A 143,770-nucleotide genomic window follows, 5' to 3' on the forward strand; every position below is an offset into this window, starting at 1 on the left:
TGGTGCTGCCGCCTGCATTGGCTGCTCTGCCTGCTCGCTGCTGGCCACCCAGCATGTCCTGGCCTCTGCTGGCTCAGCATGAAGGGGCTGGAAGTGGAGCTGTCTCTGGGATACTCTCTTGTCTGGCATCTCCTTCCAGAGCTTGTGGTCAAACTATTGTTATCTTGCTTTCAGCACCAGCAACTCTTGTGCTTCAACAGAGATGCTCAGGCAGGATTGAGAAACCCAGAACTCTGCTATACCTGCTTTACCTGCTCAGCCTCCCTTACAACCCTCCCCTGGCCAAGCTAAAGAAATTTCAGCAACTTGGATGGTAAAACATTTTAGCCTTTAGGTCACATCTGGGAGGAAATTGTAACAGCAACATGGACACAGCTATCCTTATGCAGTCCTACAAATTCACAGAACTGTAGAATCACAGAATGGTTTGGGTTAGAAGGGACTTTAAAGATTATCTAGTTCCAATTCCCTGCCATGGGCAGGGACACCTTCCACTAGACCAGGTTACTCAAAGTCCCAGCCAATCTGATCCTGAACACTTCTATAGATGTGAAATCCACACCTTCTCTGGGCATCCTGTTCCAGTGCCTCACCACCTTCATAGTAAAGAATTTATTCCTCATATCCAATTTAAATCTACCCTCTTTTTGTTTAAAGCCATTCTCCCTTGTCCCATCACTACATGACCTTGTCAGAAGTCCTTCTCCTTTGTTGTAGCCCCCGTAGGTAATGAGGGGCAAATCCATAAGGAGTGATTCACCCTGCTGCCTACTGACCTGGCCCAAGAGGTTTGGATGTGTATATTCAGAGACTAGCAGTGGGACATTCACAACAAATACACCACACCAAACATGGAAATATTTCTGCCACATCCTCACTGTAGTTGGCTCAGTCTTGATTCTGTAAATGAACAAAGCCTAATGCTGGCAAAGGTAGAAAAATCTCTGACAGGGTCTCAAACTGTAGAACAAACAAGTGTTATAGGGAAGGAGGATGGGGAAAGAGGAAAGGGAAAGTAGGAAGGAATAAAATTCAACAGAGGTTTTATTGTGCATGAGGATCAGGCAGCTTAAAGTGCCATAAAATCCATTATGCAAATATTCTTGCAGTAAAATGAAATAGCAGTTCTTTTTGGGGAAACTGCAGCTACCCTCAGTGATTATAGCAGCAGCCTGAATGATGCCATTTTTTTTCCTTTTTAAAGCAATTGCTTTCACTAGTGGTATGTACCTGTATCCCTACAAAGTACTTCAGAGCAGCGTCTCAAGTTCAAGTGGAACTGTTTAATACATTTATACACTCAGGCTGGCTAGGGCCTTTGTTCCATAACTATTTCTCATGGTGAGATAACAGACAGAGCTGCATGAGTCACTAACTGCCCATCAAAGCACACATAGGTTTATTCATGACTGTCCTTACCCCTGGGAACAGATAAACAGTTTAGATATCCCTCAGTTAAATCTCTCCTGGACCACCTAGTCAGAGATTGGTTTTTGATTTCCTACTTTTAAAAGCTTTTGTCCTTGTCTACTGAGTTCACTACACACAAAGTTGGTGCAGTATTACTCTTTTTTATTTCAATCCCTGCTTTTGCCAGAAGGTTAGTCAACATCTTGAGTCCTACCCCACTTGCTCAGACAAAATCTCACTGATTGCAAATATGAATGGGGCTCATTTCCTCATTTTGTCCTATGGGACAAGAAACAGACTTTATAATGCTCCAGGTTACATATGGCTCAGATATACTGCCAGGACCTTCCAGCCTGTTCCAGGGCAGATTTCCTGTATCCCAGACAGCTTCCCATTTAAACAGGCACAGACTTCCTTCCCACCATGCAGGTGGGACCATAAGTACCCATGACCCTGCATTATCAAGCCCATATCTTCTGAGCAGGTCACAAGGGCATAGTGGGAGCAAAGAGGTAGTGTTTAAGCCACCAGACAGTTATTCTTTCATGAAAGCAGCAATGAAACCAGCACTGCACAGATCCAAAGAGGAAGCTCTCCCATAATAAGCTTAGATCAGAGTGCAGAGGAGGTGGAAACAGGCCAGTTAATGACTTCCAGCTCCTGCATGGAGAGCACAGTGGAGGAGGACAAATGGAGCAGTGTCTATCCTGAGCTTGAGAAATCACAGAGCTCCTTTCTTCTAGATGCTCCATTTGTATATTTGGAGTGGGGGTGGCTTGAGGGATGAATACACACAATGACACATAGAAACATGCCACATATTTGGATCTCAAATCAGACAGGCTTTCACAACATTCTGCAGTATTAAAGTTGGATTTTAATGTAACTCATTACAGACAGAGCTATTTCATGAATTCAGATATCACACTGAGTCCTAAGAGCAGTATTTCTCCCTTGGGCCTGGGAAGGCAGGCAAAAGAGGAAGGTGTGGAATCCTATCACTTGCACTTGGGTTCCTTCTTACTCAAAAATTTCAAACCAGGCACTTCCAAAATATACTGAACTTGTGACAGAGTAAAGGGCAGAGCCACAACCTCATCTTTCACATGACAGGGAGAAATCCTCCAGCATGCAGCCAAGACATCCAACTAGGGCTACAGGGCAAGGGAAGGGAAAGAAAACTACATCTGTGACCTGCCAGTGGATTAGCACTGAAAGAAAGATTGAGCTCCATGATATACAGCCTTCTCAAAATCTGGGCTTGATAAAAGTCCAGGCTCTACCCACGCAGCAGAACCAGTAACTGCCTGGGAACCAGCAACAGGCCCAGGCCAAAGAGAAGCAGGTCAAGAGTCTCTAAGGCTCAACCACTTTATTCAATACACACAACCAAAGGGGCCAAAACCTCTGCAGGACTGTACAGACAAGCAACAGGACTGCCTCAGGCCCTGCTACCCCTCTGCGTCATCACCCCGCTAGAGATGGGTGCTATTCTGTGTTTCTCAGATGTCTGCCTTACTAATCACAGCTCTCTCAGTCAGAGGGAAGTTTGGGACTGAAATTCCAGACTCTCAACCATGCCATTCAGCAGGCCCTCAGATTTGATTTCCTACAGACAGATCTGTCCTGCCTCTCTCCCCACCTCCAGAAGCTGACAAGCAGGTCCCATCTTTTTTATCCCCTCATCCTGAGAAAGTTGATGGCCAGGCCATTCCCAGACAGCCAAGCAGTCTGTGCTGCAGTCTTGCTGCCATGTTCAGCAGACAGAGTTGATGCCCTTGCTGGGAGAACGACCCAGTCAGTCACCAGCTAGGGTCCCTCAGATAAAACCTCCTCACAGGGAGAAGGGTGACAAGCAGAAAGACTCACACTGACTCCACTGTTGCTGAGAGACACGTTTGCATTTCAGCACCCTGAGAACTGAAAAAAAGGGTATTCTGGGGCTGAACAAATCTGAAACATTAACTTTCAGAAGTATGGGATAACACTTCTGCCTGGTTCTTTTGCAGAATGTGAACCTCACTTTGAGTGCAGGTTTCCACCCAAAACTCAAAGCAAAACTGCTGGAACCACAGACTTTTACAGAAACTCTGCTCAAAATAAAACTGTGCTCAGCTCAGGTTTACTAAAAATTCAAATCTCTCCTGTAGCCAGGGTACAGGGTTTCGGGCTGGTGAGGAGAACAGCTGGGAGTTCCAGGGGAAAGAGTAAGGCAGAGAGAGAACAGCAAAGCTAGGAGCCCAGCCCTGCTGGCCAGAGCAGCAGCCCAGCAGCTCTGCACACCTGCCCCTTGAACCACCAGACCTGTTCCTGAGCTGTCAGCATTTCTGAACTCAGTCCCTGTACATGGCAATGAGGTTCTTTGCCTTAATTACCACATCTGTTTGCTGCCCATTGGGAATATGGACTGTAAACTTGTCTAACACTTGCACGGGTGCTTTTTGAGCTTTCTGCTCCCCCTGCTTTGTGGCCACTCTGCCCATGCTCCAGCCATGACCTTGTGCCTTCCCTCTCTGTTGTGTTCCAAGCTGGAAGCCTACTCCACTTACTCATTTTAGCAGCCTAGTCTCCTTATTGTTGCAATGCGAAGAACGTAGGACACAACAGCACTTGGATGGGACACCTGATGTCAGGAATAGCTTCCCTGGCTCCTTGAGCAGGACTGCAGCTTGAAAAACCTTGTTTGACAAACACCACTGCAAGCTTTGGAGAATGTGGGAGCAACTCTTCCCTCCTGTGAGTTGGATCTGTTGCTCTTCACCCTGGATAAAAGGCTGTTCAGCACTCTGGGCTGCCAGGATTGCCAGAAGCTGCTCTTTCCTTTTTATTTTCCCCTAATAAGCCACAGACAGAAGAAACCACAGAAGGAAGAAAAGCCTTTAATCAGCATTGAAGATTTGGCTACTACACTTCAATTCTCTCTTTAATTTTTCAAACAGGCAGATCTATAGCAGAGATAAGCATATGCCTAAGCAGTTTGCTGAATAAGAATCAAAAGAGTAGTCAGATTCTCCACTCAAAAGTTGCTTTGATACCTCAGTCATGCATTTCACTTAAACAGTACATGTAAATGAAATACATTTTTTTTTCCTCACATGCTTCTGATGTTGATATTTCTGTAGGAAAAACTGCATATCCCATCTCTAACAGAATCCACTATTCTTTGGCAAGCCTGGCACTGCTGGGTAGTACAAACAGGCAGTCACCTTGTCAGAAGTGACACTGACAGGCAGTGGGCTTTGGGCCCCAGGAGTCAGACAGCTAAAGGCACTCTGGCAAATAACTGCTATTCAAAATGCTCTTAAATCTCTGCTCTGAAGACACAAAAGAATCATAATATAACAGCCCTGTCTCTAACACAAGATTTTCTCAATGCAGTAAAAATGACAAACTTTCCTACTAAAGGTATTTTTGCTGGCAGAGCAATTCCCAGTTCAGTAAGTTAAATAACCTAAACAGGAAAAAGATCACATTGATTTAATTATCCACCTACAATGGTATTTTAATGGTACAAAAAGGGCATAATTTTTTTTTTTCTTTAACAAGCATTTCATTATCATAAGCTTCTAATGTGGCCCTGGCCTTAAAGACCTGGGGGACAAATTTAAGCCATAAGACACTTTATTCTGGAAAAATCTGTAACCATTATCCTTGGAAATATAGAAGCCAGTGCACTCTGCTACACAAAACAAAGGCACTTGCTTTTGTGTTTTTAGAGAGGAGACTTTTCATTTAATTTTAGTTTTTCCCCTTACAATAGAGAACAACCCTAAAGAGTTTTGCAGACGGCTTTTCAAAATAAACACACAAGCTCACGCTGCTGTGGGGAGGAGGGAGAGGACAGGCTCTGCTCTTGGGAGCAGGAAATGAGTGCTGGGGTAGCAGGAAGCCTCACAGCAGGGATGGCAGGTCCTTGGAGCACCCAAGCCAGGTCTGGCTGCTCCCAGCCCCACGCCAGCTCCATCAGTGTGACATCGTGTCCCATCACACCAACTGCCTCAGAGCCAGCCCTTGTGGGCATTTCTGAAAAGGTTTATTAAGGAATAAATCCCAGACCAAACCAACCCCAAACAGAGCAAAGCAAAGCAAGGCTGGGATTTGAAGTTGCTTCCACATGGCTTTGTTTTAAAAATCACAATAGGATTGATAGTACTGTAGCATCTGACCCCCTCAGTTACACACATGCTGCAGTGGTCTGTAATCCAACAGGGTGCTGTATATCTGTTTTTTATATATGTAGGAGTGGGAAGTCCACATTAATTTCTATAGTTAATGACCAAGAGGTTAGTGAAGGGCAGCAAAAGCAGCTTCCATTCAGATAAATGCCAGTCTGAGTTTCAGCAGGGATCAAATGAGACGTTTGCAAACCAGGCCTGGAAGAGCAATCAGAAGAAGTCGACCTCAGTGTTAAAACATCTTTCCTTACATTTTCTCCTTGAAGGGCAGATGGTTGCATACAATCAAGTTAGGGTAGTTAAAAATATTATAATTCCACTGGCTGAAAAGTCCCAGCTGATGAGTTTGAGCCCCTGCAGCAGGTGACTGGAGTGTCCTGTGTGGTTGTGCCCTGGGAACACCAACAGCTCCAGCTCAGGCTCTTCAGGGATCCTGGTAGCCTAAGACTGGGGACTTCCAAGAGCAGACAGGGCACAGGTTGGCTTACTGCTCTGGCAGCAGGGAATCTGGCAGCAGTGCCAAAGCTGTGCTCACAGGGGTGGATTTGGGGTGCTGGGCCAGCTAAAGAGCAGTCACCATTCCCAGTCACGAGCCGGGGCAGCAGTCTGGGCCTGTTTGTGGGGAAGGCATCTCCTGCACAGGGCAGAGCCCTTCCCAGTGCAGTGGCAGCAGCCTGAGGGTCCTGCTGGGACGTGGGACATCTCTGTCACACAGCCTGCCACAGAGCAGTGAGCACCACACTGCTGCTCACTCAGCCCCAAAGGAAACAAATTCCATCCTGCCCTGCTCTTGTTTGTTTTGCTTCAGCCTCCTGCTCTTCTCCCTTGTTCTGACAAGGAGCAGCCAGGGCAAAGAGAGGCAAAACATGTTTTCTGCCTTCTTCTGAACAGAAGATTCTGCAATACACTGATCTGTGAGGCAGCAAATACCAGGAAAGGCCACAACAGCGTGAAACCCCTTTGGCCTCCTGAAGCTGACAAGAACTTTACCATTGACTCTATTAGTGCTGTATGGGGAAAGCCCAGGCACTGTTTATGCAATTTGGATATTTTATGTCCAAATAAGAGGTTTAATAAATGTTGATCAACCCAGCCATAGCAAAGATACCATATGTTTTCTGTTTAATTAGAATAAACCTCCACTCATTCTCAAACTATTAATTCTATCAGAATAAACACTGTTTGGGGTCTACAATTAGTTTTAGAAACAGAGAGGAAGCCATTTCCCTTGACATTTCCTCTACATAACCTTAACACAACATAATAAACAATTCAATTATGCTGCCATTGTTACTAAATCTGGCATCAAGGTGCTGCTTTTCTAAGAGAGAGAAATCGAGGCATACATTTTCAAGACATGTTATTGCTCCACAGCTTTCCTACAACACCAAGCCTTTTCCTAGACAGAAAGGCTGAGTTCCTTCAGAAAAAGGCACCTGTTTCAGCTCAGAAGTAGAAATAGTAACAGAAATGTTAGTGGCAAGGCCAAGTGGGTAAGAATGGCTTCAGGCTGCAAAATGCTGAATAATCCTGTGTGACGCTGAGCTGCTCTGGGTAGGGGCTGAGGACACACAGTCCTGGACAGAAAGGCTTTAGCATCCTGCAGAATCAAGCTGTTACTACCGAATTCCTCTCTTTTGCAATCTGTCAGAGAACAGCTGTGCCAAAGTGGAAAAAATCCCGGAAAGTTATTGAAACATCCTTACTATTAAAGACATCATGTTTCCACTGCAAATGGATGAAACTCCCAGTGGGATTTCTGGTGTCTGTTAAGGTCAGTGTTTATGGCATTACGAAATATCAGACATTCTGTGATGCTGTACTCACAGATTTTGGGAACATTTTTAAGTAAGACTGGAAAAAAAATTGTCACTTGCTTGTTGTACTTTACAGCAGTTGCTTGTCTGTGAGCACCCATAACACTGATGTACTGCCAGTGCTCAGTGTGACTCAACCTCCTTCCCTTGTGCACATCCCTTCTGACTTTTCCCCACTTGGCTCCAGTGATTGGGACTACTTAAAAAAAATCTTCAGTTGGCTGCATCTGAAATCTCCACTGAAAGGACTGCAGTGACTTTCAGACAGCACCCTGCTACCCTTTGGCTGTGAGGGCAAATAACCTGTTCCTGTTGTTCAGACTGGCAATCAGAACTAAAGGTTTAAAGAGGGTCATCACAACAACCACTGTCATTTTCCTTCATCTCCACCGGTATCTCCATCAGTGTGGGGCAAAGATTGCAGACAGCAGAACCAGCTGTGCTGTTTCTCTCTCAACTGCATTGTTAATTTTTTCCCATAATCTCTAGTATATAATATTCTTCCTGGGAAACCAAACCTTTTCCATACAGAACTAAGGGTCACTTCAAACTGAAAGGATTTTGCCCCTTTTTCATCCCTCCAGAAATGCACTCTAGATAGACAGATTTTAATATCTCACTGTGGTGAGGAGAGATCAGACACTAAATGGAATTCCATGCAAGTGAGGACTCATTGCTGTGAAGCTGTTGTTTCTTGCCCAGCCAGTTATAACTGAAGCCTATAAAATTTCCATTGTTCAAACCTGGAATGTCTCACAGACTATGCCTGGACAAGGTAAATCCCAAACCTTCACTCACTGGACTGACACATGGGTTGACATGCACAGGATGGAAAAGTAACCCAAGACTGTGCCATTTGAGCAGGTTCTGTCCAGGGATCTCCAGTGGAGGTTTTAATTCCATCTGTGGAAGTACAGACACTGAGGGGTGAAGTTACTTGCCTTGAGGCATGCAACAATTTAATTGCAGAGCTGGAAATAAAAACTGAGGAATAAGAACATGCTGGACCATGCTATAATCAGCAGATGCTATTGCTTCCAAGTTCTAATTAAAGAGCTGTCATTACAGAAAAAGCATTTGTAGTTTGCAGTAAAACTGATAAAGATCAATAGTCTGAAATATTGAAGAGAAGGCATATGTTTTTTAGATCTCCCAAAGATGACAATTTACTCTTTTTTTTTTTTTCAGTCTTCCACAGCTTCTGTAGCTAACTGATCCCAGCTATGAGGTCTCTGTGCTCTAACAAACTCATGATCTTTCCAGTCCAAATTAAGTAGTGCTTAAAATATACAGGCTACACTGCAATTTCCTACCTGAGACTGTGTGAAAGAAACAACACTTTAACACTCTCATAGAACAGATAGAACAACCAGTGGGAAAATAACAAGTCTGGGAGAGAACAGAAGTGGCTGATGTGCTACATCCATCATTAGCACAGCTGGCAATGTTTAAATGTGTGAAAATATAAATGAACCAATTTGGTGTCTTGGGCATGCAAATGCACACACAGACACACATGAATACACACATTCCTCTGCAAAGGGAGCTCCTGCTTCCTGGTGACCCTCTGCCCAGCACCACTTCAGCAGGCACTTGGCACTGGATGCAGCCCAGTGCTCAGGGCTGGGCTGCCTTAGCACTGGAGCAGCTGCTGGATGCCCATGGCCGGCTCTGTGAGGCAGGCAGGGGCTCAGCAGTGTGGCTTCTCCTGAGAGCAGGGCCACAGGGCACCACAGGCCTGGTGACACCGTGGGCTGGTGACACCGTGGGCTGGTGGCACACGGGCAGTGGCTGGGCTCTGCCATGGCCAGGTGCTGACATGTACCCTGGCAGTGTGTTGGGATTGGGGTGAAGGTGTGCCCAGGGTTACTCAATGCCAGTGCCTCCAGCTACGTGAGGAGCAGCAGGAAGAGTCTCTGGAGCCTTGTCCTGCCCTGCTCCTTCAGGCAGGCAGCAGCTGAACTCAGGCCATTGTGAAAGGTGAGAGGACAGGGAAGTGCACATCTCCACGTTTCCCACGACAGCACCCAGGCCCATTCCCAGGAGGAGGCACAATAAGCCCCAGGTTTCTGTGGTGAGCTCCTGGGGATCCTTGCCCAGCCTCTGGCAGTAGCTGGATAACAGTGAACAGATCAGGCTTTCACAGTGTGGTGAGGAGAACTAGGAATCCTCTTGCCACCCTTGCAAACTGACTCGTCTCCACGGGGCATTGCTTATCTTAACAGTATGAAAGTGAGCACAGAAAATGTGGAGCAGCAGTGGCCCATCCTGTGGCACTGGTGAGCAGGGCTGCCAAATTCCCCCTGTGCAGTCACAGCCTGAATTGGCAGTCTGTGCTGCAGAGAAGCCAGTCTTTGTCCTCTGGACCTACAAGGGTCACCAAGTACAACTCCTGGTCCTGCACAGAACCATCCCCAAGAGTCACACCAGGAGACTCTGGAGCTCTGTGAGGCTTGGTGCTGTGACCACTGTCCTGGGGAGCTGTTCCAGTGCCCAGCCACCCTCTGGAGGAAGAACCTTTTTTTAATACTCAGCTTAACACAACTTCAGGCCATTCATTCCCTTGTGTCCTGTCACTGTCACCAGGGATCAGAGATCAGTGCCTGCCCCTCCTCTTCCCGTCAGGAGGAAGCTGTACCTGCAGTGAGGTCTGCTCTCAGTCTCCTCCAGGCTGAGCAGACCCAGTGCCATCAGCCACTCCTCCTATGGCTTCACCTTGAGGCCCTTCACCATTCTTGTTGCCCTCATTTGATCAAGTTTGACACAAACTGTGTCAAAGCTTGTGAAGCAGCCTTTAGTGGTGACTCAGGTGCACATCAGCCCTACAGAGGTGCAGCACAGGCATGTAAGCACTGGGGCAGCAGTCAGGTCAGAACCAGCCAGCTCTGCATCAGTGAAAGTGCAGTTACTCACAGCACATTCCTTCTGCCTCCATTTTAATTGAGATTTTTTTTTTTTTATGGGCACTCTGGAGCCAAAAAAGACATATTTTTCTAAAAGCAAAGTCTAATACTGGGCTAGAGGTTCAGGCCGTGTTTCAGCAAAGCTCTACCAATGTTTACCACAAAAAGAGAGACAGAGGAAATGCCTTAAAACAACACAACCGGAATTATCTGTAAGGTGCTCTGTGATCAAGGTGGTGTTCTAAGTAAAAGGGGCCAGGCACATCAAAGTCTTTAGGAGATAAAAGGGAGAAAAATTACCAACAACCCCCACTCCCAAGGTGCAGTTGAGGTCTTTGGCAAAATACAGGCAAGGAGAGAAAGACTTGTGTAACTGCTCTTTTGACAGCAAACCAGGGCAGGTTTCAGGAGCTCCAAAAGAAAAGGCAGTTGTGCTGCAGTGCGTGAGAGACGAGGCACAGGTCATTGGCCTCTGGGGCAGTTGGCTGCCGTGACTTTGAAGGGTTCACTGGAGCTGGAGACAGGCCAGCAGCACCTGAGCATTCTCTGGAGAGCAGCAGGATTCCTGCCACGGCCCCTCGCAATGCCCATCCCCTTAGTGCGTCAGTGTGAGCAAGAGAATTTAGAGTTACACAAGTTCCTACTCCTGCTAGATCTAGCACAGGGCCTGTTTGAGCTGTGCTTGGTCAGAAATCATCTTTGAACTGCCACTTCTAGGGATTTTTTCTATTCAAAGCTGGCCATAATTGTGTGTATGGTTGGGTTGCAATCACTGGATTTCTCACAGGCTCTTGTAGAGCTCTCTGCTGTGTCAGTGCTGCAGCCACCAGGAAGGTGGCACAAGGTGGAACTTTCATTACACACAAGAGCAGCATTTTGCTTACCTACCTATGGGCAAGTGGAGCCTGCCCATAGGGAAGTTAATGCTTGGCAAAGAGAAATATGAATTTGATTCTAGCAATACTACAGAGCCTGTTTGCCTAATCAGATGAAGGGGTCACCCAAGTTACCAGAGGATCCAGAAAGAGAAATTCCTGGCGTGTACCAGGAAATCTTCTTGTGTTGTTGGGATGTGTTTCAGTCCTGACAGGATGAACACCAGGTACAGAGTTCAGGTTGGAATGCCATGTGCCCTGACTGGGAGCACAGATGGATCCTGTCCTCCTGCTCCTGCCTTCCCAGCACGGGACATTTGGTGCAGGACAGGACTGCAGGACATCCAAGACCTTGCACACCTTCTGCACAGACAAAAGCAGAACACAGGCTGCCCTCCAAGAAGGGACTCCAAAAATAAAGGATTTTTTTCCTCTGCCCACTCAGAAATGAAGAGATTAAGTGAGAAATCCTGACTCAAGAAAAACGAGCAGGACTTGCCACTGATTTCACCCCGAGAGCCTGCTCTGCTGTGGAGTAAGGAGATAAGCTGCCAGGAGCAATAGTCTGGCCTCGGAAATCTGGAGGGGTTTGTTGGCTGATTGCAGAAGCAGTGAATGCACAGCTCACCCACAGTGCAGATGTAATTTGCCTGCCTTCCACTTTCAGGAAAGCTGAGGGTTCTGTGTTGTTTATTGTGCAATAGGAAGACATTAATAATCATGCCTGATGATGTTTAAGAATGGAGATAAAATTCTCTATTATCATGGATTATCAGTTTGTCAAAGGGTATTCTGGCAGACAGAAGCTTTACTGGGATGAGGTTTGCATTTCAATGAGCAATCTGCATGGAGAGCTTTCAGCTCCTCTGCCATCAGATCCAGGCAGTAGCAGATCTGAGCTGAAGCATACTTCTAAGATGCCCTGCAGTGCTTAGAGAGGTCTGATTCCAACCAGGTCATGGTCAAGGATGCCAAGGCTAAAAATTAGAGACAACCTTAACTGTAGAAGATGCTGTACTGCAGGGTGAGTAATCAGGGGTTTACAATAGCATGCTGCAAAGACCATATTTTCTGCTATTTATAAAATTCTGCAGAAATACAAACTGGAAGCACTAGTGTAATGATTAAATCTCAGTGCTCCCTCAGACCCAAGGTGCTAAAATCTTTTCATAAAGGGAACAGTAGATGCACTCAACTCAGCTGCCTTGAAAAGATTTCAGGGGTTTTGCTGGAAGTCAGAGGCAATTGTGTCAGTATGAAACTGCACAGATCTGAACTTAAAACTAAGGCTCAGCACAACAAGAGGTCATCATTTTGAGGTCTCCTGCAGGCACAGGAACTGGAGACATCCTTCATTTCCTCATCTCCCTTTACAAAAAAATATTTCGTTTTCCCTGAAATATTGTGCATCAAAGAGCTGTGTCTTTGCCAAGCTACCAAGTATCTTGGCAGTCACAGTAGAGTCTCAAGAGCTGATAAAGCTGTGCATGTGGCTGAGGAAGCTCTGGGAGATGAAAGGCAAGCCACATCCCTGCTTTGGGTCTTATTTCTACAATCCACAGGACTTGCACAAGGCACAGTGTTGGCTGCATAAATTCTCGTGCCCCGAGGAGCTCCATGCAGGAGCTGGCTGACAGCAAAATCAAACTCTTCTTGTGAACAGCACCAACCCTCTGCCACGCTTTAAAACAGACCTGAGATGGCAGCAGCCATGCTGACAGAGTCACAAGACAAAACACCGGCTGCTCTCTGTTTGCTGAAGGAAGCAGCACCAGCTTGTGTGGCTGTACGTGCAGGGAGCATCTGCTGTGTGCTGGGAGTGCCATCGGCTCAGGCATACACACACACATGCACCAGCTACAGCCTCACACCATAAACACAAGCTGCTGCTCAAGTGTGACGCTTGCCTGGGCTCCCTGCCACCTCTAAGGCACTGGAATGGTTCAGAAAAAAGTAGATTGTTGGGGTAAAAGTAACCGGCCATTATTTCTTATCCCCATTTCTTAGGTAAAGGAAGTCAGTGCGTTGCACATACTATGAAGACCAGATTCCCTGAAGCAGAAAGGCAGCAGTACAGCCCTGGCTCATGCCAGCCCTTCTTGCTGCAGTTTTGGCCTCTTTCTTGATGTGATCCCCCATGGGCCTGGGAGACAGACCCCGACTTCAAACTTGAAGTTGGTTCTCTGCTTCTTTAGCCCGTTGTAGTTTAGGTTGCACAAGTCTTATTTCAGTTGTTCCATGCAGAATATGGTATGGGTGGAGTGCTGCTACTACTTTTGCAAGGGTTTGCCATTATTATTTCTGCTGCTCTTCTGTAGTGTGATCCACCATTTCCTCAGCTACTGTATACAAAGCTCAGATTCAGAATTTCACCTGTAGCTGCACCTCTGCTGAACGCAGCCAGAGAGCTGTTTGTCTGGGACTTACTGGCTACACTGCTGTCTGAGCCTGTGTGACAGTGGCCTTGCTGTGTGAGGTGAATGTACAATTTCACTGCATCCAGCCAAAGCAAAGGCAGTCAGGAGCTCAGGAAGGCAAGTGCAAGGAGCACTCCCTGACTGCATCCCCGCTGATCTCTGTTTCTACATGGCAGGGGAAGAGGAGGTTTGAAAAGCATTTTCCTTTGTAAGTCACAGTGACCTGAAAGGGCCCCAGCAAGTCAAGCCCCAGCAGAGCTGCCTGCACCAGACAAAGAGCAGCAATGACTGTGGCAGCACACAATGATTGGAGGCAGCAGAGCCTGCATGCATTTGACAGACAAAACCCTAATGGACCAAGCACGCCGCGTGGGTTGACACAGCTGCCACCCTCTCGCTGTCTCTCTGCTCTCCACAGAAGTGCACAGTTTGTGCTTTGCTGTGAGGGTGATGTGCTGGTGGCTGGGTTGTACCTTCCCCTCCTTCCCTCGCAGGGGCTGAGCAAAGGGGTGAGGTTTAACCTGCCTTCTCCACCTCCCCTCGCCGCCCTGGGGCAGGGGTTGTTCTTCCCAGCCACCGCTCCTGGTTCAACGCCTCTGGTGCCCTGCCAGCCTCCACAGATGGCCATGGAGCAGGGTTTTCAATACAAGAAACAGTTGAAACAACAAAAACCCTGCCGAGGCTGATTCAGCTCGTGAGCCTGCATCCCATTAAACAAGTAATTTTTTCCAGTTGTGCAGCACAGGAACCACATGGTTGGGTAAAGCTTCCCAGGCAGTGGCTGGCCACGCTGAATCAGCTCTCCCAGCCAGGCTGCTGGCAGCCAACTGACTCCAAACTGGACCAAAGTTGCTCCTTCTACTCTAGGATTCAAGTCCTTGTGAAAACAAGCCCTTATGACAAGGACTTCCAGCCAACTGAATACTGAAGTCACCCTGGCAATCTCCCCAGCAGCCCTCTCCAGAGCAAGCTGCTGCCTTTCGATGCTGATGGACACCTGCCCAGTGCCAAAAGGAGGGAGTTTCTTAATGTCCCCAGCTGACAGGCTCCAAACATGGTCTGGAAAATGTTAGAGGAGGCTCTGTTGTGAGGCTCTGTGGGGTCCAAGGGGCAGCACAGCTCCTGAAGAGTATGGAGGAGGCAGCCAGCTCCTGCACACCATCATACTCCAGAGCCAGGGCAGACACATTAACTCGACTTTCCCCCTCTGTATCGTGTCTTGGACTTTCATTGCCTCACATACAACTTCACACAAACCCTTTCCTTTTGATACACACTAAGTCATAGTACTAAAAAATTTTCAAGTCCCTGTAAAACCTACAGCTGGTAGAACAGCTCTGAAACTTTTTCTCCTTGATGACTGCTGAGCTTTTTGCTGCCCATGAAGTGATGCAGTCTCTAGCCAGGATGTGGTTTGTGCCATTCTGCATCTGTGTCACCCATAGGAGATGCTAGACAGAAACAGCAAGCACCTGGGAGATTTCAAGCAGGACTTTTTAAGAAAATAACTTTTTTTTTTTTTTTAAGGGGGATACATATCCCTAGGAATTCAAGGACCAAAAAGTAAATTAGGAATTAAATTCCCATCCAAAAGGATAGATTATAGGGACTATATGTAACTGCACCTTTCATAGACTGGCTGCCTTTGAAAATGTGTCCTTTAGTCATGTAGCTCAAGGCACAGTTGCTTTTAATTTAGCTTGGGAGGCTTTGACTGGCAATTACTACTGACGTATATACTGCTCTCTGAACTGAGACACGCTGAATTGTGAGTTTTAGTAACAATAGGATAAACATTAACTGGGTAACCATTTTGCAATTGTTAAGCAAAGTCTAGAGATATGGGAGTTTGCTTAATGAAACTGCTCAGAGGAGTTTGCCATAGCCCTGGACATACTTCTACTTAAAAGTCATCACCAGATTGCACTGGAATCACATGAGGATGATGACGGTAGAATTACCAAACTGTTTGAGGATTTGACCTCTGAAGCAGATTGATTAATGGTTTTGGATTGAAAAGGAAGGCTTTTCTGCCCTGTGCAAAAACCTACTTGCTGGAGACATGAGGGATGGTGTAGCTGATAGTGCCAAATCTGATAGAGAGTGCAGAGCTGATCCAGACACAGACACATGCAGGGTCCTTTCTGTGCTCTGACACAGCTTCAAATTTAACCATGAAGCTCTGGATGACCCTTGGGTGTTGGGCCAGCTACAAACCTTTAGAGCAGCCCAAAATGTCCCTCTCATTTTCATGGGGCTCAGCCTCCATACATACAGGTTTCTGCTACCTTTTTTTTTTTCTATTTTCTTTCACATTTGAGAGTTACCAAAAGCACCCATGTGACAAATGCTACAGGCATTTCTGTACTGCTAACACAGTTCCCTGAAAGCACCAACCCTGGCCTGATGCACATTCTGCTCATGTGCTCAGGTGTTGCCTTCCCTGGCAACTGTGCAGTACCCATGCCAGAGCAAAAAATTAAACATTGTGTTTGGGTGCATTTTGTTTTTGCCAGATTATGATGTTTTGAATGTGGATAGTATCACATTACAGAAAAGTGTCTGATCTAGATAATCTGAAGCCAGACCAGTGCTAATCTTGCACTGATCCATGTCAACATGCTTATTCATGTCTGCTGGGTTAAGGAATGAGGCACTTTCCCTTCAGCCCGAGGCTGCATCAAAAATACCAAAGGGGTGCAGGCAGAAACTGCAATTATAAATGAAGACATCACAAAAGCAGCCCTGCATAAAACTAAGATCATGCTCCAGGCTCAAGCTGGCTGCTGCATTTAGAATTACTGAGTAAAACAAATACAAAATTTACCAATTTATCACTGGGAGATATTAGCCCTACCACAAGCCATTATAACAAAGCTATAAAGTGTTACAGTATGTGTAGGATCACGACACAATTAAAAAAAAAACAACAAACCAAACCAAAACAAAGAAAACCTCAACAAGTCATACACACCCAGGATTTTTTACTGAAAGAAATTTAAAGCTTGGTTTTACCGATTTTTCTGGAACAAGATAGGAAGTTTTTAGCCCACATGAAAATGCCCAATTTAATTTTAACTATGAGCTACATAGCATTTAAAAACTGACATAAAAAGTGAATAATTTCAGATATTTTTCTTCTTTCAGACTAAGTATATATTTTGGAATGGGCTACTGGCTATCCAGTAAACAGCGTACTTCACTAAATGACCCATTTCCTCCGCCAGACCATTTAGAGGAGATATTCATTTGCTTCCTGTAAGTAACACTTGTGGAAGAATTTTCCACTGTGAAGCAGGTCAGGAGTCAGCAAAGAGCCCTGAAGCTCTGTGCAAAACCCACAGGGCAGAGCAAGTTAGAGAATGCTTACACTGAAGCAGCAGAAGTGGGGAAGCTGGAGTGGCACAGCCTGCCCTGGCTGCCTTTCTTGACAGGAGAAGTGTGAGAGAATCCTGTTTTTCCCCCAAGCTCAGAGGCTGCATGACTGAAGAGAGCCTGGTGAGCAGCAGGCTCTGCCTCAGAGCCAGGCAGGGGCTGCTGCACGCTGCAGTGACTGCAGGACAGCCAGGCAGGGGCTGCTGCACGCTGCAGTCACTGCAGGACAGCTCCCAGAGCCTCCCTCTGCTCGCTCCACGGGGCCATTGGCAGCCTTCAGCTCCTGTGGGGTCAGGTTCACCTTAAAGACAAGAACAACAAAAAGCCAACCTCAAATCCCCCCAGCTCTCAAGTGTTACAGTACAACGAGCAAGGAGTCCCAGCACAAGAGCAAAAGCTGCAGTCTTCACAACGCTGCAAGGAGCACCACCACTGCGGGTCAGGCTAGATCACACCAGCACCAACCTACCCAGCCCTGCTCCTGACACAGGCCAATACAGGACAGCAAGGAAAGAGCAGGAGAAGAGGGTGAAATCGGGAGGAATTCAGTTCCCTGTTTCTTCATTCCCTTGGAGATGCTAGAGAAGAGCAGGACCGGGCCACAGTCAAAGGGACACGACAGGACTCTCTCTGCTGACATGTCACATCCTCCATTTCCACTTTGCCTATATCCAATGTTCTTTCTGCCACAGACAGCAAGGCACCTGCAGCTCCCTGTCCTTGTCCCCTGAAACACTGAAACCCTGGGGAGCACATCCTGGATTTCCAGACATTCCAGATTCCCAACAAATGTGCAGAATGTCCACCTTCCCCTTGGCTTGCTTCCCCTTGCTGTCAGACCCAAGTGAAAAATGCACAGCAGACATTGAGCAATATCACCTCAGAGCCCATTTATGGAAAAGTTTTGACAAAATTATATAGCACAAGACTTTAAGCCAATCTGAGATATAGGGAAAAGTGACAAGTGGGTGCTATTGTGAGAAAGCTTAGGAACACTGTGAAATTCAATAGTACTCCTAAATTGCAGATGAAATTGGACAATTACAGCTTTCTACTTTCAGCCAAGGACTCTGTAGACTTTTCAGAGTGCCTTCTTCTGTCCCCAAAAAGCTGGTTTTCTTCCATAAGCTGATCTCATGCAAGTTGCAACCTCACAGGGGTGGTGATGTGGTTAAACATAATGAAAAACAGCCACAGAAGCCTCTCACTGTGATCCCATTGGCATTTGGGTGAAGATGTCCATGCCAGTTCAGGTAGTGACTGATGGGCATGCTAAAAAGGAATAGCTCCTAGAGTCATTGGTGTGAGAAGGAGTTGGTAGGTACCTTTACAACATTTTTAAGCAATAGATGCTGACTAAAGATCAAATTTTTTAAAGAAACGTAACATAAAAAAAAAGATAAGCAGTCATTAATTGCAACCCCCACAGGAAGGAGCTGGAACTAGATGATCGCTAAGGTGCCTTACAACCCAAACCATTCCATGATTCTATGAAAAGAAAAGAGAATAAAGCATTTTAAAAACTACTTGTATTCCACTGTAGTTACTGTTGAACACCAGAGCTCTTTCACAGCTTTGTTGTCTCAAACCCAGAGAGGTAAAGGTTTTGTTATGTTTGTTCTTTGGGACATTATACTTTATTTTAAAGATATAATCTTGAATGCTTGCTTATGAGGTGTTACTTAAGAGGAGAAAGCACATATAGTAGAGGCAGTCATGTGCTACAAATAATAAATAAAGGAGATAGAGCTGAAGTGTTAGCAAAGACTTTCAGTACTACAAGAAAAAGGGCTTAAATATTGAAGTAATTTCTGAGAGGCTCCTAGAAGTATGCATATGGACAAATCATTCAGGAATCTTATTCTCTGACTGCTTTGTTAGATTTTACTCCTAAGCTCTTATTTACTGCTTTTCCCAAGTATGTTTTCTATGCAAAGTGTCTTTCTGAGCAGCCTCCTTCTGTTATTTCTTTAAAATTAAACTTCAGGTAACCATTCAAAGCCACTGAAAGATCTATGATTTGGAGATAAACCATCTTTTTTGATCATCACAGGAGCAGCTATAGTCAAAAGGAAAAGAAAAAAACAAACAAAACAGAGCCTAGCAATGTTTGATTGAAGTAAGATCCAGACTCACATTCATTGCACAGATGAGTTTTATCACTTTTTTATGTAGACCATTGTCACCTAGTTTATTCACTCATATTGCCTTCTGGAAGAAGACTAATCTGGAATATTTTTACAAAAATGCTGTGTTTACATAGGGTTTCTGACACAGTCTTTGAAGCCAGAGGCTGCAGCTGGAAGTGTGCTGTGTGTGACATCTGCCATCCGTTTGAGCCCCACTCCAGGGCAGGAACCTGCAGCTCCCAGCACCTCGTGTGGCCCTGGCTGAGCTGAAGGGCTCTGGCAGCTGGCAGGGCTTCAAAGCACTGCTCGAGCAACTTTATAGCAAAACTAGCTAATTACCACAGCCTGCAGCCAGGATGGGCTCTCATGTATTATTGTATTGTCAAGTAAGAAACTGTGGCATCTCTAAAGATCTGAAGATATTCCCAAACTAATCGCTGTTGTATATACCCAGTTACATAGCAGAACATTAAAATACTACGATATTTCAAAGCTGGAAAGAAAAGAATTTTAAAAAAAGAAAACCACTAAATACCTGACATCACAAAAATTCATTATAAAGGATCAAAAGCAGCTTTCAATTTGACTCCACTGTCCTCCCACACCCACCAAGCAGGAGCAGCCCCTCCACTGCCAGCCATGGTTCCAGATCCCATCCACCACATTTCCAACTCCCTTTGTCCTGTGGCCAAGGCTTGGCTGAGGGGACAATGCCAGCTGTGGGGTACAGCATTTGCCCCAAGGTAATTCCCTTTAGGGGAGTTATTCACTGCAGTTGTGAGGACAGCACTGGGGGAAGACATCCTCACTTCAGCCCTGACCATGCACAATCCAGAATCCAGCTTGAGCTGGCAGTCTGGGTGATGACACAGCTCCATGAAAGCACAGAGTCTCTCTGCCATTCTGTCACCACTGAGCACACACAATACACACGTCAACAGGACCCAAAAAATCTTCCCCACCAACATGCCCCAGTTTTTGTGTGGTGATATCTGTTAGGGTACTACTTCATAAGTTCTGTTTCTGACAACCTTCTCACTGGGCAGTGCCATCCAGCCTGCCAGGGATTCTTGGGACCACAGCAATAACAGTGCCCCAGCATTAGCAGAAGGAAGCAGAGACAGCAGAACTCAATTTAGATAAAGTAATGCAACAAATTGACATCAAACAGGGCCAGCACCTTTGTGACTTGGTTGCTTGGTAAATACTTCTAAGCCAACATGTTCCTTGTCCTAATTTCCATCCCTCTGAAAATATTAATTTATTGTTGCTTTCAAATCGACTTTCTTGTGATATTTTGAAGCACTTGGCAATAATTCATGATGAAATTAATTTAATATGGTGAAAATCCTGAAGTATGCACCAGGTCACAGAGTTATCTGCCAGTGTCTGAAAGCACCTAGCTCAGCACAACTTAAAATGGGACACATGCAGCTGGGCAGACAGCATACAGCTGAGTGAGAACTTCTCTACACTCAGCCTTAGAAGGGTGCAGAGCTGAAGCCATGGAGCCAGCTCATCTTGTACAGGATGGTGAGGAAAATGCTGCCCAGGCCTGATGACCCAGAACTGCCTGGGAGAAGGCTGGTGGTGCTACAGACACACAGGTTTCTTCTTGCTTTTTCAATTCCATTCACAAGGTTAAGGATCATTGGTACTCATGTTTACTGAGGATTTTGCCCAATCACTCCTTACCCAGGAGGTAAAATGTTATTCTGTATATCCAAATCAATTCTTCTTAGGAAGAAGCTGCAACAAGTTTCTATGTAAGGGACTTGCATTGCTACTTGTATTTCATGTAAAATGGGGCAATTTCTGCTTTTAAAAAGAAAAAGAAAATGCCCCATAGCCTCAGTCTAAAACCAAAGCTATACCAAATTGAAATATTTGCTGTGCAGATCAGGAAATCCCCATAACTTATTCTACTAGAGTCAGGGATTTGCATAGAGACTCAGGAAAGTCACAGAGCTAGGAAGAAAGATTCCCTCTTTCAGTGGAACAAAAACCAGCTGCAGGTGCATATCTGTGAGCTGTGAGATGCAGATGAGTCCTGAGGGACTGTGAGCCCTGTGGGTCAATTCAAGGTACCCTGTGGAGGAAGTGACTTGCAGCAGCATTTGCTCTTCTGGGGTGAAGAACAACTCACAGTACAACCATGTAATAACAGTTATTTCTTCAATATTCCTTCAAAACACACCCAATCCCCCACCAGGCTCAGACCTGCAGTGAAAAGGCTCTAATCTCACCTGTGCATGCCAGAGCAGGCTGGGACACAGACAGGGCACCAGCTGGCTCCAGCACAGTACCGTGGTGGGGCAAAGCTTCTTTTGGAAGGAGCTCTGAACCCTCCAGCTGCTTTCACATGGCAAATACAGCACCAAGCCCAAGGACAATGGGACAATGGGGTATTATTTTTTATCCTGACATGTTGCAGCCAAGCAGGAAGGGCAGTGAAAGCAGGCAGAGTGAAGAGTTGCTCAAGGATGTCTTGGAGATGTTAAGACTTGAAAATCCAGAGAGAGCCTCACCACTGAGTGGCCATTCCCATCTGCACAGGGAACCAGGGGAGAAACAAACCCTGGGAGTTAACCCAGGGTACCCTGGGTACAGGAGTAAGGCAGAGAACTGAAACAAGCTGCCTACAGCAGAAACCAGTCTGCCCAATTAAAGCCCAGATGAGGCTAAATCTTGGCTTTAAACTCAGCTTTACACTGCTTTTCCTCCTGTGTTTCTGAGCCTATAGAAATCCTACCTCATTGCACTGTGTTATTTCTTTATAAAGTGATTAATGCAGCTTAGCTTGCCTGAAAGCAGGGAGGAAGACCAGTCTAGTTAGTTCAGAGAACCATGAAGGCTCATGCAAGACCACATCACATCAGCATTTCTCTCCTCAATTCTCTCCTAAAACACTGGAAAGCTGTGTTGACTTTAACAGCCATGGGCATTTATCTTGGTCACAGCTGTATCAGGTTGCTAAGGCCACAGGACAGTGAGGAGGAAGGCAACGTGATATCTGATGTCACATTGTGCTGCAGTTCAAAGAAAATCAGCTTCTGTACAGGAGAAAGCAATTAGCTGGGAACAATGTGAATGTCTGTATTGTGAGGTGGGGTAGGAACCTTGGGCTGCACCCAGTTGTGGCTGGGAGGGCTGACTGAGCAGACTATTGCTTGGCTAGCTAGGACAGGAAAAACAAACTGCCTCATTTTGTACTTCTACCTCTCACAGTGTCTAAATAACATGTCTGCTCATCTAAGTTTTCTACTTAAACACAGTTAAAATAAGAAGAGAAAAAAAAGTAAAACAGCTACCAGAAAAAAAAACCAAAAAACTAGTGAATGAATCAGAGTTGTTAGAGAATATTTTCAGGCACCAATTTAACTGTATGCAAAGACAAGTGCAAGAGCAGCAATCTCAAAATAGCAATGTTTTACAGGTCATGATTGCAGTAGAGCTCACTTACATGGCTGTCACCTCTCAGTGAAGCACAGCTGCTGGGGTTACAGCAGAAATTCACCTGCAGCAATGAAAGGTCTTGCCATGGGCTCAGTGTGGTGCCCATTTATCCAGCTCCCATGGGCTGTGCTGCCCTGATGGACTGGGGTGCTGTCTCACCTGCACTAACCAGCACAGAGCTGGCTGAGGTATGCCAGGCTTTACATCTGCTGACTTCCCAGAATACCAGTCCTTTTTTTTTGTTTTGCCTACTCGGACACGTTTTAAGCAACTTGCTGCATTTCATACCACTTCAGATGGGTCTATAAGAGCAGAAGGAAGAACTTTAGTAATACCTGGGAGCAAAGACTACTCTGTAATCTCAGTGCAAAACTCCTTGCCTCATGTATTATCTAAAAAGGTTGTTCACAATGAAGGAGTCAGAGATGAAGTGATTTTCCTTTTCTTTCAGCTTTTCTGAAGAGCTTCATGTGACTCCATCCCACAATGACAGCCTGTGCTCGCTGTGCGTCATTCTCTCCCAGCCGGATTTGGTGTGACAGAGAGGAAGGCATCACCAAACATTTTTTAGAGAAAGGCAAACCAGAACATGGAGTCATAAGGTCTCTTCCCCAAGGCCATCTACTGAAAGCAGTGCCTGCTCTCCTGGGCTCCCAGCACACGCTGAATCCCAAAGACAGCCCAGGGAAAGCCGTGCTGACAGCCTCCTTCAGACGGGACAACTCCCTCAGCAAATGTCGCGTCAGAAAGCCTCGGCCCTGCTCCGTCCCTGCCCGTGGCTGCAGCAGGAGCTGGGTGCCAGGGCTGGCTTTGAACAGCAGGTCAGACACAAGCTCTGGTTGTTCCTGCAGCACTGAGCAGGAAACCTCACTCCAGCAGCCAGAAAACAGACGTTAAAGCACAGATTACAAAACCTGTTGCCACAGGAGAGGCCTCCAACATGTGGCCCTCCTGTGAAACACTTGTCAAGGGCTGGTCTTTGTTGGAAAAGCTTGCTAGCAACATTTATAGCAAAACAGCTGCTGTAAGCTCTGCAAGTCCAGCTGCACACGAAAGTTATAGGTATAAAGATATAAACAGTAGCTCCAAAACCATTTCATTTTGACTGGAGGAGGTTGTGCAGCTGCAGTGGCAGATCTGAGGGAGCTCTGGAAAAGCAGATGGTTTTGCTATGGAGGCAGGCACTGGAAGAAGGCATTTGTCCAAGCCCCTCCCAGGACAAGCCAAACACAAGTATTCCAGCTCTCAAGAGATGAGCAGTCAGAGAGGATTGGTGCTCTATTGGTTGAAAATCACTTCTTTGGCTACACTGGTGCAAAGCTGTTTGCAGGTCAAGCCTTGGACAGAATATTCCTGAAGTGCAGCTTCACTGGGAGACCCAGAAAACAGGCATAAACTCACTGCTCTCACTTGGAAGGTGCTGCTCCTAATCCCTGAATCTCTGCTGCCTTATTTCTGCTCTCAGGGGCTGCCAAAGAGCCCTTGGGGTACAGCCTGCTGCTCCTCCACAGCAGCTGCCCCCAAGGCAAGGGCTGTGTGGCAGCGGGCAGAGGCTGGCACAGGACCCTGCCCTGGCACAGGACCCTGCCCTGGCACAGGACCCTGCCCTGGCACAGGACCTGGCTCCTGCCCTGCAGCTCAGAGGGTGAGGAGGGCTCTGCAGGTGTGCTCTGCTCCCCCAGGCAGCTCCCTGGGGAGAGTGAACTCATCCCGACTCTGTCTGCCTCCTCTGCCAGGATTTCTTCTAATCTCAGACATCTGAATACCTGTCTCAAGCACATCTGTGCAAGACAATCAACAAGACAAGCAGTTGTTGCTGATGTCAAGGTCATCCAAGCCACATGATTTACATCTGTTAGCTAGAAAGCCTGCAGGTCATGTTTGCCTGGGGAGAAAAAAGAATGAGGATGCATTGTGGGAAGGATTGCTGACCTGGCAGAGAAGAAAGTGCAATTCAGTGCTAAAAATAATGGTAACACAAGGAAAGGCTCTCCTGTTATGCCAGTGGGCATCAGAGGGGTGTCAAAAGACAGATTCCTACAGGGGCAAAGAATGTCAGCACATTATAGAAATTGATCCTATGGGCGCAATCACAGCTACTAAATGCAAAATGTTTGCAGAAACACAAGCTATGGCCACAGGCTGACCAGAAGCTGTGCCAGACCTACTCAGCACTGCCAGGCTGGGCTCACAGACTGGCTTTGTGCTGACAGCCCCAGCAGTGAGGTGACAGGTGAAGGACACTGCCCCAGCTGATGTGCTTGGGGAGAGCATTCCCTGAAGCACCTCCTCAAACACTGGGAAAACTACAGCTGCAGCACACACCTCTGTGGCCTTCTGCTGAGGGTGGAGGAGGCTGAGGAGACGAACTTGAGTGAAAAGCTGTAACTTTCTGTGATTAGTAGCATTCTTAGTCCAAAGCAAGAATAAACCTGGACTGGAATAGCCTCTTGGACCACCATCTATCACCAGCAGCTCTCTGCACTGTTCTGTTCTCCAGGTCCTAATTCATCAGCTGAATTTGCACCTTTACTGAGTCATTTTTTGCCCTTTACATAATGCAGCACCAGCTCCAATGGCTCCTTGCTCAGAGGGAGAAGGCCGTTCCTTCTGTAAGGCTCTGCACAACCCTTTCAAGGACTCAAACAGGTCAGTGTTTTTCCTAAGCTCTAAACAGAAATGAAAATATAGACAAACTGCTATTTGACCAGCTATGCAAAATAAGACCTCCTTCAGCAGGGTATGCTTTGTGGATTAAAGTTTTTTCCCTGGAGCTCAATGCAACCCAAAAATCTCTTCCGGCAGCTTATCACAATTCAGCTAACTCCAGTCCTTAAAAGACTTCTCTAGCTCAGCACAGCAAGGAAGGTCTTTGTCACAGACTTTTCAAGAGCCCTTGGCAAACCTGCTGCACACAGGACACAGTACAGGCTACTGAGCTTCACAAAGTGTCTGAGATGCCAGAGAGAGAACTCAGGGGGTTGATGTCAGGAACAGAACAAGCCTGGGCATGATTTCACTTTGAAATCCTTTGCCTGTCATCTGGAAACTCAGTGTGTTGTTCCAGAGGCATGGAAAACAGGGGGCTTCAGTCCTGCTCCTCACATCCAGGCTTTGCGAGGTCCTGGGGAGGTGGCAGCAGCTCCTGTGAGTAGACTGGAACTGGTCAGTAAAACAAAAATAACATAAAACAACTCATAACATCTCTCCTGATTTCCAGGTGCTGCTGCACAGGTGAGACTTCTTTTATTCTCCAAGACATGCATGAACATGAGACAGAAATGTGTGCTGTGAATTTATGGGGAGGAAGCAGACTACAACCCTGCAGTAACAAAAGACACAGACATTGCTATTAAACACTGTCACAGGCTTTATTTGGTAATTTTTTTCCATTCATAATAGCTCCATGTCATAGCCCTCTTAAAACCCAGAAAATATTATCATGATGTAATCTTACAGTTTCACAAACAGGAATGAAAATACCTGCAAATCTGAATAGACAAACAGAATATTTTCATTATAATGAATCTAAAGAACAAGATAAATTCCACAACCAGCAGAAAAAGGCATTCATATTAACTTACTTGCAGTGGAGCCATGTATTGTTAAACAACCCAAAATTAGGAGCTCAAATTCTATGAAAACATACCTAAAGCTCCTTGAAAATGCATAATATCGCATAAAAGTTCTCATAGCACACACAGAGTTAATCTTTGTGTGCTGCCCTCTCAAACAGAACTGGTTTTGAGATGTATTTGTTTAAACAAGTTAAGAGAAATGTCAGAGAAATGTCAGAGGCCGTTTCACCAACGGCACATGACGACAGCCTCCTTCCTCCTCTATCAGCAGAGAACAATCACACACTGGGCACCGAGGGCTCGCTGATGTTGAGTGAGAGCAGGAAAATCCATCCAGAAAATACATGCAAATGAAGCAAAGAAAAGATAGACACTGTATTCTGTTTCCCCCTCTTCCTCCTCTCTTCCAACATGAGCTGAGCAGCGACTGCCTGTCCTGCCCCCGCTGGAAGGGGCCCATGGAAGAATTTGGCACATCAAGAGCCTCCTCCGTTCCCACAGCTCCCATGTGGGTACTGCTGGGAAATCGGATGTGTGGACAAATCCTAGTGAAAGTTAACGGCTCCTGGTTATCTCAGGGCAGAAAATTGTTTTCCAGGAGTGGCAGGAAACTGCTTTCCAGGAGCATCAGGAAACAGCACATCATTCCAAGGACAGGCTTGTGCACAAAGCAGGAACAGAGCAGAAAAGAACAAGGGCTCTTACATCTATTCTAAGAAGAGATTTCCTATGACCACATGGACAAAGCATTCTGGTGTGTCCCTCCAGCCACAGGGGACATGGGAGGCCACCTTCCTTCAGCTCATAAAGGAGCCAGGGACACAAAGCTTGTTTGGTGTACAGCATGCCAAGGGCCTGCAGAGAATTCAATTTTGTTCCCACTGCTGCAACTTACACTGCCAGTGGCTTTGCTCTGCCTTCTTTTCACAGATGGATCCATTGCCTGTCACAGGGGCTCTGCAGCACCTCTCCAGACTGAAGATGGACAAACCACTCTAAGAACACCACCATCCTCCTAACTCTCTAGTTTTGAAGAGCAATGCTTACTGAAAACAAGCTAACAAAGGAAACACTACTTTTGAAATTTCTGATTACATGTTTAACTTTTTATTTGAATGACAGGATAAATACCAGGTGAGATGCAGTGAGTTATTCTGGTGCAGTACCATTTAATTTCTTTCAAAAGACTTAGCCATAAATAACTGAATCCTCCCACCTCTTCCAGGAACATCAGCCTGGCTCGAGCCTCGAGAAAAGATGTCATGGGGAGGTCACTCCTAAAGTCAGGAGAGTTCACCCGCTCTCATTAGGGAGAGTAGAGGGTTTTGTTGAGTCAGTAGTGGTAATCAGAGAAGCCTATTAAAACATATTTTTTCTCCCTGCCACTGCAAGACTATCTGCTCTTAGTGTTTTTTATAGTCAACTCCACTTTCCCATGTATTTTTTTAAAACTTGCTCTCCTAAAATTATTGCAGTTGCTATTCTTTATGTACACCTTATATTCCAGAAGGAAACCAGAGGCTGAGCAAGCTGTGTGTGACCCCGTCTGTGCCGTGAAATGAGCCAGGATGCTTTTCTCAGAACTGTGACCCCACCAACATCCCTGGAACCCTGAGCTGCTTTTCCCTGGCGTAAGCACCAGGCACCTTGCAGCTGAAGCCCACAGGATTAGTGTCAGGGCAAGCAAGGGGAAATTTATTAACAAATGAATTCCTGCTATTACAAACCACTTCCACTGCACTACCAGGGCTTTTAAGACTTCGTGACAGGATAAGCCATCTGCATTCCCAGGAGTGCAGTCGAAGGCTGGATTTTCATGATTGCTGAGCTTTTACTGCAGCTCCCATTAGCTGCAGCAGAAGCTGTGAATGTTTAGCTCCTCCAAAACAGCAGTTTGATGAGGGGAGGCAGGGTACACACCCTGGCTCTGGCAGGAGTCAGTGAGCTTCAAACTCCTGATGTGAGGGGCAAGCGGGAGTAAATGCTCAGGGAAACCTATCCCAAAGTGTGGCCATGAGCCCTGGGCAGGGACAGGAACAGGCTGAGAAAAGCAAGGTTTTATTCCAGTTCTTGCCCTGGTTCCTGCAGTTAAGGCAGCCAGGAGTGGGCAGAACATGCCAGGTCTGGGTTGCTGTGGGACATGTCTGATCACAACCTTAGCTTACACCAGTCCACAGCACAACTGAGCAACAAGCTGATGTGCTTGTGAGGGCTGAACCTCAGGAAACTCCACAGAAGCAGAAATTTCAGATCTAAATTTAATTGGCAAGAGGAAGATTTGATAGACATCTCCTTTGAGTTAGAAAGTGCTTTAGAGAGAGAACAAATATTTCAAAGTAACTCTCCTGCATCACCTACGGTTCCTCCTTCTTATCTAAATGCAATATCAGCAACCCAGCTATTGATGCTCCACAGGGGTTTAATTATTTGCAAGAAATGACTGTTTGCTGCAGCCAGCAGCCAGTGCTGGGTAAGGTCCTCTGGGACCAGACTCCAGGCTGCTTTATGGCTTGACATCAGAGGGAAATCACCTGAAAATAAGTCTTCTTGTACCTGATCAGACTGTCAAGCACAAAGCTGAAAGCTCTCCAGTGAAGAAGAGGCAGTGTAATTTTTTTTTTTTTTCAAATGCTGATACAAATTATGAAGTCAAAATGAACCCATGAAGCACTTTCCAAGCTCTAGTGTCTGCCAGACTCATACAGACTTCTGTGGGAGGTCTGTTTTGAACAAGGTTATTTTCAGCTATCCACCTGGGGAAAAAGCCCTCCACCAACCAAAAAAAAAAAAAAAGGCAAAAAAAAAAAAAAAAGAAAAAAAAAAGAGGATTTTATCTCAGTATAATCTAGGCCTACCATGTGATGCCAATTGATGTGTGATGAAATTTCCAGAGCTCAGCAGGTGTTTGGGGAGTGACTGCAGCCACCCATTCCACATAACAATACACAACCACAAGAGAAAGATCCGAAACAGCAGTCAAGGGAACAAGAATGTAGGAATGTAGGAAGGTAGGTGTGAAGATGAATGATAATAGATGAAACTTGTGGCAAACATGATTTACAGTAGAGAAATTGAATTCTCTTTCTGGGTGAGATTGGTCCCCGTGAGAGGCTCTCCTCCATCACAGACAGAGGTAACACACACTCAGATGCCTTGGGACAGCTGGCCAGAGCTCCCCTCACAGCACACTTTGTCCACTTCTTGCACATAGTTGCTACTACATTTGGCAAAGGAAAGGGATTTTACTCTTCTTTCACAGTTTGTATTGCCACAGAGAAGCTGAAAATCAGCATTGGAGTGATGACATAAATTCAAGCAAAACCAATTTTTGCTGGGTGAGGAGCCCAAACACTGATGACACAGGAGAAAGTTCCAGCTCACTGTTGGTACTCAAACAGCAAAGCACCCAGAGCCCAGACCTTCTGCTGTCAGATGTTTCAAAACCATGTACTAAATATAGTCATGACCCTAAATGTACCCCATGCACTCTCTGCAGAGAGTGGTGTGTGCACCAGCCAGCCAGATTTTGGATAGTACTGGTGTCATGTGCAGGATAACCAATACCTGCCCACCCCAGACTGCTGCACTCCTGCTCGGGCTGCTGTGCTGCACAAGCTCAATTTCAGAGTTAACTACAGAGCAACAGGAGTTAGAGCAACCAGGCTGCTCAGGGCTAACCAGTGCACACAAAATGACATGAAGGAGATAACCTGGGATCGAGTTACCACGCAGAAAAAGGGATGGATGGGGAGTCCTGCACCCACGCTGGCTTCACCTCGGAAAACCAGGCAAGCTCCATTCCCCACAGCTCCCTCCCGACTCTCCTGGAGCTGCTGCCCAGCAGAAGGGCTGGTGCAGCCCCGGGCAGCAGGCACACCCCCACATTCCCAGCGTGGGGAGCCAGCTCAGACCCAATAAACACTCAACATTCCCCTAGACTTACACGGATCAGGAACTTCACAGTCAAAGGAACAGCACACTAACCTGGAAATCTTTCCCACAGAAGCTGGGGATGGTGGGTTTACGAAAGCTTGGTCCTTTCACTTTCTGTGCAAGCTGGTTTTAGTTCTTGCAAACTCTACTCACTGTATTACTGAAATTGGAGCAGCCTGGTCCAGGAACATGCTCAGCAGCACCAAGTATTGCTCCTATAAACAGAAAGAGCAAAACCAAATCAAACTCCTCTACTACACAAATATGCACTTTTTCTGTGTATAGATATTAGCTATTTTGGAGGATGTCTTTGTAAATTGGTGTGGGAAACTGTCAGTTGAAAAATATAATAATAATTTTATTACTTTTTTCTGAATCCTCAAATCTTGTGCACTGCTCTATTTTCTAATACAAGGCAATAAGAAACTAGAAAAACCCTACCACAAGCAACGCAAAAGTTCTGATGGGCGAGGCTTCTCCAAAGAAATCTGCAACAAAATGGTCTGACCAGCCTGTACAAGGGCTGCCCCAGTTGCTGCCATGACTTGCACATACAAGGACTTTAAACCTGATTCTACTGTAACGATGAATCATTGCATAACTGAGGAGCCTCGCAAACGAGGTATCCTTGGCAAAGGGATCACCCTCTACTGGTTTTTCTGTTCCCTGCTAATTTTTTCTCTGCTGCAACTCCAGTCCCCAGAGAAGGGCCAGAAACACCCCAAGGTAATGACCTAGCTAAACATGACTGTATTTATAGCACTATTATTTCCCCTTTTGTACATTTTGGAGTACAGAGAGAGCAATCAGACCCCTCGAGGATTATATTCCAACATTTGTACTATAAATATTTATCTGACTGACTTAACTTTAGCTTTACCTAGGTCTTTCAGGGACATGGAGTGGGCCTTAGCTTGGGAAACCAGAGAAGCAGCACAACATGACCTTCTCGTGTTGCAGTTTCCCCTTTCTCCAGCTGGGTTCCATTACCTGTGTGTAACCAGCCTGCCCCACAGCATCACTGCTTTTCCCAGAACCAATCCCAGGACTCTCAGTCCCTGGGGGATGCTGCATTTACTGCTGAGCTTGATGACAGAGAAGGTAGCATGTTCCATCTTACTGAAAACCCTTTGCCATGACATTGAAAACCTGGCACTGCCCAAACTGGTGTCTCTCCAAGGAGGTAACTCCTTTCTGCCTAGTGCAGTAAATTCTCGTGAGAGAAAAATGTTAGTTCAGCTACTAAAATAAAAATAAAAAAAAAAACAACATAAAATCTTGGTCACTGTGGTATCTTGGTAGTAAATTGCAAGTCGGAATAACAACACACTTTCTGGCTTCTGGATGGGTTTTCCCAGCTGTAGTTTCCCAGCTCTGTTAGTACCCCTGCCCTGAGGAAACTGAGGCACTCCAGCATGGTCTCCTCAGCTGCTAATAGCAAATTTGCCCCAACAATGAACTCAGAGGCTCAGCACACAATGTGACACACATTTCTTCACACAATGTGACACACACGGCTTCACTGCCAGGAGGGAAGATCAAGGAGGAGTGTGATAAACTGAAAAAGTAAGCAATATTTAAGCAGCCTCAGATCTGCGTCCCTGTGTAGCACTGCAAAGCTGCCATGAGGCTAGATGAGGAAAAGAACCCCAAATTAAGTGAATCACTCATATTTGGCCATTAGAGGCAATTCATCACAGCAGAAAATGTAAATACACAAAGTAACCTGTGCCAAAAATACAGTTCCTCCTCTCCTCCCCTGGTTTCAGGGTGGGGGCAGATTCCTCAGACACACACGTGCAAGGCCAGCGCTCTCTCTACAGCTCTACAATGTTATCAAATGCTGAGGCACCATGCGGCTCCCAAATGGAGGAGCTAAGTTCAGAACAAACTTTCCTCTGTTTAAAAAGATACTTTTTAAAACTCTGACTGTTTCAGTACTCCCACCGTGGCCCCACAGGTAGGTCAGTCACAAGAGCAGAAACCCAGGCTGCTGGAGCAGGAACAGTTTTGTCAAGTGGCTTTGGCTTGTTTTGTCAGAAGGTTTTGTTGCTAAAGGAAACACAGCACTGAGCTGCACCTTGAGTCACGTTTTGGTACACGAAATACTCCCCCAGGCTCAGTTCCCACTTGCTCTCCCTGCACAGGCCAATGATGAAGAGCTGGAGACTCCCACTCCACCAGAGCCAGGAGGCACGTGAGGGGTGGTGACTGCAGGCACCGAGGTAATGTCAGGAGACATTTGGCTTTGTGACTTTTAAATCCTTCCTTCTCCAGACAATTTGTTAAATTTTCAGTGCTCAGGGTGGTATGAACTGCACAAATTGCCACAGAAACTCTCAGAGGGAGTTCCACCTCCCCTAGGGATGGTCATTCCCCAAGGTGGTGAAGTCCCACCTGGTTCTGCAGCAAGGTGTGGTTGGCCTCAGCTGGGCAGCAGGAGTGGCTGGCACATCCCCATCTCACAGCTGGCTGCTCCTGGAGCTCTCAGTGACTTTTTGTGGGGCTCCACTAACTCAGGGACAGATCTATGCCCTAAAATTAGTAGTATTAAAAACAAGTAACATAAAACCAGCTTTGTGTTTCCTTTAAACACAAGCCTGCAGAATCCCAGTCTGCATTGTGTCACCTCAGAGGGACGTTCACTCAGTTCCAGAGCCCAGGATGAGAAGCCAAGGGTGGAGTGGAGGATATTGTCACCAAAGCACCCACACCATGGAACTACAGCCACACCAAGCCACTGCCAGAGCAGCCCTGTCCCACTGGCACAGGCTCTGTCAAGCAGCAGCAGAGCAGCAGCAGCAGCAGCAGCAGCAACAGCAGCAGCAGCAGCAGAGCAGCAGAGCAGCAGAGCAGCAGCAGCAGCAGAGCAGCAGAGCAGCAGCAGGAGCTGCCCCACACCTGCACAGGCAGGGCAGGGGAGCAGAGCCTTCAGCCCCCAGCACATCCCAGAGCCCTCCGAAGGAAGGCTCCTCTCTCCTCCCCGTTCTCCCATGTGGAGCCCTGGCAGTGAGCAGCATTTTGGGAGGTGATGCTGCTGGTGGTACCTCCGATCTCCTGAGTGTCCTGCAGCCCAGCCAGGATCACAGCTTCACAGGCTTCTTGCCACGGCTTTCGTGGCTCTAAGGAGACAAACATATCCCTAAGGGCTGTTTCAAGCAGGATGCAAGAGTGGATTTATCTAAAATACCACAGGAAACAACCACAGACACTGTGTGAGACATCTCAACACCAGGGAAGGGCGCTGGGCTGGCAGGGCAGGGGTTAATTGGCTGCTTTGGCCACTCGCCCCAGCAAGCCCTGGGTTAAAACACTGCAGAGGCTGATGAGGGACAAGGTGGTGCCCAGCAGACAAGGATGGGTGTGGGATGCCTGGGGAGAACAACCTGCCTTCAGCCTTCCCTGTGAGGAAAACACATCTGCAATGCAAATTGACCGTGCACAGGCAAGTCACAGTCCCAGACAGGCTTGTAGGCCTGATCTTTCACTTCTGACAGGGAAACTGGGGTTCTCACCGTTGATGTTCATACTGTAAATGCACTGCCAGCAGCCCACTAGTAGAGGAGGGATCAGCCAACTATTTCAAATGCAAAAAAATAAAATAAAATAAAATAAAATAAAATAAATAAAATAAAATAAAATAAAATAAAATAAAATAAAATAAAATAAAATAAAATAAAATAAAATAAAATAAAATAAAATAATAAAGTCTTGGGGGTGCACCTGTCACTCCCAGTCTGTCAGCACCACTAAGAGCACAGGAAACCTTTGTACCTGCAGCAGAGGTGAGTGAAGCAGAAAAGCCCCCTCAGCAAACTTGTGCACCAAAGCACACCAACCTCCAAGTGGTCAAACACATTACGTGATAAGAAACACCAACAGCCGCTGAATGATTTATGTGATAAACTATTTCTGGAGCATTTGATCAGCTCCATTGGCTGCCATTACTTTTGCTGAATCAACAGCCCCCATCAGAGCATATGCTGCAGTGACAACAAGCAGCCTGTGGCAGGTTAGGAGAGAGCTGTCCCTGCACGGCTCCCCCCGTGAGCACAACCACGGGTGGAGCTATACATCAAAATGAGGCAGAACAGAGCAGGCTGGCAGAAGAGCAACAGGAAGAAAATACATTGCAAGCCATTTTGCAAAAGGTGGTGATTAAATATTGTCAGCTCAAAGCAGCCACAGAGGGAACAATGCGGCACCTCGGCAGCCTGGGGGGGTGGGAGGGGGCTGGGGAGAAACGAGGTGTTCAGCTGCTGTTGAAAGCAGAAACAAACGTGACAATATTATTTTTTAAAGATAATAAAATTGTTCTAAATACACACTTCATTTCAGAATTTACCACAAGCAGAATGAAGCTACCAGTACTGAGTCCTGTAGAGGAGTCAGAGGAGCCAAAGCAGTGGGGGAAATGCAGTAGGGAAGCACAGAAAGAGCCTGGGGAGAGGCCACTCTGCACAGCTGCCCTGGTACCTCCCCAAGGCCACTCCAAGAGCTGCTGTGGCACAAGGGCTGCCCACATCCAGGGTGCAATTTCCATGAGCCACCCCTCCAGGAAGCAGTGCCTGGGATTTGCAGAGGGCAAAATGATCAGGTTTTACTACAAACATTCTCCAGGGACACCTCACTCCTATAAAATCTGAAATCCTTTCCTGCCATCACCTTTCTCGAAATGGCAGCTGGGAACCACACTTCTGGTTGTACGGAGTGGGCAGATTTTCAGAAAAAGGAAGAAAACCAGCCATGAAGTTGCTGCTGTTGGACAGGTGACAACCTGATGAGCACTGGGGCTGGAATCTTCTCTTGCAATTGAAGGAGCACACGGGCACACAGGTCCCGTGCTTGGACCCAGCTCCATGGAAGCACCCGTGGGATCACCTCAGTAGATCTGGCACGAAAACAGCCACTGCCTGTTCCCCAAAGGTGCGTGGCTTTGGAGAAGAGGAATCCCAGCATGTGCTGGGATCTACAGCTCAGAGGGTGAATCCCCTTCATATTTGGTATTGACAATGCACAGCCCTGCAGAAGGGAGCCTCGCTGTGTCCCCTCGGTCACGCTGAGGCGCACGGGGCTCACAAGAACACCCTGGCCCAGCGGGATATTTTGGGGTGGTGAATCAGCCCAGGAGCTCCTGCCAGCACACATGACGAGGCAGGAGAGCTGCCAGCTGCCCTTCAGCTGCTGGAGCAGCTCCTCGCTGCACAAACACCCTGGCACAACACCCACTCCCTAGCTGGCAGCAGTGGGTTTGACACTGCTGCTGTTGAGTACAGGAATCGTTCTAGAGCACAACAACAAAGTCACACGTAACAGGTTTAGCCAGAGCTGCGTATTTCCCTGCTATGGAAACCAGTCACAAGAACCAAAAAGCTGCCCAATGACAAGAATTTTGTGTGCTGCTTTCTCCTAATCTGTCCTGTTCCCTTCTGAAACCCTAAAACTGATGAACAACAACATGAAATAGTTACAGCTGGCCCAAAGCAGCAATCTCAGCTTTTCACATCAAAGCTCTGCCAATGCATTATCGAGGTCACACTAAAACACAAGGATATTTCATCTCCCACCTCCAAATGACCTCTGCAATGTGCAGTCTTGCTCTTCATCTTCACAAAACAGACTCCCCACGTACAGACAACAGAACTTCCAGCTGAAGGGCCTAAAGGCACCTTTTATTTTTCCAGAAGCAGGAATAATCCAGGGGTCTGAGCAAATGGGAGCTGACAAGCACTTGGTGGTCCAAAACTGAATGAGAGGGATGCCTCCACATTTAGGAAATGCTCAAAAAGCAGCTATGTAAATTACAGCTCTGCCTTGTCTACAAAACATAGAAAATGTACAGACTGAAGCCATAGGAAAAGGTGAGTTGAGTCTCAGAAAACATCTGGGAAACTGGAGACAACTAAGCAGCACAATCCACCCTGTGAAATCACAGGTTAAAAACTGTCAGAAAAGCTTACATCAAGTTTATCCTGTCTCAGAGGACAGAGGTCCAAGTGCAAACCTATTTTTCTATGAGCCTAAACCCATTGGTGTTTCATGCCAAGCAACCTGAGGATCAAGGCACTCAGTATTCCATGCTGCAGGGTTCTGGCTTTAGATTTGCTACTCTCTATATCTCAGCAAACATTTCCCTGCTTTCTAAACCTTTAAAGGGTTTGTAAGGCAAGCTGCCATGCCACACCAACCCTGCCATGCCACACCATGGCCCCAAACTCACCACCTGAGCCTCAGAGAGCTTTCACACACAGGCTAAAATAAACCCCAGCTGTTCACAACTCACAGGGCCCTTCCCATAAACCATCTTGGAGCAGAATAAAATTACACCTAGCCTGAGAAACGCTGAACACACCATAACTCGGGCAACAGCCAAACAGCAGACTAGAAATGAAGCCCTGCCTTGCAGGGCAGCAGCACAGGGTGAGACACATCCTGAGGTGGGAGGATGAAGCCTGAGTGATGGGAGGGCAGCACGTGTTGGAGCTGCACGGGCCAGGCTCAGCAGGAGCAGCCCGGGGCTGCTCCACTCCCTCCCCGAGCTCAGGGCTGTGGGACAGGCAGAGACCTCACGCCTTCCTTGCTGAATACACTTTTTTTTTTTTTTTTTTAATGCAAATTTTCAGTTTATTTTATAGGCTTTGTTGTCAGTTTAAAAACACATATATTTATATGGCTTGGAAAAAAACATCTGGAATAACGATTTGAAAAACACATCTTTCTGGCAGACAACTTGTGTACTTCTGAGTAATTAGGGTGTTTATAGAAAGTCAGGGCATGCCTGGGTTTTTTTTATTTGTGAGCCCCCTCTTCATTAATTGCCACATTTCCCGAAGAAGCAGAAATAAAGTTCAGCTCTGAGCCTTGGCTACAGCACCCCCGGTGTGAGAGGCCAGGGTCTGACACACTCCAGCAGGGACTGGCACCCTCCTGTCCCTGTCTGCAGGCTCTGCCCCAGGGCAGGTGGGTCCTGCAGCATGAGACAGACCCAGCTTCACCCAACAGAGCCCCTCTGTGAGATTAATCATGCTAGGAGTTCTGCTCCTTCCCTGCTTCCAAAACAAGACTTTCCCCCTCTATTTAATTCCAGTTTTCCTTTAATCTTTTGGAAACAACGTGGTGTAAGAAAAGCGAAAAGCTGGACTTGTTCAAGATCAAAGTCCTTCAAAAAGCCAATCTACCTAAAATCTCTAATAACTTTGGAAAGGCTATATACTCTTCTAAAATTTTGCAGTCACGGTCTGCTGGGTAAAAAAAAAAAGTTTGCTCAGAGTTCAGCCTCACAGCATGTAATTCACCTGTCCTAAACCACTAAGGCAGAGCTCCTCTCACACAGCTCAGATGTGACACCTTAACTGTGTCAAGAAGCTGGAGGTCTCATTTCTAGATCCCTGCAATAGAGCTGATCTGCCAGCATGCCTTGGATGATGTTGTGTAACAACAGAAACCTGTTTGGCCCAGCAAAGTCTGAAGAGATTTAACAAATTGTGAAAGGAAGGCAAAAAGGAAAACAAAAACAGAGGTAAAGAGAGGCTCAAAAGGAGTCGATGACACTCAAAATAATTTCTTTTCCTAAACAAACTTCCTTCCAGCTTATCTGGGAATTGTATTTGTGTGCAGGGAAGTGAGTCAGATGTAAATTGTCATACCCAATTCTATATCCAAACTAAGAACTGTCCCAAACATCCAGGTCAGCACTCAACCTTTTCCAACCCACAGCCTCAATTCTTAACAGTAGCATGAGCTCATCTGCATTTCCAACAGAAGCCTCTTCCCAAACTTCCAGCTCCTCTTAGCTACATGGTTTGGATCTCTGGCCAGTAACTTCAGAGAAATCAGACTAAAAAAGGCTGCTCCACACAGTGTGGGACTCATGCAGAGGTGTAAGTATTTGTAAGGAACACACTGCAATCACAATGCCTTGCACATTTATGTAATTCCCATCATGTAAATCCAGAATGCCCTTAATAAATGTCATTGCACAGGTATTAAGGACATTTAAACGGCTTGAAAAATCTCAGATAATCCAGTTTATTCAAAAACTTTGCTGGCTAGCTGAAGGGAAAGTTGTCCCAAGACAAAAAAGGAGCAGAGGCAGTAAATGACTGAGGAGAACTGCAACCCTGATGTCCACCAAAGTGCCAAATTACAAAGTGACTCAGATCTTCAAACTGACAGTGCAACATTCAGGAATTTATTTTCCCCATTATCTAGCAGTGTTGTCCTGTGGCAGGACTAAATCTTCAACAGACAATCACATACATGGTGCTGTCTGCCACATGCCAGCAGCTGCTCAAGTTTAGAGTTTGAGAAAGTCTGAGAGCCAAAATAATCCTATTTATTTCTGAGAGATCAAACAGGATTTGCAAAAGGGTAACATATCCACAGATTAGTGAAATGTTCTCAGTTTAAATGTGGTCACTTTGCAATCATGTCCAGTAAATATTTTCATCTGTAGATTTAAAGCAAATTTTGACCATGAGAGACATGAGAAGTGGAAAATACATATTCCATATATAGTAATAGATATATATTAATACATATATTCATATATATATATATACATATATACATATATATATATATATATATTAAAAACCTGGGAATTATATTCATACACCACCAATCCCTCCTTATCTACCTCTCATGAATTTTGACTCACTCACACAGAAAGGTTCTTCTGCTATGAGCAAAGGGAACGCCCCAACAGCTCACAGCATCTCCTTAGCACAGAAAGAATCAACATTCTCTAGTGACTGGTTTTTCTAAACAAGGTTTTCTTTGGGAGAAGGAACTTCAGGACACTATCAAAGCAGCAGTTGTTTACAAAGATACAGTCCAAGCTGGTATCATCTACAATTAATTGACAATGCATCCAAAATGATGCCCAGATGCCAGTGCCCCACAGGCAGCAGCCATGGAGAGCAGCACTGCAGCCTCCAGCTGCCTCGAGGGGCAGAGGGGCTGATCCCTGGCCACCAGGAAATGGGGAAGCCGTGTCAGGGAAGCTCAGCTGGGACATTTAGGAAGGGTTCTTCACCCAGAGGGTGGGTGGGCCCTGGAACAGCTCCCCAGAGAAGTGTCCCAGCACCGAGCCTGACAGGGTTCCAGAGGTGTTGAATGCTCTTGGTGCCACGGCTTAGTTCAGCGAGCCGTGTCACCATTCCTTACGGCTCCCTCCCAGCCCGAGAGCCCCGGGATTCATGTGCCAAACCCTGCCTGCAGCTACAGCAAGGACCTGTTCTGAAGGGCTTCCCAGAGCCCACTGTCAGCGAGGGTCTTTACAAGGGCTTGGGTGTGAAACTTCCACGTCTTTGCTCTTGATTCCTTGTGCCCCGACGCTGCTGTGCAAACAGCAGTCCCGATCACTCGGCTCACTGCAGAAAAGCCTTCACCCAAGGCAGCTGTGAACCACTGCTTCCAAAAGAAACTGCAGCCCCCACACAGTGCAGGGGACTGAGCTGTTTGCAGTACCAACCCCTGATGTGAGCCAAAGGGCAGGAAGGAACCCTTCTGAAGGAACTCTCTACAACACTTCCATTCTTAAACAAAACCAGCCATTTGCAAGTGGAGATCCTGGGAAAACATTACCTAACCAGTCACAGCAGACACAAACCTAATTATCAACCAGACAAGCACCATACATAATCTAAATAGATGCACAGATGTTACCTCTGTGATAACAACAGGGGCAGTTAGAGCTGCAGAAAACGCTGGAGCTCATTCAGTCACTACAGGACAACACCTGATATCTTTGAATATTCATTCCCCTGCCCCACATTGTTTTCATCCCACTGGAATTAAGGATATTTAAAATTAGATATGGCTATTTTAATACCCATCAAAACACTTTTATTCACAGCAACATCCTATCCAGCATATCTACAGTAAGGGCAGCCAGATCAAATTACCTGGCTGTCAAGATAAAAGTCAACATATTCCTTATATATTCTCACTGTCTGTGACTGCAAGAGAAGGAAGCGCCCTTGGGTTTATTTGAAGATGCAATTCCATAATGGAATATTTTGGGTCAGTGGGTAGCAATGCCTTCAGGGTGCTGTGCTCAGCTGGGCTGCTCTTCCCTGACCTGAAAGCTGCACAAACTCCCAGGACATCCCACTGCCAGGCCCTATTCAAACCTGCCCTGTGGCAGCTCTGTTGCTGCTTCCTGGCTTGTTTGGCAAATTTCTGGAAAGGTTTCAGTCCAGACCTGAAATGAACACGGACAGAGCAGGCACAGCCTGTAACTGCATGCTGCACTGAGTGCTGAAATAAAGACCAGTTTGTCCTGGTAACTTTAGAGAACATCTAGTAATACATTCCTGTACTTTGCACTGGAGATACTTTTCTTCCCAAGAAAGCTTCATTTGCACAGCCTACTTAGGAAGGAGAAAACTTATTTCCTCGGGGAATCTGCCCCCTCCTACCTGAGTATTTTGCTTTCACAGCAGTGCCCACTCAGGCAGTGAGAGGTCAGGGCTGAGCTCTCTTGACACTGTGCAACACACCTGAATCTCTTACCAACCCACCACAAGTACTCACCAGGCACTAAAGCATGGGCTTTATGAACCCTCATTCCATCAACAGACAGACGGGGAGGCTGGGAAAAGGGAGAGCAAAAACTGCCTTTGAGTTAAATAAAACCATGTATTAGACCCACAGCTGAAAAAATACTGGGGATAAGGCTAAGTTCATTCAAGTGACTTTAATTACAAGATGATTGTTAAACCAATTTAAGCTGAGAAAACACTTTCTAAAAGTCCACATTTAAGTAAGACTTTAAAGGAGCAATTTACAAAAGACGACAGTGTAAAAAATTACTTCTTTTCATCTTTGTAATCCACAAAAAGCCTCATTTTTGGAAGCTAAAGTGGACCACTGACTTAGTAAAGGCTTAGTCAGCATCAAACTCAAGAAAGTGATTAAGACATTTTCACTCTTAGGAGTATAGTAAAAATAAAAATAGCCAATATTTCCATTAAACTGATATAAAAGTAAACACATTACCAGTGAAATGATGCTGTTTCCATATGCCAAATTTGTTATTTTAGAGGTATCTGTGAAAGTACAGCATGTTACATCCATATAGAATGAGTCTCTTCCTAAAGAGCTGGCTTCTTCCTGAGAAGGTAACCAGTGGAGAGCAGGTGACCTTATGTAAGGAACCAGTCTCCCAGCAGAGGTCTAAACTAAGAGGATTACAGGGTCAAAATTCCAGCAGCTGGGGACTTTATCTGCACATTAAAGAGACGCAGAAACTCTCAGATAACTATTTAAGTGTATTTAAAAAAAGTTTCTCAGGCACTCAGATTTCCAGGATGAATTTTTTCACTTTTGCTTACTCGCAGTCTCCACTGCAGTCAGCTGCTCAGCAGAATATATTAATTAACACACGCAGAGCTCTGTGCTCTGCAGCCAGAATGCTCCCGGGCCTTCCAGCCAGAAGTGAAGGCAGAGCATTGTGGCAAACAACTATCCTAGTTAAAGATGACAAAAGCAAGATGTCCAGGTTGAAAGCTCTAACTCAAAGAGCCAGGGAATGCCACAAGCAAAGCGCTCACTGTGAGGCACTTTCTCCCTTCTGTTTTAGAAAACAAGCCAAATTCAGTTTGGCAGGAGACAGATGGGGACCAATCCCTCTTCAATAACTAGCAGCTACTTTATTTCAGCTTGTGTAACACAAATCCACATCATAAACTTTGCACAGCATCACTCAATGCTTTTGTTTATAGGGGAGCTCAGCTACTTCTGCTTTCTCAACTTCAAGTCACATTCAGGGTCTGTGGACTGTGTGAGAAATCAGCCAAAAGAGAAGCACAGGTAACACATGAATGCTCTCTCATCAGTGAGAAAAACTGCACATGGTATTTCATCTCTGAAAGAAAGAGTGGAAAAGTTCAGTTATTTCTTCTACTGATTTACAGCTGGTATTGTATGGTCAAATAAGGTGTTTAAAAAAGTGTAAACACAGCAACGGTTCTGTCCAGAACATTCTCCTCCAGTGACGTCCCAGCTAAACAACACCATTTATAAAACCTACCAGAAACAAGAAGAAAGGCACCATAAGTTACATGAGATTCTGAGACACAATTGTCAAGTTGCATTTTTTGCACTGATTCATTTCACCTTTTAAAGGAAACTTTCAGCTCTGCTGGCAGAAATGTCAGATTTGTTGAAGTAAGTGCTTTTACTCTGACATTTACATCACTAGCACATGAGTATTATTATTGTTTTTATTATTATTATTGTTATTACTGCTCTGGCAAGATGCAGATATTTATTCTGGACTTCAATGCATGAAAAATAAATGTCTTATGTGATCAGTTAACTGTGAAGTTCATGCAGTTAAAATTATTTACTCAAACAGGGCAAGAAATATTTTTAGTCAGCAAACTATACCAGCATAGTAATGTACTGTCCAGTAAGGAATATCCAGGGGAGAAACAGAGTTGTACTGCACCACTGTATGTTCTTAGCAAGCTCTATCATCATACCCTTGTCAGGCAAATTTATTGAAGCATTCCACAGAGATTAGCAAGGCTTCTCCCAATGAACTCACTAAGTTAATGACCAATTCACTTGGTAACTGGCTACTACAGTTCTCAAAACTGAAATGCAGCGTGCAAAATTAAAATCAGCACTGTGATGATCCCTGGTGCAACATTTGCTGCAATAAGACACAACTCTTAAGAGTCAAAGGAAGTCAAAAAAACTTTATTCACAGCAGAAACGCAGACTTAGGAATTTTCCTTTATCAAAATATGCCCCTTATGGTTACTTACATCTGTGCTCTGACAGAACTGTACAATATATATAAACATATATATAGAAAAAACAACAAAAAAAATCAACTGCTGCGCTTCCTTAATATTAATCATCATCTTCTTCCTCTTCATCACTGATCACGTATTTCTTAGGCTTCTTACTTGCTTTGTCATCATCATCTGCTTTTCTTTTTCCAGAAGGTTCACCTTCCTAAAGGCAAAAAAAGGACAAAAGTAAACCACCATATTTCCAGCTAAAGAAAAAAAAAAACACAGAACAACAACAAAAATACCTCAAAGTCATTCTTTTAAGAAAAGCAGAATTACTAGTTCCAGTTTTCCATTCTGTGCTACTGTGAAGCAGGGCTGGTTCTGTGCCAGTCTTTACCCTCAGCACTGAGTGGCTGCTCCCAGTGCCAGACCAGGAGGGTCCAGGAAGCTGCAGCTCCACCCCTTGCTGGCCCTGCTCTGCCTGAGCATGGCATGCAGAGTCTCTCTGCATTATCTGCATTTACAGCATGTGAGGAGCACTCTCAGCAGGTTTCATGAGCTGGAGAACTTGCACTGAGTTCTCCAGCACACTGACACATTCCCTTCAGGCAGCCTCTGCAGTTTTGCTAAGTCTTCAGACTATTTATACCTGAATGGCCTGAATCAGAGCTACTGAAGCAAAGAAGGAATTCAGGAAATGTGCAGGTATTTTGCTCATCAGAAAGACAAAACTAAACTAACTGCTCTCTGGCATAAAGGAAAAAAAATTAGGAGGACTCACTGGAACTCAGACCAGTTAACAGTCCAAGAAATGTAACAGTTTATAGTTTATGAGGCTTCAAAGAGCTGGTCAAATGAACTCAAATCACTGAGTTAATTACCTGCTTACAAGCAATACCATAAAGACTTTTATAGGGTTGATCTACAGTTTTTAGGTCATGGAGTCAAAAGGTTGATTTTTGCTCCATGTATATTTCCTCTAGTTCAGTTTGAATCATCCTTCCAAACAACATTTTAAATCACGAGTTGTTCATGCAAAACTCATCAATAATGACAGGAGGAACAAGTGGTAACTCAACTATTGTTGAAAAAGAAGTGTATCTTTAAAAATACTCTCAGGCCGAAGTAACCTCATCCCTTTTCCCATCTGTTGGTTCTGGAAGTATGGGTTTGGCTTTTTATTTATTTTTTTTAAAAGCAACTTGCTTTGATTTTAAGGAGGAAAAATTGAGTTCTAGAACTTTAGTGTTTCAGAACTCCAAGGAATAATTATTTATCCAGAAGTGTGTGATTCTATATGAACGTGTTAAGTACGTACCGGGAGAATCGCAGTTACGAAGGAATTTTAAGCATGGAAAACAGAAATTAACAGGGGTGGGAATCTCAATGATAGCTTCTTCCTCAGAACAAACATTCTCTTGTAATCTAGCTGGGCTATTGTTCAGTGAGTCATCTTCCTGTTCAGCAGAATATCCCCAATAACTGCAGCAACAGTGAAACTACTTGCTGTGTGGTGATAAAGTATATTATTAATAACAGACTGACATTTGCAGTAACGGTAACAAATTGTTATCAGCACAAAGATTTGTGCTGCACTGCTGACTGACAGCAGGTAAAAGCAAGTGAGTGTACAAGGCAGCCAGAGTTCCACATGTGTGGGTATGCACTGAACACCACACTCCCCCTGCAGGGACTGAACACAGGAACTCGAGCACCACTGGGGCTTTCTGTGACACTGCAGCACCACTCCAAGGCCCCAGAGGAGCATTACCTTCCAGTCACTCTAAAATGGAGGCTGGGCTCCTCAAGCAGCAGAGAAATGCTGCTGATTAGACCTTTTCTTCTGAGAGAATGGAACTGAGGAGTCCTCACATTGCTGTGTCATGAACTAACACCGAGTAAGAGTCTTAAAAATCAACAATTCAATTTCTACTAACAAATGCTCACGGGGCTTACAAAATTACAGTTTTGTCTACATGGCTCACTATGGCTGTTATATTCTCTGATATATTAAATTTTTCTGATATATAATAAAAAGCCAGGAATCTATGTCTTTGGGAGACAAAATTAATTTTTACTTATTCCACTTCACATTACAATGCCTGTTAGTGCAAATAACTCAGCTGACTCTGTAAGAGCACCAAGAACCTGCAACCAGCACACAGAAAACACCTAAGGGGCTGGGGAGTGAGGCCTCCCAGGGACTTTACAGGAAACACACTACAGAAATGAAAATGAGAGCAGCCTGCTCCCTTGTATAACACTGCAGTGCTGTATCAGCAGTGACAGACTTGAACTGAACCTCAAATTCAATGTTCACAAAGACTCATTTAATAAGACCCAGCAGTAATAGATTACAAACCAATAAAACACCATTTTAGATCAGGAAACAGCACTACTGCTGTAGCTAACAGTTAATTTGATCAGGGCCCAGTGTTTCAGATGATCCTGGGGTGATGGAAAATGTATGGTTAGCAATGGAAAACAAGTCTTTTTAACTCAGTATTTTAACTCTTCTACTTAAAAAGAGCAGAAATACTATGTGAAAATGCTTCCACTATTTCCATAATAAACAGGAGAGGACCACATAACTTAGGTAACACTGCACTAGGATTCCAATATTAAGTCTTCTTACTCCTTGCATAATTTTGGTAAATTCATTTTACATAACTTTGCATAATTTTTTCCATCTTTAAATCAGCAATAGCAATAGTGTCCTCCTTTGGGAATTAGAATTACTCAGGTCTGTGAACTAATGCAGTGCATAAGAAATTGGTGATTAATTACCAAGGAAAGCATGCCAAGTCAAGTAACACATTCATCATGGCATAAATGAAACCACAGAAGTCCCAAGTTTAAACACTAGATTTAGTGAAGGAAATGTTCCTCATTAAAAATGAGCAGCTTAAGAAAAAAGTCCTTCTCTTACCTCATCACTATTAAGTTTCTTTGCCTTGAGTAGTCTTTGTGTTTTATCTTCATCTGAGCCTTCGTCACTGTCAGAAGAGTAGATTCTAGCCCGTTCCTCTGCACATTCCGGAAAAAAATAAAAAGCCAAATATGTTTATCTGAAACTGGTGAGGAAGAGAGAATATTAAAAATGTCTTATATTTAGTGCCACAAAATGTTTGCAGAACCTAACTCCAGAGTAAACAAAATAAACCTACATGAACTGAATTAACATCTCTTCACGTATCAAATGAACTGGCAAAGTCCTATCTTACTACGGCTCTCCTGAGCAATTACCCTGTCTGAATCACGCTTAATGACACGCTGTTAAGGTTTATGATTACCTCTGATGCCACCTTTGTATCTGTTTTTGATAGCTGCCAGGCTGATGGCATCATCCCCCTCGTCCTCCTCGTCGTAGCGGTCGGGCTCCAGGTAACTGGCGCTCAGCCCGCGCTGGTGCTGCTTCTCCCGCATCCGCCGCTGCTGCGACTCCCGGCGGATGGACGCCCTCAGCCTCTCCTCTTCTTTCTGGCCAAACAGATAAGAAGTGTACTGAGGGATTAAAAACCCCCAAACCACCTCAAGAGCACTACTACTGTAGCTTTTTACACAGCAGTGTAAAGGCTGTAAATATTCTCCTTGTTTTGTCATCTGCCAGGTTAAGCAAGCCACACCCATGGCTTGGGACTCTTGCTTAAAACGCCAAAACATTAGTTTTTCATAAATCATAGAATATTCAAAAATGTCCAGCACAGTTGTGATAATGAAGATTAAACCAGCAGACTGGAGAGTTCCATGCCACAATACCTTGATCATTTCTGTACGCTGAGACTCTGGATCACGGCCTGCCATTGGCAAAATACGAATTTTCTGGGTCTTTGAACATCTGTCTGCCAGAGACAGAGTCATCTTCCTGTGAGTGGCACTGTCTGTAGAGTGTGGCCTGGTAAAAAATTGCTAGGAGTTAAAAACTTCTTTATGGAACACATCCATTTTCAAAAGCCAATGGTAGGGCCAGCATACTTGAAAATCCAGAGATTTATCTGCACAAAAGTAAAAGCATCAACCCTTTTTAAAAAAGTATTTCAGTGCACTGTGAGACTGGAGACAGCAAGACTTCTCTCAGTAAAATCAGCAGTCAAGCCATTAACAGTTGGACTCAAAGATCTCTAAGGCCTTTTTTTACCCTTAATGAGACTAGAATCCTACAATCTTTGACCCTTATCAACATCCTCCCTATCAACATCAACCTTAAACATACATCCTCCTCACAGTTCACATCAATATCTCAAGAAGCAGTTGCCATCTTGATAGCAACTGTACCTCAGACAGAAGATTAATTTCAGGGAACAGTAATAGTTTTTCTGACTCAAATCAGGATTGCATGTAAAAATGCAAATTAAAACATGTATACAAAAAACCTATATGTAGCCTACACAATGCATGAAATGGAACATTTACATTCCCAGCTTGGACACCTAATGTAGGACAAGTCTTACTGAAAAACTGAGTCTGGAAAATAGCACATTCTTACTAACCAGTGAAGCTCTGAAGCTTTAAAAACTGGTATATCTAATCTTTATATACCAGTTACAACACTTAATTGCAAAAACAGTATCAACATTTGATATAGAACAGCAGTTTACCTGAAGGTTAACTTGGTCTTGAACACAGCCTGTCCTTGCAGGCCTGTCCCTTGTCTGATGAACAAGTGATTGTGATCTCCTTGTAGCGGCGCCTTGTACACGTCAAAGACCTCATTGCCCAAGTGAAGGGACATGCTTAAAAGAGATTCCCACATCAGTTACTCAATAAAACCACTGCAGTCTATTTTTTTGCCTCATTTCTAAATGAAGGAAACCTTTATGTTTCCTTTTTATATCTAGCCAATAATTACATTTCAATCTAAACTAGGCAGAGCATAAACCTTTCAAAGCACTGAGACTAAAATAATTTGTACTGTGCAGAACTATGTCAAAGTTTGCCGACCTTCCAATTTTGCATGTTACTGCGAGAACAACTGCATTACTTCAGTAACAAAGAGTGCAAACTAACCTTCCATCTGACCATTTAACTATCCGTGCGTTGCTTTCTCTGATCTCATTCCCTTCCTCATCTCGTCGCATCCGCCATCGTATTGTGTTTTCTACCTGTAGGGGGAAAAGAACAAAACAGTTTTTCTAGCTCATAAGGAATACTGTGTTAAAAGACTCTATACAGGTCAAGAATTGCAGTTAGAAAGCCTTGATAATTTGTGTCATAATGCAAAGAAATAAAGGTGAAAAGTATTGCTTTTATAGGCGAAATGCAGCTGTCAAGCTTTTTAAAAATCTATGACTAAAATAGATCAACTTTCCTCAGTGCTCACACTTTAATAATATGAAAACTCAAAACACCATTCCAAAAGGTGTGAAATAGACTTGGAAGGAAAGTGCCTAGGTGAGTGTAAAAGACAAAAGAAAAATTAATACTGTACCTTGAGTTTTAACCTAGTTCTACCTTCTTCATCAAGCATCTCCTCATCTTCAAATTCATCTTCATAATACTGGGGATCAAAAGGTCTGCAACAAATTTTACAACACATTCTTTATTCTTCTAAGAAAATTAGTGCAGATTATTGCAGAGTTGTGCAAGTTAAGAAGTGCTTGAGAGTTTTAGATTATTCCCTGCCCACAACAGCAAGCACTGCAGTGTGGGACAGCCCTTTCTGCAGTCAGGAAATTCAATGCACTAATTCCCAGCCTGGGGACCCGGCCCAAGTGTTCTCTCTACCATCAGCTACAGGCTAACATTCACACTCTGAATGTTCCAGCTGAACAAAACAAGCCTGCCTCAGAAAATTCTGTTTCCTTATGTCAGCATGATGAGGAGGGGGGAACCCTTTCCCTAACCTGCTTCCTAATAGCTCCAAGGCTGCTCAAGGGAAAAGTGATGGACTCTGCTACTGTAAATTCTGTTTTCAGTCCTGTCTGACCTCCAGAGATCACCAGGAGTTCTCTCACTGGTAGCAGCCACTACCCAGATTTGGAACAGTTCTCCCCTGAAAGAGCCCCAGCCCAGGAGAGTGACTGAGCTAAGGTGTGACCCCAACAAGGCTGCGCTGCCAGCTAAAACTGCATCTTGGGAACAAAGCAGGAAAGCTGCTCAGCAGGACACTCAGACTCAACAGCCTTGTGCTGCAGGTGCTGAAGGAGGCCTTTAGGGCCAAACCTAACATCACAAACAACTCTTATTTAATAATTTATTTTGCTGCTCCTTAGGCATTCAAGTAAATGTCTTCAGTTTTGGTTAGGAAAACAGGCAACCAGCCTCTTCATAAATAGTAGATTTAACATACACAAATAAAAAAGGCTTTGTTCTGAAATTCAGAATTATGTTTTTAATCACTGGGAAGTGCATAAGTGTCAGCGCATTCACCTTTCACATCTCTGAGAGCCTAAACTTATGCTTAAAATTCAACTGACAGCATGTACTTTCAATTAAATCACATTTCTGCCTGGTTTTTACAGACAGTAAGCTATTCAATCAAGCTGAAACCCACATTCATAATAAAATTACCTGATTAGAAAACAACCATTACTATTGACTAATCACAACCAAAAATATGCATCTTAATGTCAACAACTTTAAATAGGGTAAACACATACTACACTAAATTAATATAGGGAAACACTAAAAAACTTTATCAGTCCTGTATTTAATGTACAATTACCTGGGCTCCACACTGAGGAAGTTGGGCAGCTTCACAAAATACAAATCATTACCCAAGTCTGTGTTTACTTTTGGTATTTCTACCTCTATTCTGGTCTCTGGAATAGGCTCTTCTTCCTGCTGTTCTTGACTCAGTCCGTTCTCATCCTAGTGAAAAAAAAGAACAGGAGCATAAGTGAAAAACCCTATCTGGCTACTGCTGCTCCAATAATTCCATTTTGCTTAAAGAAAAGTCATTCATAGGCACAGAGAGATCAGGAAGATGTGGAGAAAAGAATTCAGGCAATTTAAATGAAAGGAATTCAATTCATTGAATGAGGAATTCAACACATTGTCATGTGGCACTTTAAATGACTTCAAGCACCAGTGCAAACTCAAGAGACCAAAGACAATAAAGAACAGCAAAGGAGCCAACAGAGTTTTCAGCTGAGCACTGGAGACTGGGGGACCCTTTCTACAGGATTAAAGAAGGTATTTTTATCTATTATCAATAAAAGATGAAAAATTATCATAAAACTAAAAATATTTCTCAAATAGTTGCAATAAGGTATCAAAGACAGCTATGGCTTTGTATTTTATTTGGTAGCAGTCAAACTATTCTTTATATTTTTTTAAAGTTCAAAAAGTGAAGCAGGGATGGGAGAAGGCAGATGAATCTGATATGTATAAAATCTTAATAATTCTTTCAGCTAGGACAAAATCATCTGTAATGCTACTTTAACGTCACTAGTCTTTTTTTTTTTTTTACTAGAATATTATCCAACTCAATTGGTCTTCTGCATTTCAGAGTGCAGAGTGCATGTTAATTATCTCAAAAGTCAAGTCCACTCACAATGGGCTGTCCTGGGGTTGGTGGCTTGTCTTCTCCATCACTCCCTGAGGAAATGTCATCGGCACCTCCAAACAGATCCATGACATCTGCATGCTCTTTAGCAGAAAAATTACAATTTTAAACCACACATATATATGCACACACAGCCCTAAAGCAAGATTTATTCATCAAATAAGGAAATCAAGTTAGAAAATGACAACAGAAGAGTATAAGATAATCCTTATTCAAGTAACTGAACAGAAGTAAAGAAATTTCATTATGCATTTTGGAGGTTTTACTTCTCAGAATATAAGCACCTCTTCCTCAGCCAGCTAAACCACCACAAAATATAGTACAGGTTCCCTGGGCTGCTCTGATTAAAGGAACCATTTTTCAGTATCTTTCAGTAAAAATGCATGAAAGAATATTTGCAGAAGAGAAAACTTGACAGAGCTATCTGGAGAGGACCAGCATGTGCATCCCACACAGAATTCCTGATGTCTGTTTGGTTATTTCCATGGCACCGTCCAGCAAACGCTACCAATTCTATCAAGCCCTGTAGCTGATGAATGGCAGGCTCAAGAGGAGGATTAAAGGACCCAAAACCCCACAAACCCCCCCAACATTTACCTTTCTGCCCTTCTGTGTCACTCTCCGCTTCCGAATCTGATGCAATTGGTTTCTTCCGCTTCATTCGCAGAACTTCATCCTCGCTATCGCTGCCCCTTGCAGACTCTATCAAGGAGCATAATTATTCTCAGCAAAATAGAAAATTTGATCCACAGATTAAAAAATTCCTATTAATAAGCTCTGAAAGTACTGCATCAAAAAAAATATGCAAAGATGACTATAGTTAAAAGCTATGAAATCAATGCTTTTACATTGAAGTTTCAATCTTTTCAGGCCAATGTGAATAAAACAACAGAGACCAAACCAGCAGCAAATCATTATTTCTGTATTCATTCCTACCAGATTTGTGCTCTTGCTCCTCCTCATCAGAGTGCTGGGCCCTTTCCTCATCATCAGAGTTCTGAATCTTCTCCTCCTCAGACCGCTGGGCCCTTTCATCATCATCTGAGTTCTGCATCTTCTCCTCATCTGAGGCCTGTGGCCTTTCCTCATCATCAGAGTTCTGCATTTTCTCCTCATCTGAGTTCTGGAGTCTTTCCTCATCATCAGACACCTGTGGCCTTTCATCTTCATCTGAGTTCTGCACCTTCTCCTCATCGTCAGAGTTCTGCTGTCTCTCCTCATCGTCAGAGTTCTGCTGCCTCTCCTCATCATCAGACTGGTCGCTTTTGTCCTCCTTGCCCCACTTCTCATCCTCTGAATGAGCTTTCTCAGAACCCTCTCCCTCGGAACGATGGCTGCCCTCCTCCGAGCCGTGCTCGCGCTCATCCTCGTCGTCGTCGTGCGCAGCCTCGGAGGCGCTGTGCTGCTCCCCGTCCGACTGCTCGTTGTCCTCGTGCTCCGAGTGCCCCGAGCCCTCCGAGTGGTTGTAGGATCTCTCAGAGTGGTTGTCGCTCCCTGAGTGATGGGATGCCCCTTCATCCTCGCTGTCATCTCCAAATAACTCCTTGTTGCTGGGTTTTACGGCCTCCCTGTCGTCATCCTGGTCGCTGTCACTGCCAGAAGCATTGCTCCCAGAGCCAGCGTTCTCCTGGTCGGAATCGGAATCAGAGCCAGAATCGGAATCTGCCAAACAAACATCAGCCTTTCAAGAGTCAGGATGCTGTGAGAGACAGTCAGAAGTTCCCTTCGTTTGCCCCACGACCGCTGCAAGGACCCTGCAGACCCTGACAGGACCTGTGGCGTGGCTGAGGTGATGTGGACACTTGCCAAGTGACTGTGAGCAGGGGTGCTCACTGTGCTCCTACAGAGCCCTGCGTTTGAGCAGGCTGTGACAAGAGGTGGCTTGTACCTGAACCTGTATGCCTGCACCTGCTTCACAGATCAATGGGTTCTACACAATGGCCCCTCAATCTTCCCCACCTTCTGGCCAGATGCCTCTCACTTTGGCTAAAGACTGCATAAACTGTGACTTTTTGGAAAGATTTTGGTGCACCCCATGGACGATGGCGAATCCATGTGGCTGGACCGTCGAGGATCTCGTCTTGACAGTGGGAGCTATATTCCCCTTTCCCTCTTTTTTCTCTATTCTTTATTTCCTTTTCTGTCCCCTCTGTCACATTTTCTGTTGGTACCAAAACAAACGTGCATTTGTTGTGATTAAACTAATGGTCCCCTGCCTTTTTGCACTTTTGGAGTCCCTTATCAAACCATCACGACACCCTGCACAAGCAGATTGTGACAGATGTCCCTCTGAGCATGCACGTGAGATGATGTGCACTGCTTTAACAAAAACCCCGAAAACACAACCGAACCGCCAGAGAGAACCTACCGAGAACTGTCAGCAAGATCAACAGTCAGTGAGAATAGTAAAATAAAATGGCTGCTAATAAAAGCACAGCCAAAGAAAGGCACAATGAAAATGATCGAGGTGCCAAAGTTTCAAAGTAGAAGCTGTGATCTAAGATTCTAAAACTGTAGAACGAATAAAGAATTACACAAACGAAGGTAATAATTGAAACAGTGAGGGCTTAAATAATTAACTATATGGATGCAATTTATCAGATCCTAAAAATCCAAAATGTCAATTTCTATTTAATCCAAATCATCTACCCAGGGAAGTTTATGACAATGGAACTACTCCTCAGTGCCGAGGCTGGAAAATAAAAAAACACCTGCCTTAAAAAGTAATTTAAATGAACGCATGCAAGATTTTTAAAACGTCAGGGACCTAAAGCAGGTGTTCTACTGTTTCCAGGATTCGGCTGCAGCCGCACAACCTGCCCTGTTCCCTGCAGGTGCCGGACCCCGGCCGCGGCCCCGCGCCGCTCGCCCCACGCCCTCCCTCCCTCCCGCGCTCGGGGGCCGCGGCTGAGGCGAGGCGGGACAGGCGGCGCAGCCCGCGGCGGGGGCACCCGGGCGGAGGGAGGGAGAGCGAGAGAGAAAGAGAGAGAGAGAGAGAGAGAGAAAGAGAGACAGCGCGAGAACCGCCACACCTTTGTGCTCGGGCTCCGAGTCCGCGTCGCTGCCGAACAGATCCGCCATGTCGGCCATGGCGGCAGTGACGTCACACGGAGCGCCGCTCGCGCGGGCCGCCCGGCGGGGGCGGCTCCCAAAGGGGCGCCTCCCCTTAAAGGGGCCGCGCCCGCCGCCGCCAGGGGCCGGAGCCGGGGCCGGGGCCGGGGCCGGGGCCGGGGCCGGGGCCGGGGCCGGGGCCGGGGCCGGGGCCGGGGCGCTCCGCTCCCCTCCCCTCCCTGCCGGCGGCGCCGCTCCCGTGCTCTGATCGCCCGGCTGGGGCAGTCCCGGCCCCGCAGCGGCGCCCGGCCGCTCCCTCCCGGCTGCAGAAGGAAAGCTGTGTTCTCATATAGACACCAGGGTTTCCAGCGAGTCCGTGCAGTACTAAAGCAAACAAACAAAGCCCCGCAGCCACAACAAGAATACAGTACTTTAATCATCCACAGATTAGTAACTGTTTTACAATCTGACAGCATATAGTGCTGACATGCTAAAATACTCAATACCTGCTTCCCCAATGGAAATTTAAATCGAACCCTTGCTCGTTTGTAGCTTACAAACGCAAGATTACTCAAGTTGCAGAGAGAGTGAGGCTATTTCTTTAAAATACAAGAGAGTAAATATGTAACTGCTCTGAAATATTGGTTGTGTTTCCATGCTTAGCTTGAACCAACAGAATCAACATATGCAGTCAATTGATTTCTGCATTAAGGCGGAAAAATAATCAATAAGAAAACAGTATCTCTTTCAGAAAAAGACCTTGTGCTTATGGTAACTGATTATCAAAGTAATACCACTCCTGCACTTCCAATTGGTGAAATCATATGCAGGATCTCACCACACTCGATGGCATTACATCAGTGTTCACTTCCTTTGTTGAGACTGTTGAAGATTCCTGGCTACACACTGAATTTCTTCATTTATTTCAAAAAGGACACACACTGCAGGCACAAAAGTGATTGCTGTTAACTGTTCCATGCACCACACCAAAGGTCTTGCAACAATTTGGACGATTAAACCTTACTTCTGGTTGAAAATAATTGTTTTCTATGCCCAGGCTGTCAGGTATCTGTCCTGAAAGTCACAAGCAGTCAAATTTTTAGCTGTTGTCTACAGAGTCAAACCATTTAACTATCATTTGTGACAGGACACCTGAGAGCTGCAACTTAAATGGCTCTGCCTTTGATTGGAATATAAATAATTAAACAGCCAAACTTGATTTAGTAAAAGCAAGAAAGGGGTTTGGGCTATTATTTCCATAATCCAGCCTTTCAGATTTCTCCTTCATTTTTAAGTAGGACATAACTGCCTAATCCTTTTAGGCAGTGATAAAACAACTCATCATAGAATCCTAATACATGAACAGATTCTGTGAACATGCAGCCCTTCAACAAATGAAGGAAGAGACTACAGCTTGTTTTTTGACACAAAATTATTATAGTGCCTGGAAAATAAAAAGTAAAGTACAGCTTTAGGCAACTCAGCACATGACATGCTTTGGCCATGTTTATACAGCAGTGTCTGTCTGTAAAAAGACACAACTTCTGACTGTGTGCATATTGCATTAGAATTGTTTCGAAGTTTATTTTAAAATCTAAAAAGTTCTTGAAAATTTATAAAAGAAGCCCTTTTTGTTACTCATCAGAACACTTCTGGTGGTGTTGTGAGGTCACTGTAAGTGTGGTCTTTGGCTTTAACTGAATTAATTCCAACTTGGATTTCAGAGCATGTATTTATTTGTAATTCTAATAAAATGCTGATCTAGAAGTAGGGGGGATAAAAGGTTCTTCCACAAGTATAAACCAGTTATATACATCCTCACTGAAGGCACTACAGTTCAAAATTCTCTGTACAGTTGAAGTAAAATTTGAAGCCACCTCCAGAATAAAGTCTGTCTTTAAAGATCCAAACCAAGATTTGCAGCAAATTACAACGTGGGCACAGTGTCAGAGACTTGCTCTGTTTTTATAGTATATACAACCTGATGCAAAATTCTCAGTCCAATATGTTTTCTACACATAAATGCTCACCACATTATGGTCTTTGGATGAAAACAGTTGTCAGTTGAATTCTCTGTTGCTATAAATACAGCCAAGCAGTCCTGTAGAACATTTTTGTGATCTCAAAGCAAACTAGTACAAGACAGTCCAAACAGACCTACACTGAAAAGCGTCTAGATTTTCATATTTCAAAGTGTGATTATGTACAGAAGTTGAAGTGATTCTCATTGCCTTATTAGTTTGCTTATAGAACTTTAAACACTTCAATAATGACTACGCCCTAGAGATTTGAAACTACATATTGGTTTGGTTTTGCATGTCTTAGGTAGTGTTTCAACATCAAGACAGATATAGAATGGAAAAACCCTTTCTTAAAGTGTTACTTGATCATAGAAAACTGTTAGATTTGTATGAAGTACAAACAGCTTAATGTAATGCAACTCCAGCCAGTGGTCTTACAGTTAAGGCTGCTCTTCCTGTATAGTTATGCGGAATTTTAAATATTAATTTCCACTACTTCTAGAGAAATTGATACTTATGTAGATAATTTTTAAACAAAGAATATAAACTAAATAATGCTGATGAGCATATGAAATCAGACTAAAAATGTATCCAGTTTAGATACAGAGCAAGACACAGTTATGGGACCTTTTGAAAAAGACTTTAAGGATTTAGGTGTAACAGAAGAACTCTCCTTTTTCAAGGCTCCTGAATTTCTTTCTTGTTTTCCAAGGCTTCCATTTTTGTATTAGTCCCTTTAATTTCTTGGGAGAAGTCCTTAGCCAATTTATTTTTGTTTGGCTTAAAAGGATGTCTTTGAACTTGATTACAGTATCAAGAACAAATAAAAAATAAACCAGTAGAATTACAAATAACATTGCTGTGAAAGATTTCTCTTCAGTGCAGATGAACAAAGCTGAACAGCTTTACATGAGTGCAGCTGCTGGGTGAAGAATCCCTTTTCTCTGGAGCATTGCTGTCAGGAATATACACACCCCTCCTTGTAAATACACACCCCCAGATTTTCTTACAAACATATCAGTTGGGTCAGTATCTGCCCAATCATTTTAAAAGTCCCATTCTTTGACTATAGACAATTATACCATTGATTTGCAATTACATTTTTAGTAGAAAGCACAGCCAAAGTCTTGAAATACAAAAAAAAGTTCTTAAAAAAACCCAATCAAAACCTATGGTACAGAGACTGGCACAGTTACTGTGTCTCCATGCATCCCAAAACCGTGCTGCATACCACCAGATGATTCTATTGCTTTGCTTTGAAAGGAATGGGGTTTCCAGTCTTTTCCCTTCTAACCCAGGTCAATGTAGTCCAAGACTGCTGAAGCCCACGGTGCTGCCCGTGCTGACTCCACGGCTCTGGCATCAGCTTTGCTAATTGTCTCCTTCAACCCTTCTCTTCCGAACTGCAGCAAGGGAGACAAGAAAGAGAAGTTTTGCTATATTAGCATTTTAACTATTTTTTGTGTTTCTGTAACTTGAACTGTTACTTTGTCACAGGAAGTACCACAAATTAAGGTAGTTAACACTTGGCATTAGACAGCATTTTAAGCAAATAAGCTGAGCTTATCGTCTTAATGCAAATATTTCCAAGGAAGGACTTGTGGGAAACATTAATCATCTTATACCTAATAAGGAGATTTAGCCAGGATTCTTTTTTTTTACAGTTTTTCCAGTTTTTTAGAGGTGAATTTAATTTACATGGCTTCAAAAGAAACACTCCAAGAGCTTCACGATATATCTAACACAATTTTAACAAAGATGTTAAAATCAACAGCCTAAAACCTTCCATTTATTAATAAAACAAATTGTCAGAAAATGCAAGAGCAATAAAAATTGTGATTAAAATAACTAAAAGCTCACATGTTATTAAGATTTGAGAATATGCAATATTGATTGAATGACTGGAGTTTTCCTCAACATTTGTATTATTTTTGATGTTTTCACATTATCAAATTACATTTTCCTTTTCTGTGCAGACAAAGCAAATGGCACTAAAGGTCTTATAGGACATATAAAGGACAAAATATAAAGGACATCTCCATTTTGTTTAACCAAGTGAAGCAAACACACCTATATAAGAAGAAAGTGAATCTGTTCTCAAATTCACTCAATGGAAAGTAGGTGGCAGAAGTTATTCATACCTGCTTTCATCAAACTGCAAGAACAGATGAAAATAATTTCCAGCCCTAGACTTCTCCAATCATGCAGTTAAAAGTACACAGACAAAAAACAGGGATGTGGTACAACACAGTGTGAGCAAGGAGAAAGAAAAAGATGTAGATTTTTTTTAGAAGGAACGTACAAAGAGAAATTAAGAGACTTCAAACATCTTGGTTTCAGGGAGATGGGTATTCAGAGTAACCTTCTCTGTAGCTTCAGGGCTGGAGAGATGAAAAGGTATTTGCAGAAACTTTTACTCGCATACTCCAGACTAAGAAAGCAAAGGAAAAAAAGCAAGATATCAACAGAAGCATAGATTTTGAACAGTCAAGCACTAAGAGAACTAGTGAGAGAGGAAACCTTAGAAAGCTCTGAGACACCTGAAGCATTATGAGAAACAAATATGCAGTGTCTGAGTGCCTTTCTTATCTCTCTGTGCTCTATTCTAGTTACTCATCCATATCTTTCGGAGCTGTTCTCCTCCACTTTATTCAGAGGGGAATCAGTTCTTTAACCAAATTCTAATTTCCTGTGTCATTCCCTCTAACATATTCCTTAACTACTGCTACTACTACTAAACTGCCTGGCCCCTTTTCACACTGATGAGAGGTCAGTACAAAGCATCTAAAACAAAAAGATTTAATTAAATAGAGTTTTAAAATGAACTTCTACTTGAATAGATGGACATGATTTTGTGGTTGAGTGCCTCAAGTATTTGACATTATTATATAAATTATTTCCATTCATGTGCTATGTTATTAACCAATTTTCTGCTCATCCATTTAAATAGGATTCTAACTGATGAGCTTAAACAAACCTGACTGTAGCAAATAAAGATGCCACTGCTATCAGCTACTGGTGCATGAACAGAACCACCAAGGGAGAGATTACCCAGTCTCAGCCTCTGTAATGACAGTATGTTCAGTTTCCCTGCTCAAGCAATCCCAGTGACATTTAGGATACTGCCATTGAACAGGCCATCCTACACTGTTAATTTCAAGTACTGCTTTTAAAGAGGAATTGAATCTTACTATTGTTTTCACTCCCTTTGCCACAACTCGCATAAAATTTGAATGTTCTTCTTCTAGACTATGCTAAAAACTCTCCTCTCATGAACACCCTGCAACAAAACAGAAAACATCAAGCAGCAACTAAAAAGTGGAAGTAAAGCACAAAAGAAACCTGAAACAGATCTACTAATCTTGTGCTATTCTGGTTTTGTCAAGAGAGAAGGGGAATAACCAGACACCTTTAAAGCCTGTGCCAACACACTCAGTCAATTAATAATTGACAGGTCTTACCCAAATCATTGTTTTTTGTGATAGCTGCAGCTGCCCTGGCTCGAGGCCCCTGTTGTGTGAAATGGTATCCAAATTTGAGGATCTTGTTGTTTTCTTCAAGCATTTTGGCAATTTCTACTTCTGCAGCTGTGCCCAGCTGCTGCCTCTATTAAAATAAAAGGCACACAAAGACAACAGAGCTCAGGTGTGTCCATCTTGAAAGATATCAAAATACTTTCCCCATATCAGTCAATAAACACTCAGCTTCATTCTAGTTAATCAAATCAGCAGAGAGTCCTAAAATATATTTGTACACTTTAAAGCACAAGGAAGCACAGAAATCAACCTCAGCTGGATGCTCCTGACAATCTTAAGGGCAATTGTTGATGGTGTTAAAATAATGAAGAGTTTATCACAAGCTGTCTTGTAAATTAGGATTGGCTGGGTCTAGCTATGGTCTCGCCACCACCTCACTTACCTGATTATCAATTTTGATCTCTGTCAACGTTTCATTGTCTTTCAGTGCATCAACCAATGCCAGAATTCCAACTCCAGTGATGAAGTTTGATTCTATGTTCAAACTTTTTAATTTTGTGTTTACTCTCAGCATATCTGCAAGAGCCTTTGAATATAAGAAAGCATCATTAAACTTTTAAATTTTGCTGCAGTACTTCATAGGACACAGCAATAACCATTTCCACTAACTAGTTCCATGGAACCAGCAAATTCAGAGATGCAAGGTGTAACCTTGCAAGCTTTCCCTTACTGAGACTGAAATGACTCTTTAGCCAGACATTATCTACATTCCCCTCTTAAGTAGCATTCAGTCAAGAGAAGGCCTGTCTTTCTCTTGTTACAAACTAAAAAGCTATACGGAATATAAATGGCCTGAAATTAGCATATTGGACCAATTCCATTTTGTAAGCCTTCACAGCACACAACGAGCAATGCAGGCTGCTAAGCAAAGGCCAAAGAAAGGGCATTAGTCAACTGAGAGGAGAATTAGATATGGTTAATTTGTAAACAGGAGATCTGACTTTGAAAATGCTTTTGTCTACAGATTTGGTAGGAAGAGGTAAATTCAAAGCTCTAAGCATAGTAGCAGCATGTAGCTAAAGGCACTTTTATACCTTACGTTATTTCTGAGAAAGGAAGAAAACGGGAATGGCTATGTGCTGAGTTTATTGGCAGAAAAATTGTAGCCTTTGAATTTTTTTTCTATCAAGTCACAATACAAAAAATACAACAAAACCGCACTTGAGAAAAGAAGCCTTTACAGATTTTTATTACACATTTTAGTCCTGTTGAAAATAAACTTCGTAACTGACTCAAACCCAAAGCTTTTAAATGCTCATTTGTTCATTTAATGGAGCCTTTCAAACTAGTTGCCTTTTTTCTAATTTGAAGTTAAAATAAGTGTAAAGGATTGTCCTGGCAAAACAATTAGCTTTGTTTTCTCACCTCTTTATTTGCAATTAAATAAGGTACTGCTTTAATTCAACATAGAAAAAAACAACTTGACAATAAATTACATTTAAGTTTCAATTGTATCAAGCTTGATACTTTGACTAATATTATGCTTTGTATACCAATAGTTTAAGCCAATCTTTGGTAGCAGGGAATTAGAGAAACATGGATTTTACAACTAAAACTCTATAGTTAGTTGAACAACATTATGGGTGTTTTTAAGTCCTCAAATGTGCTTCTTGCAAATTAATTTTGAATGAACTATTGGCTATTGGAATGAACAGCAGGAACTAAACAATCAGGAAAGAAAGAAAAAAAAAGGAAGGAGGTTAGCAAAATGAAAAATCGGGGAAAGGGACTGGAAAAAAGAATTCTCCCTCACACATCTGAAGCATTGCTGCATATTAAGTTACTAGTAACCATTTACCAACTTAGATACAACAAAGGTTTGTTAAAGAAAACATAATTTACACTGTAGCAGAATGGAAACATTTTCATCCCTGAGCATTTAAACTGGATTAAATTCAATCCCTTACCACTGCCTTTCCATCCTAATTTCCCTTGCACCCCACCCAAAGCCATTATCAAGAGTACTTACAACAGCAACAGGGTCATTGCTTCGGGTGGCTGCCAGGCTGAAATTCTTCACATGTGTGTTGGTTTCTAAGGCTTTTGCAAATTCTTTTAGCGTTGGAATTGGTATGTTCTTGAATTAAAAATAGCATTTCACTCTCTTGAGATACACAAGTTTATCCTCTCCCCCGAACTTCTCCCACTGTCTTACTCTCTTTACAGCAAAATGCCCTACAGTATTAACTACCACTGGTCTCCAGCAGTCTCACAGTGAAGAGCTACCCTGAGATGCAATGGCTGTAAGACTCACCAATTCTATAAAGCAATCATTTTTACAGAATAGTAGCAACCAAGGCTAAAAGGAATAATTTTAAAGAAGCAAATGTCTCAGTTTATTGTATCAAAAACTTTGATATTTTGCCTTTTTAGGCAGTTATTTTGCCTAGCATGTACCTGTTACACAGTATTCTTAAACCATGGATTTTATTTCCCCCCTTTAGTGAGGGGAACAAGCAGCCCTGGTTGCTGGCAAGGCTGTCTCTGGTGTCTGCACTGTAAGTCAGGAGTGCTGCAGTTCTGGTTTCTTTCAAGCAAATATACAAAAGCTTGTCATGTGTAAAAACACAACTGCTACACTTAGGGAGCAGAACCTTCCCTAACTTCCACCAGCACTTTTGTACAAGAATCAGAAGGATGAAAGGCACAAATATCCCTTTGCTTGCAATAGAAACTGAGAGCATATTGCTTCATCGAGGACAAAGGATTCAACAAAGTAGTTAACTCCATGATAATGAGCTGCTGGAACTGCTGCCAGCTTGCCAGTGACAGAAATCTGGGCTGGCAGTGATAAAGTCTAAGACTTTTTAAATACACATTTGGCAAAAGAAACCAAGACAGCTTATTGGTTTAGCTGCAGGTTCTGAGCTTAGAGACACTACAACATTCAGCAGAAAGACTGCTGAACTTAGAATAAGCCTATCATGCTCTCTTAGAGAGTTTTGCAGCTAAAAGTGTCTTCTACTGAGAAAAAGCAGCATATTTACTGCAGCCTTCAGGTAATTACCTTAATGTTATTTAGATTGACTTCAACAAGACGAGAATCATTATCTTTAATCCTTTGCAGTGTCTCCTCCACGTTTGTGGGATTTGGTGGTTCATCAAAAACAGGCAACATTTTTTCACCTTTTACTATATCTGAAAAGTAAGGCATTTAAATGTAACCAAAAGGTTGCACACATTCATTTTGAATAAATTATACGCATACTAAATATTTACATCTCTCCCCCACCAAAAAAGCCATACCAAAATACCATCCTCTCCTGACCATATTTTCATAAAGTTCAATCCTTCTGAATTTTGAAAGTCCTCACAGACTATCTGCTTTTTGTTTCTTTTCTGAAAATACATAGGAGAATTACAAACACAAATATAAAACTAAGAACCAACACACACAATGCATGCTTATGCCTATTTTGTCACCAATAAGTGACTTAAATGCAGAGGACACTTTAGTGTACATATATTTCAATTCCAGTTTTGCCAGAACTCAATTAGCAATGTTACAGGCATACACACTTCCAGAGTAAGATTGAAGAGTCTAAAAGAATGTTGGTGCAACAGGAAACAGTGAATGCTATAGTAACTATGTGCAGTACAGAGAATTGATTTTTCTAGCACTTGTGTACACACTTACTTGAGAAGCTGTCTTTGTCAATCCCATTACTGCTTCCTACTACATCACAGAACTGATTATTTGTTATCAAGTTGGACATTCCCAGTATTGCTGAAAAAGGAAAAAAAGAAAAAAACAGTTTTTACTGTTCCTGACTAATTAGCTCAGATCCAGAGTTCCTTTAAACAACAAAACCTGATGTTTGTACAATACTTATCAGTATAAAAAGCCATTCAATATCTTAATTATTTGAAATTATTTGAAAAAAGTAGAAAAAATAATTAATTATAGACATTTTAGTTAACTTAGGAAGTTCTGACCTCACCAGGTTGAAGCACCAGCATTAAAAAGTGCCAATTCAATCACAAAAATGAAGCTTTAGGAATACAGGCACATACAAACCCATTGTTGTACACAAGAAAAAGCAGTTACATACACATCAAAAAACAGCCAGTCTGAGGAATGGATTTAAAGGTTTTGAGTTTGAAAATCAGGTATCTTTTGCCGGCCAAAACAATTAACTTCCTCACAAATTATCACAAATCAACAAAGTGAAACACTTCAAGCACACTGGCAAACAACATAATCTGGCTTCTGTCACAACTGCAACATCCTGCAGTCAGACCAATACACCACCACATTTAGTTATATATCTTTCTTCTCTAAATATGTACCAGCCCATTCATCCTTCAAAAAAACTTTACCTGCGAGGTCACCCAGTTCTGTGTCTGTGGCACTGGTCAAGGCTTCCTCCAGTTCTGGATCAAGAGAGAATTTTTCTTCTGTGAAAGACTGTACAGGTTTTTGCTTGGGGATAAATATTTTCCCTGGAGTAAACAAAATGGAAAGTCTGATGTTACTTTGTAATATGCTGCTACTTATGTTTCAAATACTATGTACTTAAAGAATACATATTACATTTAGTGAATACTAGGAGAACCACAGACAACATAAAGGGCTCTTCTGCTGTTGCAAGTCAGAGATGAGGAAAGAGTATAAACAAGAATAAATTTTCAGGAGTCTGAATCATGATTCCAACCTTATTTGCTTCTCCTAAGGATTAGAAAGTAACATAAATACTTGCATTATACTTTTTGAACAGTCTAGAAAGACTGTAAGAAAGATTTAGTATCACTAGAGAATTCTGTTTCCTCTCAAGGGAAAAAGGGACCCAGGCAGAACTGTAATGGCAATGTGTCAGAGAGAAAATCGCAGAGCTCTCTGAAATCACACACCTGACTATTCACTGCAGTTTTTACACCATACACAATATTTCTGATTTCAGAAGTTAATCTCAGTTCTGAACCAAAAAAAAACAAAGCTGAGTGAGAAAACCATGGTTTATGAACAGCACAAAACATGGTAACAGATTTCTCTGCCAGTGACATTGCTTTCTAAAATGATACTTTAGAATGCTGATTGAAGATTCAATGGCAAAAGAACCAGGAGTAATATTACATTCTGCACCAACCTTTAAGTTATTATAGACAGGTAATGGGAAAACTTATCCTAGAAGACATGAATTAGGTAGAGGTCTGTGTAGTTACCATAATTCCTGCATACACCTTTAGCTGGAAAGTTAGGGTAGGAAATCAGAATATGAGAAAGTCTTTCTAACAGTTCAGCTGTGAATGGTTTAGAACCAGTCCTTCAGAATAAAGAAGTCTTCCACTGGGTACGAGCCAGGACAGGCAAAGGGTGCTTAGGTTCAGGACAAATTAACATGGCAAACAAAAGCTCTTGTACTGATGCATTTGAGAGAAATCGTTCCCAACTACACAACTGTGAATCAATCTTAACAGCTATTTAAGGTTCAAGTTTTTCAAACTTTCCAAGTTTCCTGAGCTATCCACAGAAAGAGCAATAGAAAAGGAGTTCCAACTTCCTTTTGTTACTTCCTGGAGTGGAAAGTGGTGTTGATAATCATCCTATGAAGACTCAGTCCTAATTCAGGAGCCCACCCTCTGTCATATGCATATCTATAAAAAGTATTTCCACTGAGGAATCATTGTTGTCCCAGTTACAGTGATAGTAGGTGGAGTTCAGCATCACTAAACCCAAAATCACATATTCCATATCTTCTCTAGATTACAGTAGTTTGTGGTCATTTTCCTTTTAAAGGAAGTTAATGCTTTCCCACTAGCACAGATTGCAGACAAGGACATCAGGTTTTTCTCTGACAACACAGTCTGATGAGCAAGAGCTGTTGCTAGCAACATGGTATCTTTGTTCCTGGGTTGCTATCTCTTTGGAAACTTGCACAAATGGTCATTATCCATATTTAGAAGCAGAAAACAGACCTCCTTACATAACTGTACTGATTCCAAACAGTAGTTAAGTGCAGCTGACATGCATTACCACCCATACCTCAGCTTTGATGGACAGTGCAAAAGAAATTGTTGGTGATTCAGGATTAAAAGAAAACCTTCACAAATTACACATTTCTTCTTCATAACTTGAGGGTTTGTGTAGCAATTGTTTCAGGTTGTTTTGATATAAATGATGCAATACATTTCTATAATTTTGTTTTACCAGCATCACCTACTGGGGAGAGATTAACCTTTAACTTAAACTGTAGTTTATAGAAGAGAATGTTTGACAAGCTTTTCATCAATCCATTAAATACTCTGAGCAGCACAGACATGATCTAAAGCCTTTCAGCAGCTATGGTTGTGTTATTTTTCCTCAGTAATACGGGCTAGTAAAAGGGTGAGGATTTTGGAGTACAAGGAAGGAGGACAGTGGGATTCGAGCACCCGAGCCTTAGTTCAGCATCCTATTTGCATCATCAGTGCAGCAGGAAGAGACCAGAAAAAATAAATTAATCTTAATTAAAAACAACTTGGCAAAAATGTATTTTAACCTAATTCAGTCTTCTGTCTGGTTCATCCCACAGTGCTCATAAAAAAAGAACTACTTTTCCTGATGTTGCTTTTCAGTAATTCTTAAATTCATCCGTTAGAAACATCTAGTTCAAATATTTGCTTCCTAAGAGTGATACTAAACTTATCCACACATGCCTGACTCTTTAGAAAACCTAAAGAGACTGAGAAGTATAATCAGTTTTTAATAAAGTAAAAATGTTAATAGCCACTGCCCTCCAGAAATGTTCATTGCAGCCAACTCCAGTCATGTGAGCTGGGTCAGAAGCAGTTTTAAAACAAGTCACACCCTTGTGTACATAATTTCTCATTCATTGGCTTCATCTCGTCCTAGAACAGAAATCAGAGGTTTACAATGCACATACAAAAGTAGGTCCTTCCCCACTCCCCACTCCTAGCAATGAATTTACTTCCAGAAGGGTAAGACCTCTGTGTCTCTGGGGACAATGATCTCACTCAAGGCCTGCTGCCAATACAGTTCAGCAAGTTCCTTCCCCCCTCCTAATGCAGGCTTTAAATAAAACCAAAAACCACTACACATCTGCGCAGCCCATGAGATGTGCAGCTTGCCTGGCCCTCATTGGAACATTTCCAAATAGCAGGGATTTGATTAGATGAAGGAACATGACTGCATTATCCTGGCTGGCTGTAAAGGAGCTAAGATGAAGCAAATGAAGAGGCAAATTTCAGGGATGTTCACATCATTTTTGTAATAATTATACAGGAAGGTGTTCCATGTCTTTAAGGTAACATGTTAGATGATGCACATCCAGGATTAAGTCACAGGCCTCCTCTGCTACAGAATGAACTTTCAGTTTCAATTCCAAGTTCCACCCAACTGTATTGCTCTAGAGGCAGAACACTGGATGGTGTTTATGGAAGTGCCCTGAACATTTCCCACATAGATTCACAGTATTTCAAGTGGGACTTAGTACCCTGCAGAAATCAGGTCTGTTCAATGGGGCCATGCACTGAACATAGTTGGCACTATTCTCACACACCCCACACTAACAGGCAGCAAGCAGCCATACCTTGCACAGCAGAAAAAAGTCTAAATTCCACTTTTGGGGTACTCCATTTGGGGAAACAAATTAAGTGCTACCTGAAAACAACTGAATACAAGCTTTTCTCATCACTGACTTCATGAAGAAAAGTGAGCAACATCTGATGTTCCTTTAACTTTCCTTAGTTGAGAAATTTATATAATCCACACTTCATCAATCTCCATTTCTTACCATGTAATAGACTTAGGTTTATCAATTCACTTGTAAGCACATTTTCATACTAATGTTTTTAATTCAACTTACAAGTGAGTTCCTCAGTGTCTTAGTGCAGAAGCAGAGCTGCTATCTGATTACAGGCCGCATAGCAGTGAATTAGAAAACTGTTTCTCATTAAGGCTGGAGTATCACATCTTATTTTGTTCTAGACCTCTTGTATGGAGAATATAAATTTGACAAATGTTTCTGCAAAGCTCCTACAAGACATTAGTTTTACGTCACAACATGTAACACACTTCCTTTAGAGACTTTAAAGTGATTCCATGGCAAACAGATAGCACAGTATCCCAAATCCTGCTGCAACAGAAGGCAATGGTGATCTGAAGCAACAACTGAGTAGGGTGTCAACAAAAGAGCTTTAGCCAGATGGCTACAGTTTCAGTCTGTTTTCTGGGTGATAGAGAAGGAGAAAGACCAAACCAATCCTAAAGCAGAAGTTACATGAACTGCAAATCTCCACAGAACAAACACACCCAGGCAGGAACGCAAAGGGAAGAAAGCCACAATTAGAAGAGTGCAAAGGCTAGCAATGCAAAGCTTCGTTTACACAACAATTTGCTAATGCCTTGCACTATACAGCACAAAGTACATTACTATCTCAGATATGTTTTTATCTCAGCAGCTATAATTGTCTTTTTCTGCTGTTCCAAGAGAAGGGAGAAGGAGGAGGAGCATTGGTCAGACGAGTGGAACACACTTGAGGGCAACAGCCTTCAATGCTGAAGCCTTGCTTTACTGTTTGGACGAGCTCCTTGCAGTATACCCTGTAAAATCTATATGACATACTTACATGCACACATGGAGACAAAGCTAGTTCTGTTGCAATCATTACCACATAGGTCTCATGAATCGCCTGAACAATGGTTTACTGTATGGTTCAACACTTAATTGGAACAGAACGTGACTTAAATCATGTTTTAAAACAAAGTGAGTTTTTAAGGATGCTTTTAGAAGCAAAATCAAGGCACTGGGAAACAGATCTTCCACATGCCATAGAACAAAACAAAAGAGGTTCCAAAGACCTACATCATCTATCACTGAAAGAGTAGCAATACTATTTTAATAACATGTTACCCCAAAATTAGGTATTTGGGGCATGTGGAAGAGAGTATTTTCCTTCACATTTTAGAAGGAAAACAAAGTTACCAGAATCAGTAGCAAGCCAGGATATTTAAAATTAACCTAGGGTAAGTTTCTTTGATAAATTTGCAGACCAAATCACCATGCAGGACATCAGTTCTACTAAAATAGAAAAAGGAAAGAGAAAGGTAGGTTTCTGCTCTTTTTGCTCCATGAAATGAGTAAGTTAGAGCAATGAGACCAGCCAGGGACACAGAAATATTTTAGCAAATTCTGACCCAAAAAATGGCACCAAAAAACCCAGCTGCAGCTCCAATCCATCATTCTCCTCCCAAAACCTGTGGAACTGAAGGTTTTATTTGTCACATTTCTCCTAAATTAACAGGACAATCAAGCAAGATTTTCACCTACCCTTATTCCACAACTTGCTATTGTTTCTTCATAACACATTTCTAGATGAAGTGAAAAATTATAACCTAGCTTAGTTGTCTTGTCTGTTGGTTTGCTTTCATATTACCAAAAAACAAATTAGAATACAAGCCCTCTATAGAAAAAAATCCTATTCAAGTATTAAGTTGCATCCTATGTGCTTTCCAAGTTCTACATCTAGACCAATATCATAATTTCTTGATTTAATAGATTAAATTATTTACATTTGCCATTTTTGTGCAAATGGCAACAAACGTGGCAGCAAGTAAAATTTGAACCATAATACTTTCATGAGGGGAAAAGAAAAGGTTATCCCTCAACTACTACATGAGCTTGATCTTCTTGCGTCTTGCCCACTCAACAGAGCATCAATTTGGATACTAAACATTTGTTTCCACATTTTTAGTTTAAATGAAAGTAATCTATATTTCATTTTTTAAATTATTTTCTCTTCTCCTACAGCATAAAATAAATGACAGAAGTTACTAAATTGTAACTTTTTTTTATGAGATACAGGAAATTTTACAAACTACACTGGTATGACTCATTGCAACATGCAGACAGACTATTTAGTAATACTTTATTACATAAAGGAAATGACATTTGATCTTTCTTAACCAAGCTCTGCATTACAGCTGGACCCTTCTGTTTCTCTGCAAGATTCTCACAGATTTTATCTACCCAAGTAAATACTTTTATATGTGCATGTAGACGTAAGCTGACTTTAGAGAGCCAACTATGTGAAAGGAGCACTAGCAGTCAGCAGAAAATGTAATACTAGAGCACATCCTCCTTGCCCAGCTTACTCCCTGATGGAGCAGTGCACAGGATTCAAGGATTCCCCATCACCTGTGAGCCCCAAATATACTGAACCCAATCACACTCAAGCATCAGTCTGTCTCCAACACAGAGTGGCAGACATGCCAGGAGAGCAGCAGAAGCCAGGCACAGCCAAACACAGAATGAACAGGTACTTGGCAGCAGCAGGAGCACCATGAAGGCACTGCTGCTGTGGTGCCTCTGCCTTCTACAGTCAGTACATTGCACTGTCCTGCACTTGCTTACTCCTACAGGTGCTGTCAGCAAACTCCCCTTCTGCTGTCAGCAAAGGAGTGCCACAGCTATCTCTCAACACAAAGAGAGCTCAGCTACAAAATAAAGCAAAAAACACTCTGTGAAGGAAGTCCACCATACATGGTGCAGCACACTGTAAAGTCACAATCTCTCTATTACTTCAAGAAAAAAAGGGAGGCACCACCATTGTCAGGTAAAGCTATCTGGCACAGGAAGAGAAAATGCAAATACCCCCACCAAAATTTTCACCAAACAGACCCCACAATCATATACATAAACTCAGTGGATGAACAAAGACTCAATTCTGAAATAAGCAATGATTCACACCAGAGAACTAAGTAGAACTAAAGGGTTTCAAACCCTTAAGAAAAGAGGGGACTGCTCATCTTGAGTAGCTGGAATACAATTTAGGAAACAATTTACTGAATTATTAGTGCAGCAGATCTGCTCTGCTGCTGGGGAAAGTTCTCAAGAGCCAGGACTCACAAGCAGTGCTCAAACACTATGGTGACAGCTAAAAGCCTGCTCCTATGCATGTGTGCCCTGCACAGGTCTGGAGTGTCTGTGCCTACCAATAGTGCTTTGTAAGGCTCCACAAATTTGGGAACTTCTGTTCTGAGTGGAAAAAAAAAAAGAGTTGTTCTTACAATATTTAAGAAGCATATTTTTTTACATTTTCTTCTGAAAAGGAAAATGCTTCCCATCAAGTCAATGAAAATACTAGATCCAAAGCAAAAATTTAAAATCCCAGTCTTTAATAATGTGCCCATGGTTTTCAGACCACAAACCACTGCCAGATTTCAAAACTTGTGATGTTAACTATATAATTAGTCAGGAGTAGCTATGCAATCTTATTAAACCTTTCAGTAAGGATGCTAGAAAAACACCATGACTGCATACACCACTTGTATGGCCTTATCAGCCTACATCATCTTCAAACATTACTGTCTACCACAACATCATTCAACTGCTGTTTCTCCAATCCAACACAGTGTTACAAAGGTTGCTGTCTGTATTCAGCACAAGGCATATGCCACAGGCACAATGACAGCATTTGTTATTATTGACATAAATCAGAGATAGCTCTTACTTTGAGGATACCATGCCCATCAGAACTTTGCAATCTATGATAAAATCTCTGAGTCTTATTTCCTTCCTGTGCTGCACACAAAGTGCACACCAGCCGCAGCAGCACAAATGCCTGAACAGGAAACCTCCTGGCCCTGCACAGCAGCAGCCATTTGGAAATGCTGCAAGTTAAAAGCATTACAGCTGCCAGTGCTTCAATCAGATTCGGTTCACAGTAGTTCTGGTCCTCCACTTCAGAGATTTCATGTGATGTTACCTTTCTTTTCTCTTGTAAAAGGCACATAGTCTTCCCTGTCCTTGTACTCCAGTGCCTGCTTCTCCAAGTACGCCAGGAGCCGCTCCCTGTCGAAGGGACCCGAGGCCTTCTTGGCAGTCTGGTCCTTCTGCCGGAAGCCTGCAGGCAGCAGCGCGTTCTGTACAACAAATGGAGCAAAGAAGAACAGCTTAGACAGTGGGTGAGCACCTGCTTAGTTTCATTTCCCACCTCCTCCTCTCTCTCTGCAATGTTCAGCCCTGATACATCATCTTTTACTGTCGGCAATCTTTGATCCCCTTGCCAACTTCATCTTTTTGGGGCAGGGAAGGACACAAGGTAATCTAGACATGGAGAATATAATGAAAATGCAGCACACTGTGCTCTCAGTAGGACAGAAGCAATTAGTTTACTGAAATAACTCCCAGCATTCAATTTGCCAGTTACTTTGCATGTCTTTGCTAGAATCAGCACTGTTTAAATGAGCAGTACTAAATAAAACTCAGCTATTTACAGTTTAGACATTCAGCAAGAGATTATTTCCTCTGTCACTTATATCCATGTGATTTTAAGTCTTTAAGACAACTGACTCCACTATTATTTTAACACAGTATTTCTGGTTTTGACCTGACTCAAGGTAGGATGTTTCTTTGATAATATCAACATATTTCAACTAAAGAAAAAAAAAAGATATTAGTACAGAATGACCAGAATGCATAGGAATTACAACTGCCATGAAAGACAACTAGTCCCTTTTGCCAATTCTCCTCTGTTAAAACATCCATAAAGTCAAAGGCATTTAAAGTATCAGTAGTATTTTGCAGTGCAACAAAACAGATGATCATAATATTCTGAACCAATTCCTGAACATCAAGATTAAACTAATCCTGGTTTTATTAAAGCAAAACCAGAGAGAACCATGAAGTAAAAACACAACTCTTGAAGTCTGAAATTAGCTCCAATATCTGTAGAGGACAACTCAGCTCTTTGTAGCAGAAAGCTGTAATGTTATTTTTTCAGTACCCCATGCTGACATAATCATTCAAGAGCTTAGCAATTACTTGCCTTCTCTTCACAAAGTCAGCAGGAGGACAAGAATAGATAAAAGCTACCAGATACAGGATCAGCAATCATTTGAAGAGGTTGGCACCCTCCCACTCCAATCAAACTCCACAGCAGAAATAATAAAACAAACATGGATGCAAAAGGGCTGTTTACCAGACAGCACTGGAAACAGGAAAGTTAAACAGGTCTTTCTAAATAAACTTTCTTTTCAAGAACATGAACAACAGCAATTCTTATTTATAAATCAATCCCAGGAAGCTCCTCCCAGCTAACCCTTCTTATGTTCTCCTTTGCTGCAGTTGTGCCCACCTTGCAAACAGGAAATAAGCATTAAATACACATATATATCTGAGAGTTCATCAGCAGGCTATGAAAAATCTCTGTCCAAAAGTATATTGTACAAAGCCTCAATTTATTTTAGACTACTAATGGAATAAATGAAAAAAATAAAACTTCTCTTAGCTAATGCCTACCTCGGGGTCAAGATCATCCAAAACAGTTTCCAGTTGTTTCAGCTCTTCCTCCGAAAGTTTGCCAAGAATTTCATCCTCATCGAGATCTTTGTATTTGTCCAAGTCCTTTCGAAATGGAAGCGTCATGACTTGGGCAGTAGAAAGTTGCTCAAGCACTTCAAAACCAAGTCTTAATTCTTATCCAGATCTATGAAAAACTTTAAAAAAGAAATAAGCAGAGTTCAGGTAAATATCCCAACCACAAAGCACCTTCAGCCTCCACATCTGTGAAAGGAAAGCTCTGTCACCCAGTATTGGTATCTATTACTCTACAGCTGGCAAGGAGCACCTGGAAGCTGTGTTTTTTCACTGATGAGAATCCTGTCCACCATGCCTTTGTCCATCAGTAATTAAACTATATCTAATTAAGCTATATCTATTTTCAAATCAAAGTCAATACCCAGTCCTCTTCACAAGAGCACCAAAGCCATAATTCCCACAGAGCAGGGCAGGAGGGAGGAGATCCTACCATTTATGAGTCCAGTCTAATGCCTTTGTTTTTTACATATAATGAAGCCAAAAGAAGAGTTAAGATGCTCCACATTTATTGTAGCTACAGCAGTTCAAGGGCACTTAAGGATAACTTCCTATAAACAAGGTGATTGGTTACTACTGACTCATACCCTTGCATATTACCTACAGAGGAAACAAAGGAAGTTTGCCTCCAAGTTAATTATAGCACTACCATTGAAACAACATACTGTTCTGTCCAAGGAAAATTACAATAGCTTGATGAAAAGCATAGGAAATACACCTTCTAAGTGGCAGCACTCCAGTCAATCCTATGACCATAAAAAATTGAAATAAAAAATTAAAATTAAAGAATAAACTGGCCACTAAATGTTATATTGAAGGGAAACCAGGGTCCTTCAAAATGTGCAGTCTATATAGCACTTCTCACAGAAAAGAGGAGGGCAGGGAACATCTTTTCTAACACCCACAATTTTTGAGCATTTGTCTTGGAAAAAACAGTTAATCACAGCAGTGTTCAAGCAGACAAGTTGTTTCCTCTCATTTTTCTGAAACAAGTTCTAGGACTCTCCTTTTTTCAGCCAAATTCTTGCTTCAAGCTGACCACACAGACAAAGAAAAGGTAATTTTGATGACTCTGTAAATAAGCAAGAGAGTCCATAAGGTGTTTAGGAAGCAAAAGCTAAATGTATACATTCCTGTTCATTGGTCTCCTTAAACTCTTTTTTTGGCTCTATACAAATGCTCAACACAGACCAGGCACACAGTAAAAATCTTTTTTTTCTCCAGTAGCCCCTATCCAAGGACAGATGGTCACACCATAAATACAACTACATTATTTCAAATTCACACTTACACTGTCTTTCAAAACCAGATCAATTTATTCACTGCTCTTAAGTAGCAGGAAAAGGCAGGCTGTATATACACACATGCTATACTATGGAATCCTTCCCACAGGATTCCTCCACCTCAGTTGTTTACATCCAGAAAGGTCTCCCTGGCTGCCACAGTTACATATGATGACATTTTAATTCAGAGACACTAAACAGACATGAGCACACAGAGGTTCATCCACACCATTCAAGCAAGTGTACCTGTAAAATTAATCTGGTTTTAACAACTGCCTTTGCAAGAACAGTGAATTTCCAGGTCCTATCAACATCTACACCTGAATGAGGAATATATTCAGCTACTTTCAGGATGTCTGCTTTTAAAAAAGTATTGCTGATATAAACAGAAGAGCTTTACTGTGAACTACAGTTGACACTGATGGGACTGAAGCTGATCTTTGCAAAGCTCTCTCAAACAAAATGAGGAATTCTAATTTTTATGGTAAATTATATCAAAAGAATGCTGGCTTCCTCTGAACTAAACCAAATAATGCTGGATGAGCCCAGACCTACAGCAAGAGGCCACAGAACTAGAGACATCCAAATTATTGGCTGCAGAAAATGCACACCTATGTTTTCCTAAGTTCCAAAAGTAATTAAAGGAGCAACTCTGTGGCCTAGAGAGCCACCTCCTACAGTTTTCACAGTCTGGTGTATTTGTTTCTCCAGGTGCAAGCAGCTGACGGACAATTAGCTGATGCCACACAATCTGCATGTGAACTTCTCATTGCTGGAGCCTTAATGTTCTGCCCTTCCTTACAGTTCAAGCCATTACACAGGATCACAGGAGAAAAACATTTCCTGCAGCTTGTTCCACATTGCTCTTTGTGACCAGGCTGCACCGTCCAAGCCCTACATCAAGACACTGCTATTTACCACATTTCTGCATGTCCATTTGCATTCAAATATTAAAAGGTGTAGTTTTAACAGGTAATTAAAAGGAGCAGAATGGTTAGTAAGTTGCAGAATAATGCTGCCCTTACTCTGAAAGAGATGCACTGCATAACCATACATTATTTTCATCTACATCATCTGTATTTCCTCTCCATTAATTGCCATAAAATGCTGTCATCCAGAATTAATTACCTTTTATTTACTGCATTGGGATGTTTCATATTGGAAAACTACTCATCCTTTGTAATGCATTAATTAATCTTCAGGTCACAGCCCTTAGTCTCACTTGTTTGTATATGACCAAAGAAGTCAAATCAAGTCCTCAAGTACCGTGCTCACACAAACCCACACAAAAGTGAAAAATAAAGTAGCAGAACAAAAAAAAACCCAGTTGCTGTAACTGAGGCTTCATTTCAGCAAGAAGGGAATCATATGTGGCCTGGCAAATTTAAAGAGTTTTGGACATGTTTTCTAATATCTATCAGGGATATTTTTTTTTTAATATGAAAGCATCCTTAATGTGAGACACCTTTAAATTGTATGATGGTAGCACTGGTTAGCACACTGAGATTGCTTGGCAACCACACTCAGAAACATTCCCTACAAAAGAAAACACAGCATATACAACGCTTGCATACAACATGTTAAATATCAGGTTTTAAAACAGTGTAAGGAATTCTCATTGCCTAAAAAGGGCATAAAGGCCAGCTAAAACCCTAATCTAATCAAACTAGCCTTTCACCTCCCATTAAACACACTTAGTGCTCTATTTGCTTTCCATCACTCGCTGTAGCAGTTCAGTGTAGAGACACATGCATAACAAACTACAAGCTTTTAGAAGGGCAGATACTTGGCCTGTGAATATCTGTGGCATGTTATATATATATATATATATATATATATATATATATATATATATATATATATATATATATATGTCTTCTTAATGGAAAATCATGGGAAAAACTGTAACCATCAATTTTGGCTTTGCAAATACTTTGACCTTTTTTCATGAGCAGAGCTAGTTTACTTTTAAGTACCCTTCTTAGCTTTACCATGAAAACATTGCATAAAAGTCCAAGAGTTAGTATTCTTTCTCAGACAAATAACTGTAATGTGAAGTTCTGCACTCCAGCAACTTCATAGTCACATTTAGAGAAATGGAAAGAAAGCCATCACTTCCAGTCCATCAAATGTCAATTCCCTGTTTGTTAAGCAGAAGAGAAGCTGAAAAATCAGAAAGGAAGAAATTCTGCTGGACATCACAGAGAAAAAAATCTTGCCATTATTCCCATGCCTGGGAAATCAATGAAGAACTAAAGAAATAAGAAAACAGCAGTGACTTGACTTTATATCATTACCTGAATAATCACTTGAAAGACTGTCAAACAACTTTCACACACTTCTTATGCACAAGCCAAAACATTTTTTCTCCCCTCCTCTCTGAAAGTATATTTTTAAAACCAGAAGATTCTAAAAATAGCTGGCTTCCAATTATCTTTTAAAAACTCCACCCCTTGCCCTCCTGAAATTTCTGTTATATTCAAGAATATAATTTCTTGGGACACAAACAGCAGAAACTTTTTAGATATAACTTGCCCACAGGAAACGACAGTGTTGTTAAAGTCCACTGTAAGTGGCTTCTGTGACTTGGATTTTAAAATAGAAGCAACATCATGAAAAACAAACTGAGCTGGGTTTGGCCAGCACATTCAGAGCTCACTTTAATCTCATTTGCTCCTCATGAGCCTCCTTCCCCCAGCCTCTGGGTGAACCCGGCGGAGCAGCGGGCTCTGGAGCAGCGGGGTCTGCAGGGCTGTCAGCATTCCTGCACCACTCCTCCCAGCTGCTTGGAGGACCTAATCTGAGCATTTCCCCAGGGAACCCCTACAATGGCAACAACTCTATTTTCCTGTGTGCAAGATTATACAGAACTGTTTATGAAGAATGTACTGCACTTGAAAGAGCTATCTTTACTTACTGAAGCAAGGAGAAAAATGAGTAAATATAAATACTACCATAATCCCAGCAGGTTCCTTAGAATATTTTTGTAATGCCTTATAAGTCTACTGAACAGCCCAATACTGTCTTTCTTAGCAGAAAGCTTCTAGAAACCCACCTGAGGTTTCCAAACCCCCAGCCTGGGCTGGGGCACAGGATCCGGGCTGTCCTGCCCCGGAAGGAGCAGACATCCCCCAGCCCAGACCCTCACGGAGCCAGCAGGTGGCAGCTCGCCTTTGCCTGCACTTCTTGTCAGGGTAAACTGTTTTCCAGGCAGGAAGACAACTGTTCTGGAGTATTCTCCTAGGAAAGCAAGCTCAAGGCTTCATTCTGTTCAAAGAGACAATTCACTAAGCTTTATAGATGGCAAACTGAGCTTCCCTAATTTCACATTTGCCCACACAGTGACCCAGGGAGTGAAGGGGGACAGGCAGCTACTGCAGAGTAACTACACAGACCATGAAGATGCTTCCATAATGAAGGAATCTGAACACATCTGTTCCTGCAAGCTCCTCTTCTGTATCAGAGGGCACCTGCAACCAAAGCCCACTTTGCTCTTTTATATATCCTGTGTACAATGCCACAGAACTGGACACAGCTCTCTTGCAGACAGGGTGCTCCAAGTGATGGCTAAGCTGCCAAGTTGGCATTGTCCCAAAAACTTACTCCTGTGTGCCTGTTCCTGAATACTGGTCACCCACATTGCAGGGCTAAACAGACATTCTCACTCAGCCCAGGCAACAGCAGGAGTGGCAGGGCCTGGAGCCCCAAAGCCAGTACCTGGCAAGCTGCACAGGGTATAGAAGTGGCAGCAGTTCAGCACATCCATGGCACTTCCAGGCATGCTCACCAAAACTTGCTGCAGGGCAGGTGTTACAATACCAAATAAATACAAGGCTGGGATAAGATAAAAATCCCAGGTGCCCCGAGAAGTTCCGCAGTCAGGAATCACCACTCCAGCTGTCCATTCTCTAACCCAACATGCAGGAAGCTACTGACTGGCCAGGATAAGGGATGTTTAGGCATATTTTTTTTCAGAAAATACCTGGATGTTCTTTGATAGAAACCTGCTGTCCATTAATATACAGTATCTGCTCCTGGAGGAATTTCCTGCTGGTGTTTTAGTCAAAAAGAAACATCAGATGCAAGCTACCTGAATGTTTATTGAAACATTCAGTTATCTTTTATCCATTGCAGAAAAGAGGCAAAACTTACAAGCCTGGAACGGAACAGCAGAAGAAATTTAGTTCATTTCCATTCTATTACTTCTGAGTACAAGTCAGATCCTCCCTTACATCACTGGCTGCCTTTCAAGCTCTCTACACCTGACACCGTAGCCAAACTTTAGTTACGAGGATTGATCCAATACATTGCAGCAAACTTAGCGTACGCGGCAACCTCCCTGGAACATCACTTATTTCAACACAACTTGCGCCTACCCGCAGAGCGCCAGGCTCTCAGAGCAGCCCCCGACAGCTCCGCGCGCAGCTCTCGGGACAAGCCTTGTGCAGGGGCGAACGGGAGGCCACGGGAGCTGCCGGGCCCGGTGCGGGAGCCGCAGAGCACCGCGCCCCGGAAAGGCATCCCTCCGCCACACGCAGCAAACCGAAAGACTACGGGCACCGGCTCTGCAGGCGAACTTTCCCAAGTCTCCGTTTTCGGGCTGCTCAGCAGAGCGGGGCGCTGGCCGAACACCCAGCCCAGCCCCGCCGCTCCCCCGGCCCTCAGCGCCGCGCCCAGCCCCGGAGGCTGCCCCGGCAGCACCGCGCTGCCGGCCCGACCGCCGCCCGGCACCAGCGGGGCTTCGGGCCCCCCGCGACCCGCCGGGGTCCGGCCGGCCGGGCGTCAACCCAGCCCCGTCTTCCTCCTCCCGCCGCGGAGGGCTGTGCCCGCCCGAGCCCAGCCCGGCTCCCCCGGCCCGGCCCGGCGCGCCGCAGCCGCTCCCCTCACCCGGGCGGCCGCCGCTCCCCGCTCGCCCTGCCCGACCAGCAGCGCCGCGTCTGCGCATGCGCCCCGCGCACGCCGGGAGCCACGGGCCCGCCCGCGCAGGCGCGGCCGAGGGCGCGGGCCGGGGAGCGGCGGGGCCCGGGCGGGGCTGGTGCCGGACCCGGTGCCGGACCCGGTGCCGGACCCGGTGCCGGACCCGGTGCCGGACCCGGTGCCGGACGCGGTCCTGCTTCAGGTCCCGGCCATGGAGGTGCTCAAGGCCAGGTTGGGCAGGACTCGGAGCAACCCGGGCTGTGCAAGGTGCCCCTGTCCGGCAGGGCGTTGGATCGAGGGATGTGCAGGGTCCCTGCTGAGCGGACCGTGCCTGAGGGGGTGGCAGCCCCGGACGGGCGCACCGTGTGCAGCGCCGGGGCCCCAGCCCACGGGGACCGCTTCGGCCGTGCAGATCTCTCTTGTATCTCCTTTCTTCTTTTGGCCCGTTCAGGCTTCTCGTCTTCACCTCTGGCCACATTTTGTTTCCTCTCCGTTCAAAACGTGCAGGTTCCCGCTCCGGGCTGCCAGGCCGGTCACTCCTGAGCCGCCCAAGGAGCAGGGACACAGCGGCGGCTCCCGGGAAGCTCCGGGCCGCAGCTCCTGCAGCGCTTCTCTTGACACGGGGCAAGTGGAATCCAAGCACCAGCGCGCCCCATGTGCTGGTGTGTGCTTAATCATCAGGATTTTGAGGATGTTTCAGCTACCTGCTAAACACCACGTGTTAGTAAACAATATTCTGTATACAATTTTTTTAAGGTTTATAATGTGACTAGAAGACCTGGACAGCAGTGGAAACAAAGGTGCTGGTGCTGAAACAATGTATATGCGCAGCAAGAGCAGATGCAGCACTGAGCTCCTCACTGCTGGTCACTGAGCTGAGCACAGCAGGAAAAAAGGCTCCGACATAATCCTAAACTGATTAAAACATAATATACTTACTCTCTACAGTGCTGATGTGGTAAAAATGAAGAGCATTGGTTCAAAGTATGTGGTTTGAGACAGAAATATCTTCCTGCCTAGGGAATTCACATGGGATGTAGACAGGAAGGATATTGTCAGTAAAGCAGATGATAACAAAAAGTGATGCCTGACACTCTATCCTATATATCTTTCTTTTAATGAGTCAGATTAAAACAAATTATGTGTGAGGAATCATATTTCTTCCAGTAGCAGCAAAGAGGGACATGATTCAGTTCTGGTTCTCTTGAGACACAACACTAATACTTTGAGAATGTCATGCTCTGATGCAAAGGGTTAAGACAAGCACATTCCCATGAGTTTACAGAGCCTTTGGTAGGAGGCCACAGGGGTAGCTACCTGCTCTGTGTGCAAATTCTCCCTTTTCTAGTGGATGGCTGCCTTGTGGCCAGCCCAGAGCCCACCTGCTGAGCCATGTCTGGAGAGAGCTCAAGCATCAACCATCAGACTGGAAGCATTCTCAGCCCCATCTGCAGGAGCCCACACTGTCTGACATGCTCTGCCCAGCATCTGGGACCACCCCTCACAGGGCTTTGTTTCTCAAGTAGACCATTAAGACAGTTTAGATGTATCCCAAATGATGCAATTCCCTGGGTACTGACTGTATGAAAGAAAAAAGTGCTACAAGAAACATGCCCAGTGTATACTGGTCAGCTCCAGGAGCTCCAGAAGTTCCTTGGGCCTCTGACTCTTTAGATAAAGAGAGAAATTCAGTGCTGAAGAAGTTGTCCTGCAGATACATTCATTGAGAAGGAACTGGAACAGAAAGGTCTTCACCATTAGCAGACTCTATAAAGAGAGGAGCACAGTATCTCTTGGATCCTGCTCCTATCTGAGCTGCAAACCACTTTAAATGGGACCACGTAAAAAAGGTGGGGATTTGGCCAAAATCTCCTCATTCTCATCCCAGAACAGACAGCAGAGCTGGGCCGGGTGGAGGAGGAGCCACATCTCTGTGGATGGAGCAGAGTCATTTTGCCTTTACTCCAGGGTGTCTCCAGGGCAGTGTGAACCAACCTAAGGTGCTCCTGAGCAGGCTGCCTGGAGCAGAGCAGGAATGCAGAGCTCTGCAAGGGGCACAGAAAGTGCTGAGGTGCTGGGGTCTGGCCCCAGGCTCAGTAGTGGTCATCTTGTGTCCTGTGACAATCCCTTCCACCTTTCAGCCTGTTCCTGTTCCCAGTGGCATGCGTGCCAGGTGGCCCCAGGCTTCAAATAGCCATCTGTTCTGTGTCTCACTTTCCACACCCACAAAATGAAAATTGTGGTTCAATTGGATATCTGCTGCAAATTAACTGGTATCGATAAGATATTTATTATCAGTGTTACTACCATAGCAAATGCAGTGTCTAAATGGAAATGCATTTATTCAGGATTTGTTGTGCTAAGGATGTAGAAGGGTTCACAGGAAGCAAGTTTGAATGAAATAACGGAGGACTTGACAATAGTGTTATTTAATGTTTTGCTGTACCTCACATTATAAAACAGTCCAAGAAAATCCTATTATCTATCAAAGCAATGCAACTAAAAAAATTCCAATCCAAATATAGTTGGGGATTGACCAGTTGAAATGCTGCTGGCTGACATTTAAGGCTTGGGCCATCAAGATCTTATGAATGGAGGCTGCATACATAGATTGGTTTTCTTTCAAGGCCATTTCAGAAGTATCTCCCCACTTCAGTAATTTTACATGTGGGCAATAGTCAATTATTTTCTCTACCTTAGGTCTGAAATTTGCTGATCAGGAATTGAACCAGGGGCTTTTATTTACAGGTCACTGAATTTGATCAATATCTGCTCTTTAAGGGAAGAGATCAAAATATACACCACATAGAAATCAAGTCCAGATGTTGTCTAGAAGACAAGCTCCAGTTCTAGCAGGAATTAATTAAGCAAAGTCTTACAAGCTGTGTCATAAGAAAACCAGATGAACAACAACAGCCCCTGTGGCTTTTTATTTTAAAAATGCAATAAACATTTTGAAACAACTGACCACATTTTGGCTACAAATAGTTCAGTGAAATAAAACTTGCTTTTGGGTGCCCCGGCTAATGACTTACTGGTACAACCTGCTGGCAGTAAGCCCAGTTTAGACAGAGTTGGAAAAATGCCAAACATCTACACTGCAGTCACCACAGAGCCTCTGAACCAAACTGTGACTGGCTGTAGGGAAATGCATTGTTTTGGGATCCACAGGATCCCAGCTCTCAAAGGCATCCCCCAGAGTGGAGTAAATTTTTTTTTCTAGAGTAGTTGTCCCCTTAATATGTTATATCCTTAGGGTGTTTACTCTGCCACTGCACTTCTTTTAACAGGTCAAATACATAAATAAAAATAAATTAAAATGCTAGGTGGGAAAAATGTTATGTAAACGTTCTGCCAGGGAAAAAAGGACTGCTTGGGAGCCTTACCCTACCCTGTCAGCCTGTGCCAGCCTGGAAAATCCCACACATGGGAAATATGGTCAGTGCAGGTGGCCACAGTAATTTGAGGTAAATATATCACAGCAGGCATAGCCCATAAATGGGATCTCCTGTAGCCCAGACATGGGATAGAGCTCAGATTCATGAATTGTATTGAGTACATTTTTCTTCTAATGTTGCAGTTTGGGAAGAATGAAAGATTATCTAGTACATCTGCATTTAATCTATTTACTGTGTATGGTTTTGTTGGTATGCCTCATAAATACAGGTGACCTGCAGCTTTTCTTAAACAGAAACTGATCATATTTCTAATTTCTTGGTTGCAAATTCCATGCATGAGCTATAAGGAAGAAAGAACCATGAAACCACAGCCAAAGAAGAGCAGAATCTTGACTTCAGCCAAACTCTATATTCCTTGCAGAGGATTATTACATTTTTAACAGAAAGTAATATAAAGTGAATTTCTCATCAGATACAAAGCATGCAGATGGAAAGGTCATCATGGGAGGATTTATTTTCCTTCATATCAACTTACTAAATTTTAAGGCATGACAGGAAAATCTGAGTGAAAAAACTTGTAGGAGTTTATCAAAAAACAAACACCCTAATGTTAACTTTCACTCTGTGTAGATAGCATACATTCCCCTTTCCCAGTATTTGTGTAACTATGACTGACTCATTCAAACCCTGATCCTACAGGCCAAGATTAAATCCCAAAAGAGGGTTTGAACTGTGTCAATAATTAAATCCACATTTCTGTCTCATGGCTGAATGAGACCACCAAATCAACAAATTGCTCTTCAGCCTGAGCCACCAAGTTACAGAGCAGAAGATTTCAAAGCAATTTGTTTCAGCTTCTCTGATGTTTCTGGGACTGAACAAACAAATCCACAGATGCAAACCCTGTTTTCTTTGAATGCTTCAAGGCAGGGAAGGAAAGAAAAAGACTGAAGAATAAATGGATCTAATTATTTCACATTTCTGTTGATCTGATAACATTTTAGATGTTTGTCAAAAAAGCTGTTAACTTATGGCTGGCTATCCCATTTTATGAGAAGTTGGAGGCAAGGAGGTTCCAAGCAGTAACTGCAGCTTTGGAGGAATTTTCTACACTCTGTACATGATTGTGGATATGGGTGTTTTCCTTAGCAGCAGTGGCAAAACACCCACAGTAACCCTCCAGCCCCTCATATTAGCCTGAGTCTTCTGCTCTAAGTCTTGTACAGACACCTGAGGTGTTTGGCAGGGTTTGGTGTTTCTTAGTTGTACTTTTTTTCTGTAGGAAAATTCAACTCTAGTGCAGCATCCGCTTCTTAACAAGGTAACGTCTTATTTTCCTGCCAATGTGAAATGAAAACTTAAAGACATCCCAATCATTGGAACAGCTTTTCTGCTACTTGTGACTCATCACTTAGTGCTCAGAACCAAGGGCCTCTGTTCAAAATCACAACACCCAATGAAAGCATTGTGATAAATTAAATTATGGACTTGCTTAATTAAAAGGGGTTCACTCAAATGATGTTACATATAATTTCAACTGATAGTTAACCTTACTATAGAATAATAGAACAAATATAAATTGAATTGCCAACACTAATTAACAGAAGAAAGGGAAAATATCAAAATGGTCTCGGGGCCCAGCACCCTCTACTCCAAAACTGTCTCCCTGGGGTGACACATCTTGGTTCAGGGTGAGGGCCAGCAGGTTTCTGCTGCAGGACCTGTTTGGCTGGCTCAGTTTGCAGCAGGTGTTGAGCAGACCGTGTTCTGTGGGATCAGCTGCCGACACGTGCCCGGAGCTGACCGGGTACCCCTGCAGGGAGTGCGGGCAGAGCTGTTCCTGGGGCAGGGGCGGTGGCCGGGCTGGCAGAGCGCCCAAAGCACAGCGCAGCCTTTGCGAGCCACAAGGTGAGGGGAAGGCTCAGGCTGCATCATGCCAAGGCAGAGGCGACAGGGAGTTCGTGGTTAGTGGGATCTCACCTGCAGGCTTGGGGCAGACAGAAGCAGAGGGCTGAGGGAGCAGGGGGAAGGGAGGGTGGCCTGGCCGGGGCGGGAGGGCCGCTGCTGCGGGAGCCCTCGGGCCGGTGCCGGTGCCCGCGGCAGCCGCCGCCGCCGGACTACGAGTCCCGGCGTGCCCGGCAGGCCGGGCCGCGCTGCGCAGCCGCCGCGCCGGGCACCCACCTGCAGCCGGGCTCGGGGCGCGGAGGGGCGCGCAGGCGGCGGGCGGCGCCGGGCTCGGGCGCGGAGCGGCGCGCAGGCGGCGGCGGCCAGGCCCGGCCCCGCGGCGGGGTAAGGCGGCGGCCGGGCCGGGCGGGACGCGGGGACGCATCGCCCGCGGGGGCTCCGCGGGGCTGCGCGCACTGCGGAGCGGGCGCGGCGGCGGTGGCGGAGCATCCCCGGCGCGGGGCGCGGATGCGGCGCGACCCCGATGCCACCCCGGCCGCGCCCCGGGACCGCCGCGGGAGCCGTGCGGGGCGCGGCGGGCTCGGCCGGGCGGCCCCGCCACGCCCGGGCTCGGCGGCGAACGCGGCGCCTGCCCCGGCGCCTCCGCAGCTTTGACAAGCGAGCGCGCCCCTGTTTATTGCGGAACGCTCGCATCCTCCGGGTCACGCGTGGGAGGACAGAAATTAGATGGGGCATTTAATAAAATACGTAAACTAGGTGTTTGTGTCGGTGATGACGGGCTGCCCCTCCTTGGAGATCTCCGGCCTTTTGTGTGTCACGGATACAGCAGGACCGGCGGAGGGTGGTTCTGCTCCGCCGCCGGGCAGCGGCTCAGAGCAAACGAACCAGTGCCGGGTTCGGGAAGAGATCGCCGATTTAGAAAATTTAGGAACGTTTCCAAGGTCCTGAGGAGCAAAGTGTACCCTCAAAACCTGCACACTGGCATTAGATATCACATACTGTCTGTTCTGTCATCTTCTAATTAAAAATAATCAGGCTGCCCTAATTAAAGGGGATTTGCTTTGATGGAAACTATAGGGGAATTTCTTCTGCCAGAGTAAAAATCCACAGTTAATCAATGAGAAGCATGTAAAAATAACTGAGGACTATAAACACCAAAAAGTAAATGACAACTGGTTAGACTAACAAAAGCATCCTGAGTTTAGTAGTGACATAAACTTCTGAAAAAAATTCTGACATTATTACTTACGAGACAAATTCAGAAATTTATCAGTGTCAAATACAAATTTTAAAATAATTGGAAGAAGTAATTATATTTTTATACTACTGTGCAGATCTATGCTTTTGAAAGTGTTTCATAGAGGAAATCTTCATCAAGTTATTGAGTTGCTTATTTGTAGTAAATAGATTCAGTCTTTCAATTTCTTATCATATGAAAGCTTTACTTTAACTGATTATTCTCAGAAATTGTCTTTGAACTTCCTCTGTTCTGCTCTTCACTCTTGGAGTGAGGAACATGTAATGGCAAAGAAACACCTGGGAACAGCTGGTCTGGTACTGTAGGGATCACATCATCTAACTCTTTGAAAGGGATGCAGTTACCAGAAAACTGAACTCAAACTCAGGGTGCATGGTGATGTCTCACTGAATTATACTGACAATATCACAGTCCTTTCCCTGTTCTTCTGCATTCATTTGCTGTCTAACAGCCTGCCTACCTTTGTGTTGGTGCTCTACACTGTGCACATCTTAACTGGTTTCCACTATGGATATATTTAAATTTTTACCACTGGGTAAGAAATTGAAGACTTATGTGACTCATTTTAGTGACTTCACCAACCTAAATTCCATTTTTATCCATTTATCCAGTTTGGTTGTATGTTGTATGTCTGAGCTTAGCCAGTAGCCTCTCTTGATAATCTAAATAATTTTGTTCAAAGTGGAGTGCTTTGCTCTCTGTTTGCATACCTTTTCTTCCTTCCTCAAATTAACATTATCTCCAGTATTTTACAACTTCTGGCAAGCGATGCTCATGCATTTCTACTGTTAGTAATCTGTTTTAGGGGTTTTTTTTTGGTAGCATTCCTATATTATTGAACCTCCTAGGTTGATGGCTTCCTGTAACTGAGTGTCCTTTTGACTGGGGCTGAGGTGGCTGTGCAGAGTTTTGCACTGAGAGGCCCCAGTAGCATCCTGTGGCCACAGGTATTTGTACATGATGGGTTAACAGTGGGGTGAGTGCCTATGTTCTGTTTACTGACCACAGCAGACAAGTGTAGTCGTGGCTTCTGTTTAACAAAGGGGTTTGGTCATCATTATTTGGTGCCCCAGAAATCTGTAAACTTAGTTTTTAAATCCTTCTTTCAAAGAGCAGTTGGGGCTGAGTGTCCAGCTGCTATGCTAAAACAGGGAAATCTGAGAACAGTGGTGACAAAAAGGTAGCACTTGGTTTGTTATCTGTTGGCAGCACAGGTGGAACAATGCTGGAGTTTATGTTACCCAGTGTCCTTTTTTCCTATTGATGTTTCCAACATGTGGGAAACAAACACTGCTGTTGTTGTTTCCAGGGTTGGTCTCCTGTATTTCATTGCAAGCATAAAACTCAATTTCCAGGTGATTCCTTCTTCTGTTTGTTGTTTCAGCTGTAGGAATCTGCACATCCTGTATGGTTTCTGGCTTTGCTTTACAGATAAAATGCAAAAAATGTTGGCAATTATGATGTCTCTGTACATTGTAAGGAAAAAAAGCAGCTTAGGAAAGATGCAAAAAGAGGTTTATTTAGAGGGTACCTAGCAGTGTTCATTATTCAGGATCTCAGTTCTGCAGTCTTTAGTACATGCTCTTAGCCAGCCTTTGGGTCTCTCTGCTGTACTTTCACTTGGGTTCATTTAAAAGATCCACTTGAATGTACAAAATGTCCATGGAAGAAGGAATCCATAGCCAAAGGAAATGCTGTCCAATGCTTGACACTTGGAAGATGGTTCAGTTCCTTTTCTTGCCACAGACTTCCCATTTGACCTTGCACAAGGCATTTCTTTCTCCTGACAGGGCAGTGGAGAGGCTCTCGTGTGGCTGATGGTGTTTGGGGCTCCACAGCAGCTCGTTCCATGTAAATGTGATCAGTCAAGGAGGATACCAGAACCTGGCCTTTGGCTTTCCAAGTTTGCCTCTGTGCAAAGCTGCAAAGCTGCAGGTCTTCCTACCAGAGCGTGTGCTTTGCTTTGCATTCATGGTGGATGTGCTGATTACAAAGACTGCAGTTCTTTACACAAAAAGAAAAAAAAAAAAAAGCTGGAACTCTGAACTGGATGAAGACACCTCCTTGTAAACATGACAGCTGTTCCTGTAATGTGTATGATCCATGCTCCCCTGGGAGCCACAGAGCCATGGGCTGCTGTGTCACAGGCTGGGAGATGTCAGCTCTGGGGCAGTGCTGACCAGGGGTTCAGATCTTTACCTGTTCCATGTAAATCAGCACCTGTCTGCTGCAAACCTGCACAGTCTGCTAGTTATTGAAGGAGGTTAAAATATCATTGGTGCCCCTCAGAAGGTAATAGGGCCATTTTCTTCTGCTTGCAATCAAATGGGCACTTATCCAAGGGACCATCAGTCGGCCACCCCTGGTACAGCTCAGCAGCAGGGTGTTTCTGTTCACATCAGAGTGAAGCACACCGATGACAAATTGTGGGTGGAGCTGCCACTTCATCCTCTGTTTTGCCTGTATAAAAAGACTGTCCTCCATGATTCTCAGCCGTGCACTTCACACCACCCTCAGTTTCAGACAGTCACTGTTGTTTTTATCTTAGAAGAGCTAATTAACATTGCACAGATTTTCAAACCATCACATAGGTTCCATAAACGGAAGAACCCTACCTTCCAGTTCTACAAAGTTACCAGCTGCAGTGAGCAGAAAGATTGTTTCATTAGCTTATAATGAAACTGTGCCCCTCTGGAAACAATGGGGAGTGTTCAGCTGCAAGAGACAGGTCAGACAAACAGGTCTCTGCTGTTTTCCTGTACTTGATGCATCACTGAAATGTCAGACCACCATACACAAGACCACCATTGTCTGCAAGGCGTAGGTTTGTTCTGTCATCCTCTTCTTGGAGGTAGGAAATGAGGGATTTAAAGGTTGGATTTTCTAAGACTTAAATCATCATATGGTCACTGTATAATTAGTCATCATATGTTTGTCTGGAAACAATTATGATCTAAAAATACCATGATACCCAGAAACAAGCTATAAATTCATCAGGCATTGTAAAGAAATACTTCGTTTCCAGGACTCAATTTCATGCTTTGAATGGCTATGAGTAATACCACTAATGATATTTTAGAAACAATCAGAAATTGGTCGTTATGTAACATTCTGCCTCAGTGGGAGAAGCATCAATGTTTCATCTTCCTTTAATCACCAGGGAAAAACCTTTCATGTTACCTCAATCAGAGGGAATACATCCCTTTATGTCTTCTATAAATAACAGTGCTTTCATATGGATAATTTTGCAATATACATGGTGGTTATTTTTTTGTAAAGGGCATGACTGAGGTCCCATTACAATGAATTAATGTCTCACATTTTATTTGCATGGAAGTTATCAATCCCCATTTAAGCAGCCAACTGTGATGCTACTATAGAGTAGCATAAACATTACCAAGGTTCAGAATGCCACATCCAATTATCAAGTGGAGTTTTTCCATCACTGAATGACTATCCTAAAATTTCAGGCCTAGTCTGATATTAGGACAACATAATTGTTAATTATACACTGCTCTTTGTATAGGACTAAACCAGTTGCTGAGAATAGAGCATGAAGTAACTCTAGCTCTGGAGAAAAACAGCATTTTAACTATACAGAGATTCTGAGGGATTCGTTGCTGCAGTATGACAAAGGATGGCAGCTGGGCTGGGCATTGGAGAGGTTTGGCCACACTCTGACTCTCCCAGAACCAGCCCTGAGGTGGTGCCAAGTGCAGTTGAGCTCTCCCCCCTGCCAGCCCCAGAGACACCCACTGAAGAACCCAGTTCTACAAATCCTTCAACAGGTGACTTACTCTGATCCCCAAAGTGATCATGCTATGTCATGAATGTAAAGGCTTAGAAAAGGTGACTAGGCTGCAGCAGTTCAGCACTTCTTATGTTCTGAAGGTTTTTTGGGAAACAGACAGAAAAGTTGGGGGATTCTAGAAGAGGAAATACTTTTCTACTGATCTCTCTTCCATTTTCTACCTATGTGAATTTCTTTGACATCAGGACCTGTAGCTAATTCTATTCTCATCATGCACACACAAACCCCACTTTTGTAGTGCTTTGTTCCTGCCACACTTGTGTTCTGTGCTGGCCCTAATGCATTCCTCCTAACTTTTCTGAGATTCATGAAACTCCTGCTGCAAAACATGATCTCCTAGTATACATCCTCCATATGTTCATGGTTAGAAAATACATTGGTACATTTGTCTTGCCTTTTAAGTATAAAAATTAAAAAGGAACCTTATTTATATGTCAGACAATGGAGTATTTCTAATGTTCCCTGTCTGGCACTGGATTCAGTGGTGGGGGCACTCCTTGCCTGGACAGCATGGGACAATCATCCTCCTTCTACTGAGCATCTGCTTGTGTTGCACAAATACGGCTCTTAATCATAATGGCCCCAATCCTATTTATTTGCTCCAGTATCAATTTAACTTGGGATTAATTCCACCTGGTTTTTATTTTCATGTTTACATGAGTCTATTTAAAGAAAGGGAAGATTTTTTTCCACATTTACAGATCAATTTCACAACTGTTTTTCAAAACACAAATATCCACCACTCTGGATACAGAGGTAGTTTAAAATAGGTCATGCATCAGGATTTCCTTTATAAAGATCAGATGCTATAATTTGCAAAAATGAGAACAATTTCTCAAACCTGATTATAAAAAAATACTTTTTTTTCCAATAAAAATGCAAAGAACTCTATTAATTTCCCATTCATCATATCTCTATATACTTAATAATGCACATTGTCATGCAGCTTCATTCTTAGCTTATACACACTATCAAACCTGGAAATTCACATCCTCTGTATCACAGTCTTCTCCTCTTTGCAGGACCCCAGAGGCAGATTTTTCTCTAAGTGTGTACTCTGTGTTTTGGATAGCAGGAGTGACCTGAAGTGCATTTGTAGCTGCTGGTCCATAGGAGATTCTACGGTCAGGTTGTTCCAACATTTCCTATGGGATCCAAGCAAATGGAAGTGGGACCCTGTGACATTCAACACTAATTCAGCAGAAGAGTGATTCACTCTCAGAAAGAAACATCTGTATCAGCAGTAGAAGACTACAACAGTGTTGTGATATCAGCAGAAACCGCAGCTTGGCTCCTCTAGAAAGCCCTTTCAGAATTGTATGAGCATAACAAAAAGTATTTATGAACACAGCAAGGTGCAGAGGGGCTAGATCACAGCAGGTATTAACTACACTGAGCAATAACGATTTTATGTAGGCTGAATAATGGCACCCTTTTTTTCTTTGAAAACATGTTTTGAATGCTGATGTTGACAGGAATAGGTGAAAAGCTGCCCCAAATAACACCATATGTATTTATTTCTTTAGAAGGAATCAGGAACACAGATGTAGCAAGAGGTTCTTTGATGCTCACTGTGAAACCTCTGTGCTCCACAAAGGTTTAAAAGTAGCATGTGGGTAGCAGAAATGCCTCTTACAGTTCTGCCCCATCCAGAACGAGCATAGATATCACCTTTTGGGCTTTGCTGTTTAACAGGGGAGCTTAGGCCCATGAGAAACTGAGATGCTCTATACTGAAACTCAGTGGAGAAAAACAAATGGGATATGTGCTCCCCCAATCCTTAATCTCTTTCACTCTTCCCAGTAGGTTTGAAGGGAAACTGCATGGTGTTATCCATGGTCCCCCATCCTGCTTCCCTCAGTGTCCCTAATGCAGAGTAACATTCAAGAGTGTGTTGTCTCTGTGGCTAGATTGGACATCTCCCTTGTGCTGTGTGACACCTGATCTGCTTTTATATGCTCAAAATAACAGCAGCAGGGAGCTCCGGGTTAGAACTGCTTTTGTAACTAATTGAAGTTTTCACACAATAAATCACAACAAAGCAAATCCAATGGAAGAAATGTGCAAAGAGTAAATAGTTGTGCACACTCAGGCCACAGTAAGGAGCTGCACAGACAGCATATGGCTCTGTTTACATACACAATATTAACAGTATCAAATCCAATTAGGGAGGTGGAGATCGTTATCATCACATTAGGCAGCAGTTTCCAGTGTGTGTGAATCAAGAGCTCAGCATTTCCTTCCTTGTCTGACTGATGCTGAATTGCTGGATTTATCTCCTTCCCTTGATTTGTGATACTGTGGCTCTGGTGAAAGGTCACTGGAGAGCATAAACCCGGGACAGGAGCAATGGGTGTTTCAGCCCAGCCTGCAGCAGCCTGTGCAGCAGAGTGAAAGCTCCAGAAAGGCTTTACTGCTTTCAGGCATTGTGGACAAAGAAATTCTCTAAACAGTGTCTTCTGCTTTTGTTCAGTCACAAAAGAGTAGGATTCTGTTGTGAAAGGAAAATATTAAGGGAATTTCTGTTGCAAATGTGTGCAGGCAAGAAAAGCACAATTTCAGGCTCTTCCATGCACTATCAGTCTAATGAGGGTTTTTCAACACAGTGCTTCATTCCAGGAGAGAAGTTAGGCTGATACATATGTGAGTATAAATTCCTCTTTGGGGCATTCCTGCTGGACATGATCAAGCACCTTCTCTTCTTAAAAGTTAAAATAGCGACAGTTGTCACCTGTCCAAAATGTCTCCTGGCATGTCTTCCCTTCATGGCTGAGTGCTTGGGCAGTTCACAAGGAATGTGGGAGTGTCTGGTGCACAGGATCATACTCTGATTCACCCGGGTGCAGCTTTGCAGAGCTCACAGCAGCTCTCAGGTCCATGGTCTTGCTGATGCCACAATTCCTGGCAGTAACCCTGCAGTCTGTACATCCAAGGAGAGGTCCTGGTACAGGTGTCCTGCACAACTGAACCCCTGACCCTCAGCCAGGGAAACTCTCCTGGACTCTTACAAGTTGCTTTTCCTACAATATTTAATTACCCTAACCTTGGGATTACATTTCTGTCTTTTTCAGGGATGTGATTAAACTCTAATAAAATAACCATTTCACTTAAATAGTTTTAAAAAGCTGTAATCCCCTCAAAGAAATATTTTAGCTCTGTTAATGACTGCTGGCTGAAATGTTATGTTTGTAATGAGTTTATCCAAAGGAACTTAGAGAAGGCACCTGATGCCCTAGGGCAGAATGGTGTACTGCAGCTCAATTTGGTTTTACAGTTTAAATAAATATAATTCATAAATAAAATGCTTTCATTTAACAAGTAATTTTGGTTAAAAAATTGCTCAGATTAAACACATATCAAACTAGTGTTCTTCTTAATCACTAAGTACACAAAAACATTAGTTCTTTTGTACTGTTTTTGGTCAAAATATCCCCCACACTCATTGCATAAGATGAAATTTTGGTATTATAAGAAAATTTCACAACAGCCGTAACTTTTACCTCCCAAAAACAAACTCTCACTTTAAAGAATGGTTGAATTCTATCCTGACATTTGGAATTGCTTGATGATGATGTTGTGCTAGGAAAACAGCAGCCACAAACAGAGCAGGAATAAGGAAAAAAGAAAGCGTGTAGGCAAAATAATGATTCTTCTTGGAATTGGATATTTTAAGTTTCCGGTCAAAGCTTATTGTGCCTTGCAGTAGTCACAGAATTCCAAATATTTCAGATTTTAAATCCACTGATTATTCCCTTCCCTTTCAATAGGCTGCTTATTTCTAGTCTTTTTGATAAATACAAAAATATAATATGATTTATTATCTAGTACTTAAATAGTGAAACTCTTAAGTAAATGAAATATTTTTATTTGGATTTGGAATAAAAGAAAAATAAAAATCAGGCTTCCAAATCATGTGACAAGCAACAGAACCCACATGGATTTTATCAGCTTATGACCACTAAAAACCTGCCCAAAGGAAATTAGGGTTGGGGTTGATACATAAATCAGTGGTAGGTGCCAGTTGACTGGTTTCCATATCAACTATAACTCTGAAATTTGTGAATGCAAACACTCAGCTGTAAAAGTGCACAGCTGACTGTGTCATTTGGAGAGTGCTGGTGCTGCTGTGGGACTCGGGCACACTTGGGAGGGCCTGGAGCACCCTGAGAGTCCCCAGGTAATGCTGTTTCTAATAATAAATTAAATCTCCTTCACTCTATCCCTTTACAGGGTGATTCTGGTTCTAGAATTTGTTCTGGACAGGAAAAAAAAAAAGAGCAAGTGAAGACAGAGAATCCTTTGTCATATTGTCATATGACAGATAATGTGACAATGGCTGTTGTGGTCATGCAAATGAGATCTTCTTGTTCCCAGTCAGTTGGGGTCATCTAACAAGGAATCATATTCAAATTGTAAAACTAAAAGAGTTTGTGAAATACTCTGTTCATATTTTGTTCATGTTTCTTCAAGTTTTGAACTTCTGCAGGTCTCCCATGTAACAGACTGAATTACAGATAATATTTTGAGCTATAACTAGCATCTCCTTACTCCAGGAATTTTGATAATATGTGCTATCATTTATATCCAAACATGCTGAAATAAGACTAACTACCAGTGTACCTGAAAGATGCTTAGGTAACCAGAATGTGCCAAAAAGTCAGGCAAAATATGTGGGTTAGCTTTCAGCCACCAGCAAAGCTGGGATAAGATAGAATACCTCAAGGCATAACATTTTGTTTTTTGTTAGTGTTAGACTGTTGTCTGTGACTCTACCACTTTCCTTTGCTTCTGGCCAAAAGAGCAAACAGATACTGTTTCCAAGCAAATGAAATAAACCAGCTATATTTCTATAAAAAAAGGAAAAGTTGCTAACATTTTCCTTATCTATGTCTGGAAGCTGCTGTTTGCTCTGCCCCCAGTACACTGAACCCGTCCTTGCTATTCCTTGGCTGCCGCCCGTCCCACACCCCCTGTGCTGTGCCAGGACATCTTGCTGCTTTGTTTTCATGAATAAGTGTCACAGTGACCCTCAGCACGTGGGCTTTCCAGGACTCTCAGCTAAATGGAGATGCTCACAATGCTTTATTGTTAGCAGCGAGCACGGCTGGAGGAGCTGGGTACCCCTGGATGGTTGAAATCCTGAGCAGCAGAGCAGAGCAGAGCAGCAGGAGCCATGTCTCTGCCCTTCCGAAAGGAGCTGGAGAAGTACAAGAATATCAACGAAGATGAAATACTCAGCAAGCTCTCAGAGGATGAACTGAAGCAGCTAGAACATGTTCTTGATGACCTTGATCCTGAGGTGAGTGATGATAATTGCAACACTGCCTGTTAGAAATGCCACACACTGCAGTGTTTTTTTATTGCATTCCATTGCAGTAGGGACAGTGCACCCTAAAGTATGAGCAGCTCAGCTACAGACATTTTGGTTGTATTCCTGCTGTGATGTGCTACTTTTCTAAAAGTCACTGTGCTCTTGATCTATCCCATGTCTATTTAGACATGAGCTTGTCTGCAATCTAAATCTTTAATCGTGTTGGCACACTGCAACACAATGAGAAGCTTTTTATGGCTGCTGATTCTGAGCACAGCAATAAACAAACATAACCTGTGTTTATGGAGATCAGGTCTCTTGAACTTCTGAAATCTGTTGACTGTGTTGTTTAGCACATGTTTTTATCTGAAGAGTACATATTTGGGCGTGATCAAGAAAAATAGGATTCAGCCACAAAACTGTCATTTTCCAGTGAGTAAGAATAATTGGGATTATATATATATATATATATATATATATATATATAAATACCAATTATGTATTGGGAATATGTAATATGTAATTATATATATACAATAGATGATATAATATGTAATTCTATTTGGAATATGTAATATGTAATTATTATATATAATAATTGAGAAATTCTCACAAAGAATTTAAAGATTTCTGGTCTGAGAACCACTACAATAATGAGGTTGCAGTCACAAATATGCAGGGAATTGTGACTGTACCTACCTGAAAATATTCAAACTAATGTAGGAGTTTGAAAACTGGCAGGTAAAATGGCAGATAAAATGTTCTGTCTGGAGGCGAAATGAATTTGGAGAAGCACAATAGATTTATAGCTTCTAATTCTATAGCACCAGTTTGTTTGGAAATGAAGGGGGGCTTTAATGTTCTCTCCCACCATGTTGCCACTTCCCACACTACAACCACATCTAGATTTTCAAGTATCTGGCATCTCAAATGGAGATACAGAAAACCATTTAAAAAAACAACACCAACCAACCCAGTAAATCAGTCCATGGTGCATTTGTATTTATGCTACATATGTGCAGTGAATTTGGAGCACTCTGGACGCATTTGTGCATGCACAGGTAAAATAGCTGGTGACTTGAGTTCACTGGATGTGCTCAGAATTCCCTATGTATTTGCCATGGATCAAATTTACTTTGCATGTTCTGGCCAGTGAGGAAATGTTTCTGAAGTACTCTGGGGCACCTTCAGCACATTGGCATTACTGCATGTGCACTGCAAGGTCCATCTACCTGTATTTCTTCTTGGGATTTCCTGGGCTGAAATGTGGGGACCTTGTTCTTGGTCCTATGTTACAGGATGCAGATGAAACCCACAGCTACATGTTGTACAGGATCCCACGTGTTGAAAGTGGGAATTATCTGCTTGCTTCCTCATACTCTGAATAGCTGAAGTCTACCTCATTCACCAGTCTCTTTAGTGCATGCCATTCATTTCTGAAGTCTGAGAGACATCTGCTTTAGAATAAAAGGAATTTTTTTTCAATGAGAGAAAAACAGTGAGGTAAAAGAGTAAAGGAAATGTACAGAAAACATATCCTGGTTTATCTGCCTGGACTGCAAACTGTGGTTATAATATGTGTAACAAAGGACTCTGACCTTACTTGGTTCTTCTGTGCTCTGACTGTGAATATGGTTAATATAAATATTAGTGGGTAGTAAGTCAAGAAGGCTGAATGATATGCTGGGTTTCATGATTGCATTCAGGTAACGTGTGTTACTGCTCTCACCCAAGAGCATTATGCAAAGAATGATTTCACTTAGGAACCAGTGACACTGAGCTGAGGTTTGGAGCACTGTGTGAAGCTGCCTGCTCTCCTTTGCATGCCCCTGTCTCACAGAACGCCCTGCTTCCAGCGGGATTTCGGCAGAAGGACCAGACCACTAAACCTGCCACGGGCCCCTTCGACAGAGAGCGCCTGCTCTCCTACCTGGAGAAGCAAGCTCTGGAGCACAAGGACAGAGAAGACTTCGTACCCTTTACAGGGGAAAAGAAAGGTACTGGCCATGCTGTGTGACACAGGGTGGCACTGGCAGTGCCCTGCTGTTCTGTGCCACGTGCTGGGACACGAGAGCTGAGGCTCTGGCGGCGCGGGGCGAGGCTGGCGTTGGATCTAGGGCTGCTGCTGCAGCAGGTGAAGGGGAGCTTCAGCTGCTGCCAGAGTCTGTCTCACTGCTCTGCACTCCCACTGGCAGCTCTGTGCCTGTCCCAGTGGCAGCTCTGTGCCTGCCCCAGTGGCAGCTCTGTGCTTGTGGTGGTTAATGGCCTGCTGGGGGTACAGGAACACGAGCACCAGCCCAACAAAGGGCTCAGGCAGCAGCTCCTGGTCAGCCAGTGCCTCTGGGTGCACTCAAGCACAAAGCTGCCCTCACCAGCCCCACAGGGACTGTCCCTGTTAAGCATTGGGCCATTGCACTGGGGGAGGCATTCAGGAGGAAACACATAAATGCCTTTCTGAGTGAATCTTGCCTACAGCTGCTGTACGTAACAGCTCAGGGAATACAGTTACAAAAAAATAACTATTTTTCCACTTGTTTACTATCACATATGGCAATACTATTCATGCAGACACTTTCCCTGCTACCCTTGTCCTACAGCTACAGGAAAAAGGGGGAAAAACAGGAAAACCTAATTCTAATAATTTAAACACTGGTAGGATAACCTCAGGGCAGGAACAGTCATAATTTAAACAAACAATATTCCTTTAGCACCACTAGCTCCTTTTCCCTGTTTATAAAAAGTACAAAAATGATGGCCTCAGGCAACCCCTTCATTCAAGAAGGAACTTTCTGTGTCTGGGTCCATTTCTGGCCATGTAATGGATTTGCTGTTATTTCAATGGGATCTGCTTAAGGGAAAGCAGACTTAAGTCAAGGGCAGCATTTTTTACATTATGTACCATTATCAAAGATGTAAAATGTTATTTATATAGCATTTCATAGGCCAGGAGTTGTTACTATCATTACATTGTGTTCTCAGTCTTTGAAACAATGATTTCAGTGAAATGAGACATTTTCCAGCTAGATCTGATCAATGTGTCATTTTAGCATGCAGCATATTCTTTAACCTACATTTCCCCCCATCAGCATGCCCACATCCTGCTCTTCCAGGGCTGACTGTGAGCCCACTGACATGCAGTGACAGGGCAGAGGTCCTGCTAGTAGCAGGAGAAGTCAAGCACACACTGTGCAGGAAGGAAAGCACTTTACTCTAGTATGGATTTATTACCAATTGTTTTCAGTCTCCTGCACACTGCTGGGTCAGAGCAGTACAAGTCACTGCTTGCAGGTCCCTAGATATTTATACCAACACCTTCAGTCATGTCTCACCTTACTGGTATTTACAGAGTTAAGATTAAGATTTTTCAGTTTTCACTGTAGTTATATCTGAGATCTCCAAATAAGCCTGAAACATCAGTGCACAAAACCCAGCAGTGTATGGAATTGTCTATACCCATAGCACTGGCCCTTGATCTGTACAAAATGAGACCCTGAACTGTTCCTGACAGTGGTACTGCATGGACTGGGCTGTTTAGTCCATTTCAGTTTTCTTTTGATGAAGCTGAAGCAATATTATTCCTAAATTTGCTTCCAGATGCCCTTAAAGTGCTTATTAGTTCTGCTTATTAGTTCCTGGTGTCTCTGGTGTGGAATACCACTGCTTTGCAAACACAACCAACCACTTCAACCACGTTTCACTTCCCCCTGAGCACAGAGTGAGTGCAGCCCTCCTAGCATTTAAAGCTGTTCTTAATTTGGCTTTTGATTCACTGTGTTCATTTACTTCAAAATTATAATTTCAAGAATTATTACAATTATGAGGTAATGGCAGCATTTTAGGATACAGGAATTATTCCCTTAATTTCCTCTTTGTACCATACAAATTCATGACAAAATCCTCAGTATCAGCTTTAACAGATTAAGTCAAATGAAAACAACCATGTGTTCTGTGATTTCTGCAGTCATTTTACAATTATAATCTAAACACACAGAATTATACGACATTTTCTTTGAAGTCAGAGGCCAAATGCTATGAAAATACCCTTTGTTTCTTTGTTGGTTAGAAATAACTGAAATAATCTGAGGTCTGATGAGGTCCAGTACCTTGACAATTGAGAGCTGATGGGCTGCACAGTGTCATTTTAGTGCTGCTTTAAGGGAACTGACTTTGAGAACAAAGTTGTTTATTTTGTGCTTGTCATATCCTGAATTGGTACTGGAGTGTGAGTCCTGCTGCCCCTCTGTGGCTTGGCAGGAGGTGTCTGACAGAAACACCACCAGACTTCAAGCAATGCAGAAGCTGAGCCTTATAGAATATATAACTGAAATCTCCATCTGCCAAATGCAGTGTTACTCATTTTGACACTCTCAATTAAAAACAAACAAACAAAAAACCAACAGGATGGCTGTATTAAAATATAAATTACTTGATTTACACTTTAAGAAGATATTTCCCATGCAAGGAAACAAAGTAATCCTGAATGACATTTTCAAATCTGTTACTACATGCTAGATGCTTTAATTGGAGAATAATTAGTATTCTTCCAAAGCTCAGTAATTAGTTCAGGAAAAATAATTTAAATTTCTAAAATGTGTCCTCAGAAGAATTCTAAAGAAGAATTCTTGAGGAAAATCTTATTTTTCATCTTCTGCATGTTGATGGTCTCTAAGATGCATTTACAGATTGGTAAATATTTATATGATTATATGATATAGATTTCTGTTGAATTATTTCTTTGCACTCTAAATGCACTGTAATGTAGCCATTCTCTAAATAATTCAAATTTAATTTGATGCTATTTCTGCTAGTTAAAAATTAAATTCTCAAGCAGCCCTAAAAGTCATCCAGTTGTGTATATTTGGGAGGAATTGATGCCAATTTGTCATTTGGTATTTATGACCTAAGAATATTTGTGTGTCAGTAGGATTAGAGTATGTAAAGTGTTGTCTGAACTTTTGTCAGTTTTTGTACTATGATATTTATCTGCCACTGGGAAAGCATTTATTTTTCCAACTATAGGAAGTGGGATGCTTCTACTAAATGTAAAGAGACATTTCTACCAGTTCTTACAGTTATCATACAAAGCTAAAACTTGGAAATTCACTGATGAGCTGGAAAGAAGGTGACATTTAAAATATCCTCCTTCCAGACCAGTCTGTGGGACATGATGATTTTTTATCTACTGTGACTGCCTCTCTTTTTTTGTTGTTAATATTTTATTAGAGAGTTCATGACCAAGAAGCAATACCAAGCATCTGCTGAAGGACAAAAACTCAGTTGCCTATGTTGGTCTCTATATGCTGAGCAACCATAAGGTTTTGATTGTTCTAGAAAACAAGCTAAAACAAACTCCAGAGCTGCAGGGATATGCAGAATGGTTACAACACAGGAAGTGTTAAATGTGAGCCCAAGACAGGGGTTGGGGGCTGATTATGCAGGAAATTGCCTTGTTTTTGATTGTAATTGTGGTTTCAAGAGGTTGGAGATGTTTGGCAAAAACAATCAAACATATGGAATGCATTAGGGTTTTGGACCTCTGCCATATTGCAGCTTGGTAACGTACTTCATTAATTGCTGTACAAAAAGGATTTAAGTCTGTATGGGATAGATCTCAGATTTCAGTGGAGACCCAAGGTTTGCTCGAACCAGGGCTGAAATGATCACAGGCTCACACCCAAAGCTGGCCACTGAGAAATGTTATCAGACTGTTTTACCCACATCCTCCCTAATGCAAGTCAGGGCTGGGTGCTTCATTTGAATGCCCCATTGTGTGATTTGAAATGATCTGGTGGCTTTCAGGAGCTCTTGTGCAACACGGATGTCTGTTAATAATGAGCAGTGTAGGTGAAGAGTAAGGGCTGATAACTGGGGCCATGGTGATGGGCAGTTTATAAGTGTCTATTGTGTGTATTTTGGATTTGTTCCTACTTAGGATAGATGTTCTAGAAATCCTTACATAGAAGCTGATGGTCTGTGGAAGTTGCTTAGGGTTGTACTTAAGTACAGTTGACCCACTGTACTTAACACATATAACTGGGACAGGTGGTTACCAGACTTCCATCACTTTCACGTGAAGTATCATTTTCAAGTTCAGGAATGACCCAGGAATAAAAAGAGAAGGTGGGACACGAGGGGCAGTGCAGACACAAAGTATTCTGGAGCTCTGTCAGTGCTGTGCTTCTCTGCAGCCTGACCTCAGCTAAAAGCTGAGTCCTGCCGTGGTGCAGACATCAACTGGTACCAGCATTTCTGCTTCTGCTTTGTTGCATGGCTTCTCTGAACTGTATGGTACTAATGAAACACAATTTTAAAAAGTTCTTCTGTTGTGAAATGTCATTAGCTATGAAAGGGTGCTTTAAGGATTGCTGTTTCAACCCTTCACCACTGCACCACTGTCCCAGTTTTCTACAAGGTCTTCTGCTCCTTGCCAAACCATTTCATTCTGGATCCGATCCAGTTCTCATCAAAGTCATGGAAAAACTCCAGTGGACTGGGCTATTATTATTTGTGGCTGGAAAGGGAAGGGGAACATGCTTGTATGTGATTAAATACTAACATTTTCAGCTGACTGATAAAAGGGAAAGGGAAGAAAGTACCAGAGAACTTCTGGCCAAAGCTGTGTTTTCAGTTGCTCTGGCAGAGACCATCTATGTTGCATGTGATTCTGTGCCAAGCAGAGTATCAATATACAGCACCAGTAATAAGGACAGTCATTTTCAGAAGGTCAGAGTATTAAAGTAGATGCTAATGAGTTCCAATTCCACTGTGTCTAACAGACTGCTTTCAAAAGTTAGGGTTTAATACAGAGACACAGTATCTTTCTTGGATTGACATGGCAGTCCTTTCACCCTCAATGCCTAAATGGTTTGTTTAAATTTTTGCCACCTTTTTCCCATTCTTTAGGGCTTAAATTTAGAACTGATGTTTGTCTCTTAAGGCATTGAAAGTGTTGCAGTTGCTGACAGTAATGCCTCTGGCCAGTGCCTTTCACTGTTTGCTTTTCTAAGACTCTTTTAGTCGCTCATGACTTTGCCAAACTTGCACAGTTCACAGTGAAATTTCCCATGCTGAGAGGCTGCCTCGAGTTGAATTTTTGGAAAGTGTCAGCAAAAAGGACTTAGCTGCTTCCAGGAACAAGATTAGGAGAAAACACATTGTTTTATCCATCTAGAGTAAATTTTTCCAGCTGTTTTTTTTTTTTTTTATGACCTGCAGTGCCTCCATGCTTTGAAGAGAAGACTTGAAATGGAATCCCAAGGGAAATATACTGAAGTCTGGCATCCTCAACATATTGTGCTTTCTTGTACATCCAGTTTGTTGTAGCATTCTCCAAGTATTCTCCCTGCAGTGAGTGCTGGTCAGAGCTCCTGCCTGCCTGTGCAGGCAGCACAGCAGTGCCCAGAGGGAGCTGGCATGGCTGGGCTCTCAGGATGCTCTTGAAATTCCTCATCTGAGAGCTCCCCTCCCTTTGTAAGGGCACTGTACTTGAGAAAAAAGAGTAAAGAGCCAGCAGAGAGGCTGGGGCAGAGAGGTGGAGTGGGGGTTTGAGGAGCTGTATGAATATTCCAGGATGAAGGATTGGATCTGCAGCTCTGGGGAAAGGAGCACTAGAGAAGAGCAGTGGTAAGGAAGGGAGGGCAGAAGAAAGGGAGGTGGTGGGAAGGGTTAGAACTTAAAGATTTTCAAAACCAGGAGACATAGGGGATGGGGGAGGCACAGGGGGCAATGAGGGAAGGAAAAGAGGAGAAGAATGTGTTGGATGGGAGAAAAGAGGCCAGAAAGGAACATATTAGTGTAGTGTTCAGCTCTGCCCATATTTCAAAGGTCTTTGATGTCCAGGAGGACCTGAAGTGCAGTGGCACAGTTTGAGTTTCTTCCTCTTCTACCACCATTTCACATCAGATTTAAGAGCTTTCTGCATGCTTAGTGGAGTGAATAATCCAGGAGATAATGCAGAGGACTGCCCTAGGACTGCATTCTAATTTGTGTTAATCCACGTGAGGGTCTGAAGAAATTCTAGGTTTCCTTCTGTTTTAAAAAAGTGCAGGTTGGCTTTTGTTTATTTTTGTCTGAGCAAGTATACTTTCCAGGAGAGTTCTTTGAAGGGTATTGCTGCAGTGGCAGAATCACAGCATGCTGATCAAAGTCAAGGATACTGGTGCAACTTGAGTTCACTTTTTGTGTTTATGCACAATAGGTTTAACAACTTTGGAATGCTTATCTTCGCAGCCTTCCTATTCCATTGTCATAATTTTTAAAGCCTAGAATATGCAGACACTAATCCAAGAGCAACAGAACAACAACAATTATGATACTGCATTTTTATTACTACTGGCATTGAGCTTCATGCTTACTTGAACTTCGCATGTTTTCTTCTTCATAATACAAATTTATTCTTGGTAAGAACTAATTTAGCTCCATTTTTATAGAATATTTGTAGGGAGGTGTTTAAAAAAGCGTCAACAGAAAAGAATAGTGAAAAATGAAAAAAAGAATCAGGTGCCTGTGATTTATGCAAGGCAGATTTCCAGGATTACTGAATTTCACTCCCAAGGTCAGTGTAGCATTCTGTAATTGAGAACAAACAAGCACTCACTGTACTCAGTGATTCATTGAGAAGTCAGAAGTAGTAAGTGTAACCAGGTATTTTCTTGAAAATACAATAATCTGAGCTACACTATACAGAAAAATAAAGTACATTATTATTTTACAATTATAACAGAAAATGCATTTGTATTATAAAATTAAGTAAATATCTTTAAAAATGTAATGTTAAAAGGAGATTTATTTCATCTAATATGAATGGGCTTATTTCCCATTGCTCTGTGTTTTATCGAGTTTTGGCTTATACAGTTTTGACTTGTACAAGATGGAAATAAATACCAAGTATATACTAAATATAAAAAAATACTAAAATAAAATGGTGCCAATTTTTATTTATTCATAAAAGTCAAATGATATAAGAAGGAAGGAATACAGGAGGCATACCAGAAATGCTGCTCCAAATGCTGCAAACTACAAAGGTGAAATCCTCAAAATAGTTTTAGATTGGACTTGCTGCTAAAATCCTACTAACCACACTATCCAAATTCCTTTTTCTCCCCCTCCTTATACATCAATAAATAAAAAAATCATTTCAGGAAAATACACTTGAAGCAGTTCCCTGCTAATTTAATAAATCCTTCCATAGATGTGCATATGCTGGTAAATTATTACTGTGTAAGAAGGTGGAGGTCTCATTTCCTTGCTTTACTCTGACATTGCTTTAATGGGAGCATTTGCACAATGCAGGAACAGAGACCTGGCTGAACCAAGTGGCAAAATTACATCTATGGTTTCATGACTGTTCCCAGTGAATTTCTTTTTTTTTATAGAGAATTTGCTTTCCTTTTACCTTGGTCCACATTTCTGTGTCTCTCTGTAGTGCTTTCCTCTGAATCTTTCTTCCCTCTGGTTGTCAATGGATTTTGTTTCATGTAGCCTCTTTTGAGGAAAACCATATCCAATTTCAGCTTCAATAGAAGCCTTGTTTTGCAGTGGGTGAAAGGAGTAGGTCTGCTGTTAAACTGAGCCCAGACAAAACTCTGCCCACTGCACTCACACTCAGAGAGTCCCTGGTTTGTAATCAGCTGCCTCAGTCATCACCCAGGTCACCTCAGGCACTTTTGGCTCAGATTGGCCAAAAGAAAGGGAGAATTGCAGTGATGCACACTTAAAATTTCACACTGAAAGAAAGCACTCCAGATTCCACACACTTTGGGTTTCTATGCTTGTGTAAAAATGAAATTATATTCTACTTCAACTGAACTTTGGTTGCAGTTAAACAAAAAATATCTTATTCTTATACAGAAGTGTGGTTATCTTTTTCTTGTTAACAACCAAGTAGCTCAAGTTATGTATAAACAGAACTTTTGTCACTGTGTTTTTCATTGGTAGAAAATTAAGCTATTACTAATAACTTAGCACAGAATATTAGCATATTCTGGAGGAAAAATATAACACAGCCAACATTAATTATACCACATAAAGTAATAATAAAGTATCTTCTAAAACACAGTGTGAATATAAAGAACACCAAGAGCAGCAGCCTTTCATCATAAATCTCACTTTATAATAATAAAATGTCACTATTCCTCCAAGGCTTCTTCCAAGTAATAAATTTTAAGTTGGACCATTGAATCAAGGAAGCCACAATCCATATTTTATTTTGTCAGTGAATTCCATGATGCACTGGCTAATGAATTTACAATGTACAGCTGTGGGACTACGAGACACCTCCTGAATCTTTAAACTCTGTCCTTAAATAATGAAGGAAAACTGGTTGACAGCTGTCTATAAACAGACACACTGTTTTGCAGCTGGTGGACAGGTAATAAATTCCTAATAACATGCTAAATACAGAAACTTTTCTAACCTCCATCTACTGTACTACAGCATCTCTTCACATTGGAATGTTCTTATCTAGATAGCAATAAAAAGAATATTTTTAAACACCACTGGATGCCAGCAAGGCCCACATACATTAAAGATATCTATTACTGTCTTTGACATGACCTTGCCCCTTTAAATATTTCATATAACCAAGAATAGATTTTTTTCTCTAAAACATTTGCCAAGAATGTGTTAAATGAAACTATCATTTGGAATCATGTACACATTTAACGAGATTCAGGCTGTTATCCAAGAATTACATATGCCTGAAGCAAATGTTTAAAATTGTATTCCTATATATGTGAGCTGTACAGAAAAGGTTTGAGCCTCTAGAGGTTTCCATTACCCCTTGATTTCTTGCTATGCAAGATACTTGACCTTCACATATCCAAAGTCCTTAAAGACCAACTACACCACATATTTTGTCCAGTTTAGTCCAACCTCAAGGTCCTGTGTCCCTTTACAATGTTACAGGTGACAGTAGAGGCTGGGATCAGTGTTTGTGAAAAGTGGGACCTGGGTTTGGGCCTGTGAAGAATCACTTACTGCCTGATGGAGATGCTTTGTCTCCACAGGCTATGGCCCTGTGGAATTGCTGCTAGACAACAGTGCTATCAGTCAGGATAAAAATTCCCTCAATAGCTTAAACAACCTACTGAATACTTGAAATTCACGTGGAATCACCAGTGATCTGAAAGGAAAACACTTCCTGGACAGAATTCCTCACTATTGATTGTTCATTCAGATATTCTGATTGATTTTGGTTTTCTGGCCTCCAGCACAGTAATTAATTTTTTTCTTATGTCAAGCTGGAATCAAGTTAAGTCTTGGTCAGTGCCACCCAACATTTGAGGTTAGGTGGTAGCACAGAGAGTCTGAAGCCTGTGCTGTTGTTAAACCTGTAAAGCATGACTGACCTATCTTTGCAGAGTGTTTCTTACCCCAGATTTCCACTTGATTTTTGTTTGGTGCTGCTGGGATGGCTGTCCTTAATTGCTGTGACCTAATGCAGTCATAGTTAAAATGGTTCTTACCTCTCACCCACCAAAGGCTTTTATCCTTTTATCTTCTTGAAGCCTTTTCTAAAAAGATTACTTACTTAAATTATCACATGAAAAATAAATCATACCATGATGCTTCTTTGCCTTTCTGTATAACTTTCTGTCCAGTTTTGTACTCCGAAGTGGTTTAGCCTTGGTAGAAATATCTGTAAGGCAAATAATTTGAATCATGTATCAATAAACCTTGCCAGAGTTTCAGAAATTTAATTGAAGTTTTTTTCTGAGCTTACTCAGTGACTTGAGTCGTGAAAGCTGACAGCATAAAAGTGGCTGTATAAACTTGTATAAAAGATATAAATGAATTGGAAATTACTACATGAGAATGATACTTTGGACCATAATGGGGAAAAAAATGAAGCCACAAAAGGATGATAGTGTTGAAAAACCAGAGGCAAAGCATTTGTAATGCAATACTAAATATCACAATTACATTTATGAATGGCAACAATATGACTAATAGAGTTAAAATTAAACTATTTTAGAGACATTTCAGAAAGCCACAGGACTAGATGTAATGCTTCAAGCATTACACCTAGAGTGTAAAAAGCTGCACAAAATGAAAATTCAATGCTGACAGTGGGCCAAAGCTGCCTGCACCAAAGATCATCATTACAACAGCATTAATTAAAGCCTGCTTGAGAAGTAGTTGTTAGGGACAAGGTGAGGGGAACCATGGCACAGTGGGCAGTAGATCATGGGAATTCACTCAATTTTTGGAGCAATGGCACTGCCTGCTGCCTGGGGATCATCCAGTTGTGCACTGGATGTGTTGGTCAGGAAAGCTGGGTGGAGAAAAGCCCAGCAGTGCTGGTGACCCAAGAGCAGCTCCAGCTCTGAGTGAAAGGGCCTCACTCCAGGCATTTGCAGTTACATCATCACACTGCTGAGGTGAACCACCACAGCAGCCTGAAGGAGTGGTGGAATTGTTGTGTTATTCCTAGATTTATCCTGCATTTCCCTCATTTCAGCAGACAGGCCAATGACCTCAGTCTTGGGGGAATATTGCATGGAAACACATCTGCTGCCCAAAGGCATCAGCAGGATACAGAGAGAAACAAATATGCCAGGAGTGGTTCAGTTCAGACTTTTCAGGCTTGCACAAATGATCAGGATAAGGTTATTTATGTGAATGATCATCAGGAGACACAGAGGGAAAATATTCTGGAAGAGCTGGGAACTAAACTGAGTTACTGGAAGAGAACAGGTTTGCTGAGCTTTCAGGATCATGTATGGAAGTTCATTAACTGAAAGATTCTTGCAGTAGGATGGTTTTAACTGCTCCTACTGCCTCATTTAAATATAAGGAGGAATTTTCTGCAAGCTTTTTGTGTAGACCTGATTCTGCCTATTTCAGGACACAAGACCTTCAGAAAAATCCCAGCTGGGACACCTCCTGAGAGCAAATTCCTAAAATAACAATCACCAACACAGAGCAGTAATCTACACCTTTTATTTTTAGACTTATTAAGATCCTGGTGTGGAGGATAACGTCAAGTAAGAAGGAGAAAAACATGCATGTGATTATATTTTCAAGCAGTTCCACTGTCACAGACCTATTCCTCTGCTGCCAGGAGGAAAGGAAGTTGTTCCAATATTCATTGCTCACTTTGGCTTTTTTTCTTATCTTAGGAAAAATATTTATCCCTAAAGAAAAGCCCGTAGAAACCCGCACAGAAGAGAAGGTGACCCTGGATCCAGAACTAGAAGAGGCCTTGGCCAGTGCTTCTGATACCGAGCTCTATGACCTTGCAGGTGAGAAAACATGCAGACAGGATCCTCCCACGTGTCCAGCTCTTCTCTGGCCAGACCTGCCCCAGGAGTGTCTCGTGATGACCCCTCAAGCCCCTGGTGCTTGTCTGATGGCTGGCCAGGCCATGGGCCACATGTTGCCCAGGATAGTTGAAACGGGACTCAACAGCTGCTGCATTTCAGACTTCTCTGCTTAAAATGGATGTGTCAGGCCAGGGGGGAAGATGAAGCAGCTCATGTGATTTGGGGAAGGGAAGGTGGACAGTGGACTGCAGGCTGGGGTCTGGCACTATTATGGAAGTGACTGATCCTACTGTATCTGTGTTGTTTGTAGCATACTACAGCTACCTCCCTACCTCTGACATCCCAAATAGCCAGATAAACTTGTTACAGCATGCATGGATAAAGATCCTGAATCCATGAGGAAATTTGGAATCTAACCCCTTGAATGAGAAAATTGATTGCCAGGTGATTAGACCTGGGGATCTTCACCACTTCTGATTATTTTCCAAGGGTGTTAATATCGATGAGCTTCCATAAGAAACCCTGGTGGAAATGCCAATGCATTAAGCTCATCACATGTACAGTGAAGTTCCCAGATACACCAAACAATAGAACATACGAGTTATAAGAAGTTCAGGTTGTATATTAAGGGAGGAAAGTGATTAGGAGTGTAGCATTGAAACAGTTTACCCCAAGAAATTGCGGGATTTCCATCCCTGGGTGTTTTCAGACTCCAGCAGACAAAGCCATGGCTGACCTCATTAATGCTGGCAGCACTCCTGCCTGAGGGCGAGGCTGGACAAGATGACCCACAGTGGTTCCTTCCAGCTGGCACTTCTGGGACATGCATTCTACATTGACTTGATTGTTCAAAAATCTGTATTGAAAGTGTCTGTACCTCCAGAATTTGGAGCCCAAAAGCCTCTCCCTACCAGCGGGCATGACGCACGCAGTTAACATTTTATAAAGGGGGTCTTGTTCGGGGAACTAAACTACAATTTGTAGCAGATACTTTCCTGTAGTCTGTGTTCCTGTCATTAACATTGTATCCTCTTGCTGGTGTTTACCCATTTCAGCTGTTCTTGGAGTGCACAACATGGTCAACAACCCAAAATTTGATGAGGCAGGAGCCCGCGGTAAAGATGGAAAAGGAATCGTGAGAAGTAAGCAAGCAGATTTCTCTTGTGGGCCACATGTCATCATTAGGGACTTCTACACCTGTAGGTGGGGTCTGTTGATCTAATTTAGTGTAATGTAACTGGGCCTAACTTTGATTGATCTAATTAATCATTAGGTGGCTTTTTAAAAGTAAATACAATCTTAAAATTAATTATAAAAACAACAGTAATATACAAACAAACCATTCCTAAGGAAATTTGTTTTCCTGGATAGCAGTATCTGGCTCTGCAGAGGAATTTGAAAAAGTGGGAGTATTTGAGAGGCCAAGACATATAAATTTCCATTCCATTTCAGTTTAGGCAGCAGGCAGAAAACAGAGTGAGCTGTAGCTGAGAATTGGCTGCAGTTCAGGCCAGGCCATCTTGCCCCAAGTACCTACATTTACACACTTGAAAAATTACTTGTAATCACTGGGCTCAAATGTGGTAGAATCCCTGTCAGAGTCACGTCTGTGACCAGGGTCACCTCGAGCTGCAATCACTGGAGGCAAACACTGCCTGGATGTGCTCCTGCCCCAGCCTCTGCCTCTGATGTCCCACCTCCACCTGGCTCCTGTGGCAGTGCTGCAGTGCCTCTTCTGTGGCTCCTTAGGGACACAGGAAACGGAATCGTTCTGGAAATCCCCCAAGAGAAACAGCTGTAGTTACTAAAAACAAATCCAGAAATGTTTGCACTAAATAAACAGACCTTTGGTGAATGTGATCTTAGCTCAGCAACCCACCGGAGGCTGGATGGAGGGAGAAATGGGCACATCTGAATTCCAAGCTCTTCTTGAGAGCTGCCAAGCCTTGATCCAGAGCTTGTTGCCTCCAGGCCCTGGATATCTAGTGGGCTAAACTTTACTTTTTAAGACAAAACTGTGGAATGCCCTTTCCTAGGGAAACAGTACTAAAAAAATGTTTTCTTCTTCTCAGGCCATGAGAACAGCAGCTGTCTTTACCAAGGGCTTTCCTTTCCATCTTCCATTGCTAAAGGGGAGGTGGGAAAGTAGACAGGACACTGTGTCACTTCATTTTTCTCAGGATAAAGCTGCTTTGCAAACCTTCCCAGTGGGGGCCCTATGTGAGCTGCCATCTATCTCATAACAGGCAACTGCATGCATTACTAATCCTCATAGATTTCAGAATATTTTTGTTGTACTAAGTCAAAAAGTCAGCTATGTGAGTCAGCTAAACTATGCTCCAATTGCAGACCTATGAACCAGAAAATCACCATCACATCACTGTATTCTTTGGTCCAAAAGCAATACCTTTCCTTAGCTAAGGGAAATGCTTCAGTAAAAATTTGCTCATCAATGTGGCAAAACAACACCATGATTAAAGAAACAAGAAAAATTCATGGAAAGCAACAAGAACTAGAAAATTAAAATGCCTCCTGACTCTAGACTGAGTACACTGTGATGTCTAACCTGAGGACAGGGTGCTTGTGTCTCCCCTGCTCCCAGTCTGGCAGGGTGTTGCCACAAGTGCAAAAAATGCTTTGCTTTTTTGTTTACTTTCTATCCTTGCATCCAAAGTGAATTCTCTAAATGTAGTTTTCAATTCCCAACTGCCTAGAAAGGCTAACATGGCACCAGGGATATGTGAGGTCTCTCAGAGAATTAGTAAAAAAATATATATATATATATTTGGGATCAAAGGGAGAAGAGTGAAAACCAGCTCAAGGTTTGTCTATGACCATCTCTACTATGAGTATGAGCTCTGAGTAAGATGTGGTTTACTTTTGGCCCGTGATATGGCATGAACTTTAACCCATTGCAATGAACAGCAATGTGTAGTACACTGAGACCTGAACACAAATCTTCAAAACCTCTCCCTGTCTGCAGCATAAAACAAAAGGATTCAAACATACTTGTGGTCAGCAAAATATTCCTTTTTTGCTTCTAGTGGCTTGGGCGGTCAGGGCTAATAAATTAATCTCCACAACTATATGCGTGGGAATTAGATTGTATTCTAAGCTAATTATGTTCTGAGCTATGATTTTTATGCATCTCTGAGAATATTTATAGCTCATAGCTTCCAGCACTAAATACCATAGTTCTTTGGAACATGACTACTCAAAGATTTCGTAAATCTTGGTGCTGGCAGACAGACTTACTTTTCATGCTTTGATAGTTTTATTATTTAAAAAGTGCAGATGTTGCAATTTTACAAGAGCTAATTGAATTTATAGTAAGGCTGATAGTATCAGCTGAGAGGAGGAAACTGAGGGGCCTCCTGCTCATGTTGCTTTATGTCTATTCATAGGTGCAGGGACATTTACTTACTAATATAGTGGGCAAGTTCTGAGCACACCTTTCTTTACAGATACTAGACAAAGTACAAAGCAGCTTTTGCAGAATATTACATCCCAAACAATAGTCGTCAAAGCTGTTTTGGCTCCCATTAATTGTACAGGGATTTTTATAAAAAGGAGAAGTTTTCCCATGACAATGCTGCCCAGCCTGCCTGACCACAGCCTCCAGTGACAGCTCTGGGTACACAGGGGGTGCAAAGGGCATGGCAGGGATTAGGGGGGATAACACTCCTACTTGCAGGTTTTGTGGTTCCCATAAAGCCTTCTTAGACTGCTGCACTACAAACCTAAATGGGAATTGAACAGCCAGAGTGATGGTGCCTGTTCCTGGGTTGACATTTAATGAGATTTTGTGTTGCAGATGTGGTGAAAGGTGAAAAGGTCAAGCCCATCTTTGAGGAGCCACCCAATCCAACCAATGTGGAAGCAAGTCTACAAAGGATAAAAGCAAATGATCCTAGTCTCACAGAAGTTAATCTCAACAACATAAAGGTAGATGCTGTGTTTTTGTCCATGTCATCATAGGAGGATTTATTAAAATGCTTCCAAAGCCTGTGCCTTTTATCCTCACATTTTGTCTCTCTTTATTGTTCAGAAAAAGCAAGACACTCAGGGAAGGGCTGGGGAAAGGACTGTTGTAGTGGCTCCAAGGTCATCAATTCCTGATGCTGAATTAAATGCTGATTAAATGCCCAAAGGGTGACTCCCTTTGGCTGCCTTTCTCAGCAGATTGTAAAGGAAGATATCTCATGGGCACTGTGTAATCATCACTGGCCAAATTCAATGAGCCCACTCAGGCAACTGGAGGAGGAGCTGGCAGGTGGAGACTGAACAGCTGGCAGAGGAATAGAAAGTGGCTCAGGAGAGTTGGGCTGCCTTGGCCTGCCCCAGTTCTGGGCAGCGCTGGCATTGCAGCCTGGCACAGGCACCCCCAGCCTCTGGGGCACACTGTGCCCACTCTGACACACTCCTAAAGGCACCAGGGATGCTTCCTTGCACGGACTGTGGTTGTTCAGCAATCAGTTTCATAATAATTAAAATCAGCAGTATGATTGGCTTTCCTAACTATTGTCTTTTTACTCTAGAATATTCCTATTCCAACACTGAAAGAATTTGCAAAAGCTCTGGAAACCAACACACATGTGAAGACATTCAGCCTTGCAGCTACTCGAAGCAATGATCCTGTAGCTATTGTAAGTTTTAACATTACTGGGAAAAAAGAACCACAACAACTTTTAAGCAGGTCCATGTCTGTTTTAGGATACATTCTTTATTTTCCCTTGCAGGAATGCCCTATGGCTATGCAAAGTAGAAATATAATATCTTCTGATCTACCTCTCCATTCTTCTAAGCATATTTATGTTTTATTTCTTGTCGGTACAAAGCTGTGTTTTGCAGATTCCCTGTTATTCCCTGAAACTTTCAAGATGTTATGTCATGTTCCCTCTTTTTGGCCCTTCAGGCATTTGCAGATATGTTGAAAGTGAACAAAACACTGAAGAGTCTGAATGTAGAATCCAACTTCATCACTGGGACAGGGATTTTGGCGCTGATTGATGCACTGAAAACGAATGAATCCCTAACAGAGATTAAAATTGACAACCAGGTAAAGAGAGACCATTGGGGAAGTTCACTTTTGTTTCTCTTTTATATGGATTTCCCAGAGGGTTCTACCAGGGGACTCTGGCAGAGTCAAGGCAGCCTCTGTGGCTCATTCTGCAGTTCATGTCCCCAGCCAGTGCAACCAAAGAGTGGAAAACTTCTCAATAAAACTACTCAAAGCCAAATAAAAAAACTCAGGGCAAAACCTCCAGGGATGGGATTCTCTGTAGTTTGCAGTCCAGTACTTAAACACAACCATTTACTTCTCTCTCATATGAAAGCAAATGTTTCCTTTTCTTTTGGGGACACTTCACTACATCACCAACAGAGGCAGCAGCTTGGGACAGCTGTAGAGATGGAGATTGCCAAGATGCTGGAGGAGAACTCCAGGATTCTCAAGTTTGGATACCAATTCACAAAACAAGGTCCAAGAACCAGGGTGGCAGCAGCTATCACTAAAAACAACGACCTGGGTAAGATGTCACTACATTTACTCATCATTTCTTTGTGTGAGCCAAGCCCTGATCTTCCCAGGCATAGCTCTCCCTGTCTGTACATCCAGATGGAATTTTGACTACAGCATTCACACTGCTCTGTGTGAGGGGAGATGCAGAACTCTAGAGCAGAAAACAGCAAAGATCGTACTGGAATTAGGAGCCACTATTTTTCTCCTGCTCCTTCTGGGAAGGGGAGTTACTTCAGCCTTTTCTATGGAATATCCTAAATTTCTCACTGCTCTATCAGCTGTTCTGGCCAGTAAATGAGGAGTCAAACCCATCCTGTTTTTTCAGAGGACACAGAAGTCCTGACTTTGTTGTCCAGCCCATGATGGACCAAGCCTGCCCAGCCAAGGGAGCAAACCAGACCCTCCTGCTTCTGTGGCCTAGAACAGGCACAGACAATAAAACCCTGCAAGTGTCACCTGAGTGTGACATGCACACCCTGTGTGCTCAGTACACAGAATACAAAGGAGATGACTAGGCAGAAGAAATTTAGAGTGAGAAGGGGGAAAAATTTAAATTTTGTATTTTTAATCAGTTCTGCTTCAGACTGGGGTATCAAACCTTGATGACTTTGTGGGTTTCAGCTTGGGTTTCTTTCTGTGGGAACTAAGATAAAAGTTCAGCTAAAGCCTTTTTATTTCATACATACTTTTAGGGGTTTGAAATTTTAATTTTTAGCAATACCTAAGCATTCCAACTAGAAACTATTTTTCCTAAAATTATCAGTGTCCAGAAGGGCATTTGAAATATCCCATCTACAAAGTGAGAAAAACCCTTTCCCCCCATTATTTCACCACTTGTCATTAGAGTTATGTCCTAATCTTAATTTTCCCATGTTTGTGTCGTTTGGTTTTGTTCAAGATTTTGTAGGACAGAATTCCTAAAGGAATTCAATAAAATAAATGAACAAAACACTGAAAGCAGACACACATGACTGATGCTACACTGCAGGCTTTGGAATAATGCAGTCTGTTTGCCAAAAAGGCATGATAAAAAAAACCTCCTCTTAGTAAAGTAATGAGATGTTTAGCAATATATTGTTGGTATTGACTTTCTGTGGTGAAAAGCATTCATCCATCAAGTTTTACTGCTTTGTTCTGTGCTTCAGCTGTTCAATATCAGGAACAGGACATGACACTGACATAACACTAAATTTTGTATCATACAAACAGGAAAACCTCACAAATCTTATCTGGCCAGGTCAGAAAAAACTCAGTGCATTTTATTAGAATGTGGAGTAGCAAATGCTGCCCAACTAAACCTGCTCTATACCAGGTATAATATATCTTAGGAGCTGTAAAAATTCACACTGCTTGTCAAAATAATCCTGTCCATAACACAAGGTTTACCACTCTGCTTTGCTAAACGGCAACTTCAACCTATGTGGTTTCCAGTGAAAAGCCAGCGTTAATTAACTGACTGTCTGATGGTTGATCCAGTCAGAGCAGGTGAAGTTTAAACAGGTCCAATATGATATTTTTTGCCAATATTAACAGTATTAAGCGTACTTCAAATTATTTTCTAAAAAAATATGATTATTGTTTACCTATAGGATACACTGTGCAATTACAGAAATTACTAATTTTTGATGCCTAGAGCTTAAATAATCCACAGCACTGCAGACTAGAGCAGTATTAATTTATCTGGAACACAGTGTCTTTTAAAAGAACAATAAAACTGTAATAAAATCTAAATGGAATCACTGGAAGGAAGTGCAGGAAGCAGTGATTTTTTTATCATCTAGCAATAAACCTTTAGCTCAGAATGTGATTTTTGTGGAAAATGCATTGATGTGAACACTTGGTGCAATTCTACAGTCTGCGATACAAACAATGCAGTTTAGGTACAATTATTTTATGGAGCATTACGGTCTATGGTATATATTGATTGTGGTATTTGTGGGCATAATTCTGAGCGTTTCTCAGGAGCTGCTCGCTCTGTGCTCCATGTCCCGGGGGCTGGCTGTGGAGGAGCTCCCAGAGGGCAGTGCTGACTCTCTCCTTGCTCTGTGCAGTTCGGAAGAAGCGGGTGGAAGGGGAGCGGCAGTAGCCACAGCGCCGAGGACACCAGGCAGGACTGGAGCCCACCACCACTGCAGCCTCAGAGTGCTCACTGCTCAGAAGGGAAGGCACTGGAAAACTATTACCATGGGAGTTGCTGATTTCTGTTAATGTCTCCTTTTAACCTTGAAAACAGAGCCTGCACGTTTTTAATTTTCATGGTTAATTTAATTCTTATGAGAAAGGTTCATAGTTGGTTTGATTTTAATGAAGAAAATGGTTTGCAGTATCTGAAGCCAATATGCAGCATCTTAACCATGTTCCTGAGCATAACATGACTCTGACCCTTATTTTAGACACTTTTTGATATATGAAAATATGACCTTGAATATGGATAAGGGATTCTCTGCTGAAAATAGAAATTTTAGGGCCAAGTTCTGCAATGCCTTATGTTTGTGAATAATCCTTACTTATGTGTATAGTCCTGCTGAACTGAATCCTGCAATGGGCTGCTCCCAGGAGTAGAACTAGTGATGCCAGTACAGGTCTGCAGGTTCACACCCCTGAGCCTCTCTCCTGCAGTGGGATCTGGGCAGCTGGACCCACCTCGGAACAGCTCCTGCCACCCTTGTTGGGTCTGCACCCACCCAGCTCCCAGCGCAGGATCACGCCTAGACGTACACACGTTGTCAAAGCGTACTTGTTTACATAAGCTTAGGTTAGGTGGATCATTTTGCAATGTTACACTGATGGTTTTTATTCTTACTCCACATTGTAAAGTAATATTAGTGCTGCCAATCCTGTAGACACTGAATGTTTTGGGTTTTTTTTTCTAGGCCAACAAGTTTTTGTTTGCTACTAGAATGCACAGTTTACAGCTAGTGATCTTAACCTAAACAAGTATTCTGAGCAATATTTGTTTTGCTTTGAGCCATGAGTTTGACTTTTTTTAGTCCTGTATTTATATACGTTTGTTAGCATTATAGGACTGTTCTCAGGACCTTTTAGATGAAGATTAATTAAATACTTAATCCAAGAAAGCCACTGTGCTACCAGGGAAAGACACTAAAGACGTAGTTTTGACAGCTACATGCCTGACATTTATCTGCTGCAGCTGAGGTTTGTCCCTGCATCACAAGGCACATGAGTATTCGTGCCAGTGTTTATCTGAATAAGGGCAGATTTAAGCTCATGCAGAAATACTTTGCTAAATCATGGCTTTAACTTACATGCTGGACATTATCTTAACCCAGTGGAAAACACTCACGAAGCAGCAGCTAACCCCAACGCTCAACAGCGTCAAAATTTCAGTAATACTTCAGTCTGATGTGTCATTTTGTGTATTTTACCATCTAAAACTACTCTCTACCACAGTTGTATCACTGCCAACAGCTGACTGACAGGCAGAGGTTCATTTTGGCTCCACGGGCACAGGCTGTGAGAGCCAAGGGACGCTCAGGTCAGAGGTGTCACACACCCCAAGCTTGCAGAAATGCTCCTGCAGGCAGCGCTGCCACCCGGGGCACTCCGGCCTCTCTGAGACAGGGATGAAGCACTGCTGTGGGCAGTGCTGGACACCTCAGTCACTGCAGAACTTGCAGGAGTGGCTCAGGATTAGCAGGGAAGCTGTGGGGTGCTGGAATCAGAGACACGGGGAGCCCCGGAGCAGGCAGTGCTTGGCACGGTTCCCTGAGTGATGCTTTCACCTTGCTGAGGTGTGAGCTAGCAGGATGAACCCTCCCTCTGTGCCTTTTGTAAGGGAAAGGAGAAGGTGCAAGGCAAGGCTCTTCCTGTTGGATACTGGTCTTTGTAGTGGGGCCCAAAGTGAATAACACTTGCTGAAATCCCACTTAAAATACTTGGCTGAAGTGGTCTGCTGAGCTGGGATAAAAGTGCAGTGGCCACAGTTTACTCCCCCAGCAGCTCCCAGTCTCTACATTTTCCACTTCCTTCCTTCCCCAGAATAAACTGAAACCTTTGCTTTGCAAATAAAACAAAACACACAGGGGACTCTTGCTAAGGTTTTCCCTGGATCCATGCAGGATTTGCTGTGAAAAACTTTGATCTCCTATTAAAAAAAATTACAATTTCTGTAATACAGTCATAACTCTGCATGGGCTTAAATAGAATCCTTAGAAAACATTTGGATTACAAGGGGAATACTGGGCTTTGCACCATGAAGTTTCATGGTGGGAAGAATCCTCATCCACAGCATCTAAAGATTATGTTACTGACAACCTTCAGTGATAGGAACCACTCTGCCCCTAATTTCTTGTTCGTTTCCTTTGCTCCAACCAAGGGAATCCCAATTATCAATCGTTTGAAGATTTTTTAATGGTTATTTTTTCTTTTTTAGTGGTACGTATCTGTGTTCAAGGGAGACAAGTGCAATCCATTTCTAGTCTTAGTTGCCATTGACAGTGTTGGTATTTGCATGCAGCAGTTTCACAAGGATGGGCTGGTCTGGCTGCTTCATGGTGTCTGCAGCATGTCCTGGATGGCTTTGCTCAGAGCCACACATGAGCTTACGCAGTCAGGTGTGATTTGCAGCCCCAGTTTGCACTGAGGTACCTGGCTGGGGAAAGCTCTGGGGCTCTCCATCCCCTCATCTGCCCTTCCCTTTGCAAAGCCACGGTTCCTCTGAGGGAAGAGCCTCACCTTTGGAGGGATCATCTCCAACTCCAGCCCCACCATGAGTGAGGAGACAGGGCCAGAGCTGTGCACCCCATGGCCAGGACCTGGGAGCCTGGCTCCTTCCAGCATGTGTGAGGAGAGCTCCCAATCCCTGGCTGTTTTCTGCAGGCAGCTGCTGCCAGCCCCTGCCAGGGGGCTCAGTGACCAGAGATGTCTTTGTTCTGCCTCTTCTGTGTGCTCCACACAAGGCCTTGGCTGTCACCAGCCTTGAGTGTCACAGGTCAGACATTGCAGCAATATAAAGATCTGTTGGATGCAACAACAGCACACAGTGGTGATGCTTGGAGGCAGATTTTCACACTACTACAGGATTATTTAGCTGGTTAAAAATCTCTGCAACTAACAAAAAGGGGGGCAGGATGAGTTATTTCATATCCTACTTTCAGACAACATCTGCATTGTCAATGCTAAATGGGGAACAAGGACAGAAAAGTCCCTTTTTCTTAAGCAAACGTTCAGGAGTAACTGTCTATTTTTGCACATTGCTTCTCGTGTTGACTGCTTCAGTTTGGTTTGTATTTTTTATACAGGTTTTTTCATGGAAATGCTCAACTTTGTGTGTGTCCTAATGTCCCTGTGAAGTGTAGCGTGCACTGAGGACCATATGTGTACATGTATAAATGGCAATGTTAGCTCTGGAACAGATGTAACTGCATGCGCACAGTGTGGTGCATATTACTCAAGAGGAAGAGAATTACCACGCTATGTAACAGTGACTCCCCAGCATTGTGGTTTTTCTAAATAAACCTTCACAAAAGATTTGGATTTTGCAATTTTTCATGGGTTTGTGACTTGAATTGAGCCCCCGTTGGTGCTCGGACATCAGATTAAACTGATTTCTCCTCTGCAGCTCTTGCAACTTTCACTCTGCTGGATTTCACCTTCTCAGGTGGAGAGACTGGTGGTATTTCCTGCCCTCTGTTCTCCACAGTGTATCTGAAATTTCCATATGGCACCTCATTAGAACCTGACACCAAAACACACGTTTTCTTTCACATTATCCCCAGTTCTAAGGTTCAAGGGACTCAGGTGCATTGCGGAGTGCCTAAAGGCCTGGACTGAGTTAATGAGTGGTTAACATGGCCCTTAGAACCTGTGCTGCATGACAAAAGAACTGCCAAATACACATAGCTGCACAGTGCATAAGGACAATTGAAAAGGAAATGTCATTTCCCATGGACAATTTGTTCTCCACAATCCCAGAGAACTTCACAGTTAACCCACAGAGAAATAAAACATCTTCTCTACCTATTTTAAGACCACCTTTACTTATGGCAGTACTTTAACTGTGAAATCTCACAGTATCTTTCTTCTTTTCATCTCAATGTAAATGAGTGGATGATACTTCAAGAAAATGAGAAAATCTCATACTGAAAGAAGAGGAGGTATCTCAGTATGTGGTTCTGCTGGGATTTGCAGAGTCTAAATCAGAAGAGTGCTCATGGGAACTATGCAGCACAATTCCCATATCCTCACTCATAAGGGAATCAGAGAATACAGCTGCAGAGAAGCTCATGAGGTCCTGCACTCCATTTCCTATCTCTCAGAATTTTATTTCTACATAATTCATAGCTTTTACCAAAAGACCAGTTTTAGTCCTGCATTACAGGGGTTGTGTTCAATTCCCTTGGGATTTTGAATATAAATGTAGTATATACCAAAGAACACACCTTATCACGCTGCACCTTTTGAAAAATAATGACTTTACAAAGAGAGGATTGATACTATTCTTAGTCTCTGAGCATACATCTTTATATCTTTCCTATTCCAATCAGTTCAATCCTTTCCCAAGCCTGAGCAACAACAGTGCAAACCCTAGTGCTTCATATTCTACCAGGAATTCCAGGTCATTTTCCCATGATATGGAGTGGCAGCCTGAACTGCAGGAAGCTGCATTTCCCACTGCCCATCCATCCCCTGCTGTTGCCATGCCAAAGGTCCCTCGCTTGTGTTCTTTTAATGCATCTACCCAAAAGTAAAATCTCCGTTTTGAATGAAACAGAGACTCTAGGGAGTTTTAATACAATATCAAAGAACGGGGTTCAAGCTGATTAAATCTTGTGCCCTCCTGCAGGAGCTCTGATCTGGTGGCTGGTGTGTTTCTGTAGCCAGAGCCAGGAGCTCTGTGCTCTGCCCAGCACAAGCTGCTGCCAAGCCTGCAGCAGGCTGGCACCCAAATGCAAGGAGAGCACAGGCAGGCACCACAGGGCAGGTGCTGTGCTGGGGATGGGGCTGGTGGACAGGAACCACGAAACCAAGCAGTTCTCAATTCAACATCTGGGATATTTTAACAGAGGACAGCATTTGCACATTAAACCAAACCATCAGTTTCAGCCAGAGCAAATGTATTGCTGTATGAATGGAGCAGAGTGGTCAATGGGTTTTGAAGCTTCCTTCTGGAGGAGGTGGCACAGGGGCAAAACACCACTGAAATTGTGTTCAGCTGGTTCCCAGCCAAAGCAAAGTGCCTTAAATATTCATGTTTTTCCTGTCTATTCCCATAAAGCAGATGAGCACAAACAAAAGCAGCACGAGGGGCCTCCCTTAATGAGGGTCTGTTTGTTTCTTATAACCAGCTGTCTGACTTTATTGAGTCTGACATTAGGTAGACTTACTCAGTGAGAAAGGGAGGAGAAAACAAGGCAGTCAGATAAAGCAATTGCATGTATTGTTTCACAGTCAATCTTTTCTGATAATGACTGCATTGATAATAAATTGAAGAGAATCTGGAAGCAACATTTACTAGTTCAGAATTGTTTATTTCTCAGCTGTCACCACAGATACAGGTCACCTAAAATCTGCTTAGTTCTGCTTAGTGTTGGTGAACACTAAAGAATTCCCCAGGCCTGAGAATCTTGCATCAATTCTTCCACTTGTCCATTAAATTGTTGTATATTCATCATTCATCCAAATCAGGTTAAAAGCTTTCAGATGATGATGCTGGAGAAGGAGGTCACTGTGCCCAGGGTGTGGTGAACCAGGGCATTGGCATTCATGGTCAGTTTGTACTCAGCAGCGCTGGCACCCTGCACACACTGGTGTTCATCACCCACATGAAGCAGATTGCTTAGAGATCTAATGTGGTTTTGTGTTATAACAGTTCATGGGATGCTACATTCAGGAGCAGGAAAAGCAGAGACATTGGCAGGAGCTGCTGTGGAGGCTCCCCCCACCCTTTGGCTGGTGGGCAATGCCAGGCAGCACAGTCACTCTAATGCATCCCTGTATTTTTCCTGTATGCTTTTAGGCTGCTTGAGGGGGAAAAAAACAAAGAAGAAAAGCAACAAACAAAGTGTCATTAATGTGTTAACTCACTTGAAAATAAGTAAGCCCTCAAAAGAGTCTCCTTAAAATTTTATTCTGCAGAATGAATTGCTCTGTGGCTGCTGATGAAAGCTCCAGTTAAACCCTCTCTGCCTTCACACTCCAAATGTGCTGCTTGATCCAGGTGAACTACTGTGACACCTTAAATGCACCACAGGGAAGTTTATGGCATCTCTTCTGAGCCTAGAATAAAGTCAAGAACACTTTCACTGAACCTGGGCCTGGTTACCTCACATTAAAGTTGCCCTCCTTTTTTGCAGAGTACTGATCTCATAGGCATCTGTGGAGCAGTGTAGGGTGCCTGACAGAAGGGAAGTTTGATTGCCAGGAGCAGACAGAAGCACTCAGCAGCTGTGGCAAACCCAGCCAGCAGGACGTGAGTGCCTATGCCACCTGCCAAGAGCTGGGGTCCCTTCCAGCACTAGAGATTCATGGGGTTTGAAAGACCATTTCCATGATGAGAAAGACTGAAAATTTAAACAAAGATATGTGATGACATTTACATAAAAATACATTTGTTTTAATTTCATATACATTTTTCATTAAAATGAGACAGCTGTACTTAATATTTTCTAGATATTTCCTATTTTATTTCTGTACCAATGAGAAAATCCAATTAAAATATTATTTCCCTTCACTCCTCTAAAGCTTTCAAATTGACTCCATAATTAAATGAACAAGTCATAACGAGTTACTTTTAATATTTGCACAATGGAAAGCACAGTTTCCAAGGAGAAGCAGCATGATCCTGCATGCTGAGAAGTCAGCAGAGACTCCAGGCTGCACACAGCCAGTGCTGGAAGGGCAGCAGTGCCCAGACACCCTGGCTGAGGCACCTCAGGCTGCTCCTGTGAAGGACTCACTGGGCTGTCTGGATAAATTGGAGCCAGAATGAATCACTGCAAGAATATCCAAGGAGATCTGGGTGTTCAGGAGGAGACTTGCACAAGGTTTTGCTTATTGTTTGTCCACTGGTGCACACAGTCATTGCAGCACCCAGCTGTGCCACTCACAGCAGTGTCAGATAAGTCAAAGGCCAGGTGGGTATTAAATCACCTAGTGGCACAGCTCACAGCTTTGCCTGTGAGTTGCTTTCAGTGCCTGCTGCTTTGAAATTACTTGGTGCTTTGTAATGATTCCATTTGGTCTCATTTTTCCATGAGAGGGACTATTGGGGCCATCTAGTCTGACCTCTTGTGTATCTGCTATCCTTAAACTGCATGAGAGTACCAGCCTATAATTTAATCAGGCCAAATACTTGCATCATACAGAATAAAAGAAAAACGTTGACACAAGAACTGTGCTCCAGAGAGTAAGTGATGCAATGGCAGGAATGAATTAGGTGTGACATATGAAGATACTTTAAAAGCCACCTGCTACAGAGGAAGTGAAGAGCCTGATGTCTCCATCAGCTCAGATGGGTGGAGAGAATCAGCTCAGAGTTGGTGATTAAGTTTACCTCTGGACACATGAGCAGTTTGGCACACAAGATCTGATACAAGAGATACTAAAAAAGCATTGGCACCAACATCCTGCATCCTTTTCCGAATGTTCAGATTGAGCCCAATCATTTGCTCTGTTTGGAGCCTGACAAAGAAATCTCGACAGACTAATTTCCTTGAAAATGTTTAAACCCATGCCAAGCTGATCAGCCATCTGGGTGGCCCTTTGAATCTCTTCCCCTGGATAAAGCTGCCCTGAATTAAAAAAAATTTCCCCAAAAGGGTTTTATATACCACAAGGGTATGTAGAAGGGCTGGCTATCAATGGCACTTGCCCTGTAACTGATTCAGGTGACATTTCAGTTTCTGGACCATCTTGAAAACATTAATAAATCATAGTTTGCTGATCATAGTTTGCTGCATTTTGCCAAGCACTTTTGGTGTAAACTTTAAAAAGTACTCAAACAAAGACTACTGCACATATCCTTCACACACTACAGAGGAGGAGACTGAGGTACAGACATATCAATGTTTTTTTCTCATTCACCCAACTAAATGTTAACAATAGATGTGCCCTTGCTACTGGTTGCAGGAGTTCCTAGAGATGCACTAGTCTGTCAGTGGAGATTTATCTGCTGGCCATGCATTTGTTTTCCAGGGGAGCTCATTGGGGCTGCAGTGATGCTTCTTGCCCTATTATCTGTGAATCACCAAAGCCATCGGTGTCACCCTCTCTGCACAGGGACAGCCAGGCACCCCAGCACAGCAGAGGGGAGCATGAGGAGTGTGACTCAGGCTGGAGCATCCATGGCAACTGTGCTTTAAGCACTGGCTTGCTCAGACTATGCAGCCTTTAATTAATGGCTTGGTTCTCACTCCCTCCTTTCTCCCACACGGAATATTCACTGCACTCCCACAGCAAGCCCCTGGAACACTCCAAACAGAAAAGAGCAGAGACTACAGCTGCTCCAAACTGCACATGGGAGAAAGCCCTGATCTCCTTGATGAATCAGGGCTGGGTACAGCTGCTGGCTGCCTCAAGGAAGGGCAGTACCAAGGCAAGGGGCACCAGCTGGATCTGCCTGGAGCCTGTATGCTCATCACGAGAAGAGCTGAGATTCACTGCCAGCACCTGTCAGCCTTAACACTGAGAAAGCCCCTTCAGCATCAGAACAAGGAAGCAAAACATACACTTGGAATTAGAAGCTCCCAAGCATGCCTCATGCTGACCATTGGAGGAAGAGGCCAAGGCTTGTCCCCTCTCCTCACAATGGGATGGCTGAGACCTACAACAAATAGGTTTATGTCATCTGGTAGATGGACAGTAAGCCAGTGACCTTTAGGAATCCAAAGTCTATAGGCTAGAAATCAGTTCAAACCAGAAGACACAGTTGGAAATGTTGAGGTTTTTCTACTGTTTCAGTATTAGGTGAAAGCCTATAATAGCAATCATTCAGGAAAAAAGGTTCAAAGTAAAAAACAATAGGAAGGCTAACATGCATGCTGGTAAATTTTACCACTGACACTTTTGAAATTATTCCCCTGCCACCCCACTCCTCAGATGCCATTAACTCTCTCTCAGAAGACACCCAGGGTTCAGGGCTCCTGATGAACTTGCCATATAAGGGAAAAATTACTGCACTAACCAGAAGAAATTCCTGAGGATAAGAGGTTTAAAGAGATGAGGACTCATTTTGGCTCAGGGAGAAGCAGGACACATTTTTTTCTCTAGAACTTAATTTTATCTTTAATAAGCTCTAGACAAAAATCTGTTTAAGTACAGAGAAGAAACAGTGACTTACATAATGCTCTCTCCAATTAGAAGACAATTGCTTGCCCTGCACTTCCTACCTGAGACACGAAGGGGTTTGATGCTAACAACTAATCTATTTACAGGGATTGCTCGCCGGAGGAGCAAACCTGCATTTCACAATGACCAGTCCAATTGTAATAAATAACATGGAGCTTTTGTTGTTTTGACCTAATCCCATTTACACATGCAAACTGAGAGGAGAATAATGGTTTTAATTTGAACACACTTCAGACTGACTTGAAAGATTTAAGTGTCACACCACAGATTAATCAGGGTTCATGCTCTTGTTAGGGGATGAAATGGTAAAATAGGCATAAACTGATACTGTTTGTGGCCACAGACTGGCTTGAGTCTCCTGAAACTCAGTGTGGAACAGAAATTACCATTGAGGAGCATCTACACTGATCTGTGTAATGGCACAGCTGAAATAACATCAGCCTCATCCCCAGACCAGATGTAATCCCCCAAAACAAACCCACATGCAGGGAAGACTGAAATCTCTGTATGAAAATGCTGCTACTCTGCCAAGATCTGGGTTTATGAGGACTAGAGAGCCTGAGAATACAAACAACACAAAAGACCAACATGGATATACTGATGTAATAGCTGATACACTGAAATGGATCTTTACAGGCTGACAGTTAAGCTAAGGTAGATTTTGTACACAGATGATATGCTGGCAATAGGGATGATGAGGAGAAATCCTTGCAAGCAAAAACATTTGCTAAGAGAATTCCCAATTAGTGATTGCAGCTAGGAAAGGGACTAAATTACCAGGATGGGACTAAATTTCCAGGACGATACTAAATTACCAGGATGTTGTCCACTGGAAATAGATTTTGGTGTAATCAGTTTTGGAAAAATAAATTCACTTCTGAGCTAATCGTCATAGGTTTCACCTTTGAAATGTCATCTCTGAGTACATATTCTACTTGAGTTACTTGTGTGCTAGATTTAACCTTCAACAACAGAAGCCTGCCTGTTTACAGAAGCAGGTCAGGAGCTGGTCACAGGACTACAGGATGTTACAAAAGGGACCTTGGGATATAATCCAAGTGAGGGTGAGTAATGGTACCTGCTTGTTCAGATGTGCGTCAAAACCACCTGTCATAAGAGGTTTGGACTGTTGAGATTTTCAGTGTTGTTAGATTTTAAGTTATTCAAGGACAGAGAGAGTTATGATTCATAAAAGGCTTTTAAGAAGATGAGTCTAAGCCCTTCACTGGAACAGCCAATGTGGTGCTCTCACTCTGTACCTTAGATAATCACTTGGGTCAATTAAAAGCTACAAAGCCAGCACTAAAGATGTGTGTGCATTTGTAACACCTAGCTGTAGTTCACAGAGCTTAGCAGCCTCAGCTGAGTGGGAGGCCCCAGTGTGCCATGCAGAGATCACATATCTAGCAAATGCATAGTTACTATTGCAAAAAGATTAGAAACTAAACCAGCAGGATTATTATTTCTATTTTAGAGTTCAAAATTAAAAGCACACATCTGGCTCCCCCGCACCTAAAAGCCCAGCTGTATTTAATTTCATGCATTCTGGTCTCTCCAGTGACCTCAAGCCAAGGTACCTCCCAAAGCCAGACTGGAGAAGCCCAGGCGTGACTGAGCACCCAGAGACCCCAGTCAGCCTCTGCAGCAGAGCAAGGACTCCTCACCTCACCTCCACCCTCCACCCTCTGCTCTCCACAGAAACTCCTCTTTGTTTGCAAGTGTTTTTTCCACAAAAATCCCTTCTGGGTAACCAGAACCAGCACAGCCACTGAACTACAACTCATAAGCAGCTGGAGTCCTACAGGGGAGAAAGATCTGCCCAAAAGAACTTGAGTTGCTTGTTTCCACTTTCAGATTTAATGTAAATAATAAAGAAAAGCACCAAATCCTTTTCATCAAGAAGAAAGAAAAGGCGGTTTATGAGTTTTTAAACAAAAGCTGAAAATTGCTGTTTCTTCAGGACACCAAAGCACTGGAGAACATCTTATATGTTCATAGTTTGGATTATACAAAGAATTTAAAAAATCAGTAACTAGAAATTAGCTGTTTTGGGGAAAAGTAGTTTTTTTTTTTTGGACAGAAACATTGCAACTATTTCCAAAACGTCCACAACTAAAAGTGCTCTCAGACTCCTACTTTGAAACAAGTCTAATAGCTGCAAACAACCATAGATTTAAAAGGTCACTGCATAATCCAATCTCAGTGATTAACATTTTCCTTTTTAGTTATGGTTACACTAAAATAATGATCTCAATTCACAGGATGATTACACACTTATTAATTTATTGCTGTAAAGTAGGCTGAGGAATCTTTGTATATCCAAGCTAGCTGAAGTGTAGTTCATACAACCTTATCATTCAAGGTGCCAATTAAAACAAAAAAAACTAATTCTTTTTCAAACCCAAAACTGTGAAATAAGATTTCAATTTTAGTATCTAGTTCAGAGCCAGAATCTCAAAACTACTGTTGAACATTATGCTGCTAATTTCAAGCATTCATTATTGCCCTAGGAGGCAGATAATTGTTTACTATGAAAGATCCCCTGCTGGTCCAGCCACTCGTACAAATATTCACCGTGATGAGTGACTGCACTTGATATGTGAAAAGCCTGAATCTTCCCAGAAATTATGCCCTCAGAGCCACTTGATACCCACAGTTATATCTTTCTGTAAGAAACGCTGTTTTAGCAGACTTCCCTTGTTTTTTCTTAGCTTTCATGTATTTCTCAGCACTAAGTTGGACATGAACAGGCATCTCCATCAAGCAAAAGAGCAATCAATCAGTAATATTCCACTCCAGAGAAGTTCTTTCTTTTCTTGCATTTTGTAATTTACATTTCAAACTAAGGCAATGCCTGAGTGAGCAGAAATATACTGATAGTATGAAATGCTACTTGTTATGAAGGAAAATGAACCTCTTACCCTGACAGACAATTAAACCAATAAGTAATGAAAGCAGATGGCAACTATGTCACATTGCTTAAGAGAGTGATATATTCAGTACCTCTTGTTCCTCAAATCATGCATTAAATACTGCTGGTCAGCTTGCCAAGTTTAAAAAAACCACTAAATACATGGAAGTGGGGTGAGGAGGAAAGAGTTTTAGCCAGCTCTTTTTGCAGCTCCACATTACCTCACATTATGCTGAAGGGGACAGAGGCAACAAAAGGGTCTGAATACCCATCCCACTGTGCCATCCTAATTCCTGCGGACCCATGCATAATGAGGCCCAAATCTTGATAATAACAATTATTTTTTTCTTTATAAAGTCATTGGAGAGGCACAGACACAGTTTTAGAGTGATCCTGGTTCCAGAGGTCTGCTCTGCCTCTACTCCTGACATGTGCTTGAAGTCCTTGGGCTTCTGTTCCCACCTATGGAGCTGTGCAGGTGAGTGAGCTTCATGTTTTGCACATACCAGGTCAAGACATAGCTCTTGATATATTTCTCTTCTGATTCCTTTACCTCTTTTTTTTTCTCCTTCACTGTTTTTTCCCTTTTTGAATGTGGTGTGCTTCTCTAGAAACAAGGAACTGAGCAATATGTCATAAAGGCATCACCTAGTGGTGCCATGTTAGTGATCACACTGCATTTTGTGATGGAAAAATGCATCTTGGTAGCTGTATCCAGTGTAACAAACAAATACGCTGCAGGGTTTTATATGATTTTACAACAAAGTCAATCTGGAAGCTAAATGCTAATTAATTCCCTGATTGCTTTCTAATGAAAAACCTACTTGGGATTCTCACCAGGAAGCAGGAGAAGATTGATCCTGGGAAACTGAGGTACCTTTTCAGGCTCTTCACATGCATGGAGCCAGGAAATGATTCAGAGCACCTTGAAAGAACTGCTTAACAGGAAAGAAGATGTGAGGCAAGTTCCAGCAAATTTGTGTGACTAAGAACAGCACAGGTATTTGCATAAACTGTTTGGGCTCTTTCAGGTAATTGGCTCACTTGCCACCTTGAAAATATTTGTCCAGCTGCTACGACTGACAGGACTCTCAGAGGACAAGGTAGGTCTCACACACAGCTCTGCTCAGGTGAATTAGCTGATGGCAGCAGTTTGTTCTGCAATTCTTCCACTCCAAAAGATTGCTGGCCAGCAGCAGAGTTCATCTCAGGAAAGTAAAAATCCTGTTGCCAAAGAATAAAGCGACAGATTGGAATGGTCTATTTTAAAAAAGAGCTGCCATGTCTAGTTAGTATCATACAGAGATTCACTGCACAGTAACAAATGGATGTTGGACTGAGCTCGGAAACTAAAGCCAAAAGTATATGGAGTATTTCAGCCAGGAAATGGAAGAAAAAAATGCTTTTCTGCACTAAATTGCAGAGAGCAAACATTCCTATTTTACTGATATTCTCCATTTTCCTCGCTTAAGTTTATTTCATTATGTTTTCAAGTATGTAAGACAAAATTTGAAATTCAAGGAAAGTAAAGAGGATTTGATGTAAGGAACAAGCAAATCAGTGGGTCCCTATTCACTTCAGGTTTCACCTGAAGGAACTAAATGATTCAAAATGTATTCATGTTTATTAGGTAAATGTGAGATATAATGTAACCAGTACAGCCTAGCTGAAAGTGAGTCTGCCTCCTTCTGCTGCAGCTCTGCTTAATAGTTTCATTTACAAGTCCAGTGAAAAGTAACTACCAGGAACTACCACTGTCCAGACCTCTACATATATACAGCCTAGGCACTGACATTGGCAGCTTACCTATCTCTGGTTTAATACTAGACATAACCACTGCTTCAGGTACTCCAAGTGACTAACTTCCACTGTAGAATTAGCTGCCTGTAACATTGCCTTGCAAGTCTGGAACTCATGTTTGAAAATTCAGAGCTTGAATTAATATGTATACCTGGTTTCTACTGGAATAGTCTGAACATTTCCTTTCTGTATTCTTCCCTGTGGTAATAATGCCCCAGTCAGTCTTCCCATACTTCACTGTGTTTTATGGGATTTCAGAAGTGCTGGGTAAAAAAGATGAGGTGCTAATATGATCATTTGAAAAAAACCCCACATTTTATGGCCAGCATCAGCGTCTTAATTAAGGAGCTCTCAGAAGCTAGAAATAGAGATGTAAATAATTTCTGAGAGAGCTTTTAAGTACAAGAAGCCTTTAGCTGAGCCAAATCACCACGAAAATTATTCAACTGAGAGTATTTGACAGAGGTGTTTCACACACAGCCTCTCAGAGGCCTCCATGTATTCATACATGCCATATATTCATACATACATAGGTAGAACTATTGCCAGGAATAAGCATCCAAAGGGTGGTGAGCAAGAATTAGCTGGTCATTGCAGCAAGCACGTAAATAACCAGTCCTGAAGGACTCTCTAGAAGGGCCTCTGCATCTGAAATTATCTCACTTTCTGTCTTCACTTTATCTGAGTTCACAAACCAGAGTGATACTTGAACAAACAAGCCTATCCCTAATTAAGTGTGTTAAGCAGGAAGAAATGATGGTATTTGCATATTGTGCAGGATGACAGAAGTTTACAGTACATAGGAAAAGCACTATCTCCTGACTTTATGAAAAGATGAGAGCATGAGAATATTCCCAATAGGATACACTTAGGTGCTTGCCAGAAGGGTTAATTACATACAGGTAGGATTATATATCCCTTTGGACAATTGGTCTTCAGTGAAGCACAGAAACATGGAGTGCTCTTCAAATACCCTGGGAATGCTAGGAACAAAGTCCTCCTAAAAGACATCTCTCCCTTCATGTAAAAACCCTTCCTTGTTTTTGTTTTTGCTTTTTACCTTGCAGGTAAAACAAGTCACATGCTGACACAGTTTCCAGTGGCCCAGAAAAACAATCATCTGAGTAAAACCAGTACTGAGGAGCCAGTGTCCTTATGCTTGAGCAACACTGCTGCAAAGGCTGCAACCTCTGACACAGACACAGAATAAAGCTCAAAGCAGTAATGCCTCAAATTGCTTTACCACAAACCACCTTTATCCTGTTATTAACTCCTGATGTTGTACTCCAACATAATATACTGTTGGGATGCTCTGGAGCTCATTCAGGACCTTCACACAGACCCTTTGCTACATGAGACCCAGACCTAAGACCCAGAGAGCACAGTGGAGGTATTGCTTAGACAAGATCAGAGATCTTTACCCTGTCACAGAAAAATACTCTTCTACAAGTGGTTTCTATGTTAAAATCTTGAACTCAAGTAAAGAAACAGTACAACAGGTTGCAAGAAGTAATCATATAAATTAAATTTAGAGGTCTTGTGATCAGATAAGCATATCAAAACATTACATTTCCTTCAGAATTACAGTTCTCCATCTTCTAGTAAGAGGACACTGTTGGTGTCAGGGAGCTCCAGCTGCTGTGCCATAGTATTGCTTGGAAACTTCCAGCCGGTTCCTGCACAAAGAGGCTGAGCAGTGCTTCTGCTGGATGCTGACTCTGGAGCCCCGTTGTGTTCGGGGCCACCAGGAACATTTACCTCCCAAAGGGGCACCGGCCAGCCGGGAGAACAGCTCGGTTTCCCGTTGGGATCAAGCGGCTGGTCGCCACTCGAGGGCAGCATTTCGGCAAAATAAAAAAGACGTAGCAACAAAAATGAAGGACACCAAACTGCCGGACTGCGTTAGCTCACCAGAAGGATTTATTTGCAGGCTGATCTCCAAGCTTTCTGTAGCTATTTAAACAGGGAGGCAATATGAGCAGAGAACTGAAGTGCAAGCAGTGAAGGAATATGAGGTCAATACCAGATAAATCTGAGCAGAGACTGTAGAGGCACGTTAGTTTACATATGGCTCAGCTACCTAAAGGAAAAGCACCGACACCCGAGTCTCCCACCCTCCTCCAACGGAAACATCTTATCCAGGAAGGGAAAAAGTTTTCACTCAGAGCAGCCAACTCTCTTTGACGAGATCTGAGAAAGTTCTTGTACAATAGTGACTTTAAAAGCTAAGGAACAGCACCCAGTAACAGTCAGGATACAAAACAATGACCCACTTGGACCATCATCACCTTTTCACTTCCAATACTGCCAAGGCACTCCTACGGCCCGCTGCCAAAGTGAGAAGCCTGTAAAAAAAGGCATGAATGCTGCTGGTTTAGTGCTCTACTTGCACCAGCTAAAAATAGTCACAGGCCAAAAACATGCTCCAGTTTTGGACACTGAATGACAACATGGGCTACAAGGCAAATTAGGTCAAATTAAAATATACCAACAGAAAGAAAATAAACACTGGTAAACTTTGTCTGGAAGGCAAAGAGACATCTTGGAAGAGAAACTTGTTACACAGCTTGATATGCACTCATGTAATTGTTTTGCCTTCTTATTCCAGATAAGTATTCCTTCATACCAGGGCAGGCTGCCCTCAGAGGAGTGTCACAAGGGCCACCACCTTCAGGCCTGGGGTGCTGTAGTCTGAGGCACCCTCTGCACTCAATAAATACAGAAGATTTCAGAAGTGACTCACAGCACATCAATGAAGCTGCCATTAATATCCATGTTACATCCAGATCTACTGTGTTTGTTGTTTTTTAATCAAAAGAGGCTAAAAGTAGGGGTTAATTGCACTGAATTTGAATTCAGCAGGAAAAGGAAGACTCTATTGTTCACTCAGCACCAGCAGGCTCAGCAGTGATGGCAGAGTGGGACCATGGTGAAGATCCTGCATATCCAGCTGTACCTGTGCTATAGGTGCATGTGAACAGAGGAGGCTTATGGAAAGCAGCTGTTGGCATGGACAGCTCAGGCGCTGTGAATAGAAACATACAGAAGCTAAATTAAAAACATGTTGAAACTCAGAAGAATTCTGCAATGGCTAGTTGGCAATTTGACATTAATTTCACTCCAGAAACTGAAATCAAATATCCCATCATGAGGTCCAATGATAATGGAATGACTCAGAAGGTTCACTGTTCTTCCTTGCCTCCAAGTTTTCAGCACTATTTTTGCCCTCCTCCCCTTCCAAAATGAGCATGATGTGCTGCTGCCATCCTGCAGCAGGGTTTACACGGACAGCAACAGATTAGTAACATAAGGCAATTCCCCCAGCAAATCTCTGAGGCAGCTCAGGAGGTAAAAGGTGCATTGGCAATGTCTGCTGTCACTAATGTGCTACCCAGGGCAAAAGGAAATGTGCTACCGAGGCATTGTGAAGTTAGTCAACATCAAGCCATCTGCTACACATAATCTCAGGTTGCATGTCATCAGCGAGGCATGAATGGAAAGAAGGCTCTAGCCTGACATTTTAGTTCTAAATTGAGTACATTTAATCCAGCAGTCATTGAAGGACAGCAGATACTGTCCTAGGGTACCTTCCTAACAATTGCTTCTTAATGTAGAACAGTGATTTATGTAGTTTATGATGTTAAGGGATATATATGATGATGATGATGCTCCAAATGTTTCCCCTTCTGTACTGTTGGTTTCACTGCCTGATAACTTATTAACCAGAAAAAGCTGTAAACAATTTGATTTCAAGGATTTTATCACTTCAAGGAAAAAGTTGATAAACCATAAAAAGGATATAAACAAAACCTGAGCAAAAAGAAAGACTGAAGGCTGGAGACTGTCCCTGAAGAGCCAGTGGAGAGCTTGTTCCATACTCCTCCAAAGCACTGTCAGCAGAAGCTCCCTGCCTGCCAAGTCCCTCATGCTGTACTGAGAGCTGCCTGCTGGCCCCATGTCCCAAGGGCTAGTACAGCCATGGGTGGTGTCTCTTAGACTGAGATGTGCAGAACATGGGGATTCCATCCTACATATTCAGCCAACCTATTTCCAGTGAAAACAACTATGAAATTTCCAAGAACTGCCTGTCCTTTCAACACGCACAGGTAAAAAGCAAATATCAGTCAAAAGATGTAGTTAAGAAGGAGAGGCTGAGTGGTATCATCATTTTTCAGGAGGTCACACCAAAAACCATACAGCTGGAGTGTGGCAGCAGCTCTCTGGCCACAGAGAGGAGCAACTTTCCCAAGCATTGTCCTGGAGAAAAGTCTGTGAGATCAGAGAAAAGAATGAGAAACAATTCTTATCTTCACTTGCTGCACCTGTTGTTGTGAACATATGGAACATGTTATGGCGATTTGTTTACCAAAGGGTGGTTTCTTAATTAGCCAATGGTGATGGAGTTTGGATTGGAGGACCAATAAGGTCCAGGTGTATCATAACTGTCTATAAAAAGCAATGGGTTTCTTAATTATAGAATAGAATGAAGATTATTGCTCAGTCTTTGAGACTCATGGAGTCAATACTAATTATTACCAGTTTGGGGATGCCCTGCAATGACACTGGAGGAAACAGAATATATATGTGCTAGCAGAAGCCATGGGACCCAAACAGGTTTAATCCTTTCCTGTGCAATATTGCTCCCACCAGAATGGGATTTGCAATGCTCACATTACTAAGCAGCAGGTGATGGACTAGTAAAGCTGGAGGCAATGAAGGATGAATAATCATGCACCGCAGTTCCAGCTTAGAAAAATATTCAGGCTCTGTAAATGGTAGGGAAGGGGAATTAAAAAACTTCACTAGAACTTTATACAAAGCCAAAAAAGCTTAAAGAATGCAAACCAATTGCATATGATATTGCAACATTGTCTTGTACCTTAATACAGAAACCCACAGTAATCTCTGCTAAGAGCATTAAATATTAATAATGGCTCCCAGCTGCTGCTACATAATGGGCTTATTTTGGTGAGGAAGATGTGCACATCTTAAGACCAGATGATCCTACCCTCCTTTTGAAATTCATGCAAGACCCTCTCTCCTTGCTGCAATTAATTGAAGAACCAAGGGCTATTATTCTTAAAAGGCAGGATTTGTCTCTGATCTTTGTCCTACATTACTTTTTTTTTTTTTTTTTTTTTTTTTTTTTTTTTTTTGTCAGAGGTTACAACACAAGCAGAGGTGGATGGTTTAGCTTGATACACGGCTCATTACCAGAGGGCAGCCTTCTTTTCCTCCATACTGTCCTAATTAGTGTGAATCTGCCCACACAAATAGTCCACAAGGATAGGGGTTTTCATTGTTCTTTGTCCTACATCAGTGCAACTATTATAAGTGGTAATGTTCCTGGCTTGCATCATCACAAACATCAAAGCTAGGAAATGCTCAGTTTCCATTTATCCTTTACTAAGCAAGCTTGAGCTTCTTTATTGGCAAAGTAGGTGATGAATAGCTGGCCACTAACAGAGTGATTAATTACCAGAAGGCATTCTCTTCCCTACTTACTTTGCGATTGAATTATATGGCCACCATAACTAGACTGAGCTGATACTGATCTCTGTTTTAGAAGATTGCTGACTGCAGTCTGCTGACTCATATAATATTTTAAAAAAAATCATGATCACTGTGCACTTACTGATCTAGATATGAATGGTTCTCAATAATGAAATGGCAGCTAGATATCCAATACTCACTGGAAATAACACAGACTTAAATACAGTTGGTTATTTAGAAGATTCATCATGAAGCATTGCTAAAAAGAAAATCCTCATCCTCAGAAATTCAGAAGGACAGAAGAGGCAGTAAGTTCCTAGACTTAATGATTCACTAGAGCTACCATTAACTACTACTGCATGAGTAAATATTGAAATAGATCTTTTCTGGCTTTAACCAATTCCTGTCCAAAGATTTTATGTAATAATGCAAAATTGGTATTATCTAGGTCTGAACATGTCCCTGAGGAAAACAAATTGCAGAGAGATACTAAATCTTTTCCAGACTCAGCTCTAAGTAAGCCTTAGGTTGGAAGACATTCCACTTATCTTGGCTGAACTCTATGAAAATAAACCTTTCACTTCTAGAAGTGTTTCTAGCTGCTATAGTTGCAGCAATAACCTCCCAAAGGTGAAAAGAGTAGCAGATGTAGCAATATCTGCAGCCACCCTTGGGACAATGACTCTGAGGAGTGAGCTCCTCTGTCCCATGTTAGTCCGATGAGTGCTGAGTCCAATCCTCAGATTTGTGACTTCAGTGAGCAGGGAATGGGCTTGGACAAGTACAGCTCCTTGAAACTGGGAGCTGCTGTGGGGAGAGATCACAGATGCAGCAACAAGGAAACAGCAAAGACAGAAGAGAACAAGGGGAAAGGAAGTGGAGTCAGTAGTGCCATGAGGCTCTCTGAACAGAGAAGGTCATGATCAGACAGTAAATTCAAACTTATTGCCATGTAGCCCCTGCCCAGCAGCAAATAGCAATGGTAAGCTGCTGATTCAGATATCAGGAGGGGGAACTGCAAAGCTGAGAATCCCAAGGCTACAGCAGGGACTCTTTCTAATGTGATAAGTTGGGTGTCCTGACACTGAACGGGCACACCCTGAGGGGAAGGTAACCCTTCCCTCTTCCTGCCTGCTAGAGGATATCCACTTGTCTAGGGTCAGACACAATTTTTAAAATGAAGTGTCATTAGCAAGACACTTCTAGTTTCTTCTGTAACTTTGAATGCAAATTGGAAGATACAGGTAAAAATAGGTTGCCTAAATGAAAATCTTGCTCAAATTTCTAACTCAGTTTTTGGTTTAGAGGGTATTCACTTCATGTAGAAAAAGAAGCAGTCAGCTAATCAGATCAAGTATCTTGGCAACATCCCAGATACAAAAGTTCCTCTGGCTATAATATGAATTTTGAGATAAGCAACAAACATTTACACACATTGCTGACACAAAAAAAGGACAATGCAGCAAGTCCAGAAAAAAAAACCAAACTCATCTACCCTTGAAAAGGTTTATTACTAAAATAAAGATTTCAATATTAAAATAGCTGTGGTATCTTTATCCTACTGCAAGGGATGTTTCTGCTGTTGTCAGAATTATGACAGCTGATTTAAAGTGTATTGCACACACTTTCATATAAATAGAGTTTAAGGTAATATTAGAGGGAATAATATTGTCTAATATTAGTGTACCTGTCAAGCACATTTCCAAACTAATTGATATTGCATGTTCAGCTCATTGTATCACTAATGTTAAACAACATTTCCAGTTTCTCAAATTGCAGCTCCTCTTTACTAGAAGCCGTTTTAGCTGAAGTAACTAGTCTGAATAATTCCAGCTCTAGGCAGGCATCCAGATGTTTGTAACTTCCATTAATCAGCCTGAAGAGGTTGAAGCTGATCTATGGCTCCACACTGCACACACAGAAGACATTTTTAATAAATGCTGACCTGCAGTTCAGCTCTTTGCTAGGTGGGTCATGGGTGAAGTGCTGATGCAGTTCTGCAGATCAAGTTGTTTTACAAGGACTTGAAAGAACCGAGATGTCACAATCTGGTGCTCACTTTCTATAGCTGGTATAAACTAAACATGCCTAGGAGAGCCCTCAACTTCCCAAATATGTTGTAGACTGCAGAGAAATTAAAATTTCTTGCCATCAGTTTATAGTTTCTTGTACTGCTCTGGTCTGTCTATGCATTGCCTACAGTTGCTCTGTTCAGGATTGCCAAACTGGCTTCTCATGCGATGGTGAGGTGTTGATGTGTCAATCCATATTAGCAACTTGTGTGTCTTGCAGGGCAACTTTTGTATTTTCCTAACTTACATCTGGAAACTCATGGCCAGATTAACAATGTTTATGAGATCTGTCTTGATTTTTACACTGTATTCCTTAAAGGGACTCCATGACTACCACTGAACAAAATCTGAAAACTACTAGGTATTATGTCAGTTGATGCGTTGTGTGAATGCATACTGGACGAATGTTGACATTTTGACATGCATGACTTTTTTTGCTTAGATTTAAGCTAGAGATCTTTCTTGGACTTCACAGAAAAAAAAAATCTACATCATGCTGGTGTTATACACACACACTTCCCAGAATCCCAGCCTGGCTGAGGTTGGAAGTGACCTTTAAGGGGACTTCCTGGTATCTTGGTACATATAATGTCTGTACAGGATGCACACATGTGCACCATCTAGTTGTGACATACAGGTTTTGTTAGAAAGCTCCAGTTCAGCAATAACGGATCAGCTTTCCAAGCCCACTACCAGATTTCTTGGTAAGAAGTACTCACTTAAGAACACTGTCATTATAATTAATTTTAATATAACATGGTACTCCAATACCTGACGGGAAATTACAGAAGTAAGATGAGGCAAGACTATCTGCCAAGAGCCTGTAGTGACAGGACAATGGGCAATGGGTTTGAACTGTAAGAAGGTAGGTTTAGGTTAGATATTAGCAAAAAATTTTTTACTGTGATGCTAGTGTGGCACTGGAACAGATTCCTAGGTAAGTTATGGATGCTCAGTCCCCGGAGGTATTCAAGGCCAGGCTGGATGGGGCTTTGATCAACGTGGTCTAGTGGAAAGTGAGAGGCTGGAACTAGATTTAAGGTCCCTTCCAACCCAAATTAGAGATTCTATGATTCCAAGTCACACGTTACTTTCCTCGACAGAATTTTCCCACGTCTTACTGTTTCAATAAATCTGGCATAATTAGGCTTTCATATCTGTGCACTTATGCCCGAAGTCACTCCTTTTTACACTCTCTGACGGACCGCACTGCCGAGCCTCCCGCTGGCAAACGCGCCGGGCTCTGACCAGCCAGGATCGCTCAGAGCCGGCTCTGAGCAGCGGCCACAGGGCGACCGAGCGGAGCGCTCGGGGCTGCGGACGGCCCGGCTCGGCCCTGCCCCGGCCCGGCCCGGCCCGGTCCCTCAGAGCCGTGGCGGGTCTGCCCTGCCCCGGCCCGGCCCGGTCCCTCAGAGCCGCGGCGGCTCGGCCCTGCCCCGGCCCGGCCCGGCCCGGTCCGGTCCCTCAGAGCCGCGGCGGCTCTGCCCTAACCCCAGCCCTGCCCGGTCCCTCAGAGCCGTGGCGGCTCGGCCCTAACCCCAGCCCGGCCCGGTCCCTCAGAGCCGCGGCGGCTCTGCCCTGCCCCAGCCCGGCCCGGCCCGGCCCGGTCCCTCAGAGCCGCGGGCGGCGGGGCGGGCGCTCCCCGCGCATGCGGCCTCTCCGCGCCGGGCGGGGCTGCCGGGCCGGGCCGGGGCTTCCGCCGGGGCCGGGCCCGTGTCCGGCGCGGTGCCGGTGCCGGGCGATGGCCGGGGCGGCGGCGCGGGGCCGCGGGCGCTGAGCGGCGGCAGCATGGCCGAGGCGCTGCGCCAGGAGCCGGCGGGCGGGCCCGAGTCGGAGGCCGAGCTGTCGCAGCGGCTCGCCCGCACCAAGGCCCGCTCGTACGGCAGCACGGCGAGCGTGGCCGCGCCGCTGGCCGAGCGCTACGTGGAGCACCGGCTGAGCGCCGGGGACACGCTGCAGGGCATCGCCCTCAAGTACGGCGTCACGGTAAGGAGCACCGCCGGCGGGGCCGGGAGCGGCGCTTAGAGCCCCGGAGTGGCCTGGGCTGGAAGAGACCGTAAAGATCATCCAGTTCCAAACTCCTGCCGCGGACAGGGACACCTTCTTCTAGACCAGGCTGCTCAGAGCTCCATCCAGCCTGCCTTGGGCACCAGGGATGGTGCAGCCGCAGCTTCCCTGGACAGGCTTCTCCTCCATAGCCTGGCCCGACAGCTGGGCCCAGAGCCGCGAGGTGACAGCAAGAAGTTGTCCCAAAGGGCAGCATTTCGTACACACAGTGGGCAGGAAACGGTGTTAGTTTTAGTTTCAGGATTTAAGATGCTGACATCAGAAGTTACCTGCCGGAGGGGTCAGCACGCAGCGCTGGTGCCCGGGGCTGACACGGTTGGAGCTGACAGAGCCCCGTTCCCGGGTGGGCAGGGGCCTGGGGAAAGGCACACACCTGCTCCCACCCAGGAAACCTGTCCTCACACAGCTGTTCACCACCACTCTCACTGCAGGTTAAAATGGAAAATCAGTGTAATTAAACCTATCCTTAAAAAAAAGCATTATTTTGAGCTTGACACATAGGCTGTGACAACAGAGGGAATTTCTTCCAGTAGCTTCAGGGCTAAACATTCTTCCATTGTGATCTGCCTACCAGAGGTGAGGCACATCTACCACTGATTTGAAAGTGTTGCTGGTTTTCTGCTCGTTTTCTAGGGAGAAAGAAAGTTCATTTCTGAGAAAAATGTTGAAAGGCTCACGCCAGCCTAGGACATGCTGAGTCCAATAAAGTCTACCAGCAAGCCCTTCTACTACCATGCCAGACAGAGCAGAAATCACCTACCCTGCCTCATTGCCACTTATGTGGGGCCCATATTCCAGCTTGGGGCCCATATTCCAGTGTAAAGCTTCAGTAGCCCAACACAGAAAATTGCTCAGGGCTGAGCAGCTGATGAGCATGGCACTGGTGTGGTCAGTGCTGCTTTGACATCAGCTGCAAACAGCACCTTCCAGTTTGGCTCTTTCTAGAAGAGCTACAGTGTAGTCCCAAACTGTTAGGTTCTGACTGGAATGGCTTTTCCTTCTCTTGGTCTGCAAGATCTGCTAAAGCCTTCTATCACCTTCAACAGCATTCAGCCTTCACTGTGAAAAGGGTTGAAAGTCTATTTCTCTTCTCTTTTCAAAGGGTACACCACTTTTGACTGATTCTTGTTGGCAGCAGGGTTAATGGAAATGGTCCATGTTAAAGGAAATTTTTGCTCACCAAGAGGGCAAAGCAGCTCGTTGTATGTTACATTTTTTTGCTTGTTTTTTTGCAGGACTTTCCATAATGGACAAAGTCTCTGGCCTAAATGTTTTAACCATATTGTTCTTCTTCAGACATGTGTTTGATCACTGCAATGAGTGAGAAATACAAGCTGATCACTAAAATAGTAGTTTTCTAGAAAAAAGGCATTTCTAAGCAATTTACAACTCCCTTTCAGCTAAAGTGAAGTTGTGAATCAAACCTGTACAAACATCTCTAAGTTGTGAACCATAAATTTTGTTTATAATATGAGTTTGATAAGTTTTTGCTGTGCTGATGATGTAAAATACATATGTTGGGGCTTTTCCCCAACATCTAATTGGTAATTTGCTTTAATGAGTGTTCTGCTTAAGAAGCCAGAGGTGCATCATTATAGACTGCAGTAGAGAGAGGTTAAACTGACATGAAATGCCCCTCAGAGTAATGACAAGTTCAGCAAAATCAGCCATTGTGTTTTCATGGGTTTCAGCCCAGGGTAGGAACGAAGGCAAACACATTTGCTTTTAGCAAAATGCAGGCTGTTGTGTGTTCACACAATGACAAAGACAGATTTCCCCTAAAGAGTCCTTCTGTTTGCTTCCTGCATCATGTATTCTTGGCTGGAAGTGAGAGTTGTAATGGAAACATCAGAATTATCTTTGGCTGCCATTGCCTCCAGTATTGCTGGTTTTAGGAGTTTCCCCTGTGGTTTTCCTCACTGGGGGTTAATTTGTAGCCAGAGACATCCTGTCCAGTGGCTGCCTTTGCATGACTTGGCATAGGCAGTTCTAGATATATAAAAATACCATGCTGGGGTAGAGGGATCAATGTGCTTTGTTTGGCCTCATCCTCTGCCCTTCACCCCCTCCCCTGGATACTGTCTATTAATCTTTAGAGCTTGTATTTGTTGTATTTTCCTTTTGAGTAAATTAACACTGGGAATTCATGTTTATGGTTCAGTGCAAGTGCTGTATCCCTTTTGAGGGGAGAAGGTTAAGGACTATATTTCATTGTCAGTAAAAGTAGTTTTGATTAATTAGTTCAACACCACTTTACAGCTTCAATTAAAATATTAAGCATGTGCTGAATCTTTTACTCTTTCACTATGATAGAATTGTAGCTAATGGGCATTACTTCAGTAATTCTAGCACTAAAAAAAGAAAACTCATGGTAAATCCTGCTCTCCATATACTTCTGAATGTACAGAGTCACACTGAGTTGTAGGATTGTATTGCACTTACAAAATAACCTGCTCAGGGCTGAGGGATGTTCTTTTTAGAACCAGGTACTTCCTTTTCATTATTGCTCAGTGCAGAGGTACAGACTTCTAAGTGCTCTGAGCTGGTATGTTAGGAAGAAATAACCAGAGGTAGAGTTACAGTGAAATAGGAGAGAGAATAGCTGTGCAGTACATTATTTATCAGCTATTGAAGCATCACCTTCCAACTCCCCTGCAGCAGGCTCTCAGATTTCAGCTTCTGTATTGTATTTTTCCAGAAAAGCTCCAGCTAGTATTTTAAACTTTTTTTATACCCATCAAGACAGGCAACTTATAGAGATTTTAACAATTGACATTTACACTAGAGCCATTAGAAGTCTCAGTAAGGCCAGAGTCTTACTGGGTCAGGTAAAACTTCCTTTATACCCTTCAAATGGTGCTCAGCTTGGGAGAGAACTTGCACCCTTATACTCTTTGAGCCTTACTAAAAATGGTTTCCAAGCTTTAGAGCTGGAAGAGTAGTGATCTTCTTTTGCTTGTGACACTGGATATTAGCTATTCAGTTTTTAAATGGGATTATTAAATCTATGCATTTCAGTATTTTAGTCATCTGCATCAACAGGATCAACCCTCATGGTAGCTTTATCCCCCTTGTTTGGATTCTGCATCATTTTTACCAGAGAGTTCACCTACAGGAGCTGCTAGCAGTTCTGAGCCTTATTCTAATATAAATCCAAATGAAAAGTACATTTGTGATAGAAGTTTTGTTCTTTGGCAGGCTGTTCCTGTGAGCCTGCATAGAGACTGCAAGACTGTTCAAGGACAGCATCTTTAGGTAGTGTAAGACTCTGAAAAAAGCAGTATTGTGGAGTCAAGTGCACATAAAGCTAGGGTGTTAGCAAGGCTGAAACAGAGCATGCAGTCTGAAATAACTTTGAATGCAAACAAATTCTTTCCCGAAATAATTGCTGCTGCAAAGAAAATACAGATTTATTTTAAGTAAAGGTTGTATACTGCTTCAGAAAGATAATACTTTATACTTTGCCAAAACCTAATAGCTTATATTTTTTTCTATCTTTTTCAGATGGAACAAATAAAGAGGGCAAATAAACTTTTCACTAATGACTGTATATTTCTGAGGAAAACCCTGAGTATTCCGGTTATATCAGAGAAACCATTACTGTTCAATGGACTCAATTCACTGGAGTCTCCTGAGAATGAAACTGTTGACAGCTCCCCTTCTTGTGATGAAGGACTAGTGGCAGTTCAGGAAGAAAGTAGTTCTTCTCCCAGTCCTCCAGAGCCTGACAATCAGCCCACTGCACCAGAAGAATTATCTGCCAAAGATTTCCTACAGAGATTGGACTTGCAGATTAAGTTATCCAAACAAGCAGCCAGAAAACTAAAAGATGACAATGTCAGGTAAATGCCACTTTTGGTGTTAAACATGGTATTCTCACCCTGAAGGCATTGCAGTCTAAGCTGACCCCTCTTTGTGGGGTCTCAGCATCTGTGGCTTTTATTTGTCAACAGCAAGTGCCTGCTATTCTCATGCACCAGGTACATTCAGAGCACAGCATTTGCAGGTGCCTTGCCATGGCAGCTAGAAAGGCTGCCTCACAACAGATTATTTGGAGAATACAAATACTATTTCATAAAATTTGGAAGGCCAGGATTCTCCAAGAGTCTTGCTGCGTAAGTAGGCAATTATTTAAGCAAAAACATAGTTTTTGATAGAGTGCTAAGCAAAGGCCTATGAGAAAGCTGATTTGGTACAGCAAGGCATGATTCTGGTTTTTTTCTGTCCCAAATTGCCTCATTGTGTAAATATTCTCCATGACGCAGTTTCAGTTATGCTTTCCTATCTCCTTTCCCTATGCAGTTCACCCCACTTTGTGGATCCACCTATGCAGACTTCTTTTTTTCAGTATTTCCACCGCCAGTAGCTCTCAAATATTTACTCATAGAAAAAGCAGTACTTTCTGACCTCTGTGCCACAATAGTGGCACATATCCCCTCACATATGTAGGTATCCTATGGAGAGCACAGAAAGACTCAGAACAAGAGTGGATTTCAGTAGTGTTTGTTTTCCATGTCCTTGGGACAAGCTTCCTCAGCTTGTTCACAATCAGTCTCTTGGGCTGGCAGTGTGTCTGTTAGTCCCTGCAGAAATCCCCTCCATGGGGGATACTGAGGTTGTCCTTTTCACAATAAAAGGTATGACTACAAGGGACTGGTACTACTTCTCTTACCAGGGAGCTGCAGAGAAGTTACACCTGCAGATACATACTTTGCTTTTATAAATTTGTTCAATGCAATACTTCATCCACCTTCTTGGTTCACTTCTATACTCTGATTTTGAGGGCAAGCAGAAGGTAACCTTTCAGGACCAAATTTATTGAGTATAGAACTGTATATTTCCTTAAACTAAGAAATTATTTTAGTAATGTTAAAATTTTGTTCAGCTGACAAAAGTTTGAAGGAGAACAGTATATTGTATTTAGCTATTGGACAAGCATCCTTTGGAGAAGTATCCCCACATACAACTATCCATTGCTGGAACACTGGTTTAGAGTCTCAGGGAAGGCTGGAATGCTTTCACATTTTATCACATTTGTCAGTTACTTTCTTTTGAATTGGTTGCATTAAAGGAAAAATAGCTGTTGGAACTCAACCTTCTCTGTGCAAACTCATCCACTTCCAGTGTTATATTTGAAGCAACATAGAGCACCAATCAAAATATGCTGCTGCTGCTGACTTTCAGATCGTTAGATATATGT

The 143,770-nt window shown here is 43.1% G+C and overlaps 4 protein-coding genes across 20 annotated transcripts in view; 2 read left to right on the top strand and 2 right to left on the bottom strand.

The window, feature by feature from the left end:
• Window positions 1-42,758: 42,758 nt before the first annotated feature.
• Window positions 42,759-53,426, bottom strand: LEO1 (LEO1 component of Paf1/RNA polymerase II complex). Of its 4 annotated transcripts, XR_014957602.1 has the most exons (13): window positions 53,360-53,426; window positions 51,264-51,989; window positions 50,925-51,029; window positions 50,316-50,410; window positions 49,485-49,630; window positions 48,249-48,333; window positions 47,828-47,922; window positions 47,419-47,553; window positions 46,580-46,715; window positions 46,114-46,300; window positions 45,750-45,847; window positions 44,139-44,326; window positions 42,759-43,040 (listed from the first exon to the last, which is right to left on the bottom strand). XR_014957602.1 is itself a non-coding variant. In XM_021537445.3 (12 exons), the coding sequence occupies exons 1-12, from the start codon at window positions 53,415-53,417 to the stop codon at window positions 42,936-42,938; spliced, it is 1,971 nt and encodes a 656-aa protein (XP_021393120.1). In that variant the 5' UTR covers window positions 53,418-53,426; the 3' UTR covers window positions 42,759-42,935. The 4 variants fall into 4 exon arrangements, 3 of the variants coding, with proteins under 3 accessions (XP_021393120.1, XP_085444882.1, XP_085444883.1); XM_021537445.3 differs by lacking the exon at window positions 44,139-44,326; XM_085588756.1 differs by lacking the exon at window positions 44,139-44,326 and having other exon boundaries at window positions 45,750-45,894.
• A 362-nt stretch (window positions 53,427-53,788) lies between these two features.
• On the bottom strand, window positions 53,789-78,477 carry LOC110474225 (tropomodulin-3). Of its 9 annotated transcripts, none has more exons than XR_014957603.1 (12): window positions 78,422-78,477; window positions 77,517-77,690; window positions 72,177-72,373; window positions 70,642-70,798; window positions 63,256-63,378; window positions 62,573-62,662; window positions 61,943-62,073; window positions 60,905-61,012; window positions 59,318-59,461; window positions 58,861-59,005; window positions 57,702-57,830; window positions 53,789-56,802 (listed from the first exon to the last, which is right to left on the bottom strand). XR_014957603.1 is itself a non-coding variant. In XM_085588758.1 (11 exons), exons 3-11 carry the CDS (start codon window positions 72,300-72,302, stop codon window positions 56,771-56,773), a joined length of 1,056 nt encoding a protein of 351 aa, XP_085444884.1. In that variant the 5' UTR covers window positions 72,303-72,373; window positions 77,517-77,690; window positions 78,422-78,477; the 3' UTR covers window positions 53,789-56,770. The 9 variants fall into 9 exon arrangements, 4 of the variants coding, with proteins under 4 accessions (XP_085444884.1, XP_085444886.1, XP_021393121.1 ...); XR_014957604.1 differs by having other exon boundaries at window positions 77,911-78,477; XR_002466043.3 differs by lacking the exon at window positions 77,517-77,690.
• Window positions 78,478-83,716: 5,239 nt separating this feature from the next.
• Window positions 83,717-118,410, top strand: LOC110474227 (tropomodulin-2). Of its 5 annotated transcripts, none has more exons than XM_085588763.1 (10): window positions 83,717-83,757; window positions 93,919-94,122; window positions 95,975-96,131; window positions 107,256-107,378; window positions 108,455-108,541; window positions 111,214-111,344; window positions 111,938-112,045; window positions 112,315-112,458; window positions 112,783-112,927; window positions 114,972-118,410. In XM_085588763.1, the coding sequence occupies exons 2-10, from the start codon at window positions 93,997-93,999 to the stop codon at window positions 115,004-115,006; spliced, it is 1,056 nt and encodes a 351-aa protein (XP_085444889.1). In that variant the 5' UTR covers window positions 83,717-83,757; window positions 93,919-93,996; the 3' UTR covers window positions 115,007-118,410. The 5 variants fall into 5 exon arrangements, with proteins under 5 accessions (XP_085444889.1, XP_085444888.1, XP_021393123.1 ...); XM_085588762.1 differs by having other exon boundaries at window positions 83,743-83,757; window positions 93,916-94,122; XM_021537448.3 differs by lacking the exon at window positions 83,717-83,757 and adding an exon at window positions 84,057-84,138.
• Window positions 118,411-138,216: 19,806 nt separating this feature from the next.
• LYSMD2 (LysM domain containing 2) overlaps window positions 138,217-143,770 on the top strand; it is an 11,120-nt gene continuing 5,566 nt past the window's right edge. Inside the window, exons 1-3 of one of the 2 annotated variants that reach the window (XM_085588765.1) lie at window positions 138,217-138,489; window positions 142,075-142,412; window positions 143,363-143,365. In XM_085588765.1, the coding sequence (XP_085444891.1) occupies window positions 138,292-138,489; window positions 142,075-142,412; window positions 143,363-143,365 (539 nt within the window). In that variant the 5' untranslated portion in view covers window positions 138,217-138,291. The remainder of the gene's footprint in view (window positions 138,490-142,074; window positions 142,413-143,362; window positions 143,366-143,770) is intronic. The other variant, XM_021537451.3, reaches the window with a different exon arrangement.

The sequence above is a fragment of the Lonchura striata genome, chromosome 10 (genome assembly GCF_050655825.1).
Source record: "Lonchura striata isolate lonStrDom1 chromosome 10, ASM5065582v1, whole genome shotgun sequence".
Lineage (NCBI taxonomy): Eukaryota > Metazoa > Chordata > Aves > Passeriformes > Estrildidae > Lonchura > Lonchura striata.

What these genes read in the sequence shown, in the direction of transcription:
- LOC110474225 (XM_021537446.3), bottom strand. Translation starts at nt 72,302, where the DNA reads ATGACGCTTCCATTTCGAAAGGACTTGGACAAATACAAAGATCTCGAT. An exon ending in TGGATGATCTTGACCCCGAG is followed by an intron (nt 70,799 to 72,176) that starts GTAGGCATTAGC and finishes TTTGTTGTACAG; the next exon opens with AACGCGCTGCTGCCTGCAGG. An exon ending in TGACAAAGACAGCTTCTCAA is followed by an intron (nt 62,074 to 62,572) that starts GTAAGTGTGTAC and finishes CTTACTTTTCAG; the next exon opens with ATATAGTAAAAGGTGAAAAA.
- LOC110474227 (XM_085588763.1), top strand. Translation starts at nt 93,997, where the DNA reads ATGTCTCTGCCCTTCCGAAAGGAGCTGGAGAAGTACAAGAATATCAAC. An exon ending in GCAATGATCCTGTAGCTATT is followed by an intron (nt 112,046 to 112,314) that starts GTAAGTTTTAAC and finishes TTGGCCCTTCAG; the next exon opens with GCATTTGCAGATATGTTGAA. An exon ending in AGATTAAAATTGACAACCAG is followed by an intron (nt 112,459 to 112,782) that starts GTAAAGAGAGAC and finishes CATCACCAACAG; the next exon opens with AGGCAGCAGCTTGGGACAGC.
- LEO1 (XM_085588756.1), bottom strand. Translation starts at nt 53,417, where the DNA reads ATGGCCGACATGGCGGATCTGTTCGGCAGCGACGCGGACTCGGAGCCC. An exon ending in AGCGTACAGAAATGATCAAG is followed by an intron (nt 46,301 to 46,579) that starts GTATTGTGGCAT and finishes CTGTTTGGCCAG; the next exon opens with AAAGAAGAGGAGAGGCTGAG. An exon ending in ATACAAAGGTGGCATCAGAG is followed by an intron (nt 45,895 to 46,113) that starts GTAATCATAAAC and finishes CTTCCTCACCAG; the next exon opens with TTTCAGATAAACATATTTGG.